Source organism: Panicum hallii, chromosome 4 (assembly GCF_002211085.1).
Source record: "Panicum hallii strain FIL2 chromosome 4, PHallii_v3.1, whole genome shotgun sequence".
Taxonomy (NCBI): Eukaryota; Viridiplantae; Streptophyta; class Magnoliopsida; order Poales; family Poaceae; genus Panicum; species Panicum hallii.
In genome coordinates this window covers 3,331,184-3,470,628 of record NC_038045.1, presented here as the reverse complement: position 1 = coordinate 3,470,628, position 139,445 = coordinate 3,331,184, and the positions used below count along the sequence as shown (strand labels likewise).

General features: G+C 48.9%; 12 protein-coding genes, 4 long non-coding RNA genes, 1 other non-coding gene and 2 pseudogenes across 18 annotated transcripts in view; 11 read left to right on the top strand and 8 right to left on the bottom strand.

Moving 5' to 3' along the window:
* The window catches only part of LOC112890004 (aluminum-activated malate transporter 12-like), a 4,194-nt gene extending 2,262 nt beyond the window's left edge, over nt 1–1,932 (top strand). For both annotated transcript variants that reach the window (XM_025956830.1, XM_025956831.1), the window contains exons 4-8: nt 1–105; nt 187–459; nt 554–681; nt 816–959; nt 1,087–1,932. The exon at nt 1–105 is cut by the window's left edge and continues 36 nt beyond it. In XM_025956830.1, the coding sequence (XP_025812615.1) occupies nt 1–105; nt 187–459; nt 554–681; nt 816–959; nt 1,087–1,713 (1,277 nt within the window). In that variant the 3' untranslated portion in view covers nt 1,714–1,932. The remainder of the gene's footprint in view (nt 106–186; nt 460–553; nt 682–815; nt 960–1,086) is intronic.
* Nucleotides 1,933–16,566: 14,634 nt separating this feature from the next.
* On the bottom strand, nt 16,567–20,455 carry LOC112890134. Its single transcript, XM_025956997.1, has 4 exons — nt 20,147–20,455; nt 17,912–17,986; nt 17,649–17,789; nt 16,567–17,470 (listed from the first exon to the last, which is right to left on the bottom strand). The coding sequence occupies exons 1-4, from the start codon at nt 20,315–20,317 to the stop codon at nt 17,120–17,122; spliced, it is 738 nt and encodes a 245-aa protein (XP_025812782.1). The 5' UTR covers nt 20,318–20,455; the 3' UTR covers nt 16,567–17,119.
* A 9,554-nt stretch (nt 20,456–30,009) lies between these two features.
* LOC112889434 (thioredoxin O, mitochondrial) lies at nt 30,010–32,698 on the bottom strand. Its single transcript, XM_025956060.1, has 7 exons — nt 32,518–32,698; nt 32,350–32,415; nt 32,165–32,215; nt 31,983–32,062; nt 30,805–30,849; nt 30,576–30,670; nt 30,010–30,305 (listed from the first exon to the last, which is right to left on the bottom strand). The coding sequence occupies exons 1-7, from the start codon at nt 32,696–32,698 to the stop codon at nt 30,293–30,295; spliced, it is 531 nt and encodes a 176-aa protein (XP_025811845.1). The 3' UTR covers nt 30,010–30,292.
* A 6,101-nt stretch (nt 32,699–38,799) lies between these two features.
* LOC112891190 lies at nt 38,800–39,876 on the top strand. Its single transcript, XM_025958122.1, has one exon. The coding sequence runs from the start codon at nt 38,916–38,918 to the stop codon at nt 39,585–39,587; it is 672 nt and encodes a 223-aa protein (XP_025813907.1). The 5' UTR covers nt 38,800–38,915; the 3' UTR covers nt 39,588–39,876.
* A 3,849-nt stretch (nt 39,877–43,725) lies between these two features.
* On the top strand, nt 43,726–44,767 carry LOC112891004 (RING-H2 finger protein ATL74-like). Its single transcript, XM_025957896.1, has one exon. The coding sequence runs from the start codon at nt 43,984–43,986 to the stop codon at nt 44,542–44,544; it is 561 nt and encodes a 186-aa protein (XP_025813681.1). The 5' UTR covers nt 43,726–43,983; the 3' UTR covers nt 44,545–44,767.
* Nucleotides 44,768–52,436: 7,669 nt separating this feature from the next.
* On the bottom strand, nt 52,437–54,557 carry LOC112888604 (annotated as a pseudogene).
* Nucleotides 54,558–55,856: 1,299 nt separating this feature from the next.
* LOC112889121 lies at nt 55,857–63,492 on the bottom strand (annotated as a pseudogene).
* Nucleotides 63,493–79,147: 15,655 nt separating this feature from the next.
* On the bottom strand, nt 79,148–80,020 carry LOC112889358. The gene is made up of 3 exons (XR_003228079.1): nt 79,875–80,020; nt 79,526–79,626; nt 79,148–79,233 (listed from the first exon to the last, which is right to left on the bottom strand). It is a non-coding gene; the product is annotated as an uncharacterized LOC112889358 (long non-coding RNA).
* Nucleotides 80,021–91,936: 11,916 nt separating this feature from the next.
* Nucleotides 91,937–92,629, top strand: LOC112890881. Its single transcript, XM_025957752.1, has one exon. It carries the CDS (start codon nt 91,938–91,940, stop codon nt 92,280–92,282), a length of 345 nt encoding a protein of 114 aa, XP_025813537.1. The 5' UTR covers nt 91,937; the 3' UTR covers nt 92,283–92,629.
* Nucleotides 92,630–95,941: 3,312 nt separating this feature from the next.
* On the top strand, nt 95,942–99,405 carry LOC112889120 (putative receptor-like protein kinase At3g47110). The gene is made up of 2 exons (XM_025955610.1): nt 95,942–98,681; nt 98,776–99,405. The coding sequence occupies exons 1-2, from the start codon at nt 95,942–95,944 to the stop codon at nt 99,162–99,164; spliced, it is 3,129 nt and encodes a 1,042-aa protein (XP_025811395.1). The 3' UTR covers nt 99,165–99,405.
* A 1,372-nt stretch (nt 99,406–100,777) lies between these two features.
* Nucleotides 100,778–107,848, top strand: LOC112890942 (nuclear transcription factor Y subunit C-4-like). The gene is made up of 2 exons (XM_025957827.1): nt 100,778–101,105; nt 106,812–107,848. The coding sequence occupies exon 2, from the start codon at nt 106,853–106,855 to the stop codon at nt 107,516–107,518; it is 666 nt and encodes a 221-aa protein (XP_025813612.1). The 5' UTR covers nt 100,778–101,105; nt 106,812–106,852; the 3' UTR covers nt 107,519–107,848.
* A 1,487-nt stretch (nt 107,849–109,335) lies between these two features.
* Nucleotides 109,336–111,544, top strand: LOC112889119 (MADS-box transcription factor 30-like). Its single transcript, XM_025955609.1, has 6 exons — nt 109,336–109,688; nt 110,208–110,286; nt 110,389–110,556; nt 110,657–110,698; nt 110,826–110,996; nt 111,536–111,544. The coding sequence occupies exons 1-6, from the start codon at nt 109,501–109,503 to the stop codon at nt 111,542–111,544; spliced, it is 657 nt and encodes a 218-aa protein (XP_025811394.1). The 5' UTR covers nt 109,336–109,500.
* A 795-nt stretch (nt 111,545–112,339) lies between these two features.
* On the top strand, nt 112,340–115,854 carry LOC112888359. The gene is made up of 3 exons (XR_003227799.1): nt 112,340–112,474; nt 115,198–115,376; nt 115,595–115,854. It is a non-coding gene; the product is annotated as an uncharacterized LOC112888359 (long non-coding RNA).
* A 509-nt stretch (nt 115,855–116,363) lies between these two features.
* On the top strand, nt 116,364–118,414 carry LOC112889519 (14 kDa zinc-binding protein-like). The gene is made up of 6 exons (XM_025956207.1): nt 116,364–116,504; nt 116,600–116,659; nt 117,455–117,541; nt 117,624–117,771; nt 117,856–117,973; nt 118,078–118,414. Exons 1-6 carry the CDS (start codon nt 116,449–116,451, stop codon nt 118,143–118,145), a joined length of 537 nt encoding a protein of 178 aa, XP_025811992.1. The 5' UTR covers nt 116,364–116,448; the 3' UTR covers nt 118,146–118,414.
* Nucleotides 118,415–119,252: 838 nt separating this feature from the next.
* Nucleotides 119,253–121,458, top strand: LOC112890174. The gene is made up of 3 exons (XR_003228276.1): nt 119,253–119,638; nt 119,771–119,875; nt 121,426–121,458. It is a non-coding gene; the product is annotated as an uncharacterized LOC112890174 (long non-coding RNA).
* On the bottom strand, nt 120,511–123,969 carry LOC112890173 (phosphoglycerate kinase, cytosolic-like). Its single transcript, XM_025957049.1, has 7 exons — nt 123,812–123,969; nt 123,502–123,715; nt 122,352–122,429; nt 121,985–122,245; nt 121,454–121,771; nt 121,012–121,170; nt 120,511–120,930 (listed from the first exon to the last, which is right to left on the bottom strand). Exons 2-7 carry the CDS (start codon nt 123,694–123,696, stop codon nt 120,736–120,738), a joined length of 1,206 nt encoding a protein of 401 aa, XP_025812834.1. The 5' UTR covers nt 123,697–123,715; nt 123,812–123,969; the 3' UTR covers nt 120,511–120,735.
* Nucleotides 123,970–130,747: 6,778 nt separating this feature from the next.
* On the bottom strand, nt 130,748–130,886 carry LOC112891218. The gene has a single exon (XR_003228447.1). It is a non-coding gene; the product is annotated as a small nucleolar RNA Z247 (small nucleolar RNA).
* A 2,217-nt stretch (nt 130,887–133,103) lies between these two features.
* LOC112890129 lies at nt 133,104–134,939 on the top strand. Its single transcript, XR_003228260.1, has 2 exons — nt 133,104–133,522; nt 134,729–134,939. It is a non-coding gene; the product is annotated as an uncharacterized LOC112890129 (long non-coding RNA).
* Nucleotides 134,940–136,410: 1,471 nt separating this feature from the next.
* LOC112889118 (BTB/POZ and MATH domain-containing protein 2-like) lies at nt 136,411–137,439 on the bottom strand. Its single transcript, XM_025955608.1, has one exon. The coding sequence runs from the start codon at nt 137,437–137,439 to the stop codon at nt 136,411–136,413; it is 1,029 nt and encodes a 342-aa protein (XP_025811393.1).
* Nucleotides 137,440–139,445: the final 2,006 nt, after the last annotated feature.

Below are 139,445 nucleotides of genomic sequence, written 5' to 3'. Positions count from 1 at the left end.
GAACAGTGTTGGCAGGCTCTCTTGCACTTCTCATTGAGCTTGTTGCTGCTGGAACCGGGAAGGTTTTCCGTGCTTTCATCGTGGGAGCTTCGGTGTTTATAATAGGTTTGCACCTAAAATCAGTTGGCCATGGCATAAGCAACTCGACTGATGATTTATATTGCTCATTATTGATTTTATTTCTAGGATTCGCTGCCACATATGTTAGATTCTTCCCAACAATCAAGAAGAGCTATGATTACGGTGTGCTGATTTTTCTCTTAACCTTTAATCTGATAACGGTGTCAAGCTACCGCCAAAACGATGTGCTCCCATTAACGAGAGATCGCTTAAGTACTATTGCCATTGGCTGCGCAATATGTCTATTCATGAGTCTCTTGGTTTTGCCAAACTGGTCTGGGGAAGACCTCCACAATAGCACAGTTAACAAATTTGAAGGACTGGCAACATCAATTGAAGGTGGGTACCCACTAGTACTATCATATCCTCCATATTGAAGCTTGTAACAAATTATCAAAAGTAACCGAAAATTCTGACAAAAGAAAGGTTGCAGTTTGTGTGAATGAGTATTTCCGGGACCAGGATAAAGACGATAAAGTTCTTGATAAGCAGGAAGCAAGAGCTTCAATTCAAATCGGCTACAGAGCAGTCTTGGACTCAAAATCCAATGATGAGACCCTAGTAAGTAACTTGTTTACTGTTCTTCTTTATATATATTTCAACTTTCTTTGTCTTGAGATTGATCATATGCACATCTGCTATTTGATAAATTAAATGTATACTGATAACTGGAACATTGTCAACAAAATTGTCAGGCACACTATGCAAGCTGGGAGCCAAGACACTCAATGCACTGTTACAGTTACCCATGGCAAAAGTATGTGAAGCTCGGATCTGTGCTTAGGCACTTTGCATACACAGTTGCTGCACTTCATGGATGTTTGGAATCTGAGATACAGGTACTGCAAAAGCCCAACTTTTCTTGTGAAATGGTTCATTTTAAATTAATTTGCTATACATCTCCTTTCACCTAATTTCTCTCCGAATAAACCGTGCTCACATTGGTTATTTCCATTGCTGTTCAAGACTCCTCCATCCGTGAGATTACTGTTCCGAGATCCATGCACAAGAGTTGCTCGAGAAGTCGTCAAGGTTCTGCAGGAGCTTGCGGTGAGCATCAGGCGTCACCAGCGTTGTGCCCCTGACGTGCTCTCCGATCATCTCCACGAAGCGCTGCAGGATCTGAACTCGGCAATCAGATCGCAGCCGCGGCTCTTCCTTGGCTCCAAACGCGCGTGTGCCGCCAATAAGCATATGCTCATGGAACTGAACTCTGGAAGTCACACGGCGCCGAGAGCTACCCTTCATTCATTCAAGACTGATGCGACAGCACTGTCAGAAAGGAAGAACACGGGAGCAGAACAGCCGCCGGAGCGCAACGAGAGGGGCATGTTGCGGCCGACGCTGAGCAAGATCGCCATCACGAGCCTCGAGTTCTCCCAGGCGCTCCCGTTTGCCGCCTTCGCGTCGCTGCTGGTGGAGATGGTGGTGCGGCTGGAGCTGGTGATCGAGGAAGTGAAGAACCTGGAGCGGGCTGCAAATTTCAGAGAGTTCACTGGGCATGATCACCTGATCATTGATCTCAGTAGCAAGGAGAAGACGAGGAACAGTAATGCCGCAGCACTGAACCCAGTTTCTGCTGCAGCTGAGTGAGTTGATGGATCCGATCAGCAATGTATCAGCCATGCATTCTGAGAAGGGAGAGGCATTTTTTTTTCAGCAAACATGAATCATGAACTCCCAGTACTGGTGGTTTGAGAAGAAAGCTTTCCATGTAATCTAATCCACCTCCCCCTGAATTATTTGTCGGCATCCGAATAACTGGAGTTGGTGTCAAATATCATCACATGAATAGTGTGCTAACTTTTTTTTTTCTCCTGAACTCAATAATTAAGCATTGCCTTTCTTCAAATCAAAACCCTGGAGATCTGCTAGATTCATGGTTGGGTTGGTGCTAATGCCGCGTCGATTAGTCATCTATCAACACTACTACCTCTTTTAGATTTTAAAGCAAGACCAATTGTCGCATTTTAGTACTAATAAAGTGGACACACTCATCATATGCACTCCTCTATGATGTGGTAGCCTGGTAGGTAGCCAGTTCTGGCAGGTGGAGAACCTGAACTGAACATGCCATATTGTCCTTGGCTACAAAGCCCACAACTAGAAAGTGGAAAAAGCAACGGCCAAGAACACGGGAACCTGAAGAAGAAAACAAATTAAAGAGAGCCTAATACACTGCTTAGTGTTCAGGTTAATAATGCCATTTGTTTTTGTTTTTCAGAAAAAAAATAATGCGATTTGTTTATGCTCTGCTTTAACCCACAAGAGCAAGCCAAACGGAGTAACATGGAAAGTTCAGGTGTAAGAACGGTGGCCCCACCAGAGTTCATTTCATTTCTTCTTTTTTTTTGAAAACTTAGAGTTCATTTCAAGTGCTGGTTTGTCTGTTCAGTGTTCATTCAAGGTTGGTAGAGACTCTTCAGATTTTTGCAACACACAGAGAAATAGCACAGGGTCACAGGCAATCCAGCAGGTCACCTTTCAGTTCCAATTTTCAAATGGATGGATGTTATGCACCCCAAGCATTGCCCGCATCGGTGCAGTACAACCGTGAGCTTGGCAGTAGTGTTCTAGCTTCATCTGGTCAGCAATGGCCACCAGCTACCATCTGTACTGCAATTTCATGAAAATTTGTACTGGGCATCATGTAGATCTGTGCTAGCTTGGAGGTGGCCGGCAGGCAAGGGTATTGTCTTTTGGCAGTCCGCGATCAACAAAAAGGTCATGCACGAAAGGACCTTACATTCTAGTCTAGATAATCTAACGGTCAGATCCTATAAGAGCCGGGCTCTAATCTAATATAATTTTAAACTAAAAAGATATAATGATCAAATTAGATTATGAAGAGAGCATTAGGATCATGATCCGTTACCACCCCTACCTGCACAAAAGTCAAAAGCTCAAAGTTCAACCCTGACTGTCTTGAGCCAATGCAACCTGCAGACATTCTCCCAAGATGTGCTATGTCAATCTGGATTGCTTTACCTTTAAAAAAAAAATCTAGATTGCTTTACCTTTCAAACGATGCCTAATTCTTAAGCAAAATAAAGTGGATGCAAGACTGCACAACAACAAACATTATCTCGTAGAACAGGAACCTCTTGTCTCTCTTGATATGATGAGCGAGAACTACTTTTATGCATGCCTAACCTTGCTTTGGACTATGCATTTAGCAATAAGTTGTTGGTAAAAAACCAAACATGTTCTTAGCAAGCAGTGGTTAGTAAAAATCGAAGCACCACCAACTATGCATTTGACTGAACATAAACTGGACACATTAATCTAACACGGCAATTTCTGCAATAAACCTAGCAATTCCTGATATCTATTTACAGCAGTGATTCAGCAGCTGCACTTAGTTCCCTCGTGCACCCTGTCGCGGCTGATAGTCGTAGTCAACCTCCACCTCCATGACGGCGAACCCCTTCTGGAAGAACTGCAGCAGGATGTTCTCGCTCTCCGCGATGCTCGATAGGACCGCGGCAACGGCGGCTAGCAGGGACTCTCGGAGGCGGGGATTCCCCTGCAAGAAATCTTCGGAGAGAGGGAGGAGGGGCGTGCGCCGGGGATCGGCCAGGAGCTGCTTGATGTGAGCCTCCCGCACCCTGATCGTCCTCCTCACGACCCCCGTCGGCCGGGCCTGGCCCTCCGTCGCTAACGTGATGCCCAGGTGCGGCATGGCCTGGGCACAGCCTTTCAGACGCAGACGCCGCCGCATGTAGTGTAACCAAATAGAATCTCTCCACCGATGCATGCATGTAACCAGCCAGTGTGGACAGCTGTCCGGCTTCAAGTCTCTCGCTGCAACTGCAATTTGCTCCTCACCCGGATTCGATCCTATCCATCCATCTAATGCGAACAAATCTCAAAAAGTGGAAGATGCGGAAGAAAAAAACTTCCGGAAAGATATATAGGATTTCCGGAACTAGTTGGGCCAATTGGGCTGGACCAACCGCTGTTTACATCCTATTTATTTGCCCGTGTTGGGTAACTCGGGAGGCCCATGTTAGCGAGATTACATCTAGGCTGGTGCCATCTTCTGCCTCCCCTGATGGGCCTAAATCTCTATCCACCACACTGACCACAGCATGTAGTGCATGTATGTGGAAGTGGAACAACAACGGACTCGCCAAATCTCGCTCGATTGGAGGACAAACAAGCAAACTCTCCAAAATCACCAGGAAATCTTTCTCAAGAAAAAAAAATCACCAGGAAATCAGCAGCATTAGATGAGTGCGCGGACAAGGCGAACGCGAGGTGATCCTATGCTTCCCCTGCGTTGGCGTAGGCGCGTAGCACGTGCAAACGGGGATCGCGATGTGTCTGCCGGCGAGCACCCGTGGCCGCCGGCAGGGTAGCTCCTGGCCCCGGCGGCGAGCGTCTGCATGCGATGCGAGGGAGGGCCTGCGCCGCAGCACGGGGATGGTCACTGGTCAGTCGGGAGGGGCCAACGGTCAAGCGGGGTGGACAATGATGGGGGGTTGGAGAGATCGATCGGGCTGAGTGCTCGGGCAGGGGCACTGCCTCCCGTTCGCCCGCAGGAAAGACCGAGCCGCCGGAGCTGCTGTACCACCGAGCTCTGCCGCCTCCACATCTCGCCATTATTGAGGTGGGGGTGAGCTCGCTTTGCTCGGGCCTCCTCTCGATTGGACTCGATGGCTGCTAGTACATCGTGTGCCTGTCGCCCTCCTCTGCCGTTGTGGGCTCAAATGGTATGGACTCGTGAAGGACTTCGTTGCAGCTGATCCGGGAACAAAGCATCTTCCGCGGCTGCCCGGGGGCCAATGAGGCCGGTCAAGCGCGCGGTCGACCGCGTACATGGTCCAGTGCACTCGTCGACCACGTACGCGCGCCCCGTGGTCCTCGGCTCGGCGGCAAAGCCTGCGCCGCCTGCCCCCGCCACCAAGACCGACCGGCCGGTGCGCGCAGCTGCAGCTGCAGGGTGCGGCAACACAACAGAGTAGCTGTACTGTCCCGACGAGAAACCTTCGCCCCCGCTGCAGCGAAGTAGCTGTTCCGGCGCGGCTCATAGGAGTTTGGTCAAATTGGTCGTGCGCTCCGACATTCAAGCAGCACGTGGGACGCCGGGGCCCTGACCGGAGCACCGAGCCGGGGGGACCTCCATGAACACGTCGCGACTGTAAAAAATGGCTGAACCGGGTGCATCTCCCATGATCTACAGTACCGGCGTACGTAATCTCCTCCTCTGCAGGAACAAGTCGACGTTCTTCTGCATCAACGAAGCTGCAGCAGAGCTTCAGATTCACCAGCTTCTGTTCTAGACAATTTTACCTTCGATTAGTCTTGGGGTCATACGTAACCGCAGGGCGTTAACTTTGTAGGAACAGACGAAACAGTTTCGAACTTTCGATGATTGAGATGAGAAGAAGTGTGGCTGCAGTAAGAAACGAGCGCGCATGCTGTTGAATCGCCCCCGGTTGGTTTGGTTTAGGTCTGCATGTGGTGAAGTAAAGCTGACAGGGAGCTGTAGGGAGGAGGGAAGGAAAGCCGGGCCGGACGCGACCATCGGCTGAGGGCCGCCGGACATGGTGCTTGCGACGGACATGACTTGATGGACGGACGACGGATGGATGGATTCCGCAGGTTTTCAGGTCAGATCAGGACCAGGCGTCGCGAGTGCGCGCGCAGCAACACCGTCAGCAATCATTGGCGGAAGCAACGGTGCTCGACAGTAGAGTTGGTGCAGGGGCGGGTTGGTTGCCGACCGTTACGCCTGCCCGTCCGGGATTGGCGAAACCCCACGGTGACGGTCTCAGGCACAAGGCATCTCACTCTTTATCCTCATCCTGGTGGTAGAAAGGAGTCCCTCCCTTCCCTCCTCCTTTCTTCAGTACTGGTGCCACACGTGTGGCAGTGAACGGGCACCGTCGTGCAGCAACCAAACGGGGGTCACGCCCGGACACCGGACCGGAACAACAAGCAGTCAGCAGGCAAAAAACCGCGCCACAGCCCATCGAAACGTGGTCCACTGGAGCATACAGGTGAGTGTGTGGGCTACTAGCTCTGGCCGCGGCCGGGCGGGCGGTCAGCACCTCGCGCGCCGATCTTGCTGGGCCACACTACGATATCTCCGGCTCGACGAGTGACGGAGAGAGAAGGGCCGGAGAAAGGTGGGAAAAAAAAGAGGTTAGCATGGGCGCCAGTAGTCACGGCGCCGGGGAGAACCAGGCAATTTTTTGTACGGCGTGCCAGTCCGCACGACCACACCTCTCGTTCAGGTTCGGCAGTGCTGCTGCGCTGCTCCGGAAGCTTGATCACATACGCGTGCGGGTGAATTGGTGGCGCGTGTGTGCTGCGAAGTTGTGGCCACGGTCAAAATGACGCCAGGGCCGCCCGGTCCCCTCTCGCCGCGCGCCGCCGGGCGGCCGGGAGAAGCAAAGCAAGCACGGATCCTGACTTCGATCCTGGGCTTCTGACGGTAAAATGTCGTGGCCCCCAGGCCAATACAGGTTACCCGATCCCATCATCGACGGGGTCGCCATCCTCATCTCGAGGAGATCCGCGACGTGCAGGTTAGATGGTAAACGGAGTTCGTGAGGGATCGCGCATGGAATGAGAAGATCGGCTGGATCCAATGCAAATCCGTCCGTCCGTTCTAGCTAGGTACAAAACCGAACCCCCTCCTCCTGCGCCTGCGGCGCCCTACGCACTACGCAGCACGCAGCTACCACCCCGGCCCAGCCCAGCCCTCCCCTGCCGCGCGCCGACGTGACAAGACAAATCATGGTAGTAGCCGCATGCAGCTGCCCTCCCTGCCCCCACGTCGATCAAAAGACGTCCAGGTTCCACACAGGGCCGTAGTCTACGGATGCGACCAGCAGGACTCGGTTGTCTTTTGAGTTTTGTCGACGCCCGGAACCAGAGGCGCCAAAGCTAGGGTCGAGGCCGCCGGCCGGACATGCCAGTAACTAACCCGGCGGCCGGGCCGCCGTGACAAGACTTGACATGCGGCGGGCGCGGCGGAACAGTGCCGCTGGCCGAGGCCGCGCCATGCATGCACTGCATGTAGCCCGCCGCTGCGCACTGTCGCCGATCCCGTCGCCGGGCATATCATCATCATCGAGTCGAGCATGAGTACCATCTCTTTACTCGCTCCTCAGTCTTCTAGCTGGCCGAGATCGGCCGTGCGGCAGCGGCAGCGGTGGATGGGCCGCATGGACGAACACGCCGGCCGGCGTCGCGTGCTTGCTTGGTGCGTGATGGGGGTGAACAGAGCTCGCAGTCGCGGCAGGCACTCGTCTCGTCAACCCGTCACACCTCAGATTCGTTATCTAGCTCATCATTCATTCAGTAAATTAGTAGATCGATCTCTCCGTGTCACCGTGGATTGCAAATTATCGCCCTGCTCAGCACCATTCACCTTAAACTTTTTGAGCTCTCGGTTTCACAGATCCTCAGTAAAGACAAATTGCATTGCAGGAGCTTCGTTCCTAGGTCGACGACTTCAACTTCAGCACAAACATCTCGATCATGCAGTGCAACGTACACTAGTAGTAGTACGTACACTACTAGAAGAGCAAGCTGTGTACACCTCCTTGTACTGTATTTGTGGTGCAGCTTTTTCCGGGGACAGGGCCGCATGTCAAAGAGCATATGGAGGGCCCTGTCCCAGGGAAGCCGTTATCCCCATGCGCCGGCCCATAACCCCGTTTGCAGCTGCAGGCCTGCAGCTGTTGCATCTGCAGCGCGCAACAAAACCCTGCTCCTCCAGCCCGGACAGCCCTCAAAGCCGCATCCTCCATCACCGTAGCCTACCACACCTGCACAAGCCTTTGTCAGCAGCGCCAGATCCATCGAGCCCCTGATCTGATCCTGCTGGTAGGTACGTAGCACGGTGGCAGCTGCAACGGGGGGGGGGGGGGGGGGGGGGGTCCTCGCCCCATGCATGCCTGCTTGCCATTGCCAGGCTCCATCGGCAGCATCTATCGCGGCGTGGAAGCCTGCAACTACAACCAGCGGCGGCCACGGTTCCATCCCTGCACCCTGATCCCTGCAGCTAGGTGGCAGCTCGTTCGTTAGACCTTGTGGGTGGGAACAGTCTCCCGATGGGAGTTCAGGGTTTATGCCGCTCTTCTCCATGCCGGAATGCCGGCCCGCCGGGATGACGATGCTCGATCCGGCATGGCCGAGTGGACGGCGGCGCCATAGCAGCAGCCGGGCCATGCCACGAGTTTCCTCCTGCGGAGTTCGGAGACGCGACAAAGTGTGGCGCACATCCTGAAGCTTTTGGCACGCGGGCGTGATGCGTGGTGAATCATGTAGCTAGACTGCAGAGTACCATGTAGTTTACTGGTGCAGATCATCTCTGAACTTTCAGACATCATCGTCAGGTTTACTGTATACTATGTCTACTAGCATGCCTGAACGAAGAATTTGAATTGCTCGACGGTCAAGGCAGGTAAGGTTTCCAGTTCCTGCACATGCATCCACAATGGATGAACTCTACACCTTCACGTTAGGATTCACAGCGCTACTAAATTTGTGAGCGAGTCTGGGCGGATGCGTGCGCGGAATGGCATCTGAACTCGCAGACGCCCTCACCGGGTTGTTCCCGGGTGTGCAGGGGCTCCGGCGTTTTCCCCGGGGAGGAAAGGACCAGGGAGCAGTGGCGCGGCACATGGGCACGACGCAGGCCGGCCGGTTCAGATGTTGAATGCAGCGGCGATGGACTGACGGTGTACGGCGCACACTGAACCACGCGGTACGGACGAGGGCGGATTCCTTATCTACACTGCTGCTGCTTTCTTCAATTCTTCTCATCATCAGAGATTCGATCGGAGGACCGGCATGGCGCGCACGCAGTCTATGGTTTTTTTAATCCAGAATAATTCAGGGATAAACATAGTAGAGTATACTTGCAAACAGTGCAGTTCATCTGCCAGAGGCCGGGAGCAAAAAGGAGGTTTGCTAGTTTTCAAGAATTTTCCACCAACGTTGATCTTCTCTCTTCGCCGAGAAAAACGCTATCCGGTGCTCAATTGTCCACGTCCATCGACTCAGAGGGACATCGAATTAAAGTGATTGAAGTGTAGAAGTTGTGAGGGAAAAAATCATTTTTCTTCCTAATTAAATGGCAAATCTCATGCCCTTCTTTACCACAAAACTAGCAAAGTGCCCGCGCTAGGGTAGCTAGTTTTTTTTACATTTTTCTTTTTTTTTTACTTTAATTGAAAAGATGTATTTGGTATTTCATTTACCTCTAGTTCGCTCTCGTTGAATACTACCCGCAGCTTTGTGTGTATAGGCATTCATATCAATCATCGATTTTTAATTTGCTTTGTTCCATATCACATTGGCATATTTTAATACTTTAACCTGCAATATCAAAATTTGAGGATTGAATTGAATATTGGGTCACTTTGAACATGGGTACATATTGTAGCACGTAATATCTAAGTTTGTTGATTAATAGTAATATAGGATCACCAAATACACATTTATATTTTTTCAATTTTTATATATGTAGTTATTATATATATATATATTAGTGATGTTGTCGAAGCTTACAGCTTGTAGCTTAGATGTTGGACTTTGATTTATGCCTTGCAATAATTTGATTATTATTTAGCTAAAAGATCTCTAGCCTAATTATCCTAGTTGTTACGACATGGATCTAGCTTCTCGTGGGAGTGAATTAAAAATAGGCATGGATTAAATAAAAAGTTATATTAAAAAATAGGTTGGGACTCTCTTTTGACTTTGGTCAAAAAATATTTTGTTTATTTATTTTCACCGACATGTCGTTGCAAAACTTATATATGATATATTAATATATATATATATATATATATATATTATTTTTTATTCTGTCCAATCCATTAGTATTTCTTCACACTTTGGTTAATGTATATTTTTAGTCTTTCAACCATTTAATTATATAAATTCGCTCACTTTAGAGTTGTGTCATCTCGGCGATGGATAGTTTCAGACATGTCTTTGCTGTTGTCTCTAACTCTTTTCTTCACTTCCATTTTCTCCATCTATTTTTGCTGATTTCTCCCTCTGCCATTTTCTTCATCCACACATTTAAAATTGATTAGTGTGATTCGCATCCGATGCATCTAGGAGAAATTCCCTGTGGAGTTAGACTCCGCTACTGAGTTTAGATTGTGCGTCATAACTTGCTTTTTTTCTAAGCGAAGATGAACATACATTTGAAATTGATTAGTGTGTTTCACGTCCGATGCACCTAATGGAGAAGTTCACTATGGATTCAACTTAGTTGCTGAGTTTAGATTGTGCGGTAGAGCTTGCTTTTTTCTAAGTGAAGAGGAGTAGCGGCAGTGGCTGTTGGAATTATTTGTTGTGTATCGATCATACGCTATCAACTTAATCAACATCGACTTAATCAACAGGTAACGCTTCTATTGGCACGGTGCTGATGCCTTTCTTGGGATCTTTGAGGAGGGTTAATATTATTTGTACAATATTTTAGGGAGAAGTAATGTATTTATTCTAATTGTATGTAACGTGTTTGTTTGTTTGCCGTACAACATTTTTCTTAAATGACTGCTTAGCGCGAGTCGTATGTCTCAAGTTTCCATTATTGTACTTAAAAGTACTGCTCTGTTAAATCTGATACGTAAGCTTTAATTGTTGCATAGCATATACAACACTAATTTGATACCTTGCTGTTATACTTTTGTAACAATGTCTGATTATACATTCCTATTCATGGAAATTATATGTTTGAGATGATATTTTACAGGACTATGTAGGCAGTAATCTAAATATGCAGAGCACGTATCTATAACTGATTAGAGGTTCTCTTTGTAGACAATGTTTTATGCCTTATTCTCTTGACCGGTCCCTTTCCAAGTACACATATATATGTACACGTTATGGAATATGGAACATTTTAATAAATGTGGTAAACCAAGCCACGTTCTTTTGTCATGCGGTAGCTTTAGCCTAAATTGGATATTGACACTTTTTTATTAGTTTAGATCATTGCATCTTCATTAAATTTGATATGGACTCTTCTAATTTGTTTACCCTAAAAAATTAAGCCGAAACTTGGCGCGTTGTGCATTGCTAGGGAGTCGGTTTTCACCCGCACATGATTTTGTATTGCCAAACGCGCTGGGGTCTTCAACTCTGCAGCTCAAGATGATTCATCAATGTTGCTGCAAAATGATACTAATTCCTATGCCTGCGACAGTCTCGCTAGTTCACGAACGCATGCAATTAACTGATATCCAAAGTGCTAATTTCCAGATACATGGACATAATTTGCTTATTGAACATTGCTTTTGAATTCCAGCACCAATATTCCCATAACACTAATTGCTAATTATATTGTTGAATACATGGGCATGAGTTGCTAAGTGCTAATTTGGCCGAATGCTACACAATTCAGTGAGTTGAGCATCCTTTTGCTATACGATTCAGTGAGTTATCCTGTAATAGATCATTCGATGTGTTGAGAGCCTGGAGCATGACAACTAGTTTTCCACGAAAAATCTTATTTGGCAAATATTGGTTGCAATCGTTGCCAGCGAATGCCGTCACACTCCACGCGGCATGAGGCCAATGCTTAGGACTCGGCGGGAGAGGAGGGCGGGGATGAAGGCGGCCGCGACAGGAGGTGGGCGGAACAGTCAGCGGCGACTCGTCACCCGGTGGTGTAGGTCGGTGACGGTGGGGGTGGAGGAAGGATTAGGAATATAGATTTGGGATTTCCATGTTTGGAGGTTCCATGACCGGCAGACTTAGAAGGAATGGCCACCATCGGCGGTGGTTGCGGGTTGTGGGCGGCGAGGTCAGCTGCGATGGCGCCACTGGCCGGGTGGTGGATGACCCCCGGTGGGCATTACCGGTGGTGGGGGCGAGCGATGGTAGCAGTTAGCTAGGAAGGGATTGGGTGGCACGGCGCGGCGGTGAGTCGCCAACGACGGTGCGTGGAGGCTGGCAGAGGAAGGGGCGGCGGGCTGCACAGGGCAGAGCCGGCTCTTGGAGACATGGGGAAGAAGAAGATAAAAAGAAGAAAGAAAAGAGACGGGTGTCCTGTTGGCAGTCGCTGCTATGGGTAGCGGCGAATGCTCGTCCAGCGTCAGCCCCCAGTTTTCAATCACCTCCTCGTATCATCGACAAACCATGGGTGGTAGTGAATTGGTGATTGGTTTTGGCTTGATTTGCATCTGAAGTACCGCGCCCAACGTCTCACGTGAGTGCACTCCGCTCTTGTATGCTTGCACGGAAGATTTTAATTAACAATTTAGCTTTCTATTTTTGATGTATTGATTTTCTTTATTTGAAAATTTTGAATTTATATATGTATTACTAGTCATAGCTGATATGGATTCTTTGGATAAATCTAAACTGTTAGATCTTCATAAAATCCGTTGGTGTAAATCCTTCTTCTTTCTTAAATTAATGTGGGAATTTCTAGACCCTCTCGGGAACGTAGTGGCTTCTTTTAACACTCCGCGCAAATAATGCGAGTACCTAGTTTTTTTTCCAAACTTTTAGATTTTTTTACTTTAAAAAGTTGAATGCAAATAGTTTTGTTTACTTGTATCCTTGTAATTATTTTTTCATAATGGTTGTGGTCCAAACACAGGTGCAATCTTTATTTTTTTTATTTTTTATATTTTACGGTGTGTTTTTGGATAATAATTTAGAAGAAAAATGAATGTTTTATATAAAAATACATTTTTGGAGTATTTCCTGAAAGTAACTAAACATTTACATATTTTATTTTGACATAAATACTATTTTCAAAAAAATACTTTCAATGGACAATTTTTCTTGAGTGTTCTAGTTAGTGCGCATGATAAATAAATTATTTCTAGGCTTGTAAAAAAGAATTAGGTAAGTGGTTCAATATAGCTACAACCAGAAGTATAATATACTTTCTTTTCATTATTCTCCAATCATCCTTTGGTGTAGCACTGCTCTCATATTGTCTTAGATATATCTATCTTCGTTATGCTTGTGAGAATCTTTATTCGATGTACCATGGTAACTGAAGATGCATCACTGACAGTACACGTCATTAACACTACTCGTAGCTTGCTATGGATAAGCGTGTATGTGAAACATCAATTTTCAAGTTGCTTTGTTCTAGATCTCGCACCATCACTCTATAATGGTTGTACCATCTATCATTCCTTCTCTTGTAAAATTTTTTAGCTCTCAACCATCAACAAATGGCAATGCTACATAGCAAAACCGTTCTTATCATGGTCACTAGTGGTGATCGCCATGCTTTGGTAACGGAGACAATGCAATCCATGTTAGAGTAATCATCAACTTGGTGACTGGGCTAAGATTACGTTATGGTTATGACATGGTTGCACCACCGTGCACTCATTGCTATGCCTCTAATTTAATTTTGTTAGGCTAGTTATCTATGTGTTTTCCATGTTTAGAGACTCTCATCTTCTCATCATTTTTCAAATCAAAATCACTTCTTAGAAATATTTCTATCTTCTAATTATACAGAGTATGCTACTATTTGGCTAAGCTTCTTTGTGGCTAACTCAACAATTTTATTTTTTTAATTAATATGGTAATTTTAAACCTTCTCGGTGAACAGATCGTTTTTTTAACACTTTGTTCAAAATTCATATATAAATTAACCACTAATTTTATTAATTGTAATTCTAAATTTAGCTATTTATTAACTATATTTGATATGAAATGTTTATGAATTTGTTGTCCCATTTATAACTCGAATTTGAGATTTTATTATTTGCATTTGACCTATAGTATCCATTTAATGATTCTTAATCACTATACAATTTTTTCTGTATTTAATTCTTGTATTCATCTATTTGTTAGTTCTATTCGATATGGACACTTTGATCAACTGCTAATTTTCTTATATTTTTAATTTTAAATTGAGCTATTTTGCTAATAGTAACTCTTTTTTATCAATTGTTAATTTTCTTATTTTTATAACTTTGACTTTAGCTATTTACTAACTGTATTCAACATGGACTCTTTAGTTAAGTTCTATTTTTTTTAATTCGGATAGCCTCTTTACTAATCGTATTTGGCATAGACTCTTTGTCCCTATCCTTATTTTTCTTAATTTTTAATTCCAAAAATAGCTATTTATTAATTGTATTGGATATGGACTCTTGAGTTAATCTGAACTATTAGATTTTTACAAAATCCAACGGTACAAATTCTTCTCTTTTTTAGATTAACGTGGGAATTTTTAGATCCTCTTGGTAAATATGGTGATTTTTTTTAACACTTCCCTTAGATATGCCTGCATTCATGCAGCTGTGTGAGGCATGCTCCAAACGTATCTGCTGCGATTCGCTAATATAAAACGGAATGATTGTGCGCTTCATTAGACATCTGTCAGCAAATTATTTTAATTTGCAGGTTTCCTTTCCCACAATTATTGACCAAAAGGAGCACACGTTTCATGTTGAATCTTTTTAATGGTCATCCTGCGCTTCGCCCGCATGTATTAGCCCAGTCCCTTAAGCATGGCCCCACTTTCATTGTCTGGTTCGGAATGAATGATCTCTTTGCCATACACATTTGCTTTTATTTGACATATGCATGGAAGTAGCACCAAGCTAAGAAATCGCTAGACATGAACATGAGGATATAGAGGCCATGTGCTGTACTGCTCTCTCTCTCTCTCTCTCTCTCTCTCTCTCTCTCTCTCTCTCTCACACACACACACACACACGACACAAGTATATAATCCAGCTTAATTAAGCTCTTGACAAGACAATAGATCTCTAGGATAAGACCGTATGAAGATAGAAAATATGCACACGAGATCAGTGTCGTTATAGTGCTAGTGGCGGTGTGGAGCCCTAGCTGCCTAGCTTCTTTCCCATGGTAAAAAGTCCTGCAAACAACATGCAGCACAATCTAGGTCCTGCAGCCCAAGAGATTTCGGCCTCAAAAGCTCTCTATTCTAGGTTCTACTGCTTAGAGCAAGATTAATAATACAGCCGGCTCCTGGCTGTAAAGATCTTTGCAGCCTATCTTTCAATCAATTCGTACAATAGTTAACTTTTCACCATGTATTATTTCGATTCTTGTATCGAAACCGGCTATAAGTTTACAACCCACTTCTTCTCTCTCTTCTCTCCTCTCTTCTCCACCTTTTTATTCAGACGACTGCTTATAGCATGCTATAATACTTGCTCTTAGGGTTGGCTCTCTTTCTCTCTCTTAGTAGAAAAAAAAGAATTCTGCCGTTTATTCCCACCGGCAGGGCCCGTCAACGTAAAGAAAGGGTATGGTGATTAGGGATATGGGGAAATTGATCCATCGTAATTTGAAACATAATTCAAGTTTGAAAGTCGTGAAACTAATAAAAGAAAAAGCTCGAAGTCCAGAATTTGCAATCTCAAATTTTAAAAAAGTTTTATGGTACGGTGCACCTCAGAGGGCAGGCCCTGACCTCTGGTCCAACAAGGCAAAACAAGCAGCCTTGCCTCTGGAAGCCATGGGTCATCACGTGGAGTCGTGGAGAACAGAACACCAACTTGTCGAAACCCTTCTCGGACGCCGAGCTGAGCTAGTTCCTTTTGTCCTGCTAGCTACGAGCTGATGCTATCTCGGGCAGGCAGGGCAGATCGTTCGAGGTGACAAGCAGAAGCAGCTTGTGCTGCTGGGAGTAGCTGCAAATGCAGCATGTCTCATGTCTGCAGAGCTGGCGCGTTATTAAAACACAACGGCCAGCGGCTCGGCTCAGGCAGTAGAATTGGCTTGTTGCCTCCATGCACGCCTAGTACGTTCAAACTACGATGGATCTACACGGTATAATTCCATCTATTTACACGGAGATTCAATCTCGATTGATCACAAGTTACAACGTCGTTTTCCACGAGGTTAACAGAAGCTGCTGCCGTTGATCTGTGGTCGCTTCAACTTTGAAGCCAGCAGTAACGAAGGAAGCAACGACAACAGCAGGACGGGTCGTCTGAGCTGGCCGTGCCCGTGCTGTGTGTTCCTGCTTGTCGAGAGAAGCCGACACTTCCCTAGTCCCGAAACGCGCTGCTTTCGGCCACTCGAAAAGCTAGCGAGATGGGCGCGCCTTGGAGGCGCTGCTGTCCTCCACCTGCTAGGGAGCTTCAACTTGCCACCGTACCACTAGGGTTATCAGCAGCCGCCGTCAACAAACAGGCAACAATCTAGCCCGGCGAGCTGCAAATGCACGAGGAAATCATATCGAAACGCCATTTCTTTCTCCGATCTGGGTCTAGATAGATACACCTACTAGATCCATTCCATGAACACGACCGTGCGGAGCTGCTGCCGGCCGGGCTCTCCAAGCATGCCGGCAAGGCGACGAGTCAAGGACGGCACGGGCACGGACACTGAGTATGAAACCGACGGAGACGCAGCGACAGCGCAAGTACAATTGCTCGCCACGCACCAGACCCACGCAAGAATCACGATGATTATCAAATCACATGCAAGATCGAGGATGGACAACATCTAGTATTATATATATCGGTCATGGACAACTTAACAACAATGGTGTCACGCACGCGCCGTTCGTCGAGCGCGCGCGCGCGCGACCCCCCGTCGCATCTAGTACAAAATTGGCAGCCACCGGCGGCCGGCGCGCGGCCATCGCCGCCGCCGAGGGTATCCGCGGCGGGGCCTGTGGCTACCTGGGCTTGCAACGGGGGGCAGCTGCATGCCACCGGCAGCAGCTGGAGCTCTTGCCTTGCCTTGCCTCCTCCCTCTCTCAGGTCTCGTCAAAACACTGCGCCGAGATGGCATGGGGTGCCCTATCTAGAGGACAAGAAGAGGCCACCCACCACCCATCGCTCCCGCCTCCCGGACGCAGCACCCAACCAACCAACCCACACACTCTCTGTCTCTACACGGCTAATCACGGGGATTACACTTAAGCACGGCGACTAAACACGGCTTAGCTAACGGTAATGGACAGCATAATCAACAGCACATTACGTGTGTATATATAGCGCGCGGCGGCGGGTGGAGTGCGACGCGATCTGTGCTCGCCGTCGCCGGCGGCCGGTCAGGCGAGCGGCGCCCTGTGGGGCGCGCCCTTCCGCCGGCTGCCGAGCGACAGGACGATCTGGGGGAAGAACCCGCCCCCGCCGCCGCCGGTCTTCTTCTTCCTCGGGACGCCGCCGCCGCCGCCGCCGGAGCCGCTGGCGCTGGCGCCCCCGTAGCATCCGCCGTGCTGCGTGGGGCCCTCCAGGGTGGAGTCGGGCGTGACCTGGCCGGGGTCGTCGTCGCAGCCGCCGTCGACGCGGAGGTTCTCGAAGCGCGGGAAACCGCAGCCCAGGTCCGGCGGCTGCGGCGCCCCGCCCGGCACGTACAGGATGTTGGACAGGTCCCCGCCCTGCACCATCACGTGGTCCACCTGCAAGCGAGCATGCGTGCGTGCGTGCGTGCGTGCAGCCATTGTTAGCTAGCTCTCGGCGGCTAATTAGTACGCCGCGTATCCATTAATTGTAAGTTTTTTTTTCTGGAACTGGAAGCAAACCAGGCATGCATGTACGTATACTAGTATGTATGGTGTAGACGACGTGTAGGAGTACCTTGCAGGAGAGGCAGCAGAAGTGGAATGGCTCCTGGAGGATCCTGTCGCAGGTGAGGCAGACGTTGCCGGAGCCCTTGAAGGGCCTCGACTGCGGCCGCGGCTTCAGGAAGATCACCTTGGCACTGTTGATCGTGTAGGGCTGCATCGCATGCACAACGATCGGTCAGCATAATGTCCAGGCACGCACGCATGCAGGAATCTGATGGTATCCAGCGATCTAGACACGCGCGGATGCCTGCCAGTACGTGATCCACGCATCACCTGGACGAAGGAGCAGTCGATGAGCCTCTCCAGGTCGTCAAGGCGCACCACGTCGTTGTACACGTACCTCCGCACCTGCGAGCCAAGCCCAGCACACGTCAGAAAACATCGTCGTCGTACGGTCGTGTACACGTAGGCAGGGATGGTATACGTAGCGGGTCGGGCGGGTCGTCTTCTAGAAACTTCGCGCCCATGCATTGCGACCCAGCCCAAGAGCCGCGTGCGAACGTGCCCATGCCAATGAAGTGCGTTACGTAACTCCAGCCATTCGGGGGGGCTTAGCTAATAATTCGAGCGCGGGGGGCAAAAAGGGAAAAGGGTCTGGCGAGTCGCCGGTAATAATTGCGGGCGCTTTGACCGGCGGCTCGTCGCCATCCTTATCAAGGGAGACCACGGGCGCTTCCGTCCACTGTAGCCGCAGCAGAGGCGAAACGACGGAAACGCCCCCGCCCCCCGGGAAAATCCAACCGGCCCCAGGAGGGTACAACGGTCATTAACAATCCCGTCCATCCCTCCGGTGGCCGGGCATTAACCCCTCGGTAAATGTGAAAACCAGCCGGCCTGCCACCGGCTTGCATTTGCATTGTTCGGGCGGGCCGGTCAGTCAGAGAGCCGCGGCCGCAGGCGGCCGGCCACGGCGACCGTGGCCCCGGAGGGCGCAACGGTCACGCTCGTCCTTCCTCCAGACCTCCAGAGTCCGTCCAGACCGAGCCAGTTTTAACCCCGCGGTGAAAGCGAGTGGAAGCCAGGCACCGCACCGCCGCGCCGGCTCGGCTGGCTGGTTCGCCGGCAGGCGAAGCCACGGCGGCCCAGCTGTGGCCTGAATGGGTGAACAGTGTTGCACCATCAAGGCCGACGCCTTGGACGGTAGCAAGGCGGCCGGTCGAGCAGGGATTACACTATGGACACGAGGCGGAGCAACAGTGTCGGGAGGCGCGCGCGGCCATGGTTCCTTCCGCGGGCTCTTGCTGCTTCTTTTTCTTCTACCGCATGCACCCGGATCCAGTAACTTCCTCGTGGGCGGGTGCGGTAACAACCAGCCGCTCCTACCAGCCAGCGGTCGCACTGTCGCAGCAGCGGCGCCCCCGCTGCTGCCACTCCCACCATCATGGCAGGACGCCCATCCATTTCCCAGCCAACCAGCGTCGTCTTCCCCTCCGCACGCAGGCGGGGCAGGCGCCCAGCCCCAGCGGCGAGGATCGAGCCAGGAAGGCAGGGCGCCCGCTTTGCTATGAACGGCAAAGCAATCCGGATAACCCGAGCCCATTTGTGCCAGGGACGCTCGCGATCCACCTGGGAATTCACTCGAGCTACTGGGATCAGACTCATTCATCAGAGAAGACGCTAGCCGCAGCTACAGTGGGGATCACTGTTGGAAAGGTAGGGCTTCGGGGTGGGGTGGTGGAAAGGTCAAGGCGCAGGCGGGATCCGAGCGGAGCCGGCGGTGGCGGCAGGCTTTGCAGGAGGCCACGCAGTTGACAGGGCACCAGGCGGGACGGGGACGGATGGGGAAGTCGGGCTAATCGTGCGACCATGCTTGTTCGGGGCGTGCGGCCATGGCGCATCAGGCCTCGCCACTGCTTTTTTTCCCTCCTCCAGGCTCCCAATCGAGCGAACGCGTCAGGCATGCAGTGAATTTCCCTGGCAGAACTTTCAGAATTGGGCAAAAGTGATTAGGGCTTAGTTAGAATTACTAACCTTTGGGGGGTAGAATTAGCGGAGGTAATCGGGCACGGGAAACGACAAGGGGTGGTGAAGAGATGAGGGCGGCGCGGCACGCACGGGGTTCGATGAGGTTGTGGGGGGGCGTTAATGGCCTTGGGACTGCGCTAACTCCGGCCCGCCGCAATTAAGCCCAACCGAAGCCACCCGCGCAGTAATTGTTTAAGGAAAGAGAAAAAGTCTAGTCAGCTAGCTTAGCCCGGCCGGCTACAGTGGAGTGCTTCGTCTAGCACTGCTGCTCGCTGCTGCTAGACCAAAATTAAACTAAGCAGCGGCAGCCGCCGCCGCCGTCGCGTGGCCACGAAACCACAGCACGGCCGAGAGAGCACGTACGAGCGGCCGGCCGTGACCCACTGCCCGGAGCCCGGTGAATTGAGCAACCGAGCAGAGAACTGACGGCGGCCGGCCGGACAAACACGCAGAGAGAGAGAGAGAGAGAGAGGGAATTCGCACGGGGCGCGGGCAGATGATGAAGGGAAAAAGGGAATTGCGGTGGAGATCGATGACGGTCACCTGGATGAGCGGGTGGTGGCGGTGCGCGGGGGCGCAGTGCGGGCAGATGCTGGCGCAGCAGCCGAGGCAGAAGATGTTCTTCTCGTTCTTCTTGCGGTTCGTGTGCGCCGCGCATCCCACGAAGAAGCTCTCCTCCACCAGGCCGCCCACCCACCCCGGCCGCATCCCCATCTCCTTCCTCGCCGGTAATTCCCTCCCTCCCCCTCGCCAATTCTCCTCGCTCTCCCTCACTGCACGGAGTGGTGTGTCTGTGTCTACGTGGACGGCCGGGTAGCAGCTAGCTCGAAGAACTGGAGGTGGAGTGGTGGCAGGCGAGGCGAGCGCGGCGCCCGTTCCCGCAGCGCGCGGCTATATATAGAGGCCGGGGCGGGGGGAGTAGTGAACTAGTGGTAGAGGTCAGGGTTGAGCTGCTACTACTGCTAGTCGAGGGGTGTGGGAGGTGGGGGGACAGCCACGTGGGCCCGGCTGGTCAAAGCGAACGGGACACTCGCGGTCCAAGTGTCGCCGGGGACGGCCCCGTCGTTTTCCCCGGCCCGACCCCGACCCCTTCTCGTACGTGGCCAGCAGGGGCGGCGACCGGCACCGCGCCCGCTCGGCGAATTCACCGGCAGGGGAGATGTCGCGCGCCGCACCTCCTCCCACGGCATTCCCGGCGGTGTCGCCGCCGTCGGCATGCAGCCGTTGCGCGGCAAGACGGGCTTGATAGCTGCCGCCACTGTTGCTGCCTGTTGGTGCCCGCACCCTTTTCGGCCCCGGCGACCCGTTCCCGGCGCGCCGCCCGCTAGTCTCGAAGCCCCCTTTTCCCACTGTCTCGGCCGCTTGGACGCTACTGGAGCTTGGAGCTTCGTTTGCTTCTACCTAGGCCTCGTGTCCAGGGACATCGTCTTCCAGTACTCCGCAAGCAGATTTTACAGCTGTGCGGCACTCCGTTCGCCGCTCCTCCTCGATCCGTGGAAGCAGCGGATCCTTTCCTCCGTACGACCGGCCTGCTTCAGGGTTCTGGTGCTGCTGCGCTGGTGGCGCATGGAGATTGCAGAGGACGTACAACACATCAGGACAAGCTTACGTTCAAAGCAGATCAATGTTACTCTTTTTTTTGTAACAAGAAGCAGATCAATTTTGTTTTTGCTTCAGTTTGACAGTTTGACGTACCAGTACTAAATCCTTGTAGGTATTTCCTCCCGATCAAATCAAACTAGTTGCAGTAGAGCAGCAGTGTTCCTGGGAAGTAACAGAGCTTCGCGGTTTTCATCTCACGCTAGCCATCCTGAAGAAGTGAAGGGAGTAGCAATAGAGTAGAGGCCGACCGACCCCAGGACAACCTGCATGCATGCATGCAAGCACGCCGCGATCACTCCGCTCCGCTCGTCCTGCGGCGTGTGCTAGGGCTAGGAGTCCTGTGCGTGCGAAACGGAGGCTGTACTTGGCTACGCCACCCATGATTGCCCCCTCGCCGGCCCGGACGACGCGATGCGATGCCACCAGAAACGACTTGGCAACGGTGGTGGCGGTGGATCGGAAACCCCTCCAATGATTGGGCCGTGCAGCGCGCGTGCGTACTCGATCCGCCGGACGACGGAGCCCCCCCGCCGTCCGGCAGAACAGGCCTGACGAACAGCAGTCCGGCCGGCCGGCCGGTGAGCTAGCTAGCTCGCTCCATCGATCCCCCATGCATGCCAAGGCGACACATGCTAGCCAAACCGTGCAAAACTTTTAGATGCATCGTCAGCAGGCGAAGAAACACCTGACGGAGAAAGCACACGACGGAAGCGGCGGCCTATCCGCGATGCGTGACCTGCTTCGTCCAACAAGAAGGTGACGCGTACCAAGATTAGCTCCGGAGGCCGGACATGGCGACGGCGACGGCCCGTGGCCGATGGCTGAACGCGAGCAGCGCATGCCGATCGCGAATTCGCGATGCGACGTGACGCCGGCCGGCAGGCGTTTATGGCTGCTTGGCGCGACGCCCGCTTTTGGCACGCCTAGCGCGCGCCCCTACTACTGACGAGCTAGCGTCTCGGGCTCGCATGCATGTGGCCTGCAGCAGGTCGCTCGCCCTGAGACCCAGCTAGCTAACCTCATCCACACTGGGGGCGCGTAGTACGGTTGCGGCAGTGACGCCGGTCAAAAGGGAAACTTCCCTGCAAGCTCCGTTGCTCCGAATTGTGTGTGGATGGCGATGGCCGGCAAGCCGGCCGGCCGGGTCATGTGAGGGGAGTGACCAGGTCACTGACTTCACTTGCATGGCTGGTTCAGGCACGAGTTCAGCTATCAGCTGGCTGCGACACGCTCGTACGCACAGCACCTGAGCTCCTGAAGAAGAAGTGGAGGAGGAGGAAAAGGAGTGATGGCGATTTGGTGGTCAAGTTTCCCTGACATGCATGCATGATTTCTGTGCAGTGACGAGCTGGGATCACACGCACAGCACCATGATGGCTGCTGCCACGTACGTTCACGCACCTTGTCAAACCAGGATCGCGAGGTTGATCGATCACGATCGCGCTGCGTGGCCGGCTGGGCCGACGGAAAATTCAAGCAGGCGCGCCCCAAAAATGAAGGCGCCTGAACATGCGTGCGTGGCGGCCGTACTCCAGTCAATGCCATTCCCCGGCCCGCATCGTCAGTGTCTCATAGAGGGGTCCCGAGCTGCATCTGGGCAGTGGCGATTAGCAGCCTAGCTAGAGTGCTGATCACAGAATGAACAAAGATTTGGTGGCATCATTAGTACATGAAAGATTTTTGCTCATGGTTTAGTTGGCATTGCGCTGGTGGTTCGAGTATCCGCCAATAGGTCTCTGTCAGCAGAAATAGCCAATTATGCAAGCGGTTCGTGGCCGCCAGCACAGATGGATCTTTGCTAGCGGTTGGTCTAACCTGCCAGCGATGATTCATTTGTACTGGCGGTTGCTGACCGTCAACAAAGATGATATGCTGGTGGTTGGTAACCCGCTAGCATAAATGTTTGAGCAATACCTAAATATATATAAATAGACTGATATCCATATATATAAATAGATTGATATCCATATAAAACCACATCACTCTGTGTCAGTGTTTAATCTCCAACCCCACCGAGAGATATCACCGAGGTGATAAATTGTAGGTGGGGTGTCACCGAGATTAGGAACTCGAAGGTGCAAAGAACACAAGATTTATTTAGACAGGTTCAGACCGTCGAGGGCGTAATACCCTACGTCCTATATGGTGGTTGTGGTTTATATTGATTTAGGTGTTGATGTGTTCGAGGGGTCCCTGCTCGTCCTTATATGGTGTGGGGGACAGAGTTAAATGGAAATCATAGCTAGATACGAGCTTAGGGGTCCTATCCGAGTACTACTCGCATAGTTTCCTTCTGTTCTAACTAGTCCTACTAGGGTACGAGTAGTTACAATTGATGTGCGGCGTGGATCATATCCCATCCCTTATCCTTATCCTAGAAATATGTACGTCATGTGCGCAATCCCGTGGTCCGGGTCTAGCAAGCCCCTGAGCTCTCGAGTACTGCAGGCGTCCGAGTACCTCTGAAGGCGTCTTTATTCCGAACTTCATCTTGAAGGTGTCTTCCAAGTACTTCTTTCGCGGTATTGAGGCTGTGAGGTGCTGATGCCCCGAGTAGTTTTCAAGTCTTCTTTTATATGAGGGTGCGATTGAACTCGCACACCATATGAAGTAGTCCCCGAGCCTTAACTTGAATCGAAGAATCAGGCTGAGGGTCGGACAAATTAGTTTTGAATCTTCTGCTCTTATCTTCCAAAAATTTGAAAAATAAGTCGTCGACGACACGTGTCCTGCAGCCCTCGAGCTTTAAATCCAAATCCTAAGATTTGAAAAAAGATCCAAAAAATCGCGATATGCATTGTGTAAAAAATTAAGAATTTAACTTGTGGTTAAAATAGGTAAATTGGTTCAGAAATTTGAAAACCTCTTTTTTGAAAACCTCTTTTGGTAGATAAACACCCAGAATTGTTGCTTAATTGCCATGAATGTAGTGTCGGTGCACGCAGTGTAGTTGATGCTCACACTACAGCAGCCGCACCATGACTAGTTCAGCCGTCTATTGTTCAGCCTTAAAGAGTTGAACCAGCTACTAGTAGTATGAGCATTAACTTTCAGGACCTGAAGATGCAATTCAATTGTGTGATATGAGGATGAAGATGTGTCAAATGAAGATACAGAATGGAGAAATATCTCGAAATATTGCTGACTTGAAGCATGACTTGAACAAGAATGGAGTTGGATTTGGTACCCTTGTAGTTGTTTTGGGTCTACTTGCAGGTGTGTTGGTATAACTCTTTGCTTCTGATCTCTTAGAGATTAGACTCATGTAGCTAGATTGTACCAATAATATTTTAATCTTATTGTTTCCGTTCTAATTGTGAGATGTAGAACTTGATCCATTTGTATATGCAACGGATAAGACTTGTGTTGACAGACTATGTGTTTAATTTATATTTGATGAATTTGAACCACATGTGGTATGTGAGCATAGTTTTAAATATTTTTTTGCTTAAATTTAGACATGCTGAAGCAATGCTTGATGAACTTGGATCCTTCTAATTTGCATGGACGACACATTTGTGCTAGCGGACCACCTAAATAACCGCCAGTGAAAATTGGAACCATTTTCACGGGCGGATGCTTACGTGGTCCACCAGCCAACTGCATTACTGCAAGCGGTTCATGAGCGGGCACCTCCGAGAGCATGATTACTGGCGGCGTCTGATACCAACCGCCAGCATCAAAATAGGAGGCGCAAGTAGAAACCATACATGACACCCACTGTACCATCTTATTTCTACAAGATGCATATGTACAATAAAGAGCTTCTTATCTTTTATAAAACACAAGAAATTTGGCCTGCACGTGCATATTGAGGATAAGGCAAGGTAATGGCACGGATCGTGAGCCGGCACAGTTCGCATAATAGATGCACATAAGCACATGGTCTTTGTGCATCCGGTTCCACGCACCAGCGGCTGATGAACAGTGCGCTCATATCATTGGCACTAACAGTGCAAAAGTGCCCCCCCAATACGCTGTCACCTCACTAATCACTATGCTGGCTCCGTCAGGCGTAGCTTGGGCTTATATAGCGATCTAACTTGGGTCGCCAAAGTGTCCACACTACTAAGGCTCATGGGCTTCAGCCGGCCGGGACCAGGATGGAATGGTGACATTGTAACACGTGTACCGGTCTCTCTCTCTCTCTCTCTCTCTCTCTCTCTCTCTCTCTCTCCACGGAAGAACGAAAGCCACAAAGTAGAAGACGACAGAGAGAGTGGGTGCTGCTGCCATCAGTGGCATTTGCGGCAACCTGGCTGGCTAGAAGCCCAAATTGAAACCGGAGACAAGTCCACCACCAAGCCGGAGACAAGCCTGGCTGGGTTGCTCCAGAGGCGGTACTGGAGCCCACGTTGCCATGTTTGGGCCGGGAGCAGGAGTGCCATGGCATCATGGCCGTGGACAGCTTGGTCGGTGGATATGGAATAACTGGATGCCACCACCGGCGGGCTTATACATCGCTCGCGCTACAAAAGCGCGAGCTGTCGCCTGAAGAGCGATTTCGGCCCGGTATGATTTCCACGGCCCACAACAGCCTTCCTCCTCTAAGCCGGTCACGTCTTCTTCCTGCGTTCATCTTCCTCCACTCGCCGCTGCCGCATCCGGGCTAGGGTTCGGGGCTTCGGGGGGTTCAAGTTGCTGGGTCAGGTTGTCTCCGACATGCCCAGCTACAGAGGAAGGTCGGCGGCGCCAGCCGCGGGACGTAGAAGACAATCGGTGGCCCATGGATGCGGCGGAGGAGTCATGGCGCAACGGAGCTAGGCTACGGCGGCGGCGGATTCGACGGGCAAGCTAGATTCCGGCGGCGGCCATTGGAGGCGGAGGTGGCCGGGGGCGAACTGGGGTAAAGTTCGGACATCCTGCACTCCGGCGGCGGCGGCAGCAGGGGGAGGAAGACGGCTTCCTCGTTATGGGCCGACGTTTTGGGCCGGACGCTTCAGGTGACAAGCGCGTGGTTTTGTCACCCGAAGCGACATGGACCTGTTTGGTTTCGCTTACCTGAGAATCGCTTATCTGAGAATCAAGATTTTCTGATAATCCGCTGTCTGAAGAATCCGCTGTCTAAAGAATCTGGGGTGTTTGGCAATCCTGATTATTTCTACTGGATTGTCTGTTCTGACTATAAAATGACCTATTTGCCCCTAAGTCCTGTAATAGCTCATTTTGATTGGATTTCTCTACCATTTTCAAATCTAAGTATATTATTAGTACCAGAAGTTTGTTATAGTAAAATTATAGTCATAAAACACACAATAATGATAAAATAAACTAATAAATAATAGTCATGATGATTATAGATTAATAAATAATACAATTTTACAATGATATTCAAGACATTATAGAGGCAGCAATAGCGTCACGAAAGACACCCATATCAGTGTCATCTCCTGGAGCACTAGCATCGATCATGGTAGGTTGGCTGCTACCGGTAGCATTATCTTGCACATCGGAGTTAAAATCTGGATCTTCAGTGGTATTTTCTCTAACAAAATTGTGAAGAGCCATACATGCGACTATAATTTTTGCTTGTTTGGTAATAGAATAGCTAGGCAAGTGCAACAAGATACGCCACTTCATCTTCAACACTCCAAATGAGAGAATGAACACACCAGTAAATGCAACCTGTGTTGGCTTGATGACTACCATGAATTCATTTAACATGCTATTCCTCTACACAAACATTGGTATGCCAATAGGTTACTACAGAAAAATGTAACATGTCTGTGTGTGAGTGAGTTTGATAAAGGCGCATAGGATTTAAACGTAGTGCTATTGACATGTCTGCGTGTCAAGAATAATTGTGATTTTAATGTATGTGACATTTACATGCTTTTCACTTCTCAAGATAGCAAATCTTTATAGGAGTCACCTTTAATTCCACAGCTGATCGGTCACCTTTGAGAATGTGCCTTCGAATCTAACTGCCCTTCAAGCTCTTTTACCTAATATATGTTTCAAAGGCTGTCAGGTACAAGTGAAAGACAATAACCAAGAAACAAAAGAAGAGTTTTTGCCTCATCAATTATATACCTTTTCTTGCAAGTTTTTGCAAAGTTGCTATTTCCCTTTAGCTTTGGTCTCCAAATTATGTAAGTTTTCTTCTAGCTTTCTCAAAGAATCCTCCTTAAATCTGCCTTCTTGCTTAGCTCTTTCACGCTAACATTCATTCAGCAGGAAAAATGTAAATTATCAGTGTCAAAAGGCACAGAAAAAATTAATCGTTGGGCTAAGTGGGAAAAAATAAACAGAGGAAATGCATCTTACCTAGAGAATCTTGGGCGCGGGCGGGGGCGGGGCCGCAGCGACGCGCGGGGGCGGCAACGGGGAGCGGGGGCGGCGGCGGCGCAAGGGGGAGGCGACGCATTGGGGCGGCGGCGCGGGGGCCTGGGGCGCGGGGGCGGCAGCGGGGCGCGGGGCCGGCGGCGACGCGTGGGGCGCGGGGCCGGCGGCAGCGAGCGGGGGCGGGGCCGCAGCGACGCGCGGGGCGGCAGCGGGGCGCGGGGCCGGCGGCGGCGCGTGGGGGTGCGTGGGGGCGCGGGGCCGGCGGCAGCGAGCGGGGGCGGGGCCGCAGCGACGCGCGGGGCGGCAGCGGGGCGCGGGGCCGGCGGCGGCGCGTGGGGGTGCGTGGGGGCGCGGGGCCGGCGGCAGCGAGCGGGGGCGGGGCCGCAGCGACGCGCGGGGGCGGCGGCGGCGCGTGGGGGCGCGGCCCGGCGGCAGCGAGCGGGGGCGGGGCCGCAGCGACGCGCGGGGGCGGCGGCGGCGCAAGGACCGTGAAGAAAATGCAGTCGCTTTCCTGCGAAGCGAGGGGAAGGACGCGGACCAGAAAAATCGGGCGCTAATTGTATTTTGGATTGTTGGAGAAGCAACGGTGGAAAAAATCAAGCTTCCGTTGGAAGCGTTTGGTGGGATTCTCGCGGTTCTCCACCGAGAATCCGATTTTAATCGGAACCAAACAGGCACATATAATCACGCCCTGCCGCCACGACAGCATCTCAAATCTCCACGCAATTTCATGAAACAAACCAAGGTATCCTGCAGCAGCAGCACCGTGCATCTGCCCGGCGATCGCATCGGTTACCGGTCATCCATCCATCGCCCATCAGCCCGTCGCGTCGCTCGGCACGGCGATCCCCTTTTTCTGCTGAAAGCTTCCGGCACCGGGCTGGCTCATAGGCTATCTCCAACCGTCGTTCTCTGTATCGTTCTCTGTATCCGTCATTTACAGACTTCTTTACAAGATTCTCTCCTCTATATCTCATTTCTCTCCAACAACATTCTCTAAATCTCATTCTCTATACATTAAACCTTATATTAGAAACGTATTTTGTTTTAAATTTTTGTACGTACGTATTTATCATACCTCAAATGCTATGGACATATTTTATTTTTATTTAATCCAGTGTTTAAAACGTAAAGAAAAAATAGAGAAGAGGAGAGAGAATCTCTATATATAGAGGAAACCTGTAGCGTTCTCTATTTTAAAGGATCATTTAGAGAACGCTGCTGGAGCATATAGAGAACGGAATCTTCTCTGTATATAGAGTAGAGAACGGTTAAGAGTATCCCATTGGAGACAGTGTTAGCCCCGGCTCCCCTTTGACCTGTTCCGGGCGCCGAACAGGATAGCAAGGTCCAGACCCTGCACGCAACAACTTAGCTACCACGAGTGCTTGCTTTTCACTCACAAATCTTGTGTTTTTATGAAGTCGGCATGCATCTTGCTCGTCAGGCAGCCCCGCCGGGGGAAACGCGACAGTGCCGGCCGTCGCGTCCGCCACCGCACACATCCCCTGAGCATGGCCGGCGGGCCAACGTGCCATTGCCGCCGTCGCCATGTGAGCGCCCATGGCGGGTCCAGGACGTGACTTGTGCGGTGGCGGCAGCGCGGGCCGCGCCTGCGCAGCGCCTCCCGCTCCACCGTCGCCCACCCCTGCCGTCCGTACGCTGCTGGGCTCCAGCGCAGCAGCCACACATCCAGCAGCTCCGAGACTGTTGCTGGGGCCCCACGCGCCTCGTGCCCTGCGCCGGAGCCGGATCATCACCCAATGGTCCAAGGGCCCATCATGCCCATGGCTCGTGGGAGGCCACTGGCCGGGCCACGGCGGCCGGCTTGCTTTACCAACGGTGGCACGCTCCGCGCTGCGGCTGCTGCCACTTCGGCGGGAGACACGCCGCGGGCTGCCAACGCTCGGGGGACAGCCCGTCACCCCGCGCGCCCCGGCCACCTCGTGATCCAGGCAATCAACCAGGTGACGAGTCACTCCATCACTCCATGAGTGGATGGGATGACCGGTGGGTGGTGCTCGCAGCCAGCCGCTGGCCCGGTCCGGCGCGAGCGGGGACGGGGAGGCAAGGGAGCCCGCGCTGCTCGTGGCCGTGGCGGGAGTTGCAGGTACGAGTGAGTAGGGCCTGGCTGTCCCGGTACACGGAGCACAGCGCTGATCGGATGGGCTAATTTGGCAACGACCTATGTTCTCGCGGCCTACCACGTCACCATCCCCCGCTGCTGCTGAGGTCTGGGGGAGGGGGTGGACGCATCTCTGTGCTCACTGCTTGTGCTGCCCACCGCCCTGAGTAGAGCAAAGAGTGAGCGCCGCTCTCAGTAATAACGGTATGATCTGATCCACCGATAATCACCCCGCAAATAGTAGCCAGCCCTGCTTACCAGTATGGGCGTGCAAGCCACGGAACGCGTCTTACGGACTTACGGTCGCGTGATGGACTAGGCCATATGATGATTGTCGGAGAAAACTAGATCGTCGAAAACGAAATTCAATCAGAAATTTTAAATGCACGAGCACTAAAGAAAAGCCCATATGACGAGCACAAATTGAGGCCCTCCTTATTCCCACTCCATTTCACTCTCAATCCAAACACGAGAAACACCCGGAGCTCTGGATAATTTTGCCTAAGCTGAAGATCCAAAACTCACTAGTCAAACCACGTTGGCACCGTATTCACACGAAACACTTAGCTTAACACTGAAACATAAGAAAATACGAGGCCAAAAGTGCGCAACGCTTCCTCATGCAAGGTAGGTGAAGGAAACAGAGTCCCTTAGCCCGAGGCTCTTCTCTGGGGCTTCTACTGCTGCTGCCTGCAGAACCAACGTATGATTTCAGTTTCGGGAGAAGGGAAACAATGTCAGGTGCACTGCAAAAGGGAAACAGTTTCGGGAGCATTGCAAAAGGGAAACAGCTAAGAGCTGGACTCAAACTCAATTGTTGATCACAATCTTAAGGTTTTATTTGTTTGCAGCTGCAAAACTCAATTCAGCTTGTCCAGGTTCATTTGCTTCGATGTTAACCACACATGAGATTATTCAAGGAAAACCCAACAAAATGAGGGTACAGGATAAAAAAATTACTTGTGGAGACTCTCCATAGCTGCTTCAAGTTTTTTGGGGTCAGCACCCACAACTTCACTTGTCTTCTGCCCCTTGTGATAGAAATGGAACGTAGGCTGTGGAAGAAGCGAGGATCGAATATTTACAATATGGATTTAGATTGAGGACTCAAGAAACAATTCCAGATAAGATACACAGACATGCTGTCAAAAAGTGAATGCTGATCATAGTTCGACAAACTAAAACATACCACTGAGTACACTTTCAGATCCCCCAGCTTGATTCCAACCCCTTGCTGCAAAGCCAACAAAGAAGAAAACATTAGCAACAAATTATATTTACGAAAGCAATAACCACGTCAGTGTGCAAGGGGTGACGCTAGCGAACACGAGTCCGTGGTGCACCACTAAACACTGCACTAGCCTGATACGAAATACGGGTACATCATTACACATACAAACAATCACAAGTCAATTTTCAGCTCCTCATATGTTACTGCCCTACATGCAAATAAATGGCATATAGACATGAACCATGCAAGTAATATACGAAAAAATTATCAATATTAGTAAAAACAAAATTTGAATTGGCAAGCAAAGGCAGGAATAATAATTTCTGGCACATTCGAGAGGCATATTTGATGAGCATTAATTCTGATCACCTTAAATAACAGCATAAACTAAACCAAACTCAATTCTCTAATGTTGAAGCAACTGAAGATTTAGGGCAATTTGGACAAGGCAGTGTTCCTACAATTCGACAGGAGGGAACAAGTTGTACAACATGATGTGTGCATCTAACCATCTTTGCTTATATGAACATCTTAGTGTGCTATAATCCTTTAAGCAGCTGAGAACTTAAAAGCCAAACTGACAAAAGGGAAATTAAAACAAATTCCTGTCTTTCATGTTATGCCAACACGATTATTCGAGATTTGTTGGCTACCGCAAACGTAAAGGTCAAAGTAATCTTGTCCAAAGACAAACACAAGTGGAGGAAGAGAGCATAAGGGGGATCGAAGAAGATGCAGCAAAAGGAGCAAGAGCTGCCGTTACTGTGGCCTTGTGAGCAGAGAGGAGAATGTAAGGACCCAAGGTAGACAGCGGCATGGACTAGGAATCGCTTCAACGCATACAAGGGCCGTGTGCTGGGCCATGCACCAAGTTTGGCTGTGTTGCATGCCTGGACGGGCTACTTGCAGGTAGGCCTGGTGCACATTCTAGGGCAAGGGTGGTGAAAGATGGGTACTAATAACTGAAGAAAACCTTGGAACATGGTGCCAGTGTACTAGGGTGATGCAATAGTTCAAGACGAAGCAGCAAACTGCTGTGACTAAGGACGATCACATTCCTGAGTGACTTTCCCATATAGACCCGAACATTGGAACCTTAGCAGGCAATTTCTAGCACATCAGCGTATCGCACATACCATGTCAATGTCAACTTTATACACCGGTATGTTGGGATACTGGCCACTCAGCTTTGATATTAAAGGTGCAATCGCCCTACCTGCAATGCAGCACAATCAAACAAAAAATCGTGATTACCAGATCAATTAAGCCCCAAATTTGGCAAAACAGGCATCACCCATCAGGGCGAGTCAGCACTCACACGGTCCGCACCACACCGCCGTGTAGTAGAACACAGCCGGTAACTTCTCATCTGCAGAATCCACAGCCGTTACAGGGACAATATGAGACACGGCGACCACAGGGACCCAATTCAGCACCACACACGCCAAGGAGTAGGCATCTAGCGGGGGTTCGGACAGGGCGAGGCGGAAATCGGCGGCGTACCTTGGACCTTGGAGAGGATGCTGGCGAAGGAGTCCGCGGAGCCCACGACGACCATGCTTGACCCGCCTGCAAGAGCCAACCGAAACAGCCGTCAATCCGCGAGAGCCACGCGAAGAAGAGGCGGGGGGCGTGGGCGAAACGAGGGGAGGGGAGGGATGAGGGGAGTACCCGCGGAGGAGGAGAAGAGGCGGGGGAGCGCGGGAGACGGCGACGCGGAGGAGGAGGGGAGCACGGGCGCGGGGCTAGGGTTTACGGCGACGGGGAGGTGGGGGAGCTTCGGGGCGGCGGAGGCGGGGGAGAGGGAGACGAGGGGAAAGAGGCGAGAGAGACGGCACAGTCGGCGAGCCATACCACGCGGTGGACGCACGGCTCTCCTTTGGTGGGGACCTAAAGCCAGCGACTCTTCGAGGAAACTGGGCCGTGTCGAGGAGAGATACTGGGCCTCGTTGGTTTTCTTGGATGAAAAGCAAGTGGGCCTCAACCACTTGAAACGGATAGATATCTATGCTGAGATGATGGTCCCTCTCCCCATCACGGCGCCACCCGCTGGTCCATTACCGTCGGCCTGCCAGCCACGAGGCCCACGGCCGACCTCCGCTCGTCGAGGGCGACCCGGCTTCCGGCCCGATCGACCAGCTCGACCCGCCATGAGCCCATGATTAATTATATTGACAGCGAAGTAGCAGCCGAAACGGAGGCGGCGGCACGCCACCCCGGCTGCGCAGGCGCGCGGTACGCTCCCTCCGATCATGGCACGCCACCACCGCGAGGTCGTCGCCTCGAGCCGTAGCCGCCGTGCTGCCGTGACCACGTGTATGTGGTTCTGCTGTCGTCGGCGCCGTGCGCCCTTGCACAGTGCAGCGCCGCCGCAGAAGCTGGACCTGGACGACTGTTTTCCGGGCCGTGCGGCGGCGATCCCTGCGCTGTACTACGCGAACAAGTCTCTGAAGTAGTATTCCAATGCTGACTAGTCGTGTCAACCTTGGACAACGGTGACACATCATGCATGCATGCCAGATAATGTATAGTAGGAGCTCCATTTACCAGCTGACATCATGAAACGCCAAAAAGAAGAAGAAGAAGAAGGAGGAGGAGAAGAAGCACCGTCAGAATTGCTCGGCTCTTTCCTAGCCCTAGTGGGGACGATCTGTGTCGGATTCGGTGCTCATCTACTACCCGTCTTATTTGTTCAGCAGCTGCAGCAGCGTGGAAGATTAAAACCAACACCCCTAATAATGGAGTAGTAATGCAGTCGTTAGCGTCAACAATCTATGGCGTTGGACTGGCTGATTTAACCCTATAATTTACCCTACCCTACTCTATCTAATCTACCAATGCCATGCCGATGTCGTCACGGCGACCAGCAGCTCGTTCTTGCCTTCGGCGCCAAGCCTGGGAGGGAGGAGGCTGCTGGGAGACGACGGAGCTGATGGGTTGACCAGTTCCCTGCTCCCTCGCCACCAATCAAGGGTCTAGAGGTCAACTTCTCGGTGGGGCCCCCCCTGTCCACGCCTTTGTTCAATTCAACGGCGACCTTTATCTATCCGATCCTTAGCTTCTTGCTTCGTCTTACCGCCGTGAATCAGCCAGTGATCTATATGCCATGTGTGGTAATTGGAGTAAAGTACACTACTTTCTTATTGAGGTGGGTAGTAAATTATATAGTGGTGGTGGGAATGCTGAACAAAGAGTAACTTCTCCAAACGTACGTGCCGTTTTCAGATAGAGACGTCGTTTTGTCGTTATATATGTAATCTGTCAGTCAAAAGCAATTTGCTTTGCAGCGAAGAACCGGTTCAAAACTTGAAATCAATGGCAAAAGCATGCACGCGCATGCGTCCAGGAGAAGGAGAATAAGCAGCAGCGTAGGTTCAACTTAAGGGCTTGTTTAGATGGGCAGAGATAGATAGGGCCCAGATTAACTTGCCAGAGTGGAGGTGAAAACCGAACTGGATTCCCTAAAATTTTAACAAAACTAAGCTAAACTCTTCCTGAACATACAAAGTATGTCCTAAATCTCGCTGCACGTAGTTCAAACATATAAAACTAGCAAGGTGTTCCACGCTAATAGTGTGTTGTGATTTCAGCTATTGTAGTGATAGGTAATAACAACATGCAACTTTTTTCTATGTATTTTTCTCTTTTTTCCCCATAGTGATGAGGTATATTTGTTTTTTAAAATTAAAAATAAGGTATATTTGTCATTTTTTGACTTTCTAGTCCCGTTGTCTTCCTAAGCAGCTACATCAATGTACTATCTTCTTTTTTGCATCTTGAGCAAGCTAATTTCCTCTTAATGTGAATATATAGGTATAGGGATGAGTATAGTTGAAGGGGATTATCAAATATGGTGCACACCTGCTATCTCCTTTTCCTTACGTGGATGTTGGTTGCATTCTCTAACTTTTGTTCCTATCCTATTTAGATTTTGCAATGCTAATTTGTGTTTAGGGGCTATGATCGAGTAGGAGCATTTCTTTGCACTGCTTGTCCTTGTTTATCCCTCACCTTCCATCTCTATAGCAAGGGAGCCCACGTATAAAGCTGCACAACATCTTCACCCTCTTCGTGTGTCTCTTACTCTTGTTGCTCCTTCTATCTTTGCCTTATTGCATAACACGGTGATACGCTAGCATAATGCTCAATGCTCAATAAGACACCATTTGTCTAATATTATGGACTGTCGTATAGCTCATGGCGAGCATTTGATCGATCAGAATGATGTGAGGGCATCAGTTTATTCAACTCAAAGTTATCAAACCTAGTGTTTATTCAGGATCGATCAGGATGATTTGCTCCATCCCTACGGGAGGATATTGGTTCCAACTCAAAGTCATCAAACCTAGTGTTCTCTACACGATTTATTAGCATAAGCTTTCTTCATTTCCTTACCATCCCCGTGCTTTGGTGCCTCACTCATGATTGCTAAGCTCCGGTCAACCTCCATGAAATAAATTGAGTTGTTTCTACTCCAAAAGAAAAAAAGAAATAAATCCAGCAGAGTCACCAGATCGATCAATCAAAGAGAATTTCATCTCTCTCCCCACCCCCCTTATTGCATCCTCTCATCGCCATTCACCTCTAAATCTGTTGCACAGGAAATCTCCAACCACCCCCCTTATTATTGGTTAAATTGAACCAATGTCTAGTTGGAGTTCAGACTCCCTAAAATGATCAACAGAAGTTACATCTTCTAGTTTTACATCGTTGTGTGCCTGTTCTTCGAGTCGTAATGGGATGAGTGCCACAACCTTTTCCTCCCTCTTGTTGGTTTAAGTTATACGAGGGCTGCACATTCTGAGAAACGTCCTAGTTCATTTAAGTTATACGAGGGGCACACATTCTAGGAAACATAACTTTGGATTGGTGTCAGATCCTAGTGCATGAAATCAGCTAGCTCTAACCTCTTTCACCTCCCGTGATGGATGTTTGCGATTTGTACCCTGCATAAACTTCTTATTCTTTTGACCTATGTTCAATTTAGCCAAAAGAAATCGATTAAAGATGGAGTGTTTGCCACCACATTGTTTCCTTGAAAAGAAAAAATGAAATCTGGTGCTAATCTCTTTATTTTGGTACGTCTGGTTGTTGTTGTTGTTGTTTTAAAAAGAACGTAGATGGGATGAAAAGTAAGAAAAGAGTTGTTTATCTTATTACTTATATATTGGTTTTCTTTTGTTCTATGTATATTCGTTTTCTTTTCTAGCAATAATCTAATATCTTTAATCATATTTGATCTGGACTCTTTAGATTAATCTAGACCATTAGATCTTCATAAAATCCAACGTTTTATATATAATTTTTTCGATTAACGTGATAATTTCTAGATCTTTTTGGCGAACGTGGTGCATTCTTTTAATACTCAATTATTCATATAATAGATAGTTGTTGGCATACCTGATTGACGAAAGAGTTCGAGATTACAGGGCTGTTTGCCTGCCCGCCGACGCCGCCACACCGCACCTAAGGTGCGGCGGCCGATTCGGCCGCCACACCTGCGGCGCATGTGGCGTGGCGTGGCGCGGCGTGCAAGGCAGGGATCCAAACAGCGCTTTCCTCTCCTCTATTATTATCCTATCCTACCACATATACAATGGACAAACATTATTTTAAGAGCACGATCTTCCTCGGCATAAAATAAAAATGTGCAGCACCATCAGTCCGCCATCAGTGCCATGCCAGAGCCTGAAAAACGGTATCAACAGATCACGTGAGGGAAGACGAACGAACGAAGATGCGCGCATGCATGGTGCAGTCAACGGCTTGACCGACGACTCATCACTACCCATGCATACTATCTCCGAGCGTCAGCCCACACGTCACCGATGACTGATCCGCCTCCTGCTTCTAGAGGTGGGCCCCATGCCACTTCCACGGCCGCCCGGCTGGCTTCGTTCGCCGCTTTGCTAGCTCGCTTTTGCAAAACCGAGCGAATCAGTGGAGCGCATCAAGTTCGGTTCCCAGTTGAGGAACGCCATGCGTGTCCAAGACAGACAGAGGAAGCAGCATGGCAGTGGTTAGCTGAAGCTCCCGGTAACTGACGACGCTAACACTCTGCTTTCTCCAAGCAGGGAGCACATCCAACCAAAGGGAGGTGAATGTGTTCAGAAATCAGAGCTAGGTTCACATTATAAAGTACTCCTTCAACAATGTGTTCTGTGTAGGAGTAGCTAATAAGCCAGAGTCTTTTCACCTCCAAAAAAAATAAGCCAGAGCCTTTGATCATTCCGTGCTAATAAGAAAATTATTCTAGAGCAAATCATGCGGGAGATAATAATAATCTCAGTTTATTTGATTCACTCCAGCTGGTGGTCATCGCCGCCGTCCGGTCCGGCGCCCGTGTCTTTTGCATCGGCCAGGCACGTCGATGTCAGCTTGACTTGTAGCTGGTCAAGCAAGGAGGCGTGCTTCTTCAATTCTCCAAGCGAATACTACATGTCTTAGCTTTTGTAGGTGGAGGGTGGAGCACGCACGGTGCAAGACCCTAGCTAGCTAGCTAGGCTCCTGCACTCTAGCAATTTAGCTTATAATTAATAGGCCGGTTCACCAATTGTTTGGCGTCTTGACCAGCAGAAAAGTCCTTGTGAAACAAAGTCATTTCTTTACGGTGGTCGTCGTCTGCCCGTGCTGTACGTGTGTGCGCCGTTGTGGATAGAGCGAGGGTTCGTATGCCACAGCCACTGTTTTAACACAAGTTTACACATGGAATAGATGGTCTCCATGATAGATAGATGCTCTTAACATAGCGTTTCGAACAATGAAATTAGCTTGCTAGTTATAAGAGTTAATGATGTAAATTACTTCCTATTTTTGTAAATCTAGATACATAGTTTTTGCTATACGCATAGAAAATCTATATATCTACATATACTAAAATAATCTACAATTTAAAACGGATAGAGTAGATGACCTCGCCAACGCTCTGGCTATAGTATACTCGATCCCCTAATAGTCGTTGAAGGCATAAGTTCATGCATAAGTCTGGTAAAAAAGTGTTTTCTACGATCCTAATCATGCCATCGTGGTGGTGGGGGGGGGGGGGGTGTTGGGGGGAACTTGTGCACGCTACGACCTCCATGTTGACAACCTTCAAATCAAAACAAGCATCGTTGCACAAATGCCCATTGCAGATTTGCAGGTCGCTCGGCAATGGAAGCCCTACCGTTCTTCTCCTCCGGCACCTACTGTTACGACAACGGATCACCGGCCCCAAATGATGAGAACGTTTCCATTCAACGCCACGAATGGACAGCGTCGGTCGGAGAGGGAACACGTACGAACACGCACGGCGGCAAGAGGCAACACGATTAACCGAGAAAAAGATACAAGCCGGGAACGTCGGCGAGCGGGCCAATCTAAACACGATCTTCGAAATGGATCCTGAGCGTGACGTGACATGCCGATCGGTCTTCCCGGCCGGTTCCCCCCAAAAATAGCATGTGCTGAATTCACCGTCGTCGTCGTGGATTCTTCCCTCCACCCACACCCGTCGAATCGCCGGCGCCTCCGCTCCATCTTCTCCGCAGCTTCCGCCAAAGCTTCCCTGCCACGAGCTAGTGCTGGGTCACCCAGCCGCCGCCTCCGCCTCCGCACGCCCGCCAGTGCAGTGAAGTGGACGGCCGCCTGGCCCGTCATCCCCATCCGTAATCAGGACGCATCGCCGTGCGGCCGCGACGTGAAAGCCGCCGCTCCAAGCCGGGCAGGCGGGCTGGCAGCCGACCGGCTGCCAAGTCCCATCGACGGCGACGCGGCGGCCCCGGGAGGCCGCAGCACGGCGGCGTGGGCGCCCAGCGCGCTGCCACGTGCCGCTGGTGGGCGGGCCCGCCACCTGTTCCGCAGCAGGCGGGCGGGCGGGCGGGTCAGCGACGCTTCTCGGAAGGTACGCGGCGGCGGATCCCGGGCGTTGATTTGACGAGCGCGGTGATCCGGCGGACGGCGACGTCTGGTTGACCCCTCGCCGGGCCACTATAAATGGTCGTGCCCGCGGCCGTGCCGAACTCCTCTTCCGACACGACACGAGTAGTCGCTCGCTGCTCCCCTCGCGCTTCGACCGGCTTCCGGCGGCCATGGCGATGAGTGACACCGGCTCGAGCTTCGCGCAGTGGGCCGAGCTCTACCACCACGACCCCACCCCGGGGCTGCCCGCTGCCGCCGATCCCGTCGCGGCGGGCTGGCCCGACATGTTCGCGGCAGCCGCGGCGAGCCCGCCGACCTCGGGCGGGTCCGGCGGGAGCCCGACCAAGGCGGCCCAGCAGCAGCTGGGCGTCGACGGGCCCCGTGTCGGGAAGCCGGCGCGGCGGCGGTCCCGCGCGTCGCGGCGCGCGCCCGTGACGCTGCTGAACACGGACACGGCCAACTTCCGCGCCATGGTGCAGCAGTTCACGGGCATCCCCGCGCCCCCCGCCGGCGCGTTCGGGGCCCCGGTCATCAGCTTCGCGGGCGACTACGGCTTCCCGCCGCCCTCGGGCGTCATGTCCTTCGACCACCTCCACCGGAGCCACCCTGCCCCGCCGGCGCCGCTCCAGGACCAGCTGATCCGCAGGCAGCAGCAGTACACCGGCGGGGCGTTCGGCTACAGCAGCAGCAGCAGCCTCCTGCACGGCGGCGACCTGTTCGCCTCCCCCCACGGGCTCGCGTCGGCGGCCGAGGACCGGATGCTCCTGCAGAGCATCCAGCAGGCGGCGGCCCACCACACGGCGTCCGCCGGTAACGCCAGCTCTAATGGCTTCTTCGCCTGAGCAAGCAAACCGGTCAAGATGCCCGCATCCGCGCGACATGCATGGAAGGGAGATCAGATCATGGCTGGAGAGGCGAAGTGAAGGATTAACATGAAAAAAAACGAGGTTCAGTCAGAGTCGATTAGGTTTTTCTTGGCACGTGATGTTTAGTTTCCTCCTCCGCTTGTTCAATTAGTTCGTGCGGCTCCGTTGATCGGCGGCGGAGGTTGTAAATATCTTGTTAATTTTGATGGTGTAGCTTGTTCTCTTGGTCACTCTCATGGAGATTAGTTCTCATCCAAGATTTATCCTTTGGTGTGTGGTTTGCTATATCGATTCGGTTTCGGTGGCGACGAACACATCTTCTTCCTGATTGCCTTGGGGTTGCCCGGTTTTGGAAGCAAAGGTCGTGGCGTGGCGGGCAGGCGGCCGCCGGCCGGCCGGCCGGCGGGTCCAGGTGGCCACGCCGATCACATGTTGTTTTCTCCGGTTAAATGAGCCGCCGCGCCGCTGCCTCGTCGCGGTGCCCGGTGGGGCCCGGTAGGGATGGAGGTGCATGCACCTGGCCAGCGTGACGTGTCCGTGACCGCGGCGAGGTCAAGGTCAGAGATGTCATGCTGAGGCCTGGGAGCTTACACACTAGTTCGACCTGGGTCTTGGTCTAGATCCCTTCAAAGTTCCAACTTTTTACACTCTCTCCGTCACATCAATTTTGGGACACATGCATGGAGCAGTAAATGTATGTAAAAAAATAACTAATTGTACAGTTTAATTGTACATCACGAGACGAATCTTTTAAACCTAGTTAGTCCATAATTAGATAAAATTTGTCAAATACAAACGAAAATGCTACAGTATCAAAAAGTGGCAAAAGTTATAAAACTTGCAACCCTGGATCCTGCAGTGTCTGAACTCTGAAGTGATGAAGTCTGAGCTCTGTGATATGAGCACGGTTGGTTCAGGCTTAGGAGGACGATCCTAGTGTAACAGCAACAAGATCATGATCACTGCCGTAATAAGCATTGAACTGTGACAGACATTCGTGATGGTTTCTGAATTTCTGATGAGCGAAGGTAATCGGAAACGGAATCTGAACCCAGTCGTACCGGCCGGATCGTGCATCCTCGGTCCTACCACGCATTTGGTTCGTTGCGTATTGTTTACTGATAGTCTGATACAGTGAGGACACGTCGGAGCAAAAAAAACGTCGGTGCCATTTTTCATGTTGCTAGCCATCTGGTGTTCTGGTTCATGGACATGTCCTGAGAAAAGGAAAAACGTGTGTTCCTTGAGTGTTTGCAGTGGATGCAGCGGCAAAACTCCAGGCCGGCCGGCCCGTTACATGCTTGCGCATCAGGTTGAGAATGTTCCGTGGATTCCTGGCCTGTCCATGGCATTTTCTGAAAATGGAATTGTCTCATACCTCTACCATTTGTCTTAGACACGTCTGAAATTTGCAGGAAGAAAAGACATTCAATATGGTGGGATCAGATTTTCTCTTTTAGGAAAGCTCCTAAATGTTTGAGGGCTCTCCCTTTAAGACTAGTAAACGGAGAGCCCTCTCCATTTAGCTTTTGGATTTCTATTTTTTTTTTAGCAGGCAGGGAGGAAGCCGGAACAAGCGGTGTTTCCATTTTGCTCTAACACGGTTGTATAAAAAAGGAAGGCTGTCCGCTCTACGCTAAATAGAGAGGCCTCTCCACGTAATTGCTCGGTATGCAGTGTGAAGATACAGAGCTGTTGAATGATGGCTAAAGCCTACCTAGATCTTTTATGATCATAATATTTCAAATATTGTAAATTACAAACAGGGAAACTACGCATGAGAGTAATTGAGGCAGTGGTCCATGTGCCCCCCCCCCCCCCTAAATAAACATAATTAATACTAGGTATAGTTATCACTATCACTAGCCATCGTCATTTGCGTTCGACTAAAGTCTAACATGTTGGGGGCAACAACCTGTTTCGGTAAGCTCAACTTGGTGGTGCATCACACAATTTTCAAAAATCCATATTGAATAAATATATTATAGCCGATTTAGCCTTACCGTCTGACGGGTACAGGGACCCGGGGTCCCAGCGGGCCCACTTCTTGCTGGACAGGCTAAGGCCGCGCGTAGAACGAGCGTCGGTCTACATCTACGACTACTTCGATTTCATCTACGACTACTTTTCGGTGACTACATCGATTACACCTTGATCAGCTACATCAAACAGGCTCGACTAGCAAACATGCATCCGGTATCTTCAGCACTGGATCCGCCTTTGGAGACAACTTTATCTGGGCCGCCTCGATCCGCAACCCTGTGGCTACTCGGTCGGGGTGACCAAGACCCATGTCCCAAGACCCATCTTCGAGTAGTTTTAGCTGTCGTCCATTTCCGGAATCGACACCGTCTGAACTAGACTTCACAAGGTGAAAAAATAGATTTTTGTTAAAAAAATCTTTCTATTATACACCTTATACAACCTTTTAGTGTAAGAACCATCTAAGGTATATATAGTACACAAACAGATTTTTGGTAAAAGTCACAAACAATTATGTGAGTACCATCCAAGATGCATATAGCCATCACAGGTGGCTTTTCTTTAAATCCGTCTACGATACGTTACGAACACTTTCTTAAGTAAAATTGTATCATATGCTTATAGTCATCGCTAACTGTTTTCAAAAAATCCGTTTGCATTATGTCATTGCATAAAACTTTAAAAAGTCCATTTATAATTAATAACATATGCTACTTGTCCTTTTATTCTGTTTAATTAATTGGTTTTGTATTGAGTTTTGGTGGAGGGGTATATCTTTATCAGTAAAGTATCCATTAGGCGGCTAAAATGGTGTAGATTCAAAATTTACTAGACCTGTATTTTAAAGGTTTACTATCGTTTGGATATACCTAATATATCCCTCCACCATTTCACCACCGGTAACTAAAAAGAAAAAAAAAATAATACACTAAGTTGTTGATCCCATGAACCAAATCCTAATTCTCTGTCCAAAACATGAGCCCTCCTCTAAACTCACAATGCCATGGTGGCGGCTACCTTTTATCTTCTCACCACTCTTCTAATATGAGGACTTGGATACCACGGAGGGGCACTGATGAACCACTCACGCAAACGTTGACTTCACCATCCGCCGTACGCGGCCATATCACCGACCTTCCCGGTAGACCGTAGATGGATGAAAACTGTTAGCCATGTAGGAGTAGTTTTTCTTTTTACTCGTTTCTACTTACCCTTTTGTGGTATACTCAGAGCGTATTCATTAGGGGTGCGAAACAAAAACTAAGAAATTATGGTGGATGGTAAATTCTAAATTGCTCATCGATAATGAGTTGATTAGTCCATTGATATGACATAATAATGACTAGTCCATTGATATGACATAATAATGACAGTCTTAAATCAAATAAGGACACGGCAGGGAAGTGTGGTAGAGAACTTAAAGAACGCACCTTTAAATTGTTGCCGGACTTATAGTTTTGAGACGAAGGAAAATATTACTAGCTAGGTGGACTCATGAGGGATAAGAGATTGTACATGACTACATGACATGAAGTGATGAAGCTCCATTTTCCTAATTCCTTCCAAAAAAAAGCTCCATTTTCCTAAACCATGTAGTCCTATTTCATTACTTCCTTTGATTAACACAGAACGAACAGAAAGCCGGTGCCCCTTCCGGTCCCTAGCACTTGGTTCATGTTGATTTCCTGCTTTTCATCCTCTCCCTGTTCCGCTTTCCTGTAAGCCTTGCACCATTAATTCTCTTCAGACGTCTTCCAGTTCTGCATATGTTCCGTGCTCAACTTGAAGGAACTGCTCTTACGGCTGCGTACGTCGACCATCTGCAGATCAAGCGTCGCGCGCGAGCGAACGACGCCGTGCGAGCTGCTAGAATTGGCTAACCCTCCTATTTGTGCACGAAAAGAAAGAACAGATTCCTGCCCTGCAAGCTGCTCTGCTGCTGGAATTCTCTGCCCTTGCTTACCTCTGAACCACGACCCGTATTCCTCATACATTTTCAGTTACAGATTACACGGACAACATGTACATCACAAGTTCAGTCCTTACTGAATTTCTTTGTCTGCATTCAGGACCTCATTTTCCGGTATTAGTAGTATAGAAGTATAGTACTCACCACTAGTGAGTTCCTGTAGTGAAAGATACTCCACTGGTCCTGATCACGACTGATGAGAGGAGCTAGCACTCATGGTCTCATCTCATGCTTTTATCCGCTTTGGTTAGTGCCCTTCAAGGCTTCATCACTTGGTTGAGAGCGCTTTCTGCCCATGCCGTCCCGTCCTCCAATGCTGTGGCCGCTCCACTCCCCTTGTCCGCTTCTCTTTTGCAGCTGCTCGCCGCCGGCCGTTCTGACCAGTGACCGCCTCTGGCCTTGATTTCTTTCGTCCTATCCATGCGCATGCCGCTGGGGGTGTCCCACATGTCCAACTGCAGCACCATCGCGCCCGCGCCCGCGCCCGAGGCGCCGCGCGCGCCGGCGTCGCCGCTGGACTACGACGTGGTGGTGATCCTGGCGGCGATGCTGTGCGCGCTGGTGTGCGCGCTGGGGCTCAACTCGATGCTCCAGTGCGTGGTGCGGTGCACCCGCCGGGCCGTGGCCGACCCCGTCGGCTGGGTCGCGCACCGCCGCGCCAGCGCCGGGCTCAAGCGCGAGGACGTCGCCACGCTGCCCGTGGCCACCTACGTCGCCTCGCCGCCGCCGGCCGCGGCGGGGCGCTCGCCGGCGCGGCAGCAGCAGCAGGCGTCCGGAGCGCCGGGGTGCGCCATCTGCCTGTCGGACTTTTTCGACGGGGAGAGGATCCGGGTGCTCCCCGTGTGCGGACACCGGTTCCACGTCTTGTGCATAGACAGGTGGCTCGCCTCGCACGGCTCCTGCCCGACGTGCCGGCGCCGCCTCTCCTCCGAGTCCGTCGCCGGAGGCCACCACCACCTGCAAGTCTTGACGCCTGTATGATCGATCAATCGATCGAAAATCTATACTGTTATTCTTTTTCTTTTTTGTTCTCGAGATCATTGTTTCCGGCATATGCTTGTATGTAACGTACCGATCTTAGATCCTGAGCTTGACTGCGGCATGATCATCCGGTATAGCTTGTTTGATGGTTCACTTTGCCATCTTGCATGAGAGCTTTTTTTTTCTTCTATACGTGTATACCACCTTATGAGATGTTTATTGCTCCTTTATTACTGCATTATTGTGACAAGATCACATATGGAACTCTCGTCATAGGAGCCAAAAGAGAAGAGAAAAAACATTCTAGTCATCGCTTCAACAACGAGTTCATTTCTGATGCTTGCAGAGCGTGTGGTTCGGTGATCAAACCTCAAGGCCGACACATGCTTGCCACGTAACCCTTTCCTCCCGTTTCCACAGTGTCATTTTCAACAGTCACCAATTCACTGCTTGGGCGCAAAAGGAAATATGAAAAATTGTGATATTCTGAAACTATATCTAATAAAACCATTTTAAAAGTTCATCAGGAACTCAGGTCAAAATTTAAAAATGTTGACCGCACGCAGCGCAACTCTTTTGTGAGGCCTTAGAGAAGAAGCTAGAAGCCCAAAATGATTTGTTTCCTAATAGTTTCCTTGTTCCTACTGGAGTACTGGTGTCTAGTGCAGCCAATTTCTATGGAATCTCAAGCTTGTCTAAGTCCAAAATGCAGAACATGAGCATGACTATCTTTTCTTTTCTTTCTTTTTTTGCAAAACACAATACGGAGAATATGGGCACCACAAGTGAGCATACTTATGATCTTATGATCTTGAGATTGTTAAAGTCATTGTACGTGTCTCGTTGTCGATAGACACGTTGTCTATTATTAAAAATATAGCATCATTAATTTAGAAAAATACGAGCACTAGTGTTTGTGCTGAGTGTATTCAAATCCAAGTGGATAGATTCCACCACGCAAAATCTAACATATGCTCACAAGAGTTTGGTTATCTACCATGTCTTCTTCCAACTTTCATGCATGTTTACGTTACCTAGTATGAATATATGACTATTGAATGAGCGTGTTAATAAGTTATAATTGAGGGTTATTGCTAGAGTTAAAATAAATTTTAAAGCACTTACAAAATAGAGGCAATCCCCATTTAGCATTTGGAGGGTGTGATTTATGAAATATTGCTGGACTTGCTCTTAGATGGATCCCTTCATTTTGAGAAATTGGAATCCACTTAATAGAGCAGGCTATTTGTCTTGGAATGTAGCATTCTGCAACTTTCCAAAGTATATATATAAGCTTATCTTAAATTCACGGGGTGGGAGATGGAAATTGATTCTATAGATTCTCATTATATGTTTCTAATATACAACTTATAACACACTCTTCGATTCGCTTTCTTACAGCAGAAGTGCAGTGTATAATTATCTTTCCCATATGGCCAACAATAATATACAAATATATTACACATACAACTATATTAGATTAATTAATTTATATACAAATTATGATTATTAGAATGGAATTCAATTCCAAAGATCCAAATGGGCCTTAATGAAATCCTCTTAAGACAAAACAATAATAATGCATGGACGCGAGCAACAGTGTACATCGCTCTCGTGAAGGATGGCACCAGAAAGGAGTGCGAATTTGGAGGCGATTCCCGGGTTATCTTGGGAGGGGGCGTGAACGTGATGGTCCTCCACTAATGAACCACTTGATGGCCGGGCGGGAATGGGATGTGATGAGGAGGGCGACGCGACGCCGCCGGTAGTTGTCATGGCTCGCCGCTGCGGACGCTGCCCTACCGGAGAGGATGGGGCATAAAGGAGATACCATCATCTTCATCATCAGGATTGGAATACCTTTCCGGAGATATTGATGCCCGGTCATGTCTCGGAGCTGTGGCAAGTGCAGGGTGCCCCAGATGAGGACAAGGAAGGATTCACGTTAAGAATACCAAGCTCCAGCTACGAAAGATGGCACTGCTTTGGATCCTGGTGTTTGCAGATACCACTGCTTGTTGTCAGTCCATAGTCATGGAGGGAGCCTGCTATTCGATGAACGAGCGTAACGGTAGGGGAGCTGGAAAGGAACCTTGATCAGCCGGCCCGTGGATGTAAATTAAAAGGTTGGGAACTTTGATCTATACCAGGGAATCAAAATGTGATGAACTGCTTGCAGATTCAGGTCACGGCCATCTCACCAGCTGCTTCAGTTCATCCACTCGTCGTGCAGATTTCAGGCTGCTCAGAATGCGCTGCAATGCATATTCCTTCAGAAGTTCAGAAACGTAATCGTATCAAGCTGAAATAGCGACGGACCGACGGTTATGCAGGAGCTCCGGCCGGCCGCACCGTCGACGTGCTCGACAGCTCGGAGCGCCGCCTCCGACTAGCTGACGCCTGACGGCCGGCTCCGCCGCCTCCATGCCGTCCCGGCGCTGTCTCAGTCGCTCACGCCCCCTGCGCGCCTTCACTTACGCCTCCCTCCGGACCCAGCGCTGAAGCGACCAAAGCAACGCCCCGCGGCGCGGCGGAGCCGTGGGGCGCATCGGCGCGGGCGGCGCTCGTTGCGGCGCGCGTCGCCTTGGCCTGCAATCTCCACAGCCGCCGCCGCATCCGCCTCCCGAGTCCCGTCTCGTTTTGACAGCGGCCAGCGCATTTTGCATAAACTCCCCCGGTTTGGATCGCGACTAACGATCGCGATCCGGTATTTTACACGGACCCGCTGATTTGGATCGCGACCAAGAATCGTGATCCAAATTAGAGGGTTTTATGTAAACTTTTGATCGAGATTAATAATCATGATCCGTTTCAGGAGTTTTATTGTAAATACTGGATACTGAGTTTTTGCATAAGAGCCCCTCGTCGTGAGCTGCGATCCTTCTCCTTCCCCTCCGGCGGCGACACCGCCAACCATCTCGTAGTGATACCGGTGGCCAGCTTGGTGCAGCTGGTAGGCGACCCGCACGGGCACGGAGCACGGCACGGACACCGCCTTTACCTCGGAGGGCAGCACCTTGTCGACACCGAACCTGGGTCCGTAGGAGGAGGAGGAGTTGGGAGCGCGTGTTGGCGATGAAGGGCACGCATCAGCTGGGCTGGGCAAAGGAAGGCGAAGGATAGCAGCGGTGAGCAACAACCTGACGCCGACGGCGCGCAGCGACCTCCTCACGGTGCCCGCGGACCTCGCCATGGCCATGGACCGAGGAGGAACAGCTCGGGCAGCGCCACCATGCCGGAGGCTGCGATTCGAATCGAGGAACGGACGCACTGTGGGAGCATGCATCTAGAGCAGCGACGTCGATGCACGGCGAGGGGCGCGGCCGGGAGGTTGCCATTGCTCTCGATCGATTGCCAGACAGAACCAAACTGGCTTCTCGCTTAGGCCTCGTTCAGTTGCTCAGGAACGGTTCCAGAGCCAGAACCCTTCCAGGCCTGGATCCAGTGAAACCAGATGATGCCCTCATTTGTCATTTCTGAACAAGATCAAAACCAAGTAGTAAAAAATCATGTTCGGCTTATTAAAGCATGATCAATAGTTAACAACAGCCAAATAAACGAGTATTAAAGAGCATGCAAGACTGCAAGTCAACAAAAATAAGACTAAGAGAAGTTCGTAACAAGAGTAAAGGCATAGAACAGTAGAACACAACATAAATCTGAGCAGCCAACAGTGCAGTGCGCCAACTAATACATGATTCAGAAACAAGAACAATAAAAAGACTGAACAGCCAACAACCCAACAGTTTCACTGAATAGCCAACAACCCAACAGTTTCATTGTTTCAAGTCTCATGCACAACATAAATCACAGAATAGCATAAAGATAACTAAGATGTAGACGTTCCACCACCACGGATGGAGTTGCTTCCTGTTGTTGCAGTTTCTGCTTGCTTTCCTTTTCCTTTAGCTCCTAGTTCTTCTTTTAATTCTGCAATGAGATGATGCACTGCCATGTTAGTACTTTTTGATATAAAGTGATTAATTTAATGATGATCAAACAAGCAGATGAAGGAATGCTGTACCTTTTTCCAGCATGGTTAATTCCTCAAGGTTTTCTTCAATATCAATTGGTGACCACCTCAACCAGTCTTGTGCACAAACTATAGCTTCAAGCATGAATGGAGTAAGGGAGCTACGAAAGTCATCTAAAATGCATCCACTTGTGCTAAATGTAGATTCCGATGCTACAGACGAGATTGGTATAGCAAGCACATCTCGAGCCATGCGAGCAAGAATTGGAAATCTTTGTTCAGATGCCTTCCACCATATTAGGAGATCAAGCTTCATTTCTGTGTCCTCACATGCTTCAGCTAGGTATTTCTCTAGTTCGGACCTAGTGTTGTTGCTTGAACCATTGCCTAACTTCATCTTTTTAGCAACAATTTCCTTCAGCTTGCCACCCCTGCCTCTACCTTCCTTTGATGCTATTGAGTCACTAACATCGGTTGTATCCTCACCCGAAGAATACATTCTTCTGTACTCATCAAACAACTCATGAATGCAAGTGTTAATAGCTTCCCAAACTAGCTGTCCCCTTTCCTCATCAAAAATCTCTTCAATGGTTATCTTTGTGTACATCGATAGCTTGTATCTTGGATCAAGACAGCCAACAATAAAAATCAGTAAATTCATGTTCTCCTTCTCCTTTGCCCTTCCCCTGCCCTTCCCATCATCCTTGTCATGGTCATTGCTAGTGTGCCAAAGTCCCCAATATTTGTCAAACTTTTCTTTCATTCTCTTCCCCATTGCTGACTGCAAATCATCTTCACTGTCCATCCATGATTGAATCAACACCTGCACTTCTCCAATCTCATAAAAAAATGTATGTGCAGTGGCATGAAGAGTAGAAGAGACACGACAAGTAAGGTCGTAAAAGTGCTCTAAAAATTCTGCCATCTTCCTTGCATTTTGCCAATCTATCTCATCTGGATGACCACAACCACCTTTTTCTTCGGCTAGGTCCATAACATAGTCATATCTTCATCTGCTAGCCTTGTGAACACTTTTTCATACACAATTGCATATTTAAGCATAAGGTATGTAGAGTTCCATCTAGTTGGGACATCGGACGTAAGATATGGATTCTTGGTCAGCTTGTCTTCCTCCACAATTTCCTTAAATTTCACCATTCTTGAACCACCATTTCGAATATACTTAACAGCTGCCCTAACACGCTTCACTGACAAATCCACTTCTTTTAAGCCATCATGCAGAATAAGATTAACAATGTGAGCTGCACACCTCATATGCAAGTACTTGCCACTAGCTAGATTGGTTTTACTAAGATGCCTCCTCAAATAACTAATACCAGCATCATTGGCACTTGCATTATCAACTGTTATTTTCATCACACTGTCGAAACCCCATTCAGTCATACATCTCAACACATTTTTCCCAATATCTTCACCTTTATGCCCCTTGACCAAGAAGAAACCAATAACTTTCTTACGCAACTTCCAATTCTCATCAATAAAGCTAGCAGTAACAGTCATGTAGCTATCTAGTTGCTTAGAAGTCCAATCATCTGTTGTCAAGCAAACCCGTTGACAGGAGTCTTTGAAGAATTTCTTTAGCTTACTTTTCTCTTGGAAGAAACAACAACTACATCTCTAGTACATGTTCTTCTAGATGGCACTTGAAAACAAGGGCATGCTTTGGACATAAACTTTCTAAATCCAGGTTTCTCACCAAAGTAAAATGGCAACTCATCTTCTATTATCATCTCACCAAAAGCATCTCTTAGTGTGTCTTGATCAAACCTCCACGTGCTAGTACCTTCATTTTGAGTTGCTTGTAAAAAACCTTGTGTTGCATCTTTGTTAAATTTACTTGGATTACGTTTACAAGCAACAAGATGTCTCTTCAATGAAGATGTGCCATGACGGCCAGCCTCTGCCTTCATGTTTCGATGGCAGTATTTACACTTAGCATGTCTAACAATATCTTTATCATCTTTGACCTTGATAAAATGTTGCCATACATCTGACCTCTCTGCCATTTCCTTCCTACCCCTTCTTTACTAGGATCAGGTACCTCTTGTGTCTGTGTTGTTGATGGTGATGCAACTACAATCTGATTATGTGACTGTGATGTATCACCAACCGCTACTGATTCAACATCCATATCTATGCTAACCTCAGTTTCTGGCATCTACATTAGAATGAATCACACGAACTAGTGTTATCTAGTTATAACTACTTCACACTACATGTAAGTATGTAACTACTTCACACGAGCAGGACTGCAGGAGGGTCGAACCTTCAGAGTTGGAGCCGGACCGGAGGGAGCAGAGCCGGACGGCAGGAGGAAGCGCGGTACGACAGAGCCGGACGGAGGAGGAGCTGCGCCGCCACCGGACCGAAGGGAGTTGGACGCCGGGGTGGTCTCACTGCGTCGACTGGATCCTGTAATCCAGACATCCAGTGATGAGAGAGAAAGAGAAATTCTGCAAGGTGGTGGTCTAAAGTTGACGAAACCGTTAAAACTGAGAAAAGCAAGCAGAGGAAAAATGAAAGTTCGCGGAACCGTTGCTGCCTTCCCAAATTCACAAGTCCCAAGGTGGTTTTACTTGGCTGCTACTCCATCGAATACATCTCGAAAAGTTCTGAGCCCCATCCCCAAACACAGCAGTGGTAATTCATAGGAGAGCTACTCTGTGATCAATTCAAAGCAATCCAACTAACAACCAGGCAAAATCAAAGCGGACAATCGAATCGAAGCGGCAAGCGAGCGCGTCGCCAGCATCATCTACTCATGCAGTACGCCGGCAGAGGCAGATCAGAACAGCGGAGCAGGGAGGAGGCGGGAGGGACTTATAGGTGAACTGGAGCTCGCGCGGGTGGATCTCGACGAGGTCCTGGCCCATCGCCGCCACAGGTTCCTCAAACACGCCGGCTACACCACCACCACCGAAGCGCGCGCCGCTGCCCACTAGTACGGGAGGACGGGGAGGGAAGGGGAGGCCACTTCATCGTGGGCTTGTTGCTCTCTCCCCTCACGTCCGCAGCGGTTTTGACGAGGGGACTGGGGGAGGACCGGAGGAGGAGCCGGACGCCGCCCAAGGAAGCCGCGCCGCCACCGGACGGATGAGTGCGTAGGGGACGCCGGAGGAACCCGCGCCGCCGCTACCGGATGCCGCGCCACCGTTTCCGGACCCTCGCCGCTGCCGGACCCGTGCCGCCCAAGGAGCCGGACGCCGGAGGATCCCGCGCCGCCGGTAGGGGCTAGGTAGGTGGCGACGGGCGGAGGGACGAAGGACGGACGGGCTCTGGCTGGCTCGCTGGATTAGTCTAGCGACTTAGATGGGCTAGTGGGCTGAGGTCAAAAGTGGGCTCGCTGGATTCCTGCTTCTGAAATATTTCGGGCTATTCGGGTAATTCGGGTACCGCGGCCTACTACCCGAACAAGCCCGAAATTAATTCGGGTTTCACACCCGCGGGAGCCCATTGGGTATCGGGCTTCGGGCTAAATGGGTTCAGGCTCGGGTTTTTCGGGTTTCGGGCTTCGGGCTCGGGTTTTATGCCCAGGCTAACTTCCATCCACGCTCCAGCTCAAGCTTGTGGAGTGCAGGATCTAAACAAGGACAACAAAAGCAATCAAATATATGAGCTTGCATGGAATCAAGGGTGGTGCAGTTGTATTTTCCCTCAGCAAGATGGCCTACGTAAAAACAAGGAAACAATACACAATTTGAAAAAACAACACACAACAAAGAAGATCAGAACTCATTAATTTGGACAGCAAGATCAAAACTTACCGTCATATAGCTCACCAAGTGCATCATACAATGGAAAGTTGGCCTTGTTATTTCGAAACTTTCTGATCTTTGGGAATGTCTGCACATGCATAGAATAATCACAGATTATGGTAAGGCATCAAACAAATCACAAATCACATGCAAAGGAAGATATTGATCATAAAACAACTTATTATTTGCAAGTTCTCCCACATAGCTGAAGATCCCTCGACCATACATCTCTTATCATTCCAAGACGACCCACTTTGTTGTCTGGCCGCTTTCAGCATCTTGTAATCTCTCTTTAGTTGACCTTTCTTCTCTTGAACTTGTCTTTTGGTGAATGATACCAATTTGTTCAGTGTGGAATTCCTTCACCATTCTATTCCAACCTTCTGAGTTCCAGCCATTATCTCCTCTGCAACCACTGTATTTATACTCATGAAGGATTTCAACGAGTGACTTCTCCAACTGCGCGTTCCAAACTGCTCTTTGTTTGCCTTAAAAAACAATGTTCAGTCATTCAGATACATAATAAATGTACATTGTGATGAGTATTGAGAAATTATGAATAAACAATAAATACCTGTTGTGTTCTTAGCAAGTCTGCTCTGAGGAGAGATTTTCTTCATGCTACTACTTGTCGTAGCTAGCATCCTACCAAACTTAGGCGATCCCCTTGAAATCATACTGACTTTTGGTGAACCTTTTCCAACCATAACTATCATATTATACATAACTTTATTCAATTATTACATGATAACTCATGATTAATATTTGACTGATATAATCTTAATCAATTATTACAACTCACAGGGAAAAAAAGAAAAAAACTAATGTCGACTAATCTCCATGTCCATGTTGCTGATATTGGACCCACATCTCTTGAGCAATTGAGTCTCTCAATGCGCTGCCTTGTGCACTGCTAGCTACATTGCCCTGATCACCACTTGGCAAATCAACAAAGTCTGCAGGGTTGATATTTTCTGGCTGATCATCCAGCCACTCCTCATCTCTTTCCATTTCTCTGATTAGATTGTGAAATATAGCAGCTGCAATGGGTAACTTTACTTGATTCTTCAACTTGTGGAAGGTTGCGACTTTAAGAATAGGAAAGCGCTTCTTAAAGCACTCCTAAAGTCCTTTCCACATGGTTCCTTAGTAGCACGTGGCGATGATTGAACAACTCTTTTGAATTTTGTGGTCTTCTATGTTCAGGCCCAAACTCTTTCAAGTGGTATCTGACTCCCCGATACGGTGCTAGAAAAGAAGAGGTGTTTGCGTACCCGCCATCGACAAGATAAAACTTGCCTGGAGGCACCTCGAATCCTTTGCTCATAGCAAACCCCAACACTCTAGAATCCGTAGCAGATCCCTCCCATCCACTAGAAACAAACGTGATTTTAAGGTCAAAATCACAAGCAATCATAACATTGATGCTCAATGTTGTCTTCCTATTTCTAAAAGGGGAAGCTTTTTCAGAGGCAATTGAAATACGAATGTGGGTGCCATCAATGGCACCGAGGCAGTTCCTGAAGAATGGATAATATCTTGGATTTGTGGCAATTTTTGGATAGACTTGATTAGGGTTGGGAGGTTTGAGGAATTCGCGAGCAAGACCAGGGAGAACATTCTTGAAGAAGTGGTTTATGTGGCGGTGAAATGTATCATTACTGTGGTGAAATTTGATCTGGAGATCCTGACAGGAAGAGTTGTGGCTGAGCATGTAAAGAAAGAATCCAAGTTTCTCCTCGATCTTGATTCTCGTATCAAGGACAAGTTCGTTCCTGCGAAGGTAATCAGCCAAATAACTAAAGATCCAAGGTGCCATCCTAAAAGCTACCAAACAGTTCTTCACGTGTCCTTGGAGCAACCGACGGTCCTCCTCCTCACCCGATTCCTCAAAGCTATGACGTTGTTTCTTTTCCCCTCCTCGGTTAGACTCCAAAAGAGAAAGGGTAGGGAGAATAAACAACATCATGTCGTCGTCATCTTCCTCCCTCCTCTTTCTAATACGGTCTCTCAAAGTCATATTCATTGGATTACTATATAAAAAACAACAGAGCAGTCATATATTTATTAAGCTACCAAGCAGTCATATATTTATTGAAGAACGGGGCAATCATATATTTATAAAGAACATGACACTCATACAAGAGAACAGGGCAGTCATATAGAACAGGGTAGTCATATAGAACTACTGGAGTACCTTTCGGAGTCAAAATCAGGTCCCAGGAAGGAGGTGGCTCGTCTTCACCAATTCTAGGAACTGCTGGTACAATCTAAATAAAAGCACAAAGTAACTAGAAATTAAGAAATGAGATGGTACCATCAATGAACTGTACAAGGGAATGGCATCAAGGTCCTTTGAATTTGGAGCAAAATTATGAGATAGGAAGTTTTTTTCTTTCTTTGAGGGATGACTTATGAACGTTTAAAATTGACTTAAGCAGATAGTGAGTGACTTATACTTCACCTAACAGTGCACATAACAAGAATGCTATTAGTTTGTAAGCATAATCCTAACTGATGCAGTGAATATTGGAAGAATCCCAATCGATATATTGATTATTGGCAGAATGCTAATCGATAAATTGGCTACTGGGTGCTAGCAGAATCCTACAGTGACTATTGACAGAATCCTGAACCACATCAACTAAAATGCGGTACCTTTCACTTTCAGAGTAAAATTCCACATTAGTTCCTGTTTGAAGTTATTAAACGTATCTACTATGTGCTCGTTCTAATTGGGAGCGGCGCGTAGATGTAATCCAACCCAAGTACTTTACCCCAGCGCTAGCTTTTCTCCTTCATACCCCAGCGTTGAGCGGCTCCCCTCCCCTGCGACATGGCGTTCCATTGGGCAAACTTCCAATGCCAGGGCAAGGGGCACCACACCCATCAAAGCTAGCCACATGCCACCGGCCTGCCGAGGACAGCAATGCGACTCTATGGCCTGTGGGACAGCGATCGCCACCAAACAAGAAAAGCGAGGACGGGAGAGGAGGGCACGCTTACTGGCGAGAAGGGGGCGGAGAGCGTGGGCGTGGAACGGGATGCGGTCGTCGTTGCCGTGTCTCGCCGCCGCGTTGTGCCGTCGCCTCGCGCTCCCTCGCCCTCGTGCGCAGCCACGCGCGTTGTCACCCTCTCCGTGTCGATCCGGAGGGCAAGATGTGGGGATTGAATCTGGGGCCGAGGGGGGGGGGGGGGGGGGGGGAAGCAGGCCGAACCGGGTCCGTTTCCAATCCGGGCCGCCCAAAACGAACGACGCTTCCGGCCCAGATCTGGTTGCAAACCGGGCCACTTCGTTCCGGCCGGAACAGAGGCTGTTCCGGGCCGAAATGAACGAGGCCTTAGTATTTTTGTCGATGGCTAGCTTCCTTCTTCGTCCTCCTCTGTAATGCGAGGTTGGGAACTCCTCCCCTGCCGTGGCACCGAGAGGGATACGACTCGTTGCACGGCACGAGATCAGCACCAACAAAAATCTGTAGCAAATCGCTCAAAATCTGCGTGCTGCAGCACGGACTTGATGAGATGCGATGAACAAGTTCTTCTGCCCTATAGTGGCCAATAAATTTAACAGCAAATCGATCATCACATAACAATGGCTTCAAGTCGACGACATCGATTTGGAGGTCGGAGCGTTCATCGCACACCTTATTCAGTTATTCCACATTTTGGGGAAGGACAACTAAAAGAGCTCTTTTACACCATATATGGTCGTATTGTGCACTGTAAAAGTCCTCAGCTAAAATTGCAGCCTTTCTCATCCTACACTACTCATCCAGGATCCTCAGGGAGTCAGGGTCGTCTAGGCCTCAGTGCTTGGAGTTGACAAGAGCCATGTGCCCGATCAAGTCCAGGACCCGGTTGCTGGAGCAAAGAAACAACATCCTCAGGCCGAATGCAAACGGGTAGAACACAATGTTAAAATGCTGGAAGCAGATTTCGCGGATACTCGCCTGTAGCCCCACTCGTTGTCGTACCAAGACACGAGCTTCATGAACGAAAAGCTTAGACCAATATCAGCCTTGGCGTCAAATATGCTCGACCTGGGGTGTTGTCAGGCATTTAGCAATTCCGATTTCCTTGCACCTCAAGGTGGCATATGTGAAATCGATCTGGAAACTCACCTAGCGTCACCGACGAAATCATTTGAAACAATATCCTCATCCGTGTAGCCTAGAATGCCTTTCAGAGCACCCTCTGATGCTTCCCTGAAAACAATGACCACAGAATGGGTGAGCATAACATTGGACTGGCAAGTTTTCACCAGAAGTCGGGGTTCAAGATTGGCTGGTGGCGTCTTTTGAGCATTCAGTTCTAGGAACTAATTATACGGCACCTTGTCCCAAAAATTCTAACAGCTTCAAAGCAACTAAGGAACACTTGCTCCTGTTTTCATTTCTCCAAGCTACAAAACCTATATACAATGGAGTGCATGAGTATGGATCCAGCCAAAATTGGTTACAAAGAATGTAGCAAAGGCATATGCCCAAAGGATGAGCGTAATCGGCAATTAAGTATCACAAGGTGCAAGAACAAAAAAAGTTTTGATTGCATACTTGATAGCTGCTTTCACATCTTCATAGGAAGCACTTTTTTCAATACGGCAAGTCAACAACAGATACATTCGGTGTTGGCACTCGGAAGGCCATACCAGTGAGCTTTCCATTTAATGCAGGAAGGACCTTCCCAACAGAGTTTTGCCATGAGTTTTCCATTTAATGCAGGAAGGACCTTCCCAACAGGTGTTGCAGATAGAACATAAGAAACCCGTACACAACAAAGTTTTGCCCTTTTCCTTTGCGAAAAGATAACCTTTGCTGCACCAGTAGAGCTGGGGAGTATGTTTTGACCAACACCACGTCCTCCCCTCCAATCTTTCATCGAAGGACCATCAACAGTCTTTAACGAACCATCTCTCTATGACAAATCCGGAAGAGCAGAAAGGAACCTGTTGTAGCATGAACGGTTGTCATGAGTCCTTCAACAATGCCAAATTCTTCATGGACAACCTGCAGAACATGATATGAATATGATCATGTCAAGTGATGAGAAGTGATAATGCATTGACAACAGTGGAAGGTATTCAGCATCCAAGATAATGAGACACTAAAACACCAGCTTACAGGAATATCTGTGTTCCTGATCATATTCCATGTATATCCAGGAAATAAAGGAGAGAGAGATGATTTAAGGAAATAGGAAAACAACCTTGGCAAGGGGAGCAAGGCAGTTTGTAGTACAACTTGCATTAGAGACAACATTCATGCTGGGGTTGTAATTCTTCTCATTTACTCCAACCACAAACATAGGAGCATCTGCTGACAGAGCAGATATCACCACCTTCTTTGCACCACACTATAAATAAAGCAGTGGAAATTTCAGTATTCTGAGCATGAAAATGGCATTTTCCTTATTCTATTATGTAATAGAATCTGATGGCAAGTGTTTTATAGGTGATGCAAAAACAAAAAAAAAAATCCAACCATTGTACGTTGCTAGGAATATCTTGAAATCCAAATGGTAAGAAAACCCCAAAGTAAAACATACTGTCAGTATAGAATATATATTCCAATTGTATTAAAAAATATATACTGAAATATACTATGAATGGATACTCAGTTGTGCAGGCACTTGGGGTTGTTGCATCGAATGGTTTCAGAAGACAGCAAGCAAACCTTCAGATGTGCTGATGCTTTTTCAGTTGTTGTAAAAACTCCAGATGATTCAACAACATATTCAGCTCCGTAGCTACCCCAAGGAATATCAGAGGGATCTCTGAAATAAATAGGTTCAAGTCCACAAAACCAAATCATCAGGGGAGAAAGATATTACCTACAAATTTGACATGAATACAAGAGAAGTGTATCCCATATTCTACAGAAACCTTGGGTTACAAATTTATAACCTATTTGTATGGCCGTCTTATCCAGTGGACATCAAGACTTGCATAATTTTGTGGTTATAATATGTCAATATATGTGCGCGGCATGCTTGGGCAACACTATCATACTAAAATTGCTAACAGGTACAAAGTAGATCATATCCTTTGAAAATAAGAAGTTTAGTACACTAAAAATACAAGGGATTATACTGGCTAATGTCCAGATATTCATTATGCAAAGATAGTCAGCACGTGAGACTTGCTGGGAATTGGCCATTGTCAAAACTGAATATCAGGGGACACTGAAAATATTTTTTTTGGTACCTGTGCAAACTTACTATCCAATCTATAAAAGAGCAGACACATTCATGAATCAATCTCTATTCAATTAAACCTGGAACCTTCCTGTTCTTACCTTTTGCTAGTAACTGTGATCTGCTTCCCATTAGGGGGTGTTTGGAACCACTTGGGATAACAGTTATCCAGCTAAAATTTTGTTAGCTAGAATTAGCCAGCTAACTATTAGCTGGCTAACTGTTAGCCTGGGGGTGTTTGGAACCTCCAGCTAATAGTCTGAGTACTAGTACTCTTTTACCATACTACCCCTATGATATCATATTGCATATTGTATTATTAAAGTGTATTCTTTGTCCAAAAATACACCAAATAATTAAAATAAATTATAAAAAATAGCAACACACAAATGTCTCAAAGTATGGTACAAAAATTATTTCAAATAATAAAAATAAATAGGTTTACAATGCTCATCCTCGCATGTTGAACAATGCATTAGCAATGCTATCACGAAAATCATTCATGTCTTGTTCCTCGTCACCATTTTGTTGAGACGATGAAACCGACGCCAAGGGCATATAATTCTCGTCATTGTCACATCTTTCAAAGTCCGCATCCGCTATGGTACTTTCTCTTATGAAGTTATGTAGCGCCATGCAAGCAATTATTATTTTAGTGTCACATCCGGTTTTTAAAGACAAAACCGAATGCATAACTATATGTATGTCAGGATCAAGTTCCATACATATAGTGACTTCATCAGTGAATAATCAGCAACAGTATCACGATAAGAGAATTTAAAAGACTATAATGATTATCAGATTTATACAGCTTATCCTGAAAACGTAAACTCCAAACTTAACAGGCACTTGACCGGGGGTTGCGCAGGCCTAGAACTCAGCATCATCTTCAAAAGACATCACATCACTTTTTCCTCTGAGCAGCAATTATAACAAGCATGAGTACACTTATAGTTGGTACTCAGCAAGTGTTGGGAAATATATGACATGAAGGCCAAAATCAAGGAAATGCTGACTGGCTTACTGCGATAAGCAATTTTAGTTGGTCAAATTTTATTAGCACCTGATTACTATGGTATAAGTTCATACCAAAACCCACATTAAAAGAGATAGAGGAGATACAGCATAAGCATAACCACAACCATAAACATGGTCCACGATAACCATAGCCATGGTCCACGATTTAATTCATCTTCAAGTTCAATTATCATGTGAGGATCCAAGCCGCTCGTAACCGTGAGCACAGCTGATATATCAGTTTTCACTCTGCAGAGGTTGTACACTTTACCCACAATTCGTGTCTCCCGATTTGCCCGAGGTAGCTAGCCTCTTAAACACTTCCGAGGTGAGTGGCAAGGGATTCACTACAAGGCCTTTACAAAGATTCCCTAACTTATGACAGTCTGCTGAGGTTTCAAGTCAAAGCGGTCATAACTCTCCCTAATGAGGTAGACGCCTTACCCAGGACCATATCATACCCTCAAGAGGACCGAGCTATACCCCGACGATGCAACCCCTCTTGCCCTTTCGGTAAGATCATCATAAGCTAGTGTTTCTAATTAGCCATATAGTATTATGGTTGCACTGTTTTTCTGGGTGGTTCTCTGTCGGTACATACAGATAGGGGAACCTCCTGCTAGGGTGTCCAGGCCCTGGTACTTCTCATAATCCACGCTCCCCCTCGCCTCTGGGCCACGTGGCACACGGCCTCCGGGCCTGACAGCTGGGACCACGGTCTCCGGACCCTCCCCGAGCTCCGTGAGGTCCGGGGCCTTTGCACACCCACGTGAGCGGGAGAGCTCTCGGGTAACCCCTGCGGACCCGGCCTCCCCTGGGTGGTCCGAGGCCGCCACGTGTGATGGCCAGACCATCACAGGTCAGCCCGCTCCGGCCGGCCACGGGGGCCCCGGACCCCACTTTCCCCCGGGAAGGGGTCCGGTGCTGCCATGTGCTGCCTGGCGGGAGGAGCGGGGCTGACCCCGCCGCGTGCCTGCGGCCGGAGGCCCCTTACGAGTCGCCTCTCCACCTACCAGCATTCAATGCGGTAGGTGAGTTGGGCGCGCCAAGGTCAAAAGGTGCGGCCTGCCACTGACACACGGGGCAGGTAAGCTGACACCACGGTAAGCCCACCTGATCTGAAGGCGGCGCGTCGAATCACCGCGCACAGTGCGCGGACTGTGTGCAGTCCCGTCACGGTGCTGCGCGCGTGATGATGGTCTGTAATAGGCGTGCTAAGGCTTGCGCTGTAACAGTGCGCATGGCACGAGTCAGCGCTGGCTCGCCCCCTGACTGGAGGTTCCATCCCAACAGTGACAGCACGGCTTCACTGTTGGGCAACGCTGACACCGAACACTGTACAAGACAAGGCTGTACACGGCCGTATCCCGACTGTGGATACGCACATCAACTTCCCGATCGAGAGGACTACGGAGAGGAGCTCGAGGAGATGACCTCCATATCTCTCGTAGAACAAGCTCCTGGTGGCCGGACCCACATGTCGGGGTCCCGCTCAGTGTAAGCACTCCTCTTGGACTATAAAGGGGGAGTGCACCCGTTAGAAAGGAAAAAACGAAAACAAGCTGTAGGCTAGGCTTCATCCAGGCTTCTTCAAGCAATACTACACCAAAGTGGACGTAGGGTATTACGCTCCGGCGGCCCGAACCACTCTAAATCATCGTGTCCTTCCTGCGTTCATCTGTCCACCGATTGAGCGCTCCTAAGTCTCCTCCAAACCCATCCTTAACTAGGATTAGGCGGGTGCTTTCCGCCACCCGGCTGGAGAATTCCTCCGACATTTGGCGCGCCAGGTAGGGGCTTAGGTTTGGTTCGCGCTCGGTCGACCTTCACGACCTCGATGGCGCAGGAAAATGGTCACCATGACCTCCTGATCGGTGAAGATGTGGCGTCCACGGCGCCACACGCCTCGCGCCATCCCGCCTCCAGGGTGGCCCCGCGTGCTGCTCCACCATGTGCAGCGGAGCGGGCCTCTGTGGCCCAATCGATGCTCCTACCGAGCGGGCCCCTCATGGCAGCCAGGGAGTTGCTCCGCAACCCCCCTGGCGAGGCGGCGTCGCCAGACGCGCACAGACAGTGGCGTGACGACGTCGACCGTCTCCTCAACCTGGCACAGGCTTCCCCAGACTCAGCAGGGGGATCTGTGTCCAGGCAGCGCCGTCGCCAGGGCGGCGCATCCGGTTCTGTGCACTCACCATCAGTGAGGAGCGCACGGACCAAGGATCTCCGGGCGGAGCTCAACCGCAGGCATGCGGGAGAGGATGCCAGGATCTCCATCGAGCGAGCACGTAACCGACGGCTCAACATTGAGGGTCGGAACCTTGCCCCTGAGCTCGATGCGGCTACGGCCAGGCCGCAAGGACTCACCCAGGCGCCGGTGTCGGGCGTGGGCTGCGCAGCACTCGCAGACCACCTTCGCGCGGTCGCCTGGCCGTCCAAGTTTCGGCCTCACCTGCCGGAAAAATATGACGGGTCCTCCAACCCGTCAGAGTTCCTGCAGGTCTACATCACCGCCATCACGGCGGCTGGAGGTAACGAAGCCGTTATGGCAAGTTATTTTCATGTAGCCTTGACCGGGCCAGCCCGAACCTGGCTCATGAACCTTACCCCGGGATCCATCCAGTCCTGGGGTGAGCTCTGCGCACAGTTCACGGCGAACTTCGCCAGCGCGTACCAGCAGCATGGCGTGGAGGCCCACCTCCACGCCGTGAGGCAACAACCCGGGGAAACCCTCCGGGCCTTCATTTCCCGTTTCACTAAGGTACGTGGAACTATCCCACGTATCTCCGATGCATCTATTATCACGGCTTTCCGACAGGGGGTCCGAGACGAGAAGATGCTAGAGAAGCTGGCGACCCACCAAGTGGAAGCAGTCACCACCCTGTTCGCTCTGGCGGACAAGTGCGCCCGGGCTGCGGAGGGCCGTGCCTGGCACTCTGCAACCCAAGCAGGACCTGCTCAGACGAGTGGGCCCAGTGTCGCTGCACCGGGCAGCGGCAAGAAGAAGAACAAGAAGAGCCGTGGCTTCGACAAGTCACGGATTGGGGGTCCGGCCGTTGCGGCTGCAACGACCGGGGGCCAGAACTCCCACGGCAAGCGCCCACGACAGCAGCGCACCGACCCCGGATCGTGCCCTGTTCATCCTGGGGCTCGCCACAGCGCCGCTGAGTGCCGCGAGATCCAGAAGCTCGCGGAACGTCTCAGCAAGAGGCGTGACCAGGCCTCCAAGGAAGGCCCCTCCCCTCCGCGGTGGTCCGGCAAGGAAAAAGCCTCTGATGCCGACGCAGCTGCGACTGAGAGGGAGTTGGGGTATCAAACCCCCAATAAAGACCTCAAGGGGCTGTTCCAGCAGTCCGATTCCGAGTCCGGCGGGGACGAGCGCCGCAAGAAGCTGTACGTTATGTACGGTGGCAGTTCGGAGCTCGTCTCCCGACGGGACGTCAAGGCCCTTCGCCGGGAGGTCCTCTCGGTGAAGCCAGGGGTGCCGAGGGCGGCGCCCCACCAGCGGTGGAAGGGCACCACCATCTCCTTTGGGCCATCCGACTGCCCAGAGAACATGGCGGGTGCAGGAGTGCTGCCGCTCATCACAGCACCCACCATCGCCAATGTTCGCCTTCACCATGTGCTGATTGACGGAGGCGCCGGCCTCAGCGTCATCAGCTATGCGGCGTTCAAGCACCTACAGATCCCGGAGTCCAAGTTGGCTCCATCACGCCCATTCTCAGGAGTGGGCCCGCATCCCGTGTACCCGGTAGGGACCATCACCTTACCGGTTACATTCGGGACGGAGGACAATTTCCGTACCGAGAACGTGCAGTTCGAGGTCGCGGAAGTTAACCTCCCATTCAACGCCGTCATCGGCAGACCGGCCCTGTACCGGTTCATGGCCGTTGCCCACTACGGGTACCTGGTCCTGAAGATGCCCTCCCGGCGGGCGTCCTCACCATCCAGAGCGATCGGGCCGCCGCTGTTGTAGCGGTCGAAAAGCTCCATGCGCTGGCTACGGGACTTGCCCCTGCAGCTGGCGCCCAGGGGACCGACCCCTCGACCTCACGAGCTAAGGCCCTGGCCAAGGCACCGAAGGTCCGTCCGACCGACACGGACGATGTCCCCGTGAAGACCGTCCAGGTCGGAGCGGAGACCTCCCAGACCACCCGCATCGGTGGCAACCTGGGAGAGAAATAGGAAAGCGCGCTCATCGCCTTCCTCCGGGCAAATGTTGACGTGTTCGCTTGGGAACCGTCACAGATGCCCGGGATCCCTAGGGAGGTGATTGAGCATCATCTGAAGATCCACCCCGACGCCAGGCCGGTCCGGCAGAAGCCACGCAAGCAGTCCATCGAGCGGCAAAACTTCATCCGTGAAGAGGTCCGCAAGCTGCTGCGGGCTGGTTTCATCGAGGAGGTCCACCATCCTGTATGGTTGGCCAACCCGGTCGTGGTCCCAAAGGCCAACGGGAAGCTTCGGATGTGCATCGACTACACCAATCTTAACAAGGCATGTCCAAAAGACCCTTATCCACTCCCGCGTATAGATCAGATTGTAGACTCCACCTCCGGGTGCGATTTGCTGTCCTTCATAGATGCCTATTCTGGTTTTCATCAAATCAAGATGGCTAGTGATGATAGGAAGCATACAGCTTTTGTAACAGTGGATGGTCTTTATTGTTATATAGTGATGCCATATGGGTTGCTTAATGCTCTACCCACCTTTGCTCGAGCGATGAACATCACTCTAGGTGATTTGGTTAGAGATATAGTCGAGGTGTATGTTGATGACATCGTTATCAAGACTAGAGAGTCGAATTCCCTCTTAAAAAATCTAGCTCAAGTCTTCGACAAGTTACGGGCGACTTCCACCAAGCTTAACCCCGAGAAATGCGTCTTCGGTGTATCGGCGGGAAAGCTCCTTGGTTTCCTGGTCTCCCACCGGGGAATCGAAGCCAACCCGGACAAGGTCCGGGCGATCGAGGCAATGAGACCCCCTGCATGCCTCAAGGATGTACAGAGGTTGACGGGGTCCCTTGCCGCCCTCAGCCGCTTCATTTCGAGGCTGGCGCAGAGGGCTCTTCCCTTCTTCAAGTTGATGAGGGGGTCCGGTCCATTTGTATGGACCAAAGAGGCAGAACGTGCCTTCCAAGAGATGAAGCAGTACCTTACCTCATTGCCGGTCCTGGTCGCACCGGACCCAGGTGAGACACTGTTTCTTTATCTTGCAGCAACGACCGAAGTGATCAGCATGGTGCTGGTCACCGAGAGGTCCGAGTTTCCTTCGCAGGGGGCCTCTGCGGACCCCCCTGCAGGAGAAGGGGGTCCGGCCTCCTCCGCTCCAGCAACCGGCCCTACTTCGGAGGGTCCGGCCGGGTTCCGATCCGGAGAAGTGCTAAGCGGCTTGGGGGCCGACGGGTCCCCAGCCCAAGTTGAAGGATCCAGTCCACTTGGCAGAGTCAGGACCGTCCAGAAGCCGGTCTACTACGTCAGTGAGGTCCTTCATGAGGCAAAGGCCAGGTATCCTGAGACGCATAAGCTCCTTTATGCTATACTTGTTGCGTCCAGGAAACTCCGCCACTACTTTCAGGCCCACAAGATTGTGGTGGTGACCGCCTATCCATTGAGGGCCATCCTCCACAACCCCAACGCCACAGGCAACATTGCCAAGTGGGCTGCAGAGCTCGCTGGGTTCCAGCTCGACTTCCAGCCGCGTCACGCCATCAAGAGCCAGATCCTTGCTGACTTCATTGCGGAATGGACGCCTACACCAAGCGACTCTGGGGGACCGGACCAAGGGACGGACCCCCCACGTCCGGAGGTCAGGGCTCCGGTCTTCACCGGGCCTCACTGGACCCTCTTTTTCGACGGGTCCGCCCGCAGCAAGAGGGCCGGGGCCGGCGTGGTCCTCATCGACCCATGGGGCGAGCAGTTAAAGTACATGGTGCACCTCGATTTTGAGGCCACCAACAACATGGCGGAGTATGAGGCCTTGATCTTTGGGCTCACGGCGGCTCTGTCCCTGGGGGTCCGGGAGCTCCTGGTCAAAGGGGACTCCCAACTCATCATCAGACAGGTCCGGGGGGAGTGTTGCTGCAACAACCCCCAGCTCGCAGCTTACCTCATTTATGTGAAGAGGCTGGAGAAGGACTTCGATGTGCTGGAACTGCAACATGTTCCACGCGAAGGCAACGCAGCAGCTGATGCACTCTCCGCGAATGCATCAGCCCAGGCACCCGTGCCTGAGGGCGTTTTCCAGAGACGCCTGCTGAAGCCTTCCGCCCAGCCTGCCGACCTGGGCGACGGGGGTCGGACTAGCACCTCGAAGCTGGCGGTCCCGGCGGCGCTCCATCCGTGGAGCCCGCCAAGGGTTGTGTGCTCCCTTGAGGGTCCCGAAGACCTCAGGGAGCCACGCCCGGTTCCTCAGGAAGGTCCTGATGCATGGATCTCTAAGGTCCGGGACTACCTGAAAGATAACTACCTTCCTGAAGATCCAGCATCTGCTGAGCGTATTGTCCGGATGGCCAAGCGATACACGGTGGTAGAAGGGGATCTCTATCGCCGTGGCGCCAACGGTGTCCTCATGCGGTGCATCACCCAGGAAGAAGGCCGTGATTTGCTTGTGGACATCCATGGAGGCGAGTGCGGAAGTCATTCCTCATCCCGCACGCTGGTTGGTAAAGCCTTTCGGCATGGTTTTTACTGGCCGACAGCACTCCAGGATGCAGCTGAGTTGGTAAGGTCCTGCAAGGCGTGCCAGTTCCACGCAAAGCAGATACACACCCCAGCTCAGGCGCTGCAGATGATTCCTCCCTCCTGGCCTTTCGCCGTGTGGGGGTTGGATATTTTGGGGCCTTTCCCTAGGGCCGTCGGCGGGTACCGGTACCTCTATGTAGCCATTGACAAATTCACTAAGTGGCCGGAGGCAACCCCAGTGGTCAACATCACCAAGGCGTCAGCAACTGCTTTTCTCAGGTCAATTGTGTGCCGGTTCGGGGTCCCGAACCGCGTCATCACAGATAATGGGACCCAATTCACGAGCCAGTACTTCCAGGAGTACTGTGAGGATATGGGCATTCAGCTCTGTTTCGCCTCAGTGGCGCACCCCAGGAGTAATGGCCAGGTTGAACGGGCCAACGCTGAGATCCTCAGAGGGCTCAAGATCCGGACCTACTGTGACCTTGAGAAGCATGGCACAAGGTGGATTGAAGAACTCCCAAGTGTGTTATGGGGGAACCGGACCACACATAGTCGGGCAACAGGGGAAACCCCTTTCTTCTTGGTTTACGGGGCCGAAGCGTGCCTTCCCCCGGAGATCACCATGGGCTCTCTGCGAGTCCGATCCTTTGATGAGGAAATGCAGGAACAGGAGCGTCGTCAAGACATGGACCTCGTCGATGAGCGCAGATGGCGAGCAGCAGTCCGAAACGCACGATACAACCAAGCGCTCCGGCGTTACCACCAACGGTTTGTGCGTAGCAGGGAGCTCCGGGTCGGGGACCTAGTCCTAAGGCGGATCCTGAACCGAGAAGGCATGCACAAGCTCTCCCCTGGTTGGGAGGGGCCCTTCAAGGTGACAAAGGTGTGCCGACCCGGATCTGTTCGATTGGCTGCGGAGGATGGTATGCAACTACCCAATCCATGGAACATTGAGCACCTCCGTAAGTTTTATCCCTAGGACCCGGTTGAGAGGAAATTTTTCCTTTGTAATTGGTAGCATTCCCGTGCGGATCAGGGCGGTAGAGGTCCGCCCTCATAAACCCGGCCCCTGGCATACATCGCACAACTCTTCTGTACCAATTCGTTAAGGAAAAATTTGTTCTCAAATGCGTCCTTAAAGTCTATGTGACCCTGTATTTTTTCGCTTCTTATTATGCTAACCCCCCACGTGTTCTTCACGTCTGTGCTGGGCCTAAGGCCTCCTCTAAGTTACTACGCAACGTCTCTGCCCGGGACCTCTGTTTCACAGGAGAAAAGGAACCGGACCCCTGTGAACTGGCTTCAGGGAAACGCGCTCGCCCTATGCTGGGGTCCAGGGTTGTGTAGCCGCTTAGCCTGGTTCCGTACCCTAAGCCTACACGCCCTGCCCTCCTAGGGTGAGCGCCGTTGTACCTCGATCCATGCTCCAAGGACCGTGACCCCTTTTAATCCTCGAATGTAGGTCCTAGTGCTCTGGCTTGCTACGCAACTTAGGCGGACTCTGCTGGCCAGACCGGGAACCTGTGGGGACGTCTACTAAGCGTCGATCCTAAGTCATGTGCAGGACCTCGGTTTTATGGCAGCTAGTCCCATCCTATCGCGACTACCTCCCAGGGGGCCACGGGACCTCGGTGTGCCCAAAAGTACTTTGGCACTTTGCAGATCGACAACCAGGAAAACAGTTAAGTTTTTCGCAAAAAAGTAGACATATGGAATACTTAAACGCATTACTGAAAACGTGCACAGCAATATAAAGTTATCTTACAATAACTAAAGTTATGTTACAAAAGAAATAACTAAAAAGATACTAGCACTACTGCTCTGGTGGTCCGGAGGCACTCCCACTCTCTGCAGGTTCAGGGCGTCGCCGGAGGCGGGCCGCGACCAGGTCCACTGCCTCCTGGACTCCTTCCCGCGCAGCGGCTGCCGTTGCCTGGAGGGGTCCGACCAGGACGGGAGTCAGCTGGACGGCAGGATCATGGCTCCGGAGGCTGGTGAGGATGTACTCCGCCATCCCCCGGGCAACCACTCGTCCTTCTGCCTCCAGGAGCTCCTGTAGGCCGGCCTCCGCATCTTGTAGCCGCCTGGCGGTGGAGTCCAGCAGCTGGAGTGCGGCGCCGTAAGGTGAAGGGGCCTCCGGCACCCAGATGGGGTTGGCCCCGAGCGCCTCTAGCAAAGGGTTCACCGTGCCAACCCATCTTGTCAATCGGTTGGCGCCTGCGTGCTGCTCTGCCAGGAGCCCCTCCACCTTGGTCTCCCTCTCCTGGAGCGCTGCCTCGCGCTCCTGGAGCCTCCGGTACCCGGCTTCCAGCTCCTTCTCTACGGCCTCTTTCCGCTTCTGGAGCTCCTGCAGCCGGGCCACCTCCTCTGCCTCTCGGGCGGCCAGCTCTTGTTCTTTCTTCGCTGCCGCCGCCACCTGTTCTGCGAGGGAGGCCTGTTGCGCCTCGGCCATTGTAAACGCCTCCCTCGCCGCCTCCGCCAGCTCCCGGGCGGCCCGCTCCCTGGCCGTCGCCGCCTCCTTCAGCCTCTCCGCGACGATCTGCGCCTCGAGGGCCTCCTTTTCCCGCCGGTTGGCCGCCTTCTCCCGCTGGAGCGCCGCTGCCTCTCGGCCGCGCGCCTCCTCCAGCCCCTCCTGAAGGAGCTCGTGCTCCAACACGAGCTTGGCGTGCTCCTTGGCGTGGCGGGCGGAGGCGGTGTTGATGCGGTCCCCCAGGCGGACCTCCCAGTCGGAGAGCCGCTGGCGCTCCGCCTCTAGCTTCTCCCACTCTCGGCGCATGCCAGCCTCTAGCTCCAGTTGAGCTTGATGGCATTTGGCTATGAGCCGGGAGAGTGGGACCTCCGCTGTGCTCGGGAGGAGAGGCCTCCCCAGCACCACCTCTGGTTCCTCCTCCTCCTCCGCTGGTGGGGCGGCGCTACTGGCGACTTCGGCGGCCTCCGGAGCCGCAGCCTCTGCTGCCTCCAGAGCCGCCACCTCCGCTGCCTCCGGTGCCGCCGTCGCCGCTGCCTCTGGCCCAGCTGCCTCTGCCGTAGCAGCGACCCCCTCAGCTGCCGGCTCGGCTGGGGAAGGCCCGACCTCGGCGCCCGGCGCTGTGGCCGGGGCATCTGCCGTCGCAGTGGGCCTGATCGCCTCCTCCTGGGGGGCGGCTTCTGGACATGGCGGCATGGTAGCCTCCAGCTCCGGACCACTGGGTCCGGAGACCTCTGGGGCTGCCCCTGGCGGAGGCCCTGCTGGAGCCGGTGCCGAGGACTCCGGCGCTGGCTGGGGGCCGGGTCCCCCAGTTGAAGCATTTGATGGTTGCGGCCTACCGTACCACCTGTTTGGTTAAGCACCAGAAGCCGTGAAAGGAAATGAAAAACCTTGATAAAACCACTTACGGGAAGTCGTACCACTCCCATCTGCCCCGGGCGGCCGGGGGGACCTTCCTCCCTGCCGAGGATCCCCCGGACCTCTGGGGGCCGTCCCCGACCTTTGAGCCTCCTGGCGGCGGCGTTGGGGACGGTGGTCTGGTCTCGGACGGAGGCGGTGTTGTCGCTGGCCGCGGCCCTGGTGGTGGTGGCGGAGGAGTCTGTTGTCCCGGCGGAGGCCGGTACTGTGGTGGAGGTGGTGCAGCTCCGCTCTGCTCCTCCACTCCCGTGGTTTTCTGGCGCTTGGGCGCCGGCTCCCCCACCAAGGAGCCATCGCCTCGCTGGAGCCTCCGGGACTTGCTCCCTTCGGCTTGGCTGCGCCGTTCGGGTGCCGCCCCCTGAGCTTCGCCGCTCCTTTGGGCCGGGGCAGCACCTACACAGTCTTTCTGCCGGTGCTCTGGCACCGGCGCTTTCTCTTTTCCCTTCCCGCCGGGGGCCGGACCTCTGGGTCCCGGCTCCCCGGCACCTCCGCTGGGGCGTTGCTGGCGGTCCGGTGAGGCACCTGGGATCTGGAGCCCACGGTTAGGGTCTCCTCCCAGCTGCCGGACCGCCAGGCCGCCCTCGTCCAAGGTCGGCATCGACGCCAGGACCGATGACCGCAGTGCCTGGTCCTCGCACAGGGCCTTCACCCCGCTCGGGAGGACCAGAGACTCTGGAACGAACGCCTCGCCGGTCATCGCCCGGACCGCCGCCTCCAGCTCCGCCCTGGTGAAGTCGCCGCCGGGCCCGCGCGCGATCCTGCAGCAGTCGTTTAGCCCCGTGTACACATAGGCCATCCGGGACCGCTGCTGCAGGGGGGCGATTCGCCGCTTCAAGAAGTCGCCCAGCACCATCATGGAGGTCAGGCCGCTCCTCGCCAGCTTCTTGATCCGGTTCAGCACCGGGTCGAGTTCTGCTGGTATTGTTGGCCTGGCCTTCCAGGTGCTCCGGTCGCTTTGGGGGCCCTCCGATGGCAGCTCCAGGCGGTCGTGAGGCTCGTCAGCCACGATGACCCAGCCTTCACGCCAGTCCTCCCACTTGGAGCTGGAGAAGGCGGCGATGTAGGCGCCCGCCATCCCGTGCCGGAGCTGGAAGTAGTAAGCGCCGATCTCGCCGCGCTTCTTCCCGGTCCCGACCAGGGAGTAGAAATGTTTGAAGATGGTGGTGCAGGGCGCACCCCCACGAACATCTCCATGAAGTAGGCGAAGACCGCCGCAAGGAGGACGGAGTGGGGGGTGAGATGATGAAGTTGGAGGCCAAACTCCTCCAGGAGCAGGAGGAAGAAGGAGGAGATTGGAGGAACCAACCCGCACATAATGTACGAATTGAAAAGGACGAACTCCCCCGCGGCAAGGTCGCGGAGGGGAACCTCGCCGGCCCTGACCTTCCCAGCATTCGCCGGCGCGGTCCACCCCAGAAGGCGCCGCACCGCGTCCAGCTGATCCCGGGTCTGGAAGCGGCGCGGGCTAGGAAGTGAAGCCATGGAGATTGATGGGGGTGGATCGCGAAGGAGCAAGGAAGAGAGAGGTGCCGGGCGCAAGGGAGCTGATCGCGTGAAAGGACGCGGCGACGAAGGGGCGCTACGGCGTCTGTTGTTGGCGAGAGCGAAAAGGTAGCCGTTCCCTTCGGCGCATACCTTTTATGCAAAAGACTGCTCCCCCCTTCGCGTCCCGCGGCGACCGAGGGAAGCCGAGCGGTCGCCAGCGCCGCCTTCCTCTACCCTCACACTCAATGACCGGTGGGCTCGGGTCCACCAGTCATTGGCGTGGGTGCTGGAGGATCGTGGGAAGGGCGGAATCTGAACCGCCCGAGCCGCGCGGCGGGCTCGAATGAGACAAGAATCTGAACCGTCTGACGCGCACGGTGCGCGCGGAGGACGGGTCCCTCGGGGTTCCCGCTACGGGCGAAAGGACATCCGTGCCCTCGCCTGGCGGGAACGAGCTGTACACCCGGCGCGTTGCTGGGATTTGGCCCCACCTGCGGGTTCATCCCTCTCCCGAGGTGGGCCCGGGGGCCTCTGTCGGTACATACAGATAGGGGAACCTCCTGCTAGGGTGTCCAGGCCCTGGTACTTCTCATAATCCACGCTCCCCCTCGCCTCTGGGCCACGTGGCACACGGCCTCCGGGCCTGACAGCTGGGACCACGGTCTCCGGACCCTCCCCGAGCTCCGTGAGGTCCGGGGCCTTTGCACACCCACGTGAGCGGGAGAGCTCTCGGGTAACCCCTGCGGACCCGGCCTCCCCTGGGTGGTCCGAGGCCGCCACGTGTGATGGCCAGACCATCACAGGTCAGCCCGCTCCGGCCGGCCACGGGGGCCCCGGACCCCACTTTCCCCCGGGAAGGGGTCCGGTGCTGCCATGTGCTGCCTGGCGGGAGGAGCGGGGCTGACCCCGCCGCGTGCCTGCGGCCGGAGGCCCCTTACGAGTCGCCTCTCCACCTACCAGCATTCAATGCGGTAGGTGAGTTGGGCGCGCCAAGGTCAAAAGGTGCGGCCTGCCACTGACACACGGGGCAGGTAAGCTGACACCACGGTAAGCCCGCCTGATCTGAAGGCGGCGCGTCGAATCACCGCGCACAGTGCGCGGACTGTGTGCAGTCCCGTCACGGTGCTGCGCGCGTGATGATGGTCTGTAATAGGCGTGCTAAGGCTTGCGCTGTAACAGTGCGCATGGCACGAGTCAGCGCTGGCTCGCCCCCTGACTGGAGGTTCCATCCCAACAGTGACAGCACGGCTTCACTGTTGGGCAACGCTGACACCGAACACTGTACAAGACAAGGCTGTACACGGCCGTATCCCGACTGTGGATACGCACATCAACTTCCCGATCGAGAGGACTACGGAGAGGAGCTCGAGGAGATGACCTCCATATCTCTCGTAGAACAAGCTCCTGTTGGCCGGACCCACATGTCGGGGTCCCGCTCAGTGTAAGCACTCCTCTTGGACTATAAAGGGGGAGTGCACCCGTTAGAAAGGAAAAACGAAAACAAGCTGTAGGCTAGGCTTCATCCAGGCTTCTTCAAGCAATACTACACCAAAGTGGACGTAGGGTATTACGCTCCGGCGGCCCGAACCACTCTAAATCATCGTGTCCTTCCTGCGTTCATCTGTCCACCGATTGAGCGCTCCTAAGTCTCCTCCAAACCCATCCTTAACTAGGATTAGGCGGGTGCTTTCCGCCACCCGGCTGGAGAATTCCTCCGACAGCTACCCAACGTAAAGATAAAACCCAGGTTGACAAGGAATGATCATAAAGACTAGGCATATCCTTAATTAGGATCCATCAATATTAGGACACATGCATGCATATAAAGAAAAAGTTATATTTATTGTGATTACTAGGACAAAAGAATGATCAAGGAAATACTTGCCTTTCTTTTAGAGAATAGCTGCTCAGAGTCTTCAATTCTTATTCTTGAAACTCTATATCTTCAAAGCTCTTGGATCATGCTCCTTCTAACGTCACACAAGCAACGGGCCCAAAACATACGAGCAAGCAAACAAACAAGAACGACTAAGAACAGATACGGTAAGCAAAAGAAAAGCTTTAAAAGAGCGTACTAAAGAATAGAGATCATTGCTACGGTCACGAGAAAGAAAGAAATACGGAAAACGGAGCTAGGGTTGAAAAGATACAGATATCGTGAGATTTATATTATAAAAGAATAAAAGAACGATAGGCTTTCATTTATTTTAATTTAGAAAACCAATGTAAAAGATATTCAAAAGAGAATATCCCTAATTATAATTAACTCATATTATATTTGCATTTATAAAGGCGAAGTAGAACTTAGTCAAATTTTATATACAATTCTCTATGTACAAATTATCCGAATTAAACAATTAATTAGAAAAGAAAACTTGTGAGAACATCTAAACGCATAACTTTATGATTCGAGTTGAACTGAACAAATTAAATTACAAACACATTTAAGTTGATATTAATCAAAATAACATTAATTATGAAAACCGGAGTAAAGACTTAATTGGATTTTATTTCGGAAAACTAGATGAGAGGATATTATTCAAATTAAATTGATATCTAATTTTAAAAATAGGAATTATGGCACAACAACGCTACTAAACGATAGTTTAGGGTTTTAGAAAACTAACGCAAAAAGAACGGATCAAAACGGATCTAAAACGCGAAAACTACGCATAAAACAAGGCTACAAGGACCTATACGTAATTAACTATGGCTTTCAGGGGTTAGCAGAAAAGAAATACAAGACACAGAAAATAGTGCTTGCAAAAACAGAAAAGTTTGGGGTTAGATCTAAAAAATTCCATGGTGGGGCTGGATTGAAAAGATGGAAAAGATCTAGGGGGTTTTCTGCAATTTTTACAAGACACAGGAATTTTCACGGTAATTACAGAATCTTCCAAGGACCTAATCGTGAAACCTTCACAACAGCCTCCCATGGAGACCGGCGGCTACTGTTCTTCAAATTGCCGGCAATTTAGGGCACGAGAAAAGAAAGAGGACGACGAGGGGATTCAATTCCATACCTAACTTACCGTGGAGATGCATCGTAGAGATCGAATTTCGCGGAGGAAGATGCAAGTACGGGTCTGTTGTGTTCCAGGCGGTTCTGCTCCTGTTCCTGGCGGTTCTTCTCCTGTTCCTGGCGGCAGCCTGCAGGAGAGGGGCGGCGCTGCAGGGGGAAGAGCAGGCAGGGGCAAGGGCAGGCGTGCAGGAGGTGCAGGAGGAAGGGGCGGCGCTGGCTGCAGGGGTTCAGGTGTGGGGCTAGGGCGTGGAGGAGACGCACGGGCGGCTGCAAGGACTCAGGAGATGCAGGGGGCATGCGGGGGCTGGGCGACGACGTGCTCTGCGGCAGGAGACGCAAGGGCTCGCAGCGACGGTGATGCAGCAGGGGCACAGGCGAGGGAGAGGGCTACGGCGACACTGGCTGCAGGAGGAAGGTCGTAGGGGGCACGGCGACGGCAGTGCTCATGGTGCCTCGCGAGCAGCAGGGAGGCCTGGGGGCTCGGCCTCCTGGTGGCGGCGCTGCACAGGAAAAAGGAGGGCGACAGCAGGGATCGATGCAAGGCCTCAGGTACATTTTATAGGGGCGCTGGGGCTAGGGCACAGGGGGAAAAGGGGAAAAGGTGACGTGCAGAAGAAGCAAATGGGAACGGGGCTCGAGCAGAGAAGATACGGTCTAGGGTTATGCAAGGATTTAAGGACGCAGAGGATTTAGCGAGCATGGAAAGCGGTGCGAGGCTGAGGGGCTCCGACTCAAATGAGGATAAGGACGCGGTGGCGCATCGGGCTGGGACTCGTTCTTGAGTCCGGATTGCTCACGGGAGACGAGATTGGGCTGACCAGCGGGTCCCACAATTTAACGAGCAAAGAGAGACGATAGAAGAGGTAACGAGAAGGGCTGAGTGGGTTCGTTTATGGGCCAAAACAGGATCGGGTGAGGGCTGAACACGAAAACGAGCTGACAGAGCTAGATGAACGTGAACGAGCTGTTCGAGAACGTGAATTATAAAAGAGAGAAATCAGGCCGAGTCGCTGGATCTGATGGTGATCGAACATCGTCAGAAAAACACTAAAGACGAGCCACGCGGCGTCGTTTTCAAGCATGACCTGATCGAGGAGAATGGTTAGAGGATCGGGAGCTCAACGAAACTTCTTAAGGATTCTGAGAGGATAAGGTTAAAAGGATATACAACAAGATACGGCTCGGTCCGACTACGATGAGAATCAAAATAGAAATATTTTCCAGAACATATTTTCAAGTTTAAAATAAACCTAGAAAAGTCCAGATAAATATTTCAAACCAAGAAAAATATATCCGAAAGAATCCCAGAATTTTCCGAGGAAAACTCGGGATGAAATTTTAGGACACGAGGAATCCAAATAGAATATTTGGACTACATGAAAAATAATTTTAGAGCTTTTCAAATAATAAAATAAATGGATCTAGCTCCAGGATAAATAGAATAATTGCCAGGAAAATCTTTAAAATTCTTGGAAAATTCTATTTATAGATGAACTCATTGTAAAAGATATTCACATCCTAAAATTAAATATTTTAGGGTGTGACATTTAGTTTGCTTTACCATTGGAAACGACAGTAGGTGCAACAATATCCTCCAGTTCATCTTCAACACACCAAATGAACGCTCGATGACGTTACGCAAGGATGAATGACAAAAGTTAAACAACTCCTTTTTCCCTCTTGGTCTTGGGCCTTGACGAATCTCCGGTAGGTGATATTTTGTTCCTTTGTATGGTGCAAGATATCCTTCACGATTAGGATATCCGGAGTCAACAAGATAAAATTTTCCTGTACATTATAGAACATTAGTAATTATTAAATATACTTGTAAACTAAGGATGTAGTAATTATTAAAAATACTTGTAGTATAACTATGTACTAATTATTTAAAATTTACCTTGAGGAGGATGCGGGAACTTGTCACCATATTTTTGGGTGGCATCATTGAAGACTCTCATATCAAGAACAGACCCTGGCCAACCGGCAACTACAAAGGTGAACTGCATATCAAAGTCGCAAATAGCTAGCACATTTTGACTTGAGTACCCGAGACGGCCTGTATGTTGGAGCACCTTTGACGCCGGCACAACAACACGTATATGTGTTCCATCTATGGCTCCAATGCAGTTATCAAAATGAGGTGAAAACTGAGGAGCTTGAACTCTAGGATGAACCGTTGTAAATCCTAGATCTCGTGGTTTAATGTAATCAGCTGACATCTTATATACATAATGTAGCACTTCTTAAAAATTTCCGACCGATAGTTTCTTTGGACCTCTCAAAGCGATTGGCAGCTTGTCTAATAGACTGTGGGGCACCAAAAATCCACAAAAACATGGCTAACGCCTCTATAGAACTCATATGCCATGTAGACTGTAATCCATATGTGGATAGGAGCAAATCATGAAGTCTATAAAATAACTCCCTATTCATCCTAAACATGTTAAAACACTCTTCAGGATCATTAAGTGACCTCATTACCCAATCATATCCAGTGACTTCAGGCTCCCTACGCGGCCTTTTATTCAAGATGGAGGAGTCATAATACATTCCAAAAGCACATATGGCAGCACCATATTGTTCCATCATTTCAAGTTGATGTTGTGCAAACTCAAATGTTTCATCCTCATCATCACTCCCCAAAATATCAATCTACAGCATAGCAACAATAACATAAGCACAAGTTGACGATCATAGAACATAACAAAGGCACAAGTTTCATGACACATAGGCAAATCATAAGAGATAGTTCATTACACATAAGCAAATAATAAGAGATAGTTCATGACATACAAGCAAATCATAAGTTCAAGTTTCATGACACAAGCAAATCATCAAGTCCAAATTTATGACACATAATCAAGCAACCCTCCCGTCAACCTCTCAATAAAGCCTGTACTCCTGACAGTTTCGCTTCAACCAAGATAGCCTTCCTTCATTTGTTTCAAAAGTGAAGAATATGTCTCGGTTTTCAGCTTTGATAAATAGTTTGGTGGCCATGTAATGCTCAATGCTTCCTTCTGGTGCACCACAATCAACAACCAACTTCATCGCCTTTTTGATTGACTCCGCCCTTACTTCTCCCTGCATCACCTTTTTAGCAAAAGCACTGTTAGACTGCATGGTGCCCCATATTCCCTTCATAACCTTCACCATAGGGGCCTTTCCTTTCTTCAAAGGACTCGTTGCACCGGTGTTGCTACTGTTGGGTCGCTTCCTGCGGCAGCCTTGATCTCCTTCCATAGGCTCTTCATTCATAGGTTCTTCCTCATCTGTGTCTTAATCTCCATCCTTCTGCTCTCCAGGAATACAAGACGAAGATCCATCAATAGCAGTGTGCTCAAACATCTGTTCAAGGTGTTCCAGATTTTCAGGCGGACCAAACTTTAGCTTCTTCCACTCAGAATGTCCCTAAAACAAAAGAAAGACATTCAGACAGGCAGCAAAAAAAATAGAACTGTTATATTGCAAAAAATTCATTATAGACATTACCTTTGTGTGTTTCTTCCACCACTCTTCATCAGCTACAACAGTCCCATTTGCACGTCCAAGACCTGTTTGCTTGTTACACCACAACCAGAAATTGTATAGACCCTTAAGTTGACCCCACCTATTCTTCAACTGAATTCTATTATGCCTCAAGCCTGTGCTAAGATAGAACTTTTCTGCTATGATCTTGAAGCCTCTGCCTGCCATATGTCCATTAACCCTATTACCTTCCCTTATTTGCTCAACACAAAGTTCACAAAACGTAGTATTATTCTGTGCATAAGTCCAATTGGCTTTGTCACAGTGCTCATCCCCCATAGTACTCTAGTTCATGTATTCAAGTCACATATAACACAAATTACAAAAATTAACACAAGCAATGGAACATAAAAATATAACAGTGGATAAAAGGTTTCACCTGAGTACCAAATGGATCAATAGTGTCCTCTTGACTGTCATCAACATTTGGTGGAGAATAAGTGCCTATCGTTGGAGAAAACCCCATGGAATCCATATTCCCTTCATAACCATCATAAGGCAAGTTGCCCAACGGAGGAGACATGCCACCACGACCACTTCCACGGGCACCAGAGGAAGCAATTGCACGCCCACCAGCAGCACTTGAACGTCCACCACTAGGTCCACCGCCACGTACAACGCCATGACCAACTCGACCACCCGAGCGTGCAACACCACGAGCACCAGAAGCTGCAGCACCACGGGCACCAGAAGTTGCAGCACCACCACCACCAACGGACGATCCAACACCAGCAGCTCGTGGAATACGAAACTGCATGGACCCAACGCCACGATGACCTGCACTAGTCGATCCAGTTACATGGACGCCGGTACCACGACCCGCATGACCATAGGCTCCATCAGAGCGAGACTGCAGAAGCTCTTGATAGGATGTCAAATTGGGGAACTCCTCAGCATTAGAGTTGAGGTCCAGTCCATCCCGAAAAAGGTTCCTGTTGATGGAATTGGAGGATGGAGTAACGGGAGTCGTGGTGCCATCATCGTCAACACCAAAGAAATCCATTGCGGCCCGCGACCAGCGGCGCGGCGGCCCGCGACCTCTGCGCAGCGGAGGAGAGCGGCGGAGGAGAGCGCGGCGGCGGCGGCCCGCGACCTCCTGCGCGGCGGAGGAGAGAGGCGGCGCGGAGGAGGAGAGCGTCAGAGGAAGGAGGTGGAGGAGAGTGGTTAACCGGAGCGGAGCAGGAGCTCTCACCTAGAGAAGAAGGCGGAGGAGACCGACGGGACGGCGTTGACGGCATCGGGGAGGTCGCGCCGCCAGCTGGAGGAGCTGGGAGGCCGGGGTCGCCGCGCCGCGCCACCAGCAGGAGGAGTCGATCCGCGATGAGAGAGAGAGGAGTGGAGGCAGGTGCGCGTGTGTAAAGGATAAGGGGTAGGAGCGTCTTTTACCAAGTTTTAGCTGCTTTTAGCTGGGTGGAGCTGGCTAACAGGATTATTGTTATCCAGGGGTGTAGCTAAGAGTTAGCTGGGCTTTTAGCTGGGCTGTTTGGAACCTAAGGGATAATTTTAGCTGGATAACTATTATCATTAGTGGTTCCAAACAGGCCCTTAATCTCCAAGGTTGATGCATCGACGACCTTGATGGAGCGTTTGAATGGACCATGAGTGGAATCATACTAGAACATATAAGCCTGAAACAGGATGAATATCAGGAGCAAATTAATGGGAAACTACCAGTCAAGTTTACTGCATATTGTAGCTACAATTTACAATTTTTTTATTTGCATTAAGTCTACAAGTTTAAATGCAGTGGAACAAAAGGCAAATAAGAATGTACAACAGGACAAGAGAGATTAAGGAACATTTCGGGATAACTATTATAGTAACTGAGCCAGACAGAGAAATATAAACTCGAACTGTAGAAAGCAAGATATATTTCAAGCATGTGATGGACACAATACCAAATTGTGTTTGCTTTCTTACCATGTATTTAGCATCTATGAAAGGATCATTAACAGCCACAACTTCAATGTCATCTCTACTAGTTGCAATTCTTAAAACAAGCCTTTCAATTCGTCCAAATCCTGCAGCAAGTACAAACGAGTACTATTAGACCTGAAGACCTGAAAAGAAAAATTAGCAACATCTGAAGACTGAATTTAGACAACTACAGGAATGATAGAAGTGAACAAGCCTTCCAATTCGTCCAAATCCTGCAGCAAGAACAAACGAGTACTATTAACCTGAAGACCTGAAAAGAAAAATTAGCAACATCTGAAGACTGAATTTAGACAACTACACATTGGTTTCTCAATGTAACTGAGGAACTCACCATTGATGCCGACCTTCATCTTTTCCCACTGGAAGATTCTACAGTGAAGAAAAAACTTTTAAATTGTATAAAGAAACTCTTCAGGCCATCAAAATCCCTTTAGAGCTTGATGAATCGAGTAACTTACGAGGGGAGGCCGTATGAGTCTGTGTGGACGTGGCCCTAGCTGTCTCTATGCTTCTAGCACTGCAGTTCACAAGAAATTGAAAAATGCACTGTGTTACAACTGATATGTGACGTGGATCAACTGCATTCACCGTGTCAGCGGGTAGTGAAATGACAACACTGAGAACCTGAGAACCCTTGTGATAGGGCATTTCTGGCATGAAGCGCCAATTTCTTTGGTAATTCAATCTTATATGACGAAATTTGTGATCAATGGAATGCCAAGCTCAGAGCATTTTAAAAACTTTAAACACGTGGAATGGAAGAAGGATTAGAAAAAGGCACTCACTGCGACGAAGAGGCTCCAATTGAAGGGAAGCTGCAGCTGATCTTGCTCCTCACGCATGACACTGACACCTGCACAGACAGGATACCAGCCGAATAGCAATTCAATAGAGGTAACTTTTAGAAGAAAGAGGTTAAACATATGATTGCTGTTATTGTTTTTTTTCTTTTGATCGGTTGAACGTACTGTTTCATTAAAGCTAATCAACAATAACTGGTATGCACCTGAATTCAGAGAATTATGTACACGTTGAAGCTACCGGAAAAAAAGAATCACAGTCAATGAGTCGAGGAAAAAGAGTCCATGGAAAGGTACCTATAGTGGAAGGTAAAAAGCCTAAGGAAACCATTCAAGTTGGCAAAACAATACAGGAACAGAAGACAAGTTGCTGAAACAAAATGGAAAGATGGAGGTTTTCCCATACTAGTATAATGGAGTTCACACAACTAACACGGAGCAGGACGAGACGAAGGCTCGAGACAAAAGGAGAGCGAGAAGAGCGGAGAGATCGGGGTCGGGAAATGGGACCTTGACGGGGTCAGCGGCGCGGGATCCTGCGGCGGCCGGGGAGGCGGAGGTGCGGAGGGAGACGGCGGGCGATGCCATGTGGCTCGGCGGCGCCCGAGCCCTCGCCTTCGGGGAAGGAGCGGTGGCGGAGAGGCGGGTGGCAGACGGCGGCCCCGTGCGCTTGTTGCAGCTGTCCGGTTCCCTTTCATCCGCGCCTGGCTCCCTCGGCGGAGTTGTTTATGAGTTCATTCTCTTCTGCTTGCCTTTATTATTTTATTTTCTGAAAACACTTTTATCATTCTCGAATCTCAATTTGTTTTGCTTGGCTGATTGCAGGTTGGAGCGAATTCATATAAACTTTAGACAAATCTAATACTATAGTTTTGGTTTACTTTATCGGGAATTTATATCTGACTCGGTCACCACAACGTGTATCTCTACGGTTCTGCACCATTTACATGCAGGGGAGAAGGCTAGAATTGTTTGCGCTCAAAAACAAAATGATTATCGTTCCAAGAAAATCATGAGAACTGCATCAAAATTGTAAGTTGCATTGCATCGCGAGGAAGATGGAAACCTGCTACTGTTGGGTTGTCCCTCCACATGGAGGATGAAATCTGAAGCCCAACAACTCAGGTTTTCAGCCCACAAGTCCAGCACTTGTGGGCCTTTGATCTCAGCTGAAATGGATGGCTGAGATGCCACCTTGGAAGAGAGGAGAGAAGAGAAAACCCTAGGCACCTTCTTACCAGGGGAGCTGCTGTCTTTGGGTGTGCTCAACACACACACACACAACACAACAAGAGAGAAGAGAGGAAGAAGAAGGAGAGGCAAATCTGTCCAGATTTGGTGGCTTCGAACCTACCGGGGTCAAGCTGTTGATTGGAGGATCAAACGATCAAACGTGCTTGGATTGGCACCAAACTTGGTGAGCTCGATCTGCACTTAGAGTACTTCGATTTGGTCAGTTGGTTTGGGTGTTGGTTCAGTGAAGCATCAGATTTGAGAGGTGTTTTTTCAGTTCGGGTTACTGCAGTTTAGAACAGAGCAGTCGTGGTAGATGAAGGATTTGGGTAGTAAACGGTGTCGGATTGAGCTGAAATTTGATCAGTAGTTAGAGGACTCATGGAACTACCTTCCTACCAAATTTCGTGCACTGTGGAGCTGTAGTTTGGGAGTTATGGACTGATTACCGAAGGGGACAGAATCTGTGCCATCTCTGCAGGCTGTTGTTATACATCTATTTTCAGTTGTGAGTATTGTTGTTGTGACCAAGTTTATAACTTGATGAGAGTGTTGATGATATTGTAATCCTCTAGAGGTTCTAGAGAAGACTCTATTGTACCCATTGTTGCAAATAGTGGAAGTTGGTGTGGACCGGTTGGTCCCGTGGTTTTTTACTCCTCACATTGAGGAGGTTTTCCACGTAAATCGTTGTGTCACTTATGCATGTGATTGTTATTTCCGCTGCAGGTCTGATGGTAAATATTTTTCCTCATTGTTCAACACAAGATGAGGGATTAATTGTGGCTAAGTGCTGTTGTTTTTCCTAACAAAGTGGTACAAGAGCAGTGGTTAAGTATAAACTTGTTTTCAGGTTGCATTAAGCTTGCCTAGCTGCTGATTTTCTTGTGTTGAAGATGGAAGCAAATACCAGCATAATGATATCATTGAATGGTACAAATTATCAAGCTTGGAAAGGAAAAATGAAGCATATGCGCTATGTGAAAGAATATTGGAAGCCAGTGTTTGCCACTGAGAAACCGGATGATAAATCCGATGATGAGTGGAAGATACTTCATCGTCAATCTTGTGGGTTCATTCGACAATGGGTTGATGATAATGTTTTGAACCATATCAGTGATGAGACACATGCACGTACCTTATGGCAAAAATTAGAGGAATTGTATGCTCGAAAGGAAGGTACAAACAAGATGTTCTTGATCAAGCAATTGATGAATTTGAGGTACCGAGAGGGCAGACCAGTGGCTGATCATGTTAATGCTTTCCAAGGCATTATAAATCAGCTATCTTCAATGGGAATCACATTTGATGATGAAGTCCAAGCTTTACTACTACTTGGCTCATTGCCGGATTCTTGGGAGACATTGAAAGTCACTTTGTGTAATTCAGCTCCTAATGGTGTTGTCACACGGAACCTTGTCAAGACCAAGGTACTAAATGAAGAAACCAGGAGGATTACTGAAAAGGGAAGTGCCTCCTCTAGTTCAGATATGTTGGTCACTGAATCATGGGGGAGAAGCCAAAACCGAGGTCCGAAGAAAGGTGCAGCAAAGAGTAGAAGTAAATCTCGAGGGAAATATGATGATTATGAGTGTTATCACTGCCATAAGAAGGGACACATAAAGTGGCAATGCCGCAAATGGAAAAAAGAAAAGAAGAAAGGCAAACAATAAAACTAGAAGCAAGAGGGTGATAGTGACAGTGATGCAGACCGGGTTACTTCAGTTGTGGATGACATGATGGTTATCATTGATCCTGAAAATGAAGATAATTTGGGTCGTTCTTTTTCCACTGTTGAGAAGATCACTATGGCTTTTGATGGTGCAGTTGTCAACCATGTGAATGGTGATGAGATGATTTGGATACTGGACAGTGGTGCTACCATACATGCTACATCTTATAGAGAGTACTTCACAAACTACATAGCAAGTGATTTTGGTGTTGTGAAGATGGAAAACAATGATAGAGCTGCAATCACTGGGAAAGGAGATATGCATTTGGAGACTACAAATGGTACCAAATTTGTTCTCAAGTCTGTGAGACATGTTGAGGCTCTTCGACTCAACATAATTTCAGTTGGGTTACCAGATTTGGAGATGGACAGTACAAGCTAACCAAGGGCAGCATGGTAGTTGCAAAAGGTAACAAAGTGTTGTTATTGTACCATGTTTATGCTAATCTCTCTAGTGTTTCTGTGAATGCATTAGAGAAAGAAGATCCTTGTGTTCTATGGCACAAGAGACTTGGGCACATGAGTGAGAAGGGCATGACCGTGCTAGTGAAGAAAAATCTCTTGAAAGGGGTGAAAGGTGTGCATTTGAAAAAGTATACAGATTGCCTAGCAGGGAAGCAGCACAGGGTTATTTTCAAGAGTCAACCTCCTCACAAGAAGCCAGAATTGCTAGACTTAGTGCATTCTGATGTGTGCAAAATGTCAGCAGTATCTCTTGGTGAAGCTAAGTACTTTGTCACCTTTATTGATGATTTCTCCAGGAAGGTTTGGGCTTATCCCTTGAAGTTCAAAGATCAAGTGCTAGACATGTTCAAGCAATTTCAAGTCTCGGTTGAGAGAGAAACTGAGAAGAAGATCAAGTGCATTCGCACTGATAATGGAGGAGAGTATATTGGGCCATTTGATGCATATTGCAAAGAGCAAGGGATCAGGCACCAATTCACACCTCCAAAGACACCACAGTTGAATGGTCTTGTTGAGAGGATGAACAGGACAATTATGGAGAGAGTTAGATGCTTGCTGTCACATGCGAAGCTACCTAAGCATTATTGGGGTGAGGCTTTGATGGCTGCAGTTTATCTTATTAATCTCTCACCGAGCTATCCTTTGCAGGGAGATGTTCCTAACAGGGTTTGGTACAACAAGGACGTCTCATATGACCAACTGAAGGTTTTTGGGTGCAAGGCATATGTTCATATTCCTCAAGATGAAAGGTCTAAACTTGATGCAAAGACACGGCAATGCATCTTTATTGGCTATGGATTGGATGAGTTTGGATATAAGCTCTTTGATCCTATTGCAAGAAAAGTTGTAAGAAGCCGTGATGTTGTGTTTGTTGAAGACCAAACAATTAAGGATATTGTAAAGGCAAAGGGACAGGTTCCTCAGCAAGAGCCAGTTGTTGATTTAGACCCAGCTCCTGCAGCTCCAGCTCCACAACAAGCTGAAGGTGATGTTGCAGATGAGGCACATGATGATGTGCAAGGTACAGGCGATGAGAATGCTCCCCAGCAGCATGAGTTTGAAGCTGAAATTGATGATCCGGATCAGCAGCCACCGGTACAAGGAAATCCACCAATAGATTCACTCAGAAGATCTAACAGAGATCGAGTTCCTTCCACCAGGTATCCTTCAAATGAGTATGTGGTGTTACTATCTGACGGTTCAAAACCTGAGTGTTTTGCAGATGCAATGGAAGATGAGCACAAGAAGGAGTGGATGAAGGCTATGCAAGAAGAAATGAATTCCTTGCATAAGAATCATACATATGAGTTGGTGAAGTTGCCCAAGGGCAAGAAGACATTGAAAAATAAGTGGATCTACAGAATCAAGCAAGAAGAGCACACACCACATCCAAGGTACAGGGTCAGGCTGGTTGTGAAAGGATTTAACCAAAGAAAAGGAATTGATTATGATGAGATCTTTTCTCCGGTTGTGCGAATGACATCAATTAGAGTAATCCTTGGCTTGGTAGCTAGTCTCAACTTGGAGATTGAGCAAATGGATGTGAAGACAGCATTCCTTCATGGTGACTTGGAGGAAGAAATATACATGGAGCAACCTGAAGGGTTTCTTGTGAAAGGCAAAGAAGACTATGTGTGCAAATTGAAAAAGAGTCTCTATGGCCTGAAACAAGCACCAAGACAATGGTATCTGAAATTTGATTCAGTTATGGGGGGACAAGGTTACAAGAGGTGTAGCACAGACCATTGCGTATACATGCAAAGATTTTCAGAAGATGATTTTATCATCTTGTTGCTCTATATTGATGATATCTTGATTGTTGGCAAGAATATCTCTAGGATTGCAAAGCTGAAGAAAGAGTTGAGCAAGTACTTTGCTATGAAGGATTTGGGGCCAGCAAAGCAAATTCTCGGGATGAGAATTGAGAGAGACAGAAGTTCCAATAAGTTGTACTTATCTCAAGAGAGGTATATTGAAAAAATACTTCAGAAATTCAAAATGGAAAATGCAAAAGCTGTGGGTTGTCCGCTTGCAGCTCATTTCAAGTTAAATACCAAGCAATGTCCTTCCACTGATGAGATGAAACAGAAAATGCAGCATGTTCCTTATGCCTCAGCGGTTGGAAGTTTGATGTATGTTGTGGTGTGCACAAGGTCAGACATTGCTCATGCGGTTAGTACTGTGAGCAGATTTATGTCTAATCCAGGAAGACCACATTGGGAGGCTGTGAAGTGGATTTTGAGATACCTCCGGGGCAGCACAAAGCTGAAACTTTGCTTTGGTGGAAGCAAACCTGTGTTAGTTGCATACACAGATTCAGATATGGCCGGAGAAGTTGATAGTAGAAAATCTACTTCAGGGTACTTGATCACCTATGCAGGGGGAGCTGTGTCATGGCAAATCAAGTTGCAAAAATATGTGGTATTATCCTCAACTGAAGCAGAATTCATTGCAGCGACGGAAGCAAGTAAAGAGCTATTATGGCTAAAAAGGTCTGTAATAGAACTTGGGTTTGATCAAGGCAAATATGTGTTATTTTGTGACAACCAAAGTGCTATTCATTTGTGCAAAAATGCAAGCCTCCACTTCAAGTCAAAGCATGTTGATGTCCGATATCATTGGATTCGGGATGTGCTATATGCAAAAGAATTGTATATGGAGAAAGTTCACACCGATGACAATGGTGCCGACATGCTGATTAAAGTGATGACAAAAGAAAAGCTCAATGTATGTTGTGAGATCGCTGGCATGACTGCCGGAAGGCAGTGAGACCCTCCATGATGTCGGGAGGGGGGGTTTGTTGGGTTGTCCCTCCACATAGAGAATGAAATCTGAAGCCCAACAACTCAGGTTTTCAGCCCACAAGTCCAGCACTTGTGAGCCTTTGATCTCAGCTGAAATGGATGGCTGAGATGCCTCCTTGGAAGAGAGGAGAGAAGAGAAAACCCTAGGCACCTTCTTACCAGGGGAGCTGCTGTCTTTGGGCGTACTCAACACATACACACAACACACAACAAGAGAGAAGAGAGGAAGAAGAAGGAGAGGCAAATCTGTCCAGATTTGGTGGCTTCGAACCTGCCGGGGTCAAACTGTTGATTGGAGGATCAAACGATCAAACGTGCTTGGATTGGCACCAAACTTGGTGAGCTCGATCTGCACTTAGAGTACTTCGATTTGGTCAGTTGGTTTGGGTGTTAGGTGTTTTGTCAGTTCGGGTTGGTTCAGTGAAGCATCAGATTTGAGAGGTGTTTTGTCAGTTTGGGTTGCTACAGTTCAGATCAGAGCAGTCGTGGTAGATGAAGGATTTGGGTAGTAAACGGTGTCGGATTGAGCTGAAATTTGGTCAGTAGTTAGAGGACTCGTGGAACTACCTTCCTACCAAATTTCGTGCACTGGGGAGTTGTAGTTTGGGAGTTATTGACTGATTACCGAAGGGGACAGAATCTGTGCCATCTCTGCTGGCTGTTGTTATACCTCTACTTTCAGTTGTGAGTATTGTTGGTGTGACCAAGTTTATAACTTGATGAGAGTGTTGATGTCTAGAGGATCTAGAGAAGACTCTATTGTACCCATTGTTGCAAATAGTGGAAGTTAGTGTGGACCGGTTGGTCCCGTGGTTTTTTACTCCTCACATTGAGGAGGTTTTCCACGTAAATTGTTATGTCACTTGTGCATATGATTGTTATTTCCGCTGCAGGTCTGGTGGTAAATATTTTTCCTCATTGTTCAACATAAGATGAGGGATTAATTGTGGCTAAGTGCTGTTGTTTTTCCTAACAGCAACCTGTGCCATGAGCGACGCTGAACGGTGCAGTGAAGGAGTGGGGACGGACGGACTACGGAGATGGAGACGAAAATGTGCGTGCGAATCGCGTATCTTCGGTTTTGTTTGGCTTCGAGGACGTGATGACAGCACGTGAACCAGCAGTGCATCCGCCAGGAAGAGGCCCAGCCCAAATCCTCCTCCGCGCTCTGGGCTCGAGATGGAAGAAAGGTAAGCACCAAAACAATATGGGCTTGGAGGCCTAAAGGCGGCCTGCAACCTGCATGCCATGTCCGTCAGCAGCAGGCGCCAGCCCATCCATGTTAGCAGTCACCAAGAACGCTCGGCCTACGTTTTCCACAGCCCAGCAGAGCAAGCACCACGCCAAATTCACGGAAGCCCATAGCTGTTACTCTTCTGCAGCCTGCCTGCAGCGCTGTGCCGGTGCTTTGTTTGCTGAAGCAACGATGCAACATGAACCTGATGCCTGACAGTCTGAACTTTTTCGTGAGAGCTTTCAGTTCAACTCCATCTCGCGAAACAGAACAGAATGCGGTGAGCCGAGGCTCTGAAAGGCAGAAACTATACGATTCCGAGCACAGCGATGTCGGCATGTCATGGCTATGGCTTCCAATGAGTTCAAACTTCAAAGCCAAATACACCAATTCTAAACTGACGAAGCTGCTGATACGAGTCCAAAAGGGCAGCCAGCCGTTTGACCTGATGCGACAGTAAAAAACCCAACGTTGCAGAGCATCTCTGCGTCAGTGCGTCACAGTTGGGGACGCTGATCAGGACGCGCCGATGAATCATTTCTATACGTTGACGACAAGAACATATAGATACTCTACTCCCATAAGTACAACAACTGCCGAAATCACCACCGGCTAGTACTGACACTTTTGTGCCTTGTGAAGCTAGCCTCGGTGACTAGTGAGAGCATTTGGGCCTCACATGCATGCGTGGTATGAGGGCCACTGACCCTGCGATTGCAAGGAACTAAAGGCAGTAAAGCAAACTGGCTACACCACATGCGTAGCCTGCAACAGATCAAGCTAGCAAAATGACAGACCGATTTAGTAGCAGCTTTTTTTTATCATCAATCCCTTATGTTGTATCCGTTGATTTGAGTATTTGACAGATTCATCAACGTACCATTGATGGGCTTTCCTGAATAGTTTACTAATGGTGCAGCCTTCTTTCCTTTTGGGCAATACTTTTCTCCCTCGTAGGATGTGGTGTTTGATCTCTAATCTCGTAGGCGCCTACGAGTTCTTTTTTTTTTTGCTCGTTTTGGCTTTTGGCCACTTGGTACATCTCACATGCGCCTTGTCCGCATCCATGTGGCACGGCAGTGAGCAAACTTCCGCTTGCCTTTCAGCGTTGCAATCACCTCTTGCTTTTTCACGGAGACTTGCTGAACTTCTCCACCCATGGTCGATACGAGCTTTCTTTTCAGAAGCCTTGACCAGTTACTGAACCAACGACAAGTGATCTGATCTCATCCACAATCCAACCCAAAGTCCCGTCCATGACGCTCGCAGCTGCAGCAGCAAGGCCGCGACGACCACAGAAGCTTGGCAAAACATCAGGGTATGGAGAGACGGATCAGCCATTTCATCAGACATGCGGATTTTTGCACAGTGGTGGACGGAGATGAACACTGGTCCAAGTCCAACATCTAGGTATGGAGGGATGGATGCACGGAAGTAAATGGGGATGAACAGTGGTTGAATTGGGACGATGAGGTCGCTGTCTTCAGTGTAGGATCTGAGGGGGCAACCGGGGCGCCACCCTGCGGCAACCAGATCAATGCAGATGCAGGGTCGATGGCGTCGTGCAGAGGCATAATGCGGTGTGGGGTATCGGCCAGGACTTTTAGTCGTTTCCTCTGTCACAGGGTAGATCAGATGTACCCTTTTTTGACCTTACACTGTCAAAAAATGATACTAAGCCCAGAGAAGAGATTTACCCTAAACTTTCCTTTGTGAACAGCTCCTCTGCTTGTACTGCATCTTTTACTACGTATAAATTTTCTCCGCTTAAGACTTCATTTGGACAGAGAACGTGTAGGAAAAACTGAAAACAAAAGAGGAAATGGAACAAGTGTGCAGAAGCGGATGAGAGAATGTTATTGACCAGGGTCAGCAGTCATCAGCTGGAGAGTGGAGACGCATGTGAGCGGGACTTTTTGGAATCTCCGAGACCATGTGTGCATCCACTGTTCCCACATGGCGGCCACCAGGTTGAAACCCTCTGGATCATGAGAAGGAATGTGTTGGTGTTGAGATAGATACACCACTCATGGCTGCATGCGTATTCCAGCATGTCGCCGTGCTGACCGGTCACATAATCGCGCGACGGCGAAGTGGAAATGGATCGGTTTCCCGGTGGCTGCGTGCGTGGGCGCCTCGTGCTTGCACGCTGCAAGACGCTGTTGTTTAAATCGTGTAGCTCACCGGCTGACTGTCAGCGTCGGCTGGAATCTTGCTTTTGTCTCTGCATCTTACCTGACGGATCAGTGACGTTGGCAATTTGGCATGGGTTGTTTCAGTCTTCCCCCTCGTGGATCCATAGCTGATGTTGGCACTTGGCAGGCATTCTCACTACTAGATTCACAAGAATCTCTAAGTGTATTTTACGAATGGCTCACGGTTATTGATACTTTTTATAACATTTTCAAATATTCAAGTGGCCGATCTTTTTTTTTGAGAAGATCTTGGTTGTGGACTCATGATTGCTAATTTGTTTCCCCTCTCGAAAATCAACAAATTAGACTCGGTCATTTCACAGGAATATTTCCCTTTTTCTTTGCTTTTTACATAAACTCTCTTTCAATACATAATCAGTATGGGACTATGGGTTCTAACCCTCCTGTATCCTAGAAAAATCTTCATAAAATTTTTAAAAAAGAACAATAAGCCTCGTCTGCGGCCATTACAAAATACGCTTGGAAAATCTTATATACAACAATGAAATGTCTAGTACTATTTCTAAAACACCCGTAATACACTCGAATTATGCGATGTCAGATTTATCGGATAAGAGTTCCCCTTCAAAAAAAAAAGATTTATCGGCTAAGAGCGTGCTCGTCTTGCTCTTAAACTATGAGATGATTCTCCATGTTTTTTGGCGGTTGCCTGAAAGAAACACAACCAGCAGATCGACAAGCTAAAGTGATGCAAGCATCTCTCCTCTCCCTATGCTGATTTCCGACCGTTGTAGACTCTCCTAACGTTTTCATTCTCTGTGGGGGCACCAAATCGAATATTTTTCTGGAGAGGAATACTTCTTCTGGTGAGGAACAGATAGGCTAAAACGAAAAGTGTAGTGTCGAACCTCAGCACAAAAGGCACATGGACTTGTGTCCGGTCAGTCGTTCACAACACAAGCGACGAGGAATGCCATCAGCTGACACAGTATAATCGTAAGGGAACTGTCTGACTTGACACTTGAGACTGGAGGAGAGGACTTGAAAACTTGACGTCTCCTCGGCGCCGCAGTGAAAGCCGCGTCGCTGCAGAGGACGGAGCTAGCGCATGATGTGCATGCGCTCCACTGCCATGGGTCGCGCCGCGCCCGGCACGTCGTGACCTGATCGCAGCAACGCCTGCTGCCATTTCGGACGCAGCGGCCCGCGGAACACGGGCGCGCCGGCGCGTCCAGCTCGCTCCGAGGCGGCCGCCGGGCGGCGGGCGTGCACCGCCCACTGGCGGCTGCGGCTGCCGAGGTTACCTCCCCTTCTCCGCCCTCGGTAGTGCAAAAACCTCGTTGCCGGCTGTCCTCGTCGGGAGGCTCGCCGCGTCTCTCACGCCGCCCGATCCGCCAGCTGACAGTGACAGGTGACACACAACAACAAAAAAAAACAAAAAAAGGCATGCTTGATTCCTGCTCTCCCCACGATAATCTTTTTTTTTCATCAAGCCGAAGAGCAGGAGTAGCTCGCAAGCTTCCTTGATTCCTGGAGCTCATCCTGCCGCAGAGCTAGTGAGCTGCTCCCGGCCCTAATCATGAGTTCGTTCATTCATCCCCTTTGGAGGCAAAGGTCCTGTAGCTCGAGCCATTTCTCCAACCTTTATTCGTGCATTATCCTGCCCAAAAAGAATAGATAACGCCACACCTACTCTACACTGCCCCCAACTCGCCGTACTGTATTTTTATCCACGGACCACATGGCAGAAACGGGAAACCGCGCTGCCCACCATCCGCGCTGCCCACCCCTCCGCTCCCCGTTTCGCACCACCCCCACTCCACAGAGCTCATCTCCCTATAAATCACACGGCCGGCCACGCCACCACCACTCCATTCCGTTCCAGTTTCCACCAAGACCACAGCTCCTCCCCCAGCCAACGCGCCGCTCTCTGAGGCACCAAGATTCGGCGGAAAACCAGCGCCATCGTGATGGCAGACGCCGCCGGCAGCGCAGCCGCTCCGGGCGCGAGGGGCGGCCCGTCGTCGTCGTCGTCGTCGGGGTGCCGCGGCGGTCGCGGGTGCGGGCTGGCGCTGGGGCGGCTGGTGCGGAAGCTGCGGCGGCAGAGCCGGATGCTGGTGTGCACGGCAGCCACGGCCGGGGCGCGCCACGGCCACGGCCACGCGTCGTCGTCGTCCGCGCGGTGCCACCAGTACGACCCGCTCAGCTACGCGCGCAACTTCGACTTCGGCACGGCGCTGGACGGCAGCGAGGGATACTACTCCTTCGCCTCCCGGTTCGTGCTCGCCGCCGCTCCGGCGCGGCGGCCGCAGTAGAAACTAGCCGGCGAGGCCAGATCGAGGCGCCAGCCGGTGGACGCCGCCGGCTTGGTAGCTGGAGCCGCGAGTACTGCTAGCTCATTAGCCTGCCACTGGCGTTAGCTGGTAGCTAGAGTTCAGTTCGTTAGGTGCCGTGGCTTTTGTACGGCCTTTGTAGTAGCTGGTGGATGTGTTTATACGAGATCGAGATGTGGTGGTGGCTATAAGAGTTTCCCCGGCAGGCATCCTTGACTCCTTTCACTTCGGTTGGGGGAGGGAGGGGGTCAGAGGAGGAATCAGCCAGGAGGAAATGTTCTGAAGATTACAGTGAAACTGAACAAGATGCCTTAACGGTTCGTCTACAACTTTTTTCTCAGCCAGGTTTCTTGAGATCTTATTCCCATGATCTTCCGGAAACAAATTGGGTTTACGCTGCGAGAGAAACCTCACGGAGAACGCGAACATTTTACCAGGCGGCGTGCGCTGCGTGCTCCACTGGCAGATCCTCGTCTCTTTTCCAGATTGTCTGCCTGGTCAGACAGCCTCTTGACTACTTGTCAGTGACCCGTTAGTCTAGTACAGTACAGTGTACAGTAGTGCAGAACAAGATAATGGGCGGCATGACGGGAGCTGCGAGATGGGGGCGGGCGAGGCTGGCACTGGCAGTGGCAAGGTTTGATTGCATCCAGTGAGAAGTGGTTGGCGCCAGTACAATTATTGCCCGCTGCAAGTCACGGACACCACCGCTGCGCGCCAGTGATTATTCGCACGAGATGATGGGCACCGATCGGGCCACGGCGAGGCGCGCAGGTAGAGAGTTAAAACTGGCCGCACTGATTCACCGGAGCGGCAGCTAAAATGAAGCCCCAAACGTTGGCCCTGGCCGGTTTGATCAGGTACATTTGAGTTGGCCAACGTGTGGCTTTCAGCCTTTCACTTGTGGTGTAGGAACATCACAAGTTTTGCAAATTGGCGTGAACATCATCCAAATGCAGAGTGATATCAAACATTTCCTTCTAGACATTTTTTTAACGTCCTTCTAGACATTTTACACCCACATGCCATTACAGCATTACAGTGCACATAATTAGGCTAGTTGACCAAAAAGAAAAAATGCATACAAAAAATAATAGTTGCCGAAAAAAGAGGGGATTTATGCGAGAAACTCTTTTATTTTTCCAAAATCTTTTTTTAAAATTTGTTTGAATCTTCATCTACTGGAAGTTTAGAGCTCCCAAGGCCCAAAACCTGTCGTTTGTTCAATGGCTGGACCTAGTAACGTGGCCACTACTTATATGGCCTTTCTTACTCCAATGGGAAGTATCTTTCTTTATAAAAAAATTCTTTCTGAACTTTAGAACCAATCCACGTTTCCTCCCTAGATAATAAAATCATCCGTACGGACTCCTCAAACTCGCGATACCGGACACATGACCTTCCTTACTGGTTCCTCTTAGTAGTTTTTCTCCTTTTCTTTTATGTTTATTTTGGCTGAATCTTTAAAAAAGTCATAGCAAATCACAAAAAAATTATAAAATAGAAAATTTAATTTTTTGGAATCGATATGAGTAGATATATGCAGTGAACATATGATATTGTATAATTTAGTAAAAAATTTTATACTCATTTGATCACGTATTCTTGAGCAACTAAATTTCAGGCTATATCAAAGATTTTTCAGTTGATCAAGCATAAATGATCCAATAAGCATTATACTTTTACTAAATCTCAAGCATATAATTATAAACCCACCATAAAAATTTCATCATAATTGGACCACGGAAACTATAGCTATGAATTAATTACAAAAAAATATATATTTAAAATTATAATAAATATTTTTATTAAATTATATCATATCATATGTTCATTGTATATATATAATTATGTGAATTCCAACAAAATTAGATTGTTTATTTTATAATTTTTTATTTAATATAATTTTTCAAATATTCAGCCAAAATAAATATAAAAGAAAAAAGAAAAACCACTGAGAGAAACTAATTAAGGAGGTCATGTGTCCGGTATCGCGAGTTCGAGAAGTCCAAGCAGACGGTTTTATTGTCTAGAGAGGAAACGCGAATTCATCCTAAAATTCAGAGAGGTAAAAATGACTTTTTTCTTTTTTTTCAAAGCAAGTAATAATGGGCTAAACATAGAGCAGCCTAGTACTAGTGGGCCACTGGGCCGTATATGGGTCTGGCGAACTGGATTCGTGGTCGTGGACCGTGGTGGTGCTCCTGTTCCTGCAGCTGGCGGCGGCACGCACCGACCGGGACGCGCTGCTGGCGTTCAAGGCCGCCGTGTCGGACCCGGCCGTCGGCAACCTCACGCACTTCGAGACTCTCAACCTCACCGCCAACGGCATCTCCGGGAGCACCCCGGCGAGCCTCGTCCCGCTCCGACGCCTCTCGTACCTCAGTCTCTTCGACAGCGCCTTCGACGGCGAGGTACCCGGCGCGCTCCGCAACTGCACGTGCCTCTCCGCAGCGTACCTCAACAGCAACCGCCTTACCGCCGGCGTCCCGGACTGGCTTGACGCGTTGCAGAGCCTCACCGCACTCCGGCTCGGCCAGAGCATGCTCTCCGGCCGCATCCCGCCGCCTCTCGCGAACCTGACCAAGATTCAGATGCTCGAGCTCGACCAGAACCTTCTCGAAGGCGGCGAGCCCAGGAGAACCTTATTGATGATTCGTTCCTGATCGCGGTGACCGGACATCCTCCTCGGCGACCTGAGAGAGCCGTGACTGGAGTCCGACGCGCCGCTCTTCTCCGACTTCACCTCCGTCTTCCGCCGGTGGCGCTGCCGGACGCGGCTTGGACATCCGCGCAGGGCACGTCGGCGACGCCGAGGCAGAGAGAACAAGCCGCGAAACGCGTGTGATCTGATTTTGGACCGAGCTGGCTTCGGTCGATTCTTCCTTCCTCTCACTTCAGGCGCTAGGCCCTTTAAAAGTAGTACAAAAACTGGGCCAAATGTGGCTAGTCCTGGTGGCCCAGTAAGAAGTGGGCCTTTTCTCGCAACGACCAAGTGACCAACAGAACAGCTCATTTTTCCTGCTCCCACCGTGACTGCATCTCCCATGTGATCTCGAGCACGAAATCCCCACCCACTAATCAGTGAGAGCTCGGTCAGCGACAGTAAGCCGCCTTAAGAAAGGAAAGGAATTTAGATCAGCGTGCAATAATTGCAAGCAAAAACATTCCAAGCAATTGAGCCTCCATCAGAGGGAGCACTCCAAGCACGGAAAAAAATTTAAGATGGTTTTTAAGCACCATACTGGTTGGTCTCAACTGTTAGATGATTAAGTGTACATGATAATGCCAAACACCGTGTCACTACCATAAACAAGCTTAGCTACTATTTTTAACACTCAATAGACGCCACTGGCCACTGGCCCACTGCTATGAAGCTTCTGAGCAAAAAGTCAGCCCAAACAAGGCCAAAAAAGAAAAGATTATAATCCACCGCTATGTTTCAGACTTCAGTAGCAGTGCATGTGCAGCGAAGCCAGCAACGCCGCCGCCGCCCACCTCCCCAAATCCAAGTGGACGACCGTGCTCGAGCCCCTCTATAAATGGCGCAGCCTCACAAGCTTGGAAGCTGCAAGCTACTGCCCACAGCTAGTTCCACAGCACAGAGCGTAGAGATACAAGGGCAGAGCGGATAAACTGCTATGGGGGCTGGAGCGGGGTTCATGGCGCTGCTGCTACAACTGGGCGCACTGGCGGCGGCGGCAGGGACCGACCGGGACGCGCTGCTGGCGTTCAAGGCCGCCGTGTCGGACCCGTCCGGCAAGCTCCGGTCGTGGAACGACGCGGTGCACTTCTGCCGGTGGCCGGGCGTGAGCTGCACCGCGGGGCGCGTCACGTCGCTGGACGTGTCCGCGCACGGCCTCACCGGGACGCTGTCCCCGGCCGTCGGCGACCTGGAGCACCTCCGGGTCCTCAACCTCACCGACAACGGCGTCTCGGGGAGGATCCCGGCGAGCCTCGGCCGGCTCCGGCGCCTCACGTACCTCAGCCTCTGCGACAATGCGTTCACGGGGGAGATACCCGCCGCGCTCCGCAACTGCAGCGTCCTCGCCGTCGCGTTCCTCAACAACAACAACCTCACCGGCGGCGTCCCGGAGTGGCTCGACGCGCTCCAGAACCTCACCGTCCTCGGGCTCGGCCACAACTCGCTCTCCGGCCGCATCCCGCCGTCGCTCGGGAACCTCACGAAGATCCAGAAGCTCCAGCTAGACCAGAACCTCCTCGAGGGTGGCATCCCCGACGGCCTCTCGCGCCTGCCCGACCTCCGGTTCTTCAACGTCTACCAGAACCGCCTCACCGGGGAGATCCCGCCGGGCTTCTTCAACATGTCGTCGCTGCAACGCTTCTCCGTGGCCAATAACATGTTCCACGGGGAACTCTCCGCCGACGCGGGCGCGCGCTGGCCGGATCTTCAGTTCCTCTTCCTCGGCGGGAACAACCTCAGCGGGCCGATCCCGGCGTCGCTCGCCATGGCGTCGAACCTGAAGGCCCTCAGCCTCGCCAACAACAGCTTCACCGGGCGCGTGCCACCCGAGATCGGCAGCCTCTGCATGGAGTCGCTCGAGCTGTCCAACAACAAGCTCACAGCCACCGACGCCGGCGGCTGGGAGTTCTTGGAGGGCTTAACCAACTGCAGCGCGCTGGTCGAGATCTATCTCGACGGCAACAAGTTTGGCGGCGCGATGCCAGCTTCCATCTCCCGCCTCTCGGCGCAGCTCCAGACGCTGAACCTCGGCGGCAACAGCATATCCGGCGTGATACCGTCAAGCATCGGGAATCTCGTTGGGCTGCAGACGTTGGATGCCCACTCCAACCTCCTCGACGGCGAGATCCCGGAAGGCATTGGGAAGCTGAAGAATCTCCAAGAATTGAGGTTACAGCAGAACAGGCTAACCGGGCCAGTGCCATCCTCCATTGGCAGCCTCTCGCAGCTTCTAAGCCTGGACCTGAGCAGAAACTTGCTGAACGGAACGATTCCTTCCAGCATCGGCGGCCTCCAGCAGCTTACACTGATTGACCTCTCCGGCAACAAGCTCACCGGCCACATCCCCAAAGAACTGGTCAGCTTGCAATCGTTGTCGTTCGCGATGGACTTGTCGGATAACCGGCTCGATGGCCGCCTCCCACACGAAGTCGGCCAGCTCGTGCAACTTGCAATCATGACACTGTCCGGAAACCGCTTCTCCGGCGAGGTGCCGGCCGAGCTCGGGAGCTGCCAGAGCCTGGAGTTTCTAGACTTGGACAGCAATCTCTTCACCGGAAGCATCCCGTCATCGTTGAGCAGGTTGAAGGGGCTCAGGAGGCTGAACCTGACAGGCAACAGATTGACAGGAAGCATCCCGCCGCAGCTCAGCCAGATGCTAGGGCTCCAGGAGCTGTACCTGTCACGGAACGACTTGTCCGGCGGCATACCGGCAGGGTTGGAGAACGTGAGCTCGCTGGTTGAGCTCGACGTGTCTTACAACCACCTCGAGGGCCAGGTTCCAACGCTCGGCGTGTTCGCGAACACGACCGGGTTCAAGATGGCCGGCAACGGGGCACTCTGCGGCGGCGCTGCGCGGCACCTTTTGCCGCCTTGCCGGCCGACCAAGACCACCCCGGCTGGTCACCTGCTTCTCAAGATCGTGTTGCCCATCTTTGGATTGGCTCTCTGCCTTGCCTTGCTGTTTGCTCTGCTTCTGCTCCGGTGCCGCAGGAGGAGGTCAAAGATTGCAGACACCACAGCTCGAAGCTTGCTCAACGGCAACAATTACCCAAGAGTCTCTTACGCCGAACTGGCAAAAGCAACTGAAGACTTCTCCAATGGCAACCTGATCGGCGCCGGGAAGTATGGGTCCGTCTACCGAGGGATCCTGTCACTGAAGGCGAAGGGGAGCTTTGAGCTCCAGGATGTTGCCGTGGCAGTGAAGGTGTTCCATCTCCAGCAAGTCGGTGCCTCCAAGACCTTCCTGTCGGAATGCGAGGCTCTGCGACGGGTCAAGCACCGCAACCTGGCCAGCATCATCACCTGCTGCTCCAGCATCGACGCTAAGGGTAACGACTTCAGGGCTCTAGTGTTCGATTTCATGCCCAATTCCAGCCTCGACAGGTGGCTGCACCCGAGTTTGGTTGAAATCACGGAAGGGCGTGTCCTAAGCGTAGTCCAGAGGTTCAGCATCGCCGCGGACATCGCCGACGCTCTGAACTATCTCCACAGCAGCTGTGAACCGCCGATCGTCCACTGCGATCTCAAGCCAAGCAACGTTCTCCTTGGTGACGACATGGCGGCCTGCATCGGTGACTTTGGCCTTGCCAAGCTTCTTCCCGATCCAGGAAGCCATGGTTCTGAAGATCCTGAAAGCACTATCGGCATCAGAGGCACAATCGGCTATGTTGCGCCAGGTACCACACTGTACCAACGCTAAACTTCACCATTGCATTTGCATGCCAGTGTCACCTGTCTAACTAGCAGTACTCTTTCTCTTGCACTGTTCAGAATACGGCACGTCAGGGGAGGTATCCACCTGTGGTGACGTGTACAGCTTTGGGATCACGCTTCTTGAGATATTTGTGGGGAAGGCCCCGACCGACGAAGCTTTCAAGGATGGCCTGACGCTGCCGGAGTTTGTCAGCGAGGCGTTCCCGGATAAGCTAGAGCAGATTCTCGATCCGGCTCTGCTGCAGGACGAGGAATTGCTCAGTGGGGCTGTGCCATCTTCAGAGGAAAGCGAGTTGCGTGTAACGGCGTATGATTGCCTGGTTTCTGCCGTAAGAGTCGGGCTCAGCTGCTGTAGGCAGGCGCCGTGCCAAAGAATGGCCATGAGGGATGCAGCTGCGGAGCTGTGCTCGATCAGAGATGCCTGCGTCCGTGCCTATGGTCAGTGAGATTCAGGGAGTCCAAGCTCAGGTCGCCCTGTTTAACCAAATGGCTACTGTAAGAACTGCATTTTTTGAGTTTCAATCACATAATTGTACTTCAATAGTTTTCAGAGTACGGATGCACAGGAAATGTATTCTGTACTTTTCTGAACTTTCCTTAACTACAGGTAGGTGAGCTGGGTGTGTGTATTGGTATGGGTTTAGAAATTAGAACTCAAATTATTCTCACGCACTCGAGCACATTTACATCAGGACACCATTTTTTTGTAAACGCCTGGTACAATAGGATGCTACCAACCTACTAATTTGCTACTTCTATGCCTTTCCAATTTACAACTTTAGAAAAATGACTGTTCGCAAAAAAAAATGACCGTTTATCTCTAGGTAGTTAAAAGTACTAAACTGCAAAATGCAAATGCCATTTTCGTCCAGCTGCCAAGCATTGCAAAAAGAACGAGGCGCTTCATGCAGAAAAAGTTGACCATAGGATTTCAATAATTTTTTAACTGGACACTATAAATAGAGCATGATTTTAGAAAAAAACTATTTTTATATATTTGTGAGCTAAAATAAATTTTTGGAGACTAAACCAGATTTTAGAATTTTTAGTTACATATATTTTTCTAAGAAAAAAATATTTTTGTAACTATTTTTCTATAGAGTCTAGTTGACTACCTTAAACTATCGACACGGTGCAATTTACCCCATTTGGCTGATGTGGCGCCACGTAGGATTGCTGATATGGCGCCACGTCGACAAAACCGCCTTTCAAAACTACCGAGAAGGATAAATTGGACGGTTTCAATAGTTGGGAATGTTGAATATCTGGTTTTTCAGCTGAGGGGGTAAATCAAACTGTGTAGATAGTTGAGAGGGTTGAATGGACCTTTTCCATTTCTTTTTCTTTCCATCAGGGCAGGTTGGTTTCCCCTATCTGCCGGGGAGGAGCCGACAAGACCATTTCTTCCACTATCTCGCCGGCTCTCTCCTTACCTAAAACCAGGCGCGGAGTTAGGGCTCGTGCTGAGCGTGCTACAGCACGAGCCTAGCCTAACTCGTCCATTGTAAATTTGTAGTATTTAGACTTAAAAACAATAATATTTAGCTTAATTGGTTACTCTAGCATTTTATCCATTGGTCAGCCCCGGATGGGAGGCCTTCCTGGCTCCGCCCCTGCCCGAAACCATCGTGAAAATGCTATCCTCAGCCTGGTGAAAAATTCAGCAAGATCCACGCAGAAACTACCAAGAAAATCTAGCAAGAATCAAGACAAACGAGAGGAAGAGGTCAACAGGATCTCGCCGTCAACGCGCGCACAAGACCAGAAGACCGGACACCCAGAGACACGCAGCTGTCAGGCCGTCGCTCGCACCGGCACTAGTTTAATCATCATCCCCCTGCCCTTTCCATAGGTGACAGTACTTGGAGCTTTCGATGCGAACAATTTTTCCCAACTAAACCCACCTCATCATCGCAGATTCGCAGGTCGCAACCACCGTCCGGTTCCGACCGTGCCGAGCATCTTCCGGCATGACGGCCCGCCGCCGCCGACACGTGGGCCGGCTGGGCGGCCGGCCCCCAGGCCCAAGCGGAGCCGGGAGCTGCGCGTAGCGGGCGCGGGGAGTGGTGGAGGTGGCGGCGACGGCGGGTCCGGAACTCCGGACCCGGGAGGGCTCGGGACCCGCCCGGCAGCGAGCGCCAGGTGGTGCTGCCAATGGGCTGCGAGCTCTCGCAGTCTCGCTCCCGAAGAGAATTTAATAACCGAGGGGAGACGGACAGAGGGAGGAGGGGGGAGTTGGAAGGCCAAGAGGCGTCGTGCTCTCCCCATTCAAGCCAAGCTGTTCTCCCGATCCAGCGCCGCAACAGCAACGCAAGGGGGCTCGGGCTCGGCGCCAGCCGTCTCTCTTCGCCCGCCCGGCCGCGGACGCGCGCTGTTCCAGCTTCCAAGTGAGTGTCCGAATTCCCGCTCTCGATTTCTATGATCCGGGGGTTTTCTTGGGGATTTCTGCTGCGCGGTTGAGTTCTCGGTGTGGAATTGGGGATTCGGGGGCGGTGATCGCCGTGAAGCTGCGCCCGCTGGCAAAATTAGGCCGAGGAACGAACGGACCTGAGCTTCGCTCCTGCCGTGTTGCGGTAGATTTCGGTTCTGCCAAGTTGTTAGGATTTTTTTTGTTTGCTCTCTTCGATCTAGTTTCCTCACCTCTTTTGCTTGATCTGAGTAGCTCTGGCATAGTTTTATGCGTGTTGTACTGGTGCGTATATTACTTTCCACATTTGCAACTCAAAAGCACGTTTTATTTAGTCCGGAGATGGATTGACTACTAAAAATAGTGCTCTTTCTGAAAACCGTATCTGCAGCCTGTGGTCAAATTGGGGGCGGGAATCATCCTGGTTCAATCCTTCTCGTTAGGGATTTTGACCCCTCCATAGTTGAATCGCTTGTTTATCTTCGGGTACCTACGTCAAATCAAACTACAATTTGCCTATTTTTTCGTTTACAAATGGGCGCAAACACAAAAGGTTCACAGTCCTACCGAAGAGCATAAAGAAAGAAAATTGGGATGTCAGATTCTCTTAAAAAGAAGTCTTTCTCGTTTGGTTTCCAAGAAATGTCAGAAAATTAATAACACCAACGTGGATCTGTTTTTTTCACTTGTCCATCTTTGCATGAACGTATGGTACCATTTCTGGGAACTCATGCCGATCTTCTTTTAGGTAAAAGCAAGTACCAAGTACTTGATGTGTCCAGTTTTGTCAAGAGCAATTCCGTCCATAAGTCCTGTCATCCCTTGCATAAGTCAATCAGAGAGAAGTTTTGATGTACTTTATTTCAAAAAAATTTGATGTACAGAAATGTTTCATGATCTCATTGTGAGACCTGAGCCTTATATTCTTAAGCTTCCACTGTCCTAGGCTTCTAGGCTTGCACCGAATATTGGTCCTAGCAAAGTATCTAGATATGGCTACAGTTTTAGCTGAAAACAATTTGTAGGACCATGATCACGATTTACATGCCACCTAGCTGTATGGATTGTAAATAACTTCTTGGCATATTACGCTGTATTATAAAGTTTCACATTTGTTCATGTATAATTATTGTTTGTTTCGAATATATGATCCTTCATTTATACTAAATGTCGGTATATTTTTAGTCATACCTTTTATAATCTGTATACAACATGATGTAACCTCTTTGTGTTGATTTTTTTTACAAAAACTTAAATGTTGATAAATGTTGATTGTTATTTGTCCAATCTATGTGATGTTAATAGTTATGCATCGAATGGCTAAATCAACTATAACACCAGCATTGTAGTATGTGGTGATGAGATAAAAATGTCCTATTTGAAAGTTATGTAACATTGCATTATCAATTCAAGCATCACTGATTCAATTCAAGATCTGAAATGCAGCAGCCTTGTATATATTGAAAAACTAAATGAGCATTGAAGATAATAAATCTATATAACTGAATTAACTCGAAAAATCTAAATAGCATGTAAAAAATGGTCCCTTGACCCAATAAATCCTCAGTCAAACGACACAATTCCTTGTTGGCTATGTTTCACTTGAAGGTGGCTAGGGCTAGGCCAGAGAGGACGATGGCATTATGAACTACCACTACCACTACCCCAACCCGGGAGGCTTTCCATTGTTGTCTCCATTGGTCTATCCATTACACATATGATTAAATCACACATACTTTCGGCTACTTTTTATACCTAAGTTTACATTGGACCAATTGTTTGAAGGGAAAATTAGATCAGTACCATTAAATGAACCTAACTTTGGAAAAAACCATTGAAAGTTTATGTTTTAGATTTCTAGCATCGAAAGTTTCCTCCATTACAGCAATCTACCAACCCTGTTAACTTGGCGTTAACCCGCAGCTTCCGGCCGCTCGTCGGCTGGACCCATCCGATGGGCACCATGGTCAACTCAGCTGGTCAGATCACCGGCGCAAGCCCGCTGTTGGATGTGCTTGCGCCGCCTCCCAGCTTGTGCGATGCAGCCTGTGCTTGGGCGTCTAGAACCTGAGGCTCCGCTCCTTGGCGTTTTACATGATGTTCACGACCCGGAAGGCCGGCACTGCAAGCTCGCCATTAACGAGCTCGAACATTCCGCCGAGGCCGTCGAAGGTCGCGCAGCCGAACGTCCCAGTGTCCCGGTGTTCGCGCATGAACTTGCGCGCCCACCGCCTCCGGACGTCGCGCAGCCGCGGCGTGGCCGGTGTAGCCCTGCGTCATCATCCCGGCCTCCACGGCGATGGCAAAGATGAGCTCCACGAGCGCCGAGCGCATGTGCACCATGAAGGCGCGCCTCTGCCCGGCGCGCACGCAGACAGGCGCCGTGGAGGCGAACACCGAGGGGCTGGTCGCCGAGAAGGATACAACGGGGACCTCGGCGCGTGTGGCGAGGTCGGCAACAAACACCGACTCTACGGACGACTGCGGGCCTAGGATGGCGCGCGCGCCGGGGTCGTCATCCGCTGTAGCGCTGCAGGCACGCATGCGACGAGCCGTCGTCAGGAACCGCGGGAGAGGGACGGGGCAACTAGGGTGGGGGCGTGTCCGCGAACGTGGGGGGGACGCGCGTCCCTGTCGTGACAGCGCGTCATTTTCATTTTCCCCACCGCCCCTGTCCGCTGGCCGCGCCTGCTGGAGGTTAGGGATGACGAGTGGAGCCCAGGTGTCATAGGAAGAGGGAGGTGGCAGGTGAGACCTGAAGCCCTTGCGTTAATGGTTCACGGGTATGGTAGAAAGCAGTAACAGAGTAACCTTTCAATGCTAATTTTCTAAAGATGAATCTTTCGATGGTATTTTTTCAAAGTCTGGATCTTTTAATGGTATGGATCCAATTTTCCCATGTTCTAATCTCACACGCAAGCCAACAATTGTGATTGGTTCATGAAAATCTGGAGTCGGGACGCTTTCTCTCGTCATAGCAAAATGCCAAATGGATGATGAGTTTGAAAGTTTGAGTCCACCAATTAATGCGTCTTTTTGCGACAAAAGTGGAAAAAAAGAGAGGTGATTGCATGGCTTTTCGCTGCTTGCTGTATTAGTAGCATGTCATGCTTAGTCAACAGCTGTGTCCTTTCTATCGTAACGGTATAATATGCCCTTTCATTACATGACACTTGTGCAAAACGAAAAGATAAGTTCTTCAGTGCTGCAAGGGATCGATTTTTGTGTTGGTAAGCACAAGGACTGTTCATTTGGTCTAGTATGAACTATTTAAGCTCTAATTTTTGGTTATGTGACTCATGATTTTGTTTGATTTAGATACAAATCACAGCATGCATTTTGTTGTCATCCCCTTTCTAAGAAAGAAGGCATATTTGTGCTGATCTGGCCACTAGGATTGAACTGCCTATAGATTGCATCCCAGCTTCCAGTATTCCAATCTAAGATCTTTCTTTATTCTGCCAAAGGTAGTTTATCAGGATTGTAGTCTTAGATAGGTTTTGATTTGACAGTGATATGGCCATAGGAACAACATCGTGATTCTAACATCTGAACTCTGAATCACAATCAAGTTTAGATTGCCACTAGCAACACGGATCAAACATGGGATTTACTAGACAATTAAGGTCTTGACAAACTTGTTCCAAAGACTCCAGGTTTGATTATACCCATCCACAGGAGTAATTAATCATAATTTCTATATGAATACCCGTGAATCAGATATTTCAACCAATTTTTATCAGATCCATAATTTTTTAATATGCGCCTTGTTCATATATGATCTTTCTTATATATTGTAGGAATATGGTTTATTGCTATCTGACTGCATTTTGTTGTCCCTCTCCATTCATGGTCTCTATTTGCTGGATATATTTACATGAGAGCTCATTTGGATGGAAAATTACACACAGTTGGGTTGGGATGTGGACCATGAGAGGGCCTGTTTGCAAGCATAAATGTGACCTTAGCTAGCTGCTAGTACTAATGATAACCTAAGTACTTTATATACTGTAGCATAGACCATAAGCTTTGAGATGGTCAGTTGATTCTTACTCAGCATATTTTGATTTTTACTATTCAGAAGTTATTCATGCCCATTTTTGTTTAATATGTAATGGGTAAGTTGCTCACATTAGGTTATTGCATAAAGATGAAAGATGAAATCATGAAAAATAGTTAAAGGTGCTGTTGTTCAATGACAGATGAGGTTTGGTGAGTTGTCTTCTATTGTTTTCTGAGATCTGAACAAATGTTCAGGTTCTTAGTTTTTCTAAGATTCATGAACTACAGGTTCTCCTTGTTTTCAATACCCTGAATCCTGATACATGCTTTCACGTCCCTGCATTTTTTAATACCATTTAACTTATGCTACGTTGCTTAATTAGAAGACAATTATCTAATTATCTATGTCAGCATTGTTACTTGTGTCTTTGTTTGAACCAAGGAAATTTATCCAAGGTTACAACAACAACAACAACAACTTAGCCTTTTGTCCCAATCAAGTTGGGGTAGGCTAGAGATGAAACCCACAGAAAACAAGAATAAGAAACACAAAAAGGGCACAAGCCAAAGGAAGAGTTAGGGGTTAAACAAAAAGTAACAAAGGTCACGGTTCAGGTACGTTAATTGCTAATCTCCAAGCGCTCCTATTCATAGCTAATTCCTTAGCGATATTCCACTCTTTAAGGTCTCTCTTAACCGTCTCGTTCCAAGTTAGTCTAGGTCTACCTCTACCTCTCTTCACATTATCGCCCCGCTTTAAAACTCCATTACGCACCGGCGCCTCGGGAGGCCTCCGTTGTACATGTCCAAACCATCTCAACCGATGTTGAATCACCTTCTCCTCGATAGGTGCCACCCCTACCCTATCTCGAATCTCTTCATTCCGGACTCTATCCCTTCTTGTATGCCCGCAGAACCAACGCAGCATACGTATCTCTGCTACACTCAGTTGCTGGACATGTCGCCTTTTTGTAGGCCAACATTCAGCACCGTATAGCATCGCCGGGGGAATCGCCATCCTATAGAACTTACCTTTTAGTCTCTGTGGCACCTTCTTGTCACAGATGATGCTCGAAGCCTGCCGCCACTTCAACCAGCCGGCTGAAATTCTATGTCTAACATCTTCATCAATGTCTCCATCTTTCTGAAGCATTGATCCTAGATACCGGAAAGTATCCTTCTTGGCCACCACTTGACCTTCGAGGCTAACGTCCCCATCCTCATGCCTAGTCGGGCTAAAGTCGCACATCATATACTCGGTCTTGGTCCTATTCAGTCTGAACCCCCTCGACTCTAGCGTGTGTCTCCACAGCTCTAACTTCATATTAACCCCTGCCCTACTCTCGTCAACTAGCACCACATCATCAGCAAAGAGCATACACCAGGGGATATCACCCTGTATGTCCCTTGTGACCTCATCCATCACCAAAGCAAATAGATAAGGGCTCAATGCTGACCCCAAATTTATCCAAGGTTAAAAATAAATTTAAATATTATCGCAGGAGGTTAGGTCCGTGTATCCAACAGAATCATGTCTGTGTAGACGAAACAACCTCTCTTTTTTTTTTGTTCTGAAACAACCTTATTTCATTTTACTTATATAAATAACATAGAAGTTTAGGATTTTCTCAAACTTACCTAGTTAAAATTTGAACTTATGGATCATCTATTTCTTATTTTGTAGTGCTGGAAAGATCATAGGATTTTGGACAAGCAAGAGCTGACATGGAACCACCCTCTCAGACTCAGCCCGCAATTGGTGTTGCTGCCTATCCGCCTGCAGCAACAATAGCCACTCCTGCAATTGAAGCTGCCGGTTTACAACCAGGGCAAGCATTTGCAGCCAACCCTGCTCAAATGAGTGCTCAGCACCAGATTGTATACCAGCAAGCCCAGCAATTCCACCAACAGCTCCAGCAGCAGCAGCAGCGTCAGCTCCAGCAGTTCTGGGATGAGCGCGTGGCTGATATTGAGCAAACCACTGACTTCAAGAACCACACCTTGCCACTTGCGAGGATAAAGAAGATCATGAAGGCTGATGAGGATGTCCGAATGATCTCTGCAGAAGCTCCAGTCGTCTTTGCGAAAGCTTGCGAGATATTTATACTAGAGCTGACACTGAGGTCGTGGATGCACACTGAGGAGAACAAGCGCCGGACCTTGCAGAAGAATGACATTGCAGCAGCCATCACCAGGACTGACATTTATGACTTCTTGGTCGACATTGTTCCCAGGGATGAGATGAAGGAGGAGGGAGTTGGTCTTCCTAGGGCTGGGCTTCCACCCATGGGAGCCCCAGCTGATGCACATCCGTACTATTTGTGGCAGGAGCCTCAGGAACAGCAGGAGCCACCCCCTGAAGAGCAGCAATCTCTGCGTGGAAGTGGCTGAGAATGTTGCATAGAAGCTATCACCTGATTCATGTTTAGGTCGTTGAAACTTCAGGTTTTCGTTTAGCTAATATCGTCGCTTATCAAATCGAAACAGGTGATTCTAAGTAGCGTTCGGCATCATGGTTGTTTCATTCCTGCTGTGGTGTCGGTAGAAAGGATAATGATTAGAGAGTAGAGGATTAAAGTTACCACACCATTTCCTTCCGTTCCAAAAGTTTGCCTCCATGAGGCCTTTGATATGAAATGCTGGGTGTTAATGCTTCTATGCTGTGGTTGTGTTGTGTAAGTTCATGCTGATCTCTTCAATTTCAAACTGTTTTTCTTGATTTGTTGCCCAAAAGGCACTGTTGATTCATGGAATTTTTTTTTCAGATTTGTTTCTAGCTATCTTTTTCAGATTTGTTTCTAGCTAAGTTCTGAGACAAAGTAGATGTGACCCCTGCTAATTTAGGGGGGTGTTTAGATCCAGAGACTAATTGTTAGTCCGAGTCACATTGGATATTTGGATGCCAAATATTTGGATTAAATATAAGCCAACTATAAAATTAATTGTATAAGCCGATGCTAATTCACGAGATGAATTTATTAAGTCTAATTAATCCATAATTAGTATATATTTACTGTAGTAAAACATGGTCAAATTATGAACTAATTAAGCTTAATAGATTCGTCTTGCGAATTAAACTCCATGTATGCAATTGGTTTTATAATTAGACTATATTTAATACTTCTGATTAGTGTCCAAACATATCTAATATGATAGGATTAAAGTTTAGTCGTGGCCAACCAAACAAGCCCTACTCCACAACAATCCAGTCATTGCCACTGCATTTCCTCAAGAAGCTGGGTGCTCCCTTGGTGGAACATCTCGGTACCATTAGCAGGATGACTGAATGCAACTGGTAACTACTCCAATGGCATAATGTGTCATATCGTTGCCCAAATTTGACTGCAGGGTGGGAGATTCCTCCCGTTAACGATTGTTCCTTGCCGCTTTGGTTTTTCTACTCTCGTATCGTGGGCGCTGGGCGCTTGTACGCGCACCATCAGTCAACAGCGCGCGAGTACAACACAGTCAGTGGAGCGCTGAACGGAGGCCAGCAAGCAACTTTTTTCCGTGCCCTAATAGTCCTGCGTAATGGTAGGTCAGCGGGACTCTGCACGGCAACACGAGCGAAATCCCTGAATCGAAGAGGAAACGCCAAAGGGTACTTTGCTCATCCGTACGTGGGTCAGGGGTCACAAAAGTTTCAGTCAAGTGGACCGTGGTCATGGTCTCATGGCTCCTGTGTGGCTTGGAAGTTTGTACGATGGTGCTGGCTGCCTTCGCATCCAAGCACCTTCCTTTCCTTTATCAAGTAACGTGTAGTTTTAATCTAACTATTTATAATCTAACTATTTATACTTTTGACCGGTGCGTGTGCTATTAGATTATAATACTTTACTCTCACAAAAGAATATTTTTAGAAAAGACTTTGATAGCGGCCTTTTAACTTTAATTAGAAAGTCATTCTAGAATTTTTGTAAGTTCAATTTTGAATTTGAAGTTATGAACCACGTATTTCTAAATAAACCACGGCAATCCCAGGCTTGGGAAGGGGTATGCGCCTTGGATTCTTGATCCGTTACGCACATCTTCGATCCAACAGGCCCAGGCGCATTCAGTTAACTTGCCGCGTTGCTGGCACTGCCTTTTGGCGATATAAAGCCCCGGCACAGCTCTGCTCCCTCCCTCTCTGTTCGCTTCAGGCTTCAGCTGCTCTCGGCTCGCCGGACCTTTCTCCTTAGCCTGCAAGGAAAGCCCTTTGACCGCCGGCGTCCTCCTGTTCTTGATCTCTCCTCTGTACGCTGCCGCGTCCTTCGTTCTCCCGTGCTAATCTCGGGTAGAAAAGCGATAGCCCAAGGGAATCTAACCTCCTCCACCAATTTTGGGGTTTTGGTGGGCAGGCGATCAGGTCCAGGCCGCTGCGCTCGCGAGCAATGGGGCGTGGGAAGGTGGAGATGAAGAGGATCGAGAACCGGGTGAGCCGGCAGGTGACCTTCTCCAAGCGCCGCAAGGGCCTGCTCAAGAAGGCCCACGAGCTCGCCGTGCTCTGCGACGTGGACGTCGGCGTCGTCGTCTTCTCCGAGCGCGGCAAGCTGTTCGAGTACCCCAACCCGCCGGCCAGGTCCGGTCAATTCATTATCCGGCCTTTTTTTCTTGCACTTTTTCCTCAATTTTGCTCCCGGTTGGGATTGCTACATGCTTGGATTGGTGGTGATCAGAAATTCAGAATGAGAATACCAGGGGAGAGGATGAACTAAAGGTTCGACTTGGTATGCATGTAGGTATAGCGATCCAAAGTGAGGTGATTGGTGACTTGCTGGGATGAATTTATGATGTCCTAGTTAGCCTGCATCTACTTTTTAAAAAAATAGTTAGCCTGCATCCGGGGCGGAAATCACTGATTAAGTAGCAGCTACAAAAACACAGAGATCATTGACAAACATGCCGTAGTTTGTCGAATTGATGGATTAGCAAAAAGTAGAATGATGATAGAAGCTTGCAATCTCCTGTGCAAGCATGAGCTGCAGGCATTCAGCGTGGTTCAAGTGATGCACATCATTCACACTTAACAATTTATCATACACACGCTTGGGTAACTTTTGTTTCAGTCTACTAACCATGTTTGAATTCACTTGTTAAGCTTGACCGATCTGATTCGGCGGTACGAGGCCGTCACCAACACGCAACTCCTCCAGGAGACCCACTGCACTGATCATCAGGTGCGTACCCAAATGCAGCTCCTGTATCTTCAGACTGTTCGTGTGCCACCTCTCTTCTTGGATCTCAGCTCCAGTATCTTCGGTCTGATTCTTGCATTGCAGCAGCAAATGATCGCGGAGATCGGCAGGCTGCGGCGCGAGTACGAGCAGCTGCAGGCCAGCCTGATGGCGTGCACGGGAGAAGACCTGTCGTCTCTGACCTCGGTGGATGAACTCGACGAGCTCGAGCAGCAGCTCGAGTCGGCCCTCAGCAAAGCCCGTGCAAGAAAGGTACTGCCATTTCCCAGCAATCCGAGTAAAACTAAACACTGCCTCTCTGCGTGTTTTAGGTTCTGAATTTTTAACCGCGCTTGTTGTTAATTTCTGGCAGGACGAGCTGCTAACCAGCCTGGACGACGAACTGCAGCTCAAGGTAACTGCAACCGTCACACCTGAACAGTAGCATGTAGACGTGTGATCCATCGTTGCTTGGTCACCGGCCTGGTAGCCGCCATGAATTGCTGAAGTGTCTGTGCGCCTGTCCTCGGCGACCGCCTCAGATCAACGGGAACGGGCGCCATGGCGCAGCTGCTGTGGGCGTGGAGACGGAGGAGATCGCGGAGCCGCTGCCGCCGTCGCCGTCGTTCGCGTACCTCCTGAAAGTGAAGGAGAAGTCGGCGGCGAGCACGATGCTGCAGCTGTGGCCGCAGGCGGACGACGACGACGACGACGTTGGCAGCGGCGGCGGCGGCGGCTCCGGCCCACCACGCGGTCTGCAGCTGTGGTAACAAAATGTCAAAAAAAAAAAGAACGCGTACGTCAGAAGTTACCTGATTTTACTGCTACTACTGTTCATCTTTCTTTTTTCTTTTCCATTTACCCTCTTGCGAATCGCGATGTGCTGATCAGTTGCATGGTAATTTCTTCTTCGCAGATCGAAGATAGACTGGTAACTGGTTGGCCGGCAGGACGTGTCGTCGATCAGCTGGACTGGACATAATAGATTTATTTCTATTAATTTTTACTGAATGAAGAAGTAGTAGGCCTAAAATGAAGACATTTAGAGAGAGAAAAAATATCTCGATGAAGTAGTACTAGTAGATCATCTAATGTTCATGTGGCCAAAGTTCTGTGATGCCTTGGTCGCATCTAACGGCGGTTGCATGCCTTCGAGCAGTTCATGCAACGAAAATAGCATAACATAGCGAAGATAAAATTAGGTTTCATTTCCTTTACTGATGCTGATCAGAGATAAACTTCCTTTTTTTAGATTGAGTGATCAGAGTTAAACAAATGAATTAATGGGTCCTCTATAATTCGTAGTTTGGTCGTTTTGACATTTCAAACTTGCAGTTCAATAGTTTTCCTTTTGAGATGGGAATTGAGTTGCATCTGGGGGTAGCTCCCAGTCTCCCAGGTTAACCAGGGAGGAGAGGAAAGATGGTACCATGGGTCCGCTTGTCAGTGACGGCACAGACCAACGGACACCACCCAACCCACCGGAAGCTCTAGCACAGCGGCACACGAACCAGGCGTCGGCGTAGCACGGTAGCAGTGGCACACGGCACGTGAACAGGAGACTAGTCGCGCGTAGCCGTAGAGGCAGAGAGACGCTGCGGCCGAAGCAATCGAACCAGACCAAGCGCGCGGGCCGGACCCCCCCCACGCGACGGACGGCTCGGCCTCTCCGCCGCCGCCGCGTTCCCTTCGACGAGAAGCCGCCTTCTCAGAGAAGCTTCCCTTCAGCCACGCACGCCTCTCGATCGGGCTCCAGGCCTCCAGGGCGCCGCCATGGCGGTTGCCTCATCTTCTCCCACGCCACAAACCCTAGCACCCGCGAGGCACTCGAACCGAGTAGCCGCCGGCGGGGCGGGTCGGCGTCTCCGTGGCCGCGTCTCCTCCGCCGCCAGGCCAGGCCTCGTCGTCACCCCCCGCTTCCTCGTGAGGTGAGGAGGGACGCCCCCCCAACCGTGTACATCTCGCGCCCCGTCCCTTCCTCGGACCCTAATGCCGGCGTTCGTCTAAACCCCTCCCAATTCTAGGTGCGGAATTGGTTGTGTTTCGTGCCGCTACGGCCGCCTCGCCGCAGTGCCCGCATTAGGGCTTGGTGATGGTGCGTGGAGGTCGCTGGAGCTCTGGATCGCGAGGCAGCGCGGAACACTCGAACCCTCCTCCTCCGGGACCGCCTTGCGCGCGCCGTGATCCAAAGGTGTGGATTCTGCGAAATTTAGGCGTTCTTAGTCGCTTTGCGAGGAATTTGGACGCATTTCCTTTTGTTGCCATCGAAATCGCGTCTCCGCTTGTGCGATTCTGAAACGTACTTCTCGTTTGCAGTTAGCATATGGTGATTTGGTGACGATGCATGTGGTTTACGTGCGACCCACTCGGTAATCGGTGGTCTGTGGGCGATGTTCTGGTTATGGACGTGAATTGGGGTTGTTTGCGTGAATATCTTATCTAGGCCCGGTCTTTTTCTAATGGGATACTGAGTTTGGCTTTAGTGGCTGAGTGGTGCTTAAATTTGTTATTAGCTGCATTGAAGTGGTAATCCATTTTGCACAGGTGATGTACACTTTATAATTAAGAATGCAAGAATCTATTTACTCAGCATAAATTTGACTATGTGTAATGCTAAGGCTCGTGAACACACAACTCTGATACATGGCTGTCATGTTTTTTCTGTAGTGGGCAAAGTGTGCGTGCCTGCGCATCTATGTTCTTCAACAAAAATGGCCGAAAAAGAAAAAAAGCTGAATGAAATGATAAGTTGCTTTATAATTTAAGTAAAAAGTTCATACTTTAAATTGCTTAGTTTAGGAAGACCCATCTAAGGCCCATCTATCACTGTGGGTGATTAATTGAAAGTGTAAGGCAAAAGATATACCACTGACTAGGAGTTTGATTTCTTAGATGATAGACCCATGTTGGTTCATTTCTGTTGGCGGCATGCTGCCTTTTTGCTGTCAAATGGTTTGGGAATAATATCAATGAACATGCTAGGTATCTCAAATAACAAATGGAAGGCACAAGTGCAGGATTGTGCCAATTGATCTTGTGTTCATAACCAAATTAGCTATTCTTGATTGTTCGTTTTGAAAGATCCTCAAACTAAATGAGCTGTAATACATACTGTTTTTCTTTTTTGTTATATTTGTTGAGTGTAGCAGAGTAAAAGAGTACATTGATCTCTGTTCTTTTTATCATATCAGTTAATACTCATTTCCAAAGCCACATTTTGTAAATTAACAGTGATTTTAGATTATGCCGGATAGGTTGAGGTTTAACCTCATATGGGTTTGTTCAATTGGTGAAATCTTTGAACCCACTTGTTTGGCACAGTAAAATTAACCTCCCAAATCTGTCTTGATTCACTGCATAACCATCTTTGTATGTTGCAGTTTCATTTTCTTTATTTATCTGGTGGTTCACAATTGTGAAAAGGGCCTGTGCTGCGCTTAAAGAAATGACCATTTTAGACCTGTGGTAATTAGAGAGAGAATCTAAATATCCTGTGTTTGGAAGTTTGAGACATAGTCACCAAGTTCCCGGGACGACGGGATCGAGGAACGGGAACGTGGAACGTGGTACGGCACTTGAGATGGATTTTTACACGGCGGGGACGAAAACGTTCCTGCATTCTCATCACTGGAACGACGTTCCCGGTGACTATGGTTTGAGAAGGACCTTGAGTCACATTGTCCATAGCACACACTCCCTGTTTTTCTCCGAATTGCATTGATCTACTGCTTGACGCTTAATTCCATACATTTGGATACTTTTTATTTGAGTTCTTCGAGGTCTTTGTGGTGAACTCTTGCATGGACTATTGCTGCATGTTGCTTACAAATTTTCAACTGTTCCCATCCCCTTCCCATGCAGTGCAACCTCTTACATTACATCCCTTGGTTAATATTGTTACAGATGCTGTTATATCACATATTCTAAATTTTCTGCATTTTAAAGAACTCGTGCATGTGTAGAATACATTATTTTTACCTGAAAATAGGGACTGCAAAAGTACAATGTTTACAAAAGCAGTTCAATGAAAAGGATTGTGGTGATTCTATGCATTTTAGTCTGATCATCCATCTCACTGCTTTTCTAGTATATATAATGCATATGGCTGCAGTAGTTGATTGGTCCCACAAAACCCTGATAACCTTTGTTTCCCTAGGTGGAAGTGTCTTAATTCCTTTTCCTATCCGATCTTCCCCTGGTTTGGTTATGGGTATAGGTTATGGAGTCCAACTGCTTTATATCTCGGTCGAGAGTGCTTTCCATTATGAGTTGATGAGGCCTTATTCTACTTCTAGGCCTTTTGGCCTTCATGCATGAACAGGTAAACCACACTAAGGACATGTTTGGAGCCGTTTTCATAAAAACACAATATCTCAATACTATGGTTTTAAACACCAAACCATGTAATGCCATGCTATTTTGAGACTACAGTTTTTCTCAGTTTTAGAAAAACTATCAGGTGTTTGGCTATTTGTGGTGTTGACGGCAGTATTCTTTTTAAAAAATTGGCTGTTAGAATATTCATTTAAGAAAGCCATACCTGACAGCCATTATTATAGAGATATATAGGGCCTGTTGAGAGTTGTGAGCTAACATGTTTACATTATTTAAATGGCTTCTCAGACGTTATCCCTTTCTTGACTGGATCAAACCTCTATGTGTACTAGTCCTGCCATATTTTCCTTTCTGATAGAATCTTCAGTCTTCTTTGCTATCTCCATGCAAAGTAATCGCAACTACATTTGTACCTATATATAGAAGAGATAGTCCACAGTGACTATTAATCACCACAATGTGGGGATTCTTTTTTTAAGTGAAAGCAAAGAGATGATGAGGAATTCGCTCTCATTTCTGGCTATAATCTTCGTAGGTTTTCGTCATATTGTACACCAATTCATGATTCTATTCTTGCAGGGAAGAAATATGTACCAGAAGTTTTGAAGGGTTAGGAGTTATGCTGCAAGCGAGAATTTCGAATGGAGAATGCCATCTTTCACAAACTGGTGGATTTCCTTCAAGAGAGGAACCAACTGCAAGAGGAGTCTCAAATAATGCAAGCAACAGAGATCTGCAATGTTGCTTCCAACATAGCGGTGAGACAATAAGTAGACACTTTGGGCGGTACTAAAAGCAACTGTCCAGTTTACTGGGAGCTTGATACAAGTGCCACCGTGAATACTCCACTCAAAATTTCGAATAACTCAATGTTTATGCCATAATTTAAGATACTATCGAATATCAATGTCATTCCTATACTACCATATATCTATTTATCTTCTGCAATTTCAATGACAACAGCTATATGCTGCAGGATTATATGGGGGCAACAGAGGGAACACATGTTCCAATTTCTGTAGCTTCATGTCTACAAGATCCTTATTGAAACAGAAAAGGGATATTATCGGTATTGCAAATGTCTTGGTTGCATGCAATCGGAGGCATGCGCAGATCCGCGACCATGTTGAATGTATTATAGGTGTTGTGCAGATGCACTTTCAAATACTAAAGCGTGCTTTATATCATCCGACTGACTCACAATCAGATATTGTGTTAGCTTGTTGTGCGCTTCAAAACTCTATATGTAGCCATGAGGGAATAGAGTCATGGATTGAACGATCTGGTTTGTGCATTGAGAAGTGGGAGATAGCTTCACGGTTGATCTAGCACGATCGCACCCGCCACTTGGTATTGATCTTCAAGTATATGTTCCCCCTTGATTTGCACTAGGATTTTGGCTATTTTTTTTGGAATACCAATTGCGTCACCATTTGTTGAAGAAGTAGCATTGATGTTCATCCATCTTCATATCCAGTACGAGTTCCTGATGAGTTTGGCGAGTGGGTGCCCTAAACTCTGGTGGGCCGCGCGTGTGAAAGCTGCCACCGGCGGTATAGATGGAGGGGAGATTGGTGGGCTGTGAGGTTGGTTTGGGCTTTTGGGCTCGGTTCAAGGGGCTAAAAAATTGTCACCGCGATATCTCGAGAGCAGCCCGCGGAGAGAGAGCTTCATCTAGACCGTGAAATCCCACAGCTGTCATGAATCCAATGGTCCAGCAGCGCTGGAGCCCAGAGCAGGTCCACACAAGCACAACCGGCTCAGCCAGCGCGGCGCGGAGCCTCCTGCCTGAGAGCAGCTGCAGCGCCCCCCCACCCAGCTCTGCCTCCAATGGCGACGAGGGCGGCGGCAGCCACGCTCACGGCAGCGATGTCCTCTCTCCTCAGGTAAGCTCTCCGATTTGACCCTCCTACTCTACTCTCGAGCAGTAATCGCATCCGGTCCGGTCCGATCCAACGCGTTCTTCTCCCTCTTGTTACAGGCGCTCTGCCTCGCTGCGGCCGCAGGGTCTCCGGGTCCCTCGCCGCGTGCCTCCCCGAAGGTGAGGTAAATTCGTTTTGGAATTAAGGCTGTTTGTGCTGCGAGGCTCAGCTGCTTGACATGTGTGCTGCGAGATGCTCCTTTTGGATTTGGGTGGTCGTGGCCTACAGGCTGCTGCATTTACCTGCTTGCTGATAAACATCATTATCTCTCTTCACTGCTTGGTTGCTGATGAAAGATGTGCTTGGTTCTACGATAATTTCTAGGACAATTTTTTTAGCATTAACATTGGATGTTAATTTAAACACTCGATTTGGGTCTAGCGACAGTCACGCATACTTAGACATTGCCAGTGCAAGGTTAACAACTGAAAATTGGCATATATGCGTTCAAAGTTTCAGATTTAGCAAGAAATGAAGAGTGAATTAAAATTTATGTAAGGCCCAAGAAATGCAATATTTGAAATGGATTCCTTGCATAAACTTTTGTGTCAGACCAACATCCAGGTTAATCAACGAGAATGAGTTGGGATTTGTTTCTAGGATATGCTGCAAGTACCTCAAGTGATCTACTCTTCTGTAGGTATTCTTGGTTTCTGTCAGTTGGTAGTGGATAGCATGGAAGGGCTGACAACCCATGTTACCATTTCCAGATAAACTTCAAACAAAATGGTCATTGTGGAATCCCAGTTTGTTATAGTGGTAATACAAACTCGTGTGCAAATTTATTGAGTTTAAAGTTTCACCCAGGTCCCTGGCATGTCTGGGAACTGTTATAATTTCAGTTGCTAATCATCATGAGTTTCTACTAATTTTAAATCCTTTCATTTCTCATATATTTCTCCCTGCTACTCTAGATTTGTGCGCCACATTGCTTCATCAACAAATGAGGAAGCTGCTGCCAGAGCAGCTGCTGCCACTGCTGATACAGGAGGACCAACCATGTAGATATCATACTCTTGCTCACATTACTATTTTAAATTATGTTCGTGGCACTGAATATTCACTTTTATTTACTTTTCTCAGTTTCGACAAGATCATCTCAAAGGAAATTCCTTCAAGTGTTGTCTATGAAGATGACAAAGTCTTAGCATTTAGAGATATTAATCCACAAGCCCCTGTGCACGTTCTAGTCATCCCAAAAGTGAGAGATGGACTAACTGGACTATCCAAGGTATGCAATCTTGTTGAAACAAAAGGTGGTTCAATCTGCAAAACATTGCATCATGAATCTTATGGCAGTATCCCGTGTTCTTAGGCTGAACCAAGGCATGTTGAGATTCTGGGCCACCTTCTTTACGCAGCGAAAGTAGTCGCTGAGAAGGAAGGTGTGGCAAATGGGTACCGTGTCGTCATAAACAATGGAGCTGAAGGATGTAAGGACCCCATGTGCAACCATCATACCGTATAATTCTGTCTGTTTCTTCTCTCCAAATATTTTCGTTTTCTTGCTAATGATGTATCATTTATCTGTCCACAGGTCAATCTGTCTATCATTTGCACTTGCATGTACTCGGTGGAAGGCAGATGGAGTGGCCCGCTGGTTAAATTACAGAGTGGGACATATTTGCTTTATTTTGTATCCCTCTTTCTGAATTTTCCGGTTGTCTGACTGTTGTTTCAAAAAGAGAAGGAACATGTACTACTGTGTGCCCCTGTGATGACGTCTTGTGAGCAATCATCTCTGTGGTTACTGAAATTTCAGCAGATTATGTGAGAACATTAAACAGGTTTAGGATTATCCTGGCAATCATCATCTGTTGCGCATATTTCTATGGACGTAAGCATAGTACGCAGTTTGCCCAAGATTATTTGAATCAGCTATTTGTCGAGTGAGATTGTTCATTCTTGTGTCTGGAGTTCAGATGAAAGGAGCTGGATCCAAAATGCAAATAAAGGGCTTCATTTCCGTTTTACACAACTAAACTAAGAGCTATAAAGTATAAACTGATGCACATATATGCACATTCAGAGCATCATGTTTAACTGCCATCTGGTGGTATTTTACAAGCTGCATAGGCGATGTGCCCTGGTAATTGTTCCAAAGATTATTTTACTGCTATGCCAGAAAACCGTTGATATGATTCACAAACCTCACAGCTGTACAGCTTCACCGGCACGTATGATGAGATAATGATTGATAGGAAGTGCAACAACTTTGAATCCGGCAAGAACAGTGACTCCTCATAATTCTTGACAGCGCTTACAATAAGCAAAACAAAGGTGTCATCAGGTGGTTAGGCCATCATCATCACTCTAACCGAATTATCGCGCACTAAAAACCAAATTTTCAAGTCAAGCACAGCTCATTTCCGGTGTCAAGGTACATCTTACCTGACCATTCCACATGCTGGATGATGCTAACATTTACCTAGACCATGCTCGTCTGGAAGAGAGAAGAGACATAATTGTTGAAGGATTGAATTCTGAACAGACGGTTAGTTGCAATGAGAGGTCTCATGAACAGATGGTGCCGAGACGGCCATGGCAGGACGCCGGGCTACCGATGCAAGGACAGGGCTACGCAACAGAACAGAGACGCATACGGGTAGTCGGGTACGCGCAGAGTTGCAGCGAGTGCCGCAGCGCTTGGGGGCAAAAGCAAAACGGCAGCGTCACGAGGGGTGGTGGGCACGCGAGGGACCATGCAGACATCCTCCGGGGCTCAACAAACCTCGGTGCGCGGCTCGCGCGGTCGTGCTCTGGTTTCGTCTCCTTTGCCTTTCGCGCACGCCAAAGCTATCGCTGCTGGCGGCTCTCCTCTTCCGCTTGCTCTCCTCCCTCGTTTGGGCGTCCGGAGTCCGGGTGGAGAAGAAGAACACTTTGCTGGTGTGAGAGGGTGAAGCTGCCAGCATGATCTGGCTGCTCAAACGCCGGCCTCTGAAGTGCCTGGAGACGCTTCGCCAGATCATGTTGTAGCTTCACCCTCTCGCAACCAGCAAATTGGTGCGTCTCGTGTGGAGGCTGTCTGTTAAGTTTCTTCACCGGTCTATGCTGGTTGAATCTTCAAGAGCTCACATTTGCATAAGAGTAGGATGCTGGTATGTCCATTTTTCCATATCGTACACAGTTTGTCGAACTAGTTATCTGGTAGTATTTTTGGCATTTGTTGTTTCTTCAGATAGGCGTCTGAGTTATTAGCTGACAAGTTTACAATGCATACTTCTACCCAGCTTCTTCGGCTCTCTGCCCAGTGCCTACTAAACAAAGCCTATATCTCCATATTTCTAATATGATCAAAACTACCAGAAAAGGGAACAAGAACGAAACGTGTACCAGTTATGTTCATTTTCTTTGCACCATGATTCTTTTTGTTCAATTGATTATTGGACTTCTATCAAACTTTGCTATACTAGGTACATTTTTAAACAAAAGCTAATGCCATCAGTAGAAAAAAATCATACTCTTTTGCCAACAATGTATGCATCTCTAGTGTTTAAAATTTCTGCACAAATACAAATGTCCCAGAAATTATTCCAGCTCGGTCTAAGCGGCCTATGAAATTACTAGCTCCGATCACTTTTAGGCCCCGTTTAGATCGCTTTCAAATTCCAAATTTTTACTCTCTCTCTCCATCACATCAATTTTGGGACATGAATTTTTACTCTCTCTCTCCATCACATCAATTTTAGGACACATGCATGGAGCAGTAAATGTATGTAAAAAAAATAACTAATTGCACAGTTTAATTGTACATCACGAGACGAATCTTTTAGTCCATAATTAGATAAAATTTGTCAAATACAAACGAAAGTGCTACAGTAGCAAAAAATTCCAACTGTTATAAAAACTTGCGATCTAAACAAGGCGTTAGATGAGGTTCCACTCGGAACAATTGAACCACATGCAGGTTAACTTAGCTGAAATCACAAGTATGGCTGGCATCCAGAGTCCAAACCAGCAACAATCACCATGAGAATAAAAACACAGGATAACCATCGCAAAGGGCTTCAGTACACGGCAAAGTAGAGCACATCCATAGCATGTACGTGTGTTCCGGGCACAACTCTGAGTCTCATCATGCCCAAGCAAGTCAAAATTTATTCACTGCTCATCTAGCAAAAACTCAAAAGAGAAGCCTATATCGAAGTCCTGGACGGCAGACGAGGACTCGCATTTACACCACCGCAGTACCAGCCTACGCGTCGTCAAGAGCAAGGACACCTGGGAGGGTCTTGCCTTCCAGGAGCTCCAGACTCGCACCACCGCCGGTAGAGATGTGGCTCATCTTGTCCGCCAACCCGGCCTTCTCGACGGCAGCAACGGAGTCCCCACCACCAATGATGGTTGTCACGCCTTTCGCAGTGATTTCAGCCAACTTCTTGGCAATGGCCTGAACAAAGAGCACTACATTTAGCAAAATGAAAAACAAAAATCTGAGAGCCAAATAACTACATGTGCAGGTATTACTCACATCAGTGCCAGCAGCAAACTTCTCAAACTCAAAAACTCCCATAGGACCATTCCAGATTACAGTCTTGGTCGTGTCCAACGTCACACTGAAAGTCTTGATGGAATCAGGGCCAATATCGAGACCCATCCAACCGTCAGGGATAGAAGATGCAGGAACAATCTGCAGATGGTATCAGGTATCAGCATTAGATAGAATGGATGGAGAACTATTACTATTTTAAACTATGTACATGATGTGTTGCTGATTTTTGCACCTACCAGGCAACTTGACATACACTACGACACAGCCACTTAATCACTCTAATTCAAGAATCAAGCCTATGTAGTGTTGCAAAGGCATGTCTCAACATTTTTGTTGTAGCAGTTTATACATTATTTAGTTCAGTTACTAACAGTTGCAGGTGAAATTCTACAGATCAACATAGATATTTTAAGGAGCATACCTTGCTCTCAGCATTTGCGTCAAACTTGTCAGCCACTACAACATCAGTAGGAAGCAGGAGAGAGACACCCTTTGACTTCGCCTTTTCGATAAGTGAGGTCGCCAATTCAAGCTTGTCTTCCTCGACAAGAGATTTTCCTACAGCGTATCCCTGAGCCTTGTAAAATGTGAAGATCATACCACCGCCAAGGATGAGGATGTCAACCTTCGCCAATAGAGACTCGATCACTCCAATCTTCGTCGACACCTTTGATCCGCCAACAATTGCAGCAAATGGCTTCTTCGGGTTGGCAACAGCGCCAACAAGATAGTCAAGTTCCTAGATAGTGAGAGCTCTTAGTTAAAAGCTAAAAACTATATTGCCAAAAACTTTCACGAAAATTAAATATCAGATTACTGGACATGGATTCTCAAGCCATCATCCATCAGCTGCTTGCAACTTGAAAAAGGAAAAGAGTACTGATTCTCTACAATGGAGCATATTGAGATCAAGAAACAACAAGACATCGACTAATTTAACTTTAATAAATACCTTCTGCATGAGGAAACCAGCAACAGCAGGCTTCAAATACTTGGTAACTCCCTCTGTTGAAGCATGAGCTCTATGTGCCGTACCAAAGGCATCATTTACATAGAGATCAGCAACTGATGCCAGCTTCTTGGCAAACTCAGGGTCGTTCTTCTCTTCCTCCTTGTAGAACCTAACGTTTTCTAAAAGCAGAACACCTCCATCTGGTAAGGAAGCAGCCAACTTCTGAACTTCCTCACCAATGCAGTCATTGGCCATAACAACCTATATCAATGCATATAAGCAAATAAAGGGAATATAAGATGGGTTATCATTCCAATGTTTTATACCATGTAAAAATAAGCATGAGCTATCTTTTCATAACACATACATTAACTCCAAGGAGCTCAGACAAGCGTGGGACAAGAGGCTTCAAGCTGTACTTGGGAGTGACACCTTTTGGACGTCCCTGAAAAAACAACAATGAATCAGTGACTGGAGTATAATGAAGAGAGATAATTAAGCAGTGTGAGCTTAAAAACCAATAGGGAGGGGCAAACATTTTTCCAAAACATGAAGTATTTTTATCTGATATACTTTTTAGTTTATAACTGGATTCTCCTAAAATTTGAAATTTATATCATGTTGCTAGTTGGTGTCTGGTCCACTGGTAGTCTGGTATGGTATCCATGTCTTGGCTTACAGCCATGATTCAAGTGCCATTAGGTACAATTAGTGTAGATTTATCGTTGGTTTCCAGGTTTCAAATATGTAATATCTTGGTTACTGTAAATAGCCAACGGCAACATGAAAAAAGCAAGTCCACTATAAAAGGCTTTACAGTTGACACTAATCAAACTAAAGACCACAAACCAGAATGTTACATAGATGGCTTTAAATTTGGATTAGTTTAAGACAATTAGCAAACAATTTATAAAACAAATATAGATCAATCAAAAGGGCTTATCCAATTTAAAAGATGCAGTCTTGCACCATGCATCGATATCAGCTCAAGTTCCCCCTTTCTCAGTGAAACACTGAAACCTGCCTGACCACTACTGCCACCATAATTAGATATAAAATTCAAGTTATCACCTTTTCACTGATGCGTAGTGACAAATTTGGCACACAATAGAGTTCAGTACAAGTAAGCCCACCTTTCGCTTCATGAATAACCGACATCGATACAATCTTGCACACAACTATATATATATATTATATATATATATATATACACACCTAAGGATGGAAGTGGATGCAAGTGGGTACCAATAGTGTTTTTGTCAATTAATTAATTACGATAGCACGCCACTCTAGTTCGTTTCTCCTCTCAAATTATTTACGCAAAATACCGTTCTAGTTGATTTTAGCAACTTTTTATGTCGATCCTATGTCGATCCAGTGACCAAAATATATATAACTCGCATCCTAAGTACACCCAATCGCCTAAAGCAACATCGAATCTCACACCCTCGAACACGAATCCGCCAAAAGCAACATTTAGGAATCAGGATACAGAAATCAAAGAAACCGCTGCTCACCAGATGGCTGGCCAGGATGACCTTGGCGCCCTTCTCCATGAGGAACTTGATGGTGGGCACGGACGCGCGGACGCGGGTGTCGTCGGTGATCTTCTGGCTCTCGTCCAGCGGCACGTTGAGGTCGGCGCGGAGGAACACCTTCTTCCCCTTCAGATCCGCCTCCGACAGGGAGCCCACGCTCCTCTTGGTCGCCATTCTCCCTAAGGCCTAAACCCTGCGCCAAATCCGATCCCGCAAGTCACGGAAATGATCGTCGCTCGACGCCAGGCATCAACCGAATTCTACTGATCGGAAGGGAGGAGAGGCCTACCAGGGAAGAGTTGATCGGGTTCTTGGGGGTGATTTGGGTGGATTCGAGGTGGGAAGAACCGAAGCAGCTTTTGATACGAGGAAGGCACGGGAAGGTGCTAAACTTTCTTTATAGCGTTGCGGAAGAGGCTCGCCGACGAATGGGCCCAGGTGTCACCCTTCTAATACGTGGGTCCCACTGGCCAGGGGACGCAACGGTTCTGGGAGTGGACAGCGCACGAGGGTTTATGCGTGCGGCGCCGTGGGTTTGTACACGCGGGTTAACACGTGGAGGCCTGGGCCTGGAGGCACATGGACGGCCCAGGTTGATCCGATCAAAAAGGTTTTGCTCCATTTAATTCTCTTCGCTTTTTTTATTTTTTATTTATATAGCATATACAAAAGAGAGAACAAGAAGAAGCTTCTGCAATAAGATGCGTGGAAATGGACTTTTTTTTATACGTGGAAACTCTTTCCAGAATGCTTGAAGAGTCAGTTGATTAGGCCTTACCATAGAGCTGGTACCTAGCTGTAAGCACTATGAGACAACCCTTTCAATCATCTGATTCTTAAAAAATATAAATAACCCTACATGCTATTTCCATATAATCTGTGTATGAGATTTGATCAAGAGATGGCTCTTCCCTTTCTCCTATTAAAATATGAGGAGCTAGCTTATATGCAATCATTAGAGGAGGTCTTAGTGATAGAAGAGTCGAAGTAGAAAGAGTTAGGTGCTAGTTAGCCGAGACCGAGCATCACCCAACAGCACCGTTCACTGGTGAAGCATAAAAGATCTGACCAAGGGAATATTGGTCAAATCAACCACAATCGAAGCGCCTCCTTGGCATTGCCGCATCCAACCTTCAAATTCACTGCATTTGCACTGCTTGCTATCCGGCTGAAGTTTTAGAGCAGAAGCATTATTCCTGGTATGTCTTAATATCCGGCTGAAGTTGTTATTGATCGAACATTTTGTGAACTGAGAAACCCATCTGAATTATGTTGTGAATTGGTTAAAGATGACTGAACAGTGAACACATCACACTAGGATTTTCTTTTCTGCAAATGTATGCCTAGAGATTGATCATACATGGATGATGAGGAACATTGAAGACTGAACACATTGCAAAAATCTTTTTTCCCCTTTTGCTGTAAATTATATGCAGGTTCAGAAATTCAATAGAAGCTTCTTTCATGGCAGGTCCAGATGTTCAATAAGGTCGCTTCTTTCATGGGAGGAGAAGCTTGATCAATTCTATGCCGATTCAGAAATTAGGTGATCTTATGTGTGATGTTTCCTAGTCCAATTTTGGTGCTTGCACAGCTTAGCTTGTGCCCCAACCATCACAACATTTAACAAGGAGTTTTAGAAGCATGAGCGCGTGGATCCACAAGTACCAGTCCATGTAGCATTCTACGTACTCAGGTAAGGAGCTGAAACATGTAAAAGACTCAGTGGACTAATTTGAAGCTAGCTTTGTGGTTTTGATGTGAAAAAGTTGAATGTTCAGCACGCCAGTGAACTCCCATAGGACTGGCAGGAGAAGAGTAGAGCTGACCACCTATGCTCATGAGCAGACCATTGTGCAGGTTTACTTGTATTATTACCTTCTTGGAAAACAAAAACTAGCTTTACAAAGTTTTCTTTTATTTATCGCCGTCAGAGTTGGTACGGTTAAGATTTGATCTTAGGGGAGGGGACGCTGAGGCAGATGACGACATGTGTATCCTGCTTACGATGCAGAAGCTGCCTCCGAGAGGCAAGCCATGTTGCTCGTCTTCCGTTACTCTGATGCCTACTCCCCACGTCTCGTCGAGTTCATTGGTTGCAAATTGTTGAATTAAAGCGAACATGGCTTGGTGCAAAGGAATTAGCTTGTTGACTACATACTTGATACACATGTTTGTTTGATCCGGCAAGACCAGAGAGTTCTTAGCCATGGAGGCTCTCAATGCTCTTTTCAGGCTGGCTGACTCAAAGAATTTATTTCTAAAGCTCGATCCTTTGATTGTTGATAGGCTTTTCTTATATGCTGATGATGTAGTGCTTTTCACTGCTGCCCGGCAACAAGACTTGGTTCTGACAAGAGGGATTTTGGAGCTGTTTGCAGCTGATGCTGGTTTACACACCAACATAGATAAGTGCCTTATTGCTCCGATCCAGTGTAATCTGGAAGCATCTGTCGCTTTACTGAGTTATTTCCCTGCCAAGTTATCCCCACTTCCGATAAAATACCTTGGCATACCACTTTCTGTTGGCAAAGTAAGGAAGAGTGATCTGCAGCCCTTGGTGGATAAGGTCGCTGATGCATTGCCTAGCTGGTCGTGCAGTGCTTGTCAAGTCCAAACTCTCTACAATACCTGTTCATACTGCCATGGCAGTAGCACTCTCTCGGGTTTTGAAATGCATTGATAAACGACGCAGAGCTTTTCTTTGGTCTGGTAGTGAGGAGGTCGGGGGAGGCAAGTGCTTACTAGCTTGGCCCGGTGTTTGCAGACCAGTAGAGCTTGGAGGGCTCGGTTTCATGGACCTGCAATTGTTCGGCTACGCACTGTGGATGCGTTGGCTTTGGTTCAAGAAAACGGATGCCAGTAGACCTTGGGCAAACCTGCAAGATGTGACAGAGCAGATGGTGGTAGATTTGTTCAATGCTTCTGTGTTGGTGGAAATTGGCGCTTTTCTGGTCGGATATGTGGCTCTAAGGTAAAAGTATACAGGATCTTGCTCCCTGTCTGTTCAATACAGTTGGTCCTAGGATTGCCAAAGGTAGAACGGTCGCTCAAGGGCTTGCTAATGATGCATGGGTACGTGATATTGCTGGGGCCCTAACAGTGCAAGTTATTTTGGATTTGCTTCTGATCTGGGAGGCAACTAGAACAGTGCAGCTCCGGCCTGACACGCCAGATAAGTTCATTTGGAAATGGACAAGCGACCGGTGCTTTTACACAACCTCTGCATACCGGGCATTTTTTTATCGGTCAGACTGAAATCCCTGGTGCCAAATGTCTGAAGAAAACACGTGCCCTAGGGAAATGCAAATTCTTTATTTGATTTGTTTTACATGATCGCTGCTGGACGGTTCGTTCAGGACTCCATTACAAGAAAATCTAATATTAACAATTCTATCTATAGGAGTCCTAGACCAATGTATATCCTTGTTGCTTCACGTTTACGATCAATGGAAACTTATCTAATTATAACCTTTCTTAACAGTCTCCCTCAATCATAACCTTCTGAGGTTAAGATTGGTCTTGAAATTTTCAAATAATCTTACAGACAAAGGCTTTGTAAAACCATCTGCAATCTGATCTCCAGACGGGATGAACTCAATCTCCAAAAGTTTCTGAGTTACTCGTTCTCTAATAAAATGAAAATCAACCTCAATATGTTTGGTTCTAGCATGAAACACTGGATTAGCTGACAAATATTTAGCACCAAGATTGTCACACCATAATTTTGCTGCATGTGGATTTTTAACCTCCAATTCTTTGAGTAAAGTTTGTACCCACATAATTTCTGCAGTTGCATTAGCCATAGCTTTATATTCTGACTCTGTACTAGATCTTGATACTGTAGCTTGCTTACGAGCACTCCAGGATACTAAGTTTGATCCAATAAATACAGCAAATCCACCCGTAGATTTTCTATCATCAACATTACCAGCCCAGTCGGCATCCGAGAATGCACTTACTAATGTTGACATTGAGCGATGTATATTTAATCCAAGCTGAGTATTTTGTTTAATATACCTTAATATCCGCTTCACAGCTGCCTAGTGAACAGTAGTAGGTGCATGCAAAAACTGACATACTTTATTTACTGAGAAAGCAATGTCCGGTCTTGTGAGAGTCAAATATTGTAACGCCCCAACTATACTTCTGTACTTTGTAGCATCTTCTGGACCTAACAGTGACCCTTCATGTAAGGATAATTTCTCACTGGTAGATAGAGGGGTAGATACAGCTTTGCAATCTGTCATTCCAACTTTCTTCAAGAGATCCGTAGCATATTTATGCTGAGTCAAAAGAATACCATTCCGTACCTTGTTCACTTCTATTCCCAAGAAATAATGAAGATCACCTAGATCTTTCAAAGCAAAATCTTTTTGTAAATCTTTGAGTAAAGCTGTCGTAGCCTGTTCTGTCGAGCTGACCACAATAATATCATCAACACATACAAGAATATACATAAAGATTCCTCCCTTGTTGAAAATAAACAATGATGTATCAGCTCTTGAAGGCCGAAAACCAAGATCAATAAGTTTAGTACTAAGACGAGAATACCAGGCTCTTGGCGCTTGTTTTAATCCATACAAAGCTTTGTCCAATTTACAAACATAATTTTCCTTGGATTTTTCTACAAAACCTGGAGGTTGTTGCATGTAAACTTCTTCTTCTAATATACCATGCAGAAAGGCATTTTGAACGTCAAGCTGCCGTAAGCTCCATCCTCTAGACACAGCTATAGACAAGACAGTACGAATAGTAGCTGCTTTTACCACCGGACTAAAAGTATCCTCATAATCAAGACCATATCTTTGCTTGAAACCTTTAGCTACCAATCGAGCTTTATATCTGTCTAGACTGCCATCAGCTTTACGTTTGATTTTATACACCCATTTGCATCCTATAATATTAATACCTTTCTGAGGAGGGACCAAGTGCCATGTTTTATTTTTAATCAAAGCATCATATTCAGTTTGCATAGCTGCTTTCCAATGCGAATCACTTAAAGCTTCTTCAACAGTATATGGTTCACCGGTAGAAGAAAATAAACTGTATCTAACAGTGCCATCAGTATATACCTTATCTTTGCGAATCCCGCTTTGCAATCTTGTTCTGGGTCTTTGTGGCGCAGAAGATTCTGATGACATCCCTGTTGGTGCTGAACCAGCCGGTCCTGTTGGCACCGAAGGCGAGCCGCTGGTTCCCCCCATGCTCGCAGGAGGAGGTAATGTGGCAGCGCCAGTACCGCCCGGCAGAGGAGCAGTGGCGGGCGCCGATTCACCCGGGATAGATTGGCTCGCACCTGATGCCGCTCCAGACGCCTGATCAGCTGCCGATCCCAAGGCAGATTCACCAGCCATATCAGCCTCATGTCCTGCGTCTGGTGAACATCCGTCAGTTGATGTGTTTCCTGCAATCAAGTGAGAATTTCCTCCCTGTTGCACTGCAACAAGATCATTAGCAATTTCTGCTGGATGATTAGTAAATTGGCCTACTGAATGTTCTTCTCCATGAGTCGGATTTAAGAGAGTTGGATGGAGACAATGGATTTCAGATCGAAGACGAGCTCCTGCATTGGGATGAAGTTTGGAAAAGGGGAAAACTGTTTCATCAAAGACGACATCCCTAGAAATATAGACGCGACCAGTGGACACATCTAAGCACTTATATCCTTTGTGAAGAGTGCTATAGCCAAGAAAGACACATTGTTTAGATCGAAACTGAAGTTTGTGAGCACTATATGGACGAAGATTAGGCCAACAAGCACAGCCAAAAACTCTCATGGACGTGTAGTCTGGTTTTTGCTGAAAAAGTAATTCGAGAGGTGTGCGATATCCAGTGGTTCTACTAGGAACACGATTTATCAAATATACTCCAGAAAGAAACGCTTCATCCCAAAATTTAAGGGGCATTGATGCATGAGCAAGAAGAGAGAGCCCTACTTCAACAATATGACGATGCTTTCTTTCAGCAGACCCGTTTTGCTGGTGAGCATAAGGACAAGAGACATGATGAACTATGCCTGCTTTAGTAAAAAATGAGTTAAGCTTTTGATATTCACCACCCCAATCTGTTTGCATGGCCAAGATTTTTCTATTAAAGAGACGTTCAACTAAAGCTTGAAACTCTTGAAATTTTTGAAAAACTTCCGACTTAAATTTCAGAAGATATATCCAAGTAAATTTACTAAAGTCACCAATAAAGCTCACGTAATATTTTTTTCTACCAACTGATTCTGGCGCATCACCCCAAACATCAGAGAACACAAGTTCCAAAGGAAATTTTGAAGTACTAGATGACACAGGGTAGGGAAGTTGATGACTTTTGCCCTGTTGACATGCATCACAAACTGTTTCACTAGAGGATTCTCCTAAACATGGGAGATTATTGCTACTGATAACTTTTTTAACAATAGAGGAGGATGGATGACCAAGACGGCTGTGCCACCTTGACTCAGGTAGCTTGGTGGCGCTCATGGCTTGTTTTATTGAAGATGCAGGAAGAGGATATAGGCCTTTGTGACATCGTCCCTTAAGAAGTGTATTCTTCGTTGCCTGATCCTTGATCAAAAAGAAGTTGGGGTGAAATTCAAGAAAGGCTGAGTTATCAGTAGCAAGACGGTGAACTTAAACGAGATTTTTCTTGGCTTGTGGAACATAAAGAACATTTTTTAGATGAATATCACGACTAGGAGTGTGAACAGTAGTATGGCCAATATGACTAATATCCATACCTGTCCCATTTGCTGTGTGAATCTGATCAGACCCATGGTACTTGTTCTTCATCGTCAGCTTTTCCAATTCGCCTGTCACATTGTCGGTGGCACCAGTATCCATGTACCAATTTGTGTCCACCCCATAAGAGTTTGTGGCCGCAGCCACCAATCTCTGATCTGGCACATAATCTTCTTCGAACCTGTGCCAACATTCAGCAGCAGTATGCCTTCTTTTGAAGCATACCTGACACAAGGGCTCTTCATCGGATGAAGCCCTTTGACTATTGTTGTAGTTACGGTTGGAGTTGTAGAAACGACCACGCCCTTGGCGTCCTCCAGGGGTTCCACGACCACCATAGCCGCCGCGAATTCCATTGTTTCCTCGGCCTCCTTGCTGCATGTAGCCTCCACGAGACTGGCCACGGCCGCGGATATTTTTCCCGCGACCACGTCCGCGACTAGCTGCGTTGGCTGATCCTCCCTGGTTCCCTCCATAGACAAGATCCATACGAGTTTCAAAACTGAGGAGCTGTGAATAAAACTCACCAAGAGTGATTGACTCCACTCTAGTGCAGAGAGACGTGACGAGCGGATTGAAATCTTCGCCAAGCCCGGTGATGATGTACTTGATCAATTCTTCATCTTCTAGCGGCCTTCCTGCCGCTTTCATCTCGTCGCCTAGGGCCTTCATCTTGCCAAAGTACTCCGCAACGGACGAACTCCCTTTTTGGGTAGTCGCCAATGCAATCCGTGTGTTCACGGTTCTTGCCCGCGTCTGTGACGCGAACATGTCTTCTATGATCTTCCATGCTTCTGCAGCCGTTGCACATGTAGCAACCTGCGAGAGAATGTCCTTGGACAGGGAATTAAGGAGATAGCTAAGGACCTGCTGGTCCGTTGCTTCCCAATCCTCCAGTGCCGGATTTGGCACTCTGATCTCCTTGTCATCGGCGCCTTTGGTGACAAGTTCTGCAGCGGGTGGTTGAGAGGCGCCAGTGAGGTATCCTTGAAGACGAGCACCACGTACTGCAGCCCGAACTTGCGCCTTCCATAGCGCATGGTTGGACTTCGTCAATTTCTCGGCAATGGGCTGGCCGAGAAGAAGATTGGAGGCGGCAGATGAGCTAGCCATGGCAGATGCAATCTATTTTGACTAGATGGCTCTGATTACCATGTAGAAATCAGAGGGCAGTAGGAAGAACGGTGTCGCCCTATCTTGGGTCGATGCACCGGCTGCGTGTTAATTCAATGATCGGAGAAAAGCCCTCCTCATGGCGTTACATATATACGTGAGACAATAGGAAGTTCGGTCAGGACTCCATTACAAGAAAATCTAATGTTAACAATTCTATCTATAGGAGTCCTAGACCAATGCATATCCTTGTTGCTTCACGTTTACAATCAATGGAAACTTATCTAATTATAACCTTTCTTAACAGATGACACTTGTGTCCTTTGCGCCTAGCAAACTGAATCGATCACACACCTACTGCTGGATTGCTCCTTTGCAAGGGAGATCTGGTACAGAGTCCTGCTTAAGCTGAACTGGCAAGCCCTCACACCGAATGGTCATTCTCATGACCTCGCTGATTGGTGGACGACTTCTCGCAAGAGCTTGGCGAAGACTGAGCGAAAGTGCTTTGATTCCTTCTTATCCTCACCTCTTGGATGTTCTGGACCGAGCGCAATAGAAAAACTTTTGATTCCAAGATCAAGACCGTTTATGAGCTCTTAGCTTGCTTAGAGGAGGAAGTTGTTACCTGATTGCTAGCACGATTTAAGGAGATGAGTGCCTTTGTGGCTGCTTGTGATAGAGTTGCTTGTCGCCATTTGTTAATCATGTAATACAGTTCATAGGATTTGTAAGTTTCGGACCCCGGCTCCTAAACTCCTTTGTACGGACTTTATATTCTTCTTCCTCTTAATAAAAAACGTGCCCAGACACGGTCACGTGCCCAGGCACGGCCGCAAAAGAAGACCAGTTCACCACAAGTGACATTCATGGGGGTGTGGGGCGATGGTGCACGGCGGTTGGTTCGCACTTTTGCAGCAGCAGCATACGATTTTTTTCGTGAAGATATACCATCCAATCAGTGGCGGAGCTATGATTTTTGTATGGGGTATGCCAAATCAAAATGTTCATATGCAAACCGGTAAAATGCATTTAGCAATTTGGTAAAGTTTCATAAAATTACCTAACAATTGGTACACAACTACTAAGTGGCATAAGTTTAAAACACCACACTAATAGTTTGGAATATAAACGGCATAAGTTTAAATAATAAATAGGATTACAACACAATTGTTTAGGCCTAGCTTTCTAATGGCCATGAAAGTCTTAACTACATCATCTTCATCCACATCTTCCAAAATGTGGTCTCACGCATATGAGAGTCGACACTCGCAAGTCGCGCGTCGGTCGCGCGAGGGCCAAGTGGCCGCGGGACAGAAGGGAAATTGGATTTTTTTGGCAAGAAGGGAAAATGGATTTTTTTTTACAAATTACACGTATATTTATTGCACTGGACTTAGGGTATTGCCGCACGTACCCGTGCAGCCTACCAAATCCGCCAGTGCATCCAATGCCTTTTTGCTACATCCACCACGCCGTTCACAGCCTCACAGGGCATGTCTAAGGACTAAGGCTCAAAGCAACCTCGTGTAGTCGTGTCAGAGAGAGAGAAGAGAGAGAGAAGATTTCAGCCATTTTGGCGAGACAATGACTGTTACAGCGAAAGAAAAAACACCACCCTCAAAAAGAAAAGAAGAAGAAAAAACACCGGCAAAATTTCCGGCCTAGAACGAAGCGGCCCACAGGCCACAGCTCGAGCCCATCCCATGTCCGGACCAACTCGATTGCCCGCCTCCCCCGCCCGTCCCAGTCTCCTACTCTCCTCCAAGGCACCAACTCCTCCCCCGCTCCCATCCTCCTCTCTCTCTCTCGCCCGTACGGCACCGCCTCCCAGACCCTAGCAATGGAGAAGGCGGGCGAATCGGTCGTGGAGGGAGCTGCGCCGCCGCCGATGCCTCCACCCAATGCGGCCGAGCGCTGCGGGAGATCGCCCTATGCCGCCTCTCCATGCCGCTGCGGCGCAGGCGCTCTTGTTCCCCTCATCGAGGCCCCCAAATCCTAACGATTCGTCGGGCTATGGGAACTTCGTGAGCCCTCGGCGTCGGTAGTCGCGGCGTTGCTGGAGAACAACGGCGATATCTCCCCGCCGCGGCGAGTCCGCGTCGACGTGTCGCACCTCCACCGCCTTCTGCGTCAAGCCTCCCTCCCCTCTACCGGTAAATTCTGGAAACCCCTTTGTTTCGTTGCCGAGCGCGTGGCTGTGATTTCATTGTGACGGGGGGTAGGTTTCGATTGGGCGGGACGGCGGGTGGTTTGGTTGCAAATCGTGTTTCGATTTGATTCCTGTGGCGTGATCTCTGTACCCTACAGTCTCAGCGGGGTGATGAATCGGCTGGGGTTATGTTGGGGTTCGAATTGGTAAGGGTAATCTTAGGATTTTCATGACGGCATGACTCTGGTTGTTAGGCACAACCCTTTCTCACATATATCATGTATTGATTGGGCGGGACAGCAGGTTGTTTGGTTCCAAATCATGTTTCGAATTAATTCCCGTGGTGTGATTTGTGTACCATACAATCGCAGCGGGGTGATGAATCGGCTGGGGTTGTGTTAGGGTTCGAATTGGTAAGGATAATCTTAGGGTTTTCATGAAGGCATGACCCCTTTCTCATATATATCATTTTTGCATTAGAAGTTCCTTGTGATTCTCATGTGTTAGGCATTCCTGTTGTAGTAGTGGTACTGTGCTTGCTATAGTTTTTTTCCTACGCTGGTGTTGTTTGTACTCAGTTGGTTTGTTTGGGGCATATGGTGTCTAGAATTACCTTGCCGCTGAAAATTGTTCCTACCTTACTGGTCTTTAATGTGCACTTAATCTGTTTTGTGATAGCATAATTTTGGATTTTGTAAGTGTTTCGAAAAAATATGCCTAGTGGTTCACTGATTTTCTGTGATATTTTATATATCTGGACAAACATGTGATCCTTGTGTTTTGTTCATTTGCAGCCTGTCCATGTTTATTCTTTATGTTTGATGCACGTTATGCTTTATTCAGTTGTGATTTCATGAATCCAGACACGATATTGATACTGTATGCTATTTGCAGCATGTCTGTCTTTATTCATTAAACCATTGATGTTTAGTCAATGATGCCCATTTTGTGACTGTTGGCTTATGACTATAAATTTTATGAGGTTGTGAGAATATGGATGATATCCATTGACTAGTTGAGTGGAGGGTAGTGATATGGCAAAGTTCTTTGTTTTAGTGTATTCTCAATCTTCCTTTCTGATGCCCTATGCCATGTTATTTTGACCCTCTTCTGTTGATATTTGTTCTCTGATACCTTATGCCATGTTATACTGACCCTCTCCTGTTGATAATTGTTCCGTTGTGATCTGATAGTGACTTTTTATGAACAGTATTTGCAGCCACCATCGATTTCTCTAAAGAATTGACATCATGATCTCCACCTATGGTTATAACAGGGAGTGATCCTCAGGTCCTTCCTTTAACTCCCTTGTGTTGTGTTTGTCATCTAAAACAGATGATTACTTGGAATTTTCTATTTGATTGCTGTGGCGTGATTTGTGTACCACTGTACCAAAAATTTCAGCAGGGTGATGAATCGGCTGTGGTTTTGTTAAGAGTGTGATTTATTCTCTTATAAATAGATGATTGCTGCGCTTTGTTTGTTTATAGCGTGCTGTCTTTATTCTTTATTTAAAAACACACCATTTTAATGTTGTAGCTGGATTGCATGCGGCGCTTCCCAAGTACATAGAATTTACTATGTATGTATCTAGATATACACTATATCTAAATACAAGACAAGCCAAAACGACCTATAATCTGAAACGAAGTAGATTCTAGCTTGATCATCAAGAGTTCCATAAACTGGCAATCTCACGATAATATACATGCAGCCACAGATTATTTGTCCTCGTACCTGGATCCATCGCATCAGAACAGGCATGGCCTGGCATCCGTGACGTATTAGATGAACAATAATCCAATGACCTACAATTTGAGGCCTCAGCTGCTCAATTATCTGATGAATAACATGCAACATGGACCATATAATGTCACAATTGTAAATAAAGAATTAAGATATCACAAAATAAATACACAAATAAACTAAATAAGGGTTCATTTTGTGCCATTTAAACTATACCTCAAGTTGGCATGGCAAATATAGCTACACCATTGCAGCTTTCCCAATAGGAGGTGTATTCAAACATCACAATCTTTTATCTTTACAATGTATAGTGGCTGCCATATTATAAAGTAATCTACTGTGATCTAAAATGTTTCAAGTCAATTGAACTTGAAAACCTGGGGCTTCGGGGTTACCTTCACGCTCTCCGGCGCCGGCGAGGACTGGTCCGACGGTGAGATTGGGGCGGGCGGGCGGCCTCACAGGCGCGCTTGGCTGGCGAGGAAGGTGGCGCACGCGATTCTCTTCTCGATTTGGCCGTGGTCGTCAACGCGTCGTCAATGGGGAAAGTGAAAGGAGGGGGAGACGAGGAGTCCAGGAAGAGGAAAGGCCAAAAGTGCTTCTACTTCGGACGCGGGTCCCACGCCATTTCATCCTGTCGCGCGTCCGCCGGCAAACAGTTCATTTCCAAGGGAGGAGGCGAGCCGTCTCCAGTACACTAGTGACTACATGAGCGTACTTGGAGGTTGTAGACGTAGCGATTACATGCCGTCACTGATATATGCTCTCGGTCAAAATTATTTGGCAGAAAGCAAAAGTTACAGCCTACCGTTTGATTAGAGCCTAGATGTTTCTTGAAAATAATTAGAGCCAAGTTGTAACCAAATTTCTTTCCTTTTTTAAATGAAGATCTACGAATTGTTTTAACTAATGAGGGATAACATTCAATGTTCAAACTTTTGGATAAGAGAAAATTACAGACGAGTTCCATTACATGATCCACACATATATAACTCTACCACGTGCTAAATGCACGCGGTAAATTGCTCTTACAAAGACGCAGTCAAGCACATAATAAGTTACAGCTTAACTTAACCGAGGGTTACTCTCATAGACGATGGATACTAGTACCAAATCTTGAAACATTTTGTACTTCTGAACTCTTCATCAGTTCTTCCTTCCGTGCACAGCCCTGAGGAGGTCGTTCATAACCGAAGGGCAGCTCGCCATGAGATGGCTGTACCCCTCGGTCGCCATGGCGGCTTCAAGGTTCGCAGCGATGAGCTCGACGCACTTGGCCTTGAGATGCGAGCAGACGTGCTGCTCCGCCAAGGCCAGCGTCGCCGCCGCCGTCTCGACGTTGACGCCATCGTAGAGCCTGTCCTCGCAGACCAGCTTGAGCCTGTCGATGCCGTACCTGTCCGCCGCGACGAGGAGGTGCTGCGCGACGGCCGCCCCGTCCTCCGGCCGGTCGAGCTCCGGCGCCGTGTCGGTGTAGATGAAGCGGAGCATGGCCCCGAGCACCGCCGCGTCCATGTCCTCGATCTCGACGACCGGCGAGCGCGCCTCCTTCATGTGCCCGAAGAACTCCGCCGCGAAGACCGGGGATCTCGAAGCGAGTACGGCCTTGTGCACTTTGAAGGACTCGCCAGACGCGACGAGCGTGACGTCGGCTCCCGTCCCCTTCCGCAGGAGCTCGCCGAGGTGATGGTTCAGGCCGGAGGACCGGAGCAGATGATCTGCCGGGCGATGGGCGGTTGCTTTGTTACGGAGTTCTCTGAGCACCTTGAGCGTACACTCCACGGTGAACGCATCATCATTGAGGTAACCTGATGTTTGCAGATCACGTCTTGACATGAGGGCTCCTAAATAACGACATTCCGCTGAGCGCAACTTAACAGTCGAGGAAATCCCTGGAGATGGTTTGATCTTCCCGCTAGGATCTATTAACCGACAGCTGAAGTTGGCATTGACATCGCTGGGCGTGCGCACCTCACTACAGAAGGGGAGATTAATCGCAACACTACCGCAGTAGTTTGGAAGCACTTGAACCTCCCAATCATATCCGCCGACCTTCCATCTCCCCGACGTGAGGACCTCGTGTCCGGCCATGGCAGCCGTCACAGAAAATCCTTGGACCTTGATCTGTTTCGACGAGTGAACAACATCAGTGAGGGTCTCCGCTGTAGAAGGCATCTCGGGTAGTACAAGGGCAGGAGGGGAGGGGAGATACCGTGAGACTGTGAGAGGCTGAAAGCGATGGTGAAACGATGGAATAGTACTGTGCGGTTTATACATGGGCTGCGGCGCCTCTTCAGAGTTGAAACCGATCGACGACTGCTCGGCTGATGATTGACGGTCAGAGTTAGCGACCTTCGACGACATCATCAACACTTGCGTTCTGCGTTCTGCGACCTTCGACGTTCCTGATTCCCTACCCGGCGTTTGCTTCTTCACCTTCGGAAACGCCAATGCCCACTTCGCGTACTATGCGTTTTATGCTACCTAATATGCTAATGTACCCATAATATACTACGAACAGCAATTGGGCATCGAGACGCTCAGCATGATTTTCTTTTTGCGGCGACTCAAATTGTTCCTTGTGAATATACTTACCATACAGATTGCCAATTCAAGAAGCAAGTTGTTCATAATTAGCACAAAATTTGGCTCGGTAGAAAACGCTCATGATGATCTTTTTCGCTTCGCTTTTTATTGGACGCTAGAGAAAGGAGGCCCCCGCGTCACCCCCAAGGGCGACTTGGGCGGAACCCGCGCCACCGGCGCCTAGCTTCCCCGCCCTTGTCCCTACCCCTTGCTGCCGCCAGTGAGCACCTCGCTAAAAGCCCGTGCGGGTGCCAGGACGGCGGTGGCAGGGCATCTCTGCCATCCCCCCGCTCCCCCCCCCTTGGTCCTTACCCCCTAGCCTCGCCGAGCACCGCCCCGGAGCTGCAGCCGTCCATGGAGCTCCGGCACCCAGATTCATTCAATTCTCTCCTGGACCGGATCTCGAGCTCCCCGATGGTGCTACGCTCGGCGCTTGGGCAGAGCTTGCGACTCCACCTGGGGGCGACAGGTGGGGCGGCAACCATCCAGCCACCGCCGTGCCATCCGTGTGCGGCGATCCTCCCCTCTGTGCGGTACTCTGTGGTCAAATTCAGCCTCCGAGGGTCCTGATCTGCCATATATGGGGAGTTTCACGGGCGGACGCGCGTCTGCTGGGTTGGTGGCGGGAGGGGGGTTCTTCCCTCTCCCCCGCATCCGCCACGCCTGTCGCCCATGCCATTGGGCCACAACAAGATCCCTCCTGCAGGTTGGGGCACCATAGCCGTGTCGCTCCTGCTGGCGATAGGCGTGGCTTCCCGGCCCTGCAGGACAGCGTCGCGGTTGCGGTCCTATCAACAACTGGCGGCGGGCGCTGTGCCTTGCTGCTCGTGAATCTCCAAGGATTCAACAAGCAGGGTGCGCGGAGCCCGCGGTGGCCTGCAGGACAATGCCGCACTGAAGTGTGCCATCTCGCGACGCTGTACATCAGGCTCGCTGTTGCCCGAGCTCTCTGTTGTTGTCTCCACTTGTTTAAGTGGTTGCGGCGGTGGGGAGCATGCACTTGGGCGTGGCAATGGCCAATGATGGTGTGCCTCGCTGCATCGCGTGAGCCGCTAAGGGCTCAAGCAGCAAGGGCATGGTTGATGGAGTCGCAGGCCATCAGAAATCTAGCCGGCCACGATGATGATGACGTCCTTAGCGCCATTCACCTCCTTGGAGGCGTTGTCATTGCGATTCCAAGGTTTAGGAAGCGATGGCTTGATGTGCAGCGAAAGCATCAAGTATATTGTAGGCCTACAGCTTCCAAACTCGAAGGTGATGCCACTACAATACCTGATGTCTTGTGTTGTGGTTTTAGTTTAAGTGGTTACGCCATATTCTGAATCCTTATGTTAGGATGCGTTGTTATATGTGGTCATGCCATATTTCGCCTTATGCTAGGTAGCTTGAGATCTAGTTTAGCTAGGTGGCTTGTAGTGGTTTTAGCCCGGTTTTTTCGAATTAACCGAGCGATGTTGTTGGGTTTTATCTTATTTTCCTCTTATTTGAATACAATTCAGGTGGGAATGTCCCCCTCCCCCCCCCCCCGCGGTGACCATTAAAAAACATCGCCTTTTATTTTTCTTTTAGAAATGTCACACCCGATTTATAAGAAT

Bases quoted from the DNA above. Each gene is read 5' to 3' on its own strand.
- LOC112889118 (XM_025955608.1), bottom strand. From the start codon at position 137,439: ATGCCTTCTACAGCGGAGACCCTCACTGATGTTGTTCACTCGTCGAAA.
- LOC112890881 (XM_025957752.1), top strand. From the start codon at position 91,938: ATGGCAGACGCCGCCGGCAGCGCAGCCGCTCCGGGCGCGAGGGGCGGC.
- LOC112889519 (XM_025956207.1), top strand. From the start codon at position 116,449: ATGGCGACGAGGGCGGCGGCAGCCACGCTCACGGCAGCGATGTCCTCT. The intron at 116,660-117,454 runs GTGAGGTAAATT...CTGCTACTCTAG, and splicing joins CGCCGCGTGCCTCCCCGAAG to ATTTGTGCGCCACATTGCTT. The intron at 117,542-117,623 runs GTAGATATCATA...TACTTTTCTCAG, and splicing joins GATACAGGAGGACCAACCAT to TTTCGACAAGATCATCTCAA.
- LOC112890173 (XM_025957049.1), bottom strand. From the start codon at position 123,696: ATGGCGACCAAGAGGAGCGTGGGCTCCCTGTCGGAGGCGGATCTGAAG. The intron at 122,430-123,501 runs GTGAGCAGCGGT...TTGTTTTTTCAG, and splicing joins TCATCCTGGCCAGCCATCTG to GGACGTCCAAAAGGTGTCAC. The intron at 121,772-121,984 runs GTATTTATTAAA...CTCACTATCTAG, and splicing joins CTGGTTTCCTCATGCAGAAG to GAACTTGACTATCTTGTTGG.
- LOC112890942 (XM_025957827.1), top strand. From the start codon at position 106,853: ATGGAACCACCCTCTCAGACTCAGCCCGCAATTGGTGTTGCTGCCTAT.
- LOC112889120 (XM_025955610.1), top strand. From the start codon at position 95,942: ATGGGGGCTGGAGCGGGGTTCATGGCGCTGCTGCTACAACTGGGCGCA. The intron at 98,682-98,775 runs GTACCACACTGT...TGCACTGTTCAG, and splicing joins AATCGGCTATGTTGCGCCAG to AATACGGCACGTCAGGGGAG.
- LOC112889119 (XM_025955609.1), top strand. From the start codon at position 109,501: ATGGGGCGTGGGAAGGTGGAGATGAAGAGGATCGAGAACCGGGTGAGC. The intron at 109,689-110,207 runs GTCCGGTCAATT...TCACTTGTTAAG, and splicing joins TACCCCAACCCGCCGGCCAG to CTTGACCGATCTGATTCGGC. The intron at 110,557-110,656 runs GTACTGCCATTT...AATTTCTGGCAG, and splicing joins GCAAAGCCCGTGCAAGAAAG to GACGAGCTGCTAACCAGCCT.
- LOC112891004 (XM_025957896.1), top strand. From the start codon at position 43,984: ATGCGCATGCCGCTGGGGGTGTCCCACATGTCCAACTGCAGCACCATC.
- LOC112890134 (XM_025956997.1), bottom strand. From the start codon at position 20,317: ATGGGGATGCGGCCGGGGTGGGTGGGCGGCCTGGTGGAGGAGAGCTTC. The intron at 17,987-20,146 runs GTGACCGTCATC...CTTGGCTCGCAG, and splicing joins GCCACCACCCGCTCATCCAG to GTGCGGAGGTACGTGTACAA. The intron at 17,790-17,911 runs GTGATGCGTGGA...CATGCGATGCAG, and splicing joins TCGACTGCTCCTTCGTCCAG to CCCTACACGATCAACAGTGC.
- LOC112891190 (XM_025958122.1), top strand. From the start codon at position 38,916: ATGGCGATGAGTGACACCGGCTCGAGCTTCGCGCAGTGGGCCGAGCTC.
- LOC112889434 (XM_025956060.1), bottom strand. From the start codon at position 32,698: ATGGCTCGCCGACTGTGCCGTCTCTCTCGCCTCTTTCCCCTCGTCTCC. The intron at 32,216-32,349 runs GTACGCCGCCGA...TGGATTCTGCAG, and splicing joins CATCCTCTCCAAGGTCCAAG to ATGAGAAGTTACCGGCTGTG. The intron at 30,671-30,804 runs GTATGTTTTAGT...CTTCTTCCACAG, and splicing joins ATCTGAAAGTGTACTCAGTG to CCTACGTTCCATTTCTATCA.